At 40.3% G+C, this 144,179-nt stretch overlaps 1 long non-coding RNA gene across 2 annotated transcripts; it reads right to left on the reverse strand.

The window, feature by feature from the left end:
• Positions 1–37,948: 37,948 nt before the first annotated feature.
• LOC110744183 lies at positions 37,949–99,115 on the reverse strand. 2 transcript variants are annotated; one of them, XR_002524483.2, is made up of 5 exons: positions 98,775–99,115; positions 91,051–91,189; positions 66,587–66,753; positions 62,796–62,871; positions 37,949–41,789 (listed from the first exon to the last, which is right to left on the reverse strand). It is a non-coding gene; the product is annotated as an uncharacterized LOC110744183 (long non-coding RNA). The 2 variants fall into 2 exon arrangements; XR_002524484.2 differs by lacking the exon at positions 66,587–66,753 and adding an exon at positions 80,295–80,426.
• Positions 99,116–144,179: the final 45,064 nt, after the last annotated feature.

The raw sequence follows: 144,179 nt of genomic DNA on the forward strand, positions 1-144,179 counted from the left end.
AAGCAATTGTGAATGGGAGTTCATTCATGATTTTGCTCTCTGTTTGTCTGTTATTGGTGTATAAGAATGCTTGTGAATTTTGCACATTGATTTTGTATCCTGAGACTTTGCTGAAGTTGCTTATCAGCTTGAGGAGAGTTTGGGCTGGAGGTTGCACATTTTGAAAAGAAGAGGATCAAAGAATATGAGGACATATTTGAAAACCAACATAGGGTCTCACCCCTTCACTACCTATGAAGACACTACACACACACATATACAAATATGCAAGAAGAAGAAATGTACGTATATACTTTAGAGTGAGAGGTAAACATCTGCAGGAACCCTTAAATATCTTACTCTCATACCTGTTATTATTTGAGTCAATAGATCCCTTTTATTGTTAAAGACATTTTGAATTAAGTTTCTGTCCCCACAGAAAAATTTTTAACTGCTACACAGGGCAATGTGTTAGGGCTATCGTGCAAGGAGGCAAGTAGAATGGAGCATAGAGAGACAAGAGCCTTGTGCCCAGAGAAAGGGATCCCATCCCAACCCAATGGAAAAAAAACGTGATTAGTCTAAAGCCAGCTGTGGCAATTCCATTACCCTTGTCACGTAGTTGGCTTAGGTCAGTGGTTCTCAAACTTGAGTATCAGAATCAGCCCCATTTTCTGACTCAGTGGGTCCAGGGTGGGCCAAGAATTGGCATTTCTTTTTTTTGTTTGTTTTTTCTTTTTGAGATGGAGTCTCACCGTGTCCCCCAGGCTGGAGTGCAGTGGTGCAATCTCGGTTCGCTACAACCTCCGCCTCCCGGGTTCAAGCGATTCTCCTGCCTCAACCTCCTGAGTAGTTGGGATTACAGGCGTCCGCCACCACGCCTGGCTAATTTTAATATTTTTAGTAGAGATGGGGTTTCACCATTTTGGCCAGGCTGGAAGAATTTGCATTTCTGACAAGTTTCCAGGTGATGTTGCTGCTGCTGGTCCAAGCATCATAAACTGGGTTCAGGCCAATGAAATGGTAGAGGGAGCAGATTTCAAGGAGGCTCCTGGAGAAGATTTGCTAGGTCTTAAAGAGATCCAAGGAAGAGGCAGGGTTGTGTTTGCTTGTTTTCTGCTTTCTGATGTTCGTGTGTGAAAATGTGCTTCCAGGAGCAGTGGTCTTGTGACCAAGGGGAGTGAGCCAACAAGCTAAGGCTGGCAGAGCAGACAGAAGCCTTTGATAATGCTGAGTTTTCGAACTGATGAGTCCTGAAGCTTTTTACAGCCACGCTTATATTGTCAGATGATAAATTTGCCTATTGACCAAGTCATTAGGAATCAGGTTTTCTGTTTTCTCAGCTGGAAAACAAATGCCAAGCTCATTCATATACAAAATGTTAAGGTTTATAATGCATGCTGTGTTCCAGAAAGCAGCACCAATTTACACCTCCTCCAGCAAAACATCTGAGCATTTTCTCCACACTGTTGTCAACACTGGGTAATGGCATTTAAAAAAATCTCTGCTAGTGGGTGAAAAATGACATCTCTGGGTGTTCATTTGCATTTCCATGATTACAAGTGAGCTCGAAGATTTTCTAATACACATTCTTCTTGAGGCAGATGCAGTGTAGACACAGAGGCCGCGCTATAAACATGTCTCCATGATAATCACCATTCATTGCTTTTGCTCACTCAGGTGGGACTGAAAATACATGGCTTAGGCTGTAAGCTTGGGTACACTGTTGCACTTGGCAGAAGCTGTTTTTGGGCGGAGGCTTCAAATCTACCCTGATAAGTGGCAAGGAGAAGAACCTTATCCCCAAGATTTGTCTTATGCCTTTGGATCTCTTTTGCTTGAGAAATGTCCTTGTGTGGTTGTCATTTCTCTCTTTACCAAAGTGGTCAGAAGTGTAAACTGTGCTGACACAGGCTTCCTTTCTGAAGATGTATTAACAATGCATTCTAAATGCAAGGGAAAATCCTCAGGCATTTCACTGCTTCGTAAAGCAACATGCAGCAGATGACTGAGGGCTGGGTGCTTGTCTGTTCGAAGATAATTACAGCAGGCTATTTGTATCTGCCTTTACCTCTGGCATCACGTATTAGAGTGCTCAAGCATTAGAAGTAATATTCTGACCAGGATGGGTGGGGTCAGTTGGATGAGTTTCTACTAGTTCCTTAAAGCTAAGAATTGCCAGGATTCTTGCTCAAAGTCTGCTCATGTGGTATTGTTTCCCCATTTATATTTGCAATTGGAAGCATCTTGGAGAATAAAAAATTGTCTAAGAAATGTGGTTCTCCATTGGAGAGGCCAAAAGTTCAGGTTGAATAAGCCACAGTGCAGGCATAAACTGTGTTTTCTTTATTAATCTGCCACACACACACACACATACAGCCTAGCACTCACTCATACACTCTGTGCTCAAAACTGTATGTTCAGAAACGGAAGTACACAGACTTGTATTTGGACATTCTCTTATTGATCTGTGGTTTGATGACATCTTTATTAGCACACTGGAGTGATGCTCCCTGGCTACTCAAATAATTAAGTTATAGAGATTTTCAATGACAGTGGAAAACTCAGATATGTAGCCTGGCTAAAAAATGATGGCAGTTTATTGCCTGAGGATGAAAGCTAACTACTTGGCTGTTTCAAGAAGGCTTACAGAAAGGCATTCCTTGCTTTCATCACAATTGAGAACCCAAATGTCTGCTGTGTGAACCAAAAATCCCAAATATGTTGAGACTTCTTCAGTGGCACTGTCTGGCAAGGGTGACTCACATTGCCCAAGCACCCACAGGCTGGTTTATTAAAGCAGCAGCCTTTATTAATTTAGATTAAAGAGTATTCATGTGAAGAGGAGTCAAGCAATTGAATCCTATGGCCAGAAGGTTCTCTGCAGGTGATGGTTCAATGAGAAGCCAAGTAATCATTAGAAACATTGCATGTCAAGTAAGAAGCTAAGGGACTGGTCACGCAAGAAGAAAAGTGGTAAACACAGAGGTGAGAAAGCATCTCTTACTCAACAAGCTGCAGGTATTGCAGTATTCTTGGGGGCTAAAGGCCCAAGTTGGGTGTAGCAGGAAATGAAGCTGAGGAAAGGTAGGCAGTGGGTAGCGCATTCATGATGTGTATCGTGTGCGAAAAGATCGCCTTTCTTTCTGGCTCCACCTCCCTCTCCACAGAAAGAAATCTCATTATTTATTTCTATTATAAAAGCAATATGTGTTTATTACCGAACATGTCAACAAGCAAAAAGAACCAAAATATTAACAATCATCCCTCCTACCCAAAGATGATCAACCTCATGCCTTGTTGAGCACCCGATGCTGTCGCTGTTCAGGACGCCACTGTGTAATCTGCACGGACCTAGGGGGACTGAACAAAGGGGGCGAATGTGGGAATAAGAGACAAGAGACAAAAGAGTATATTTGGAAGAAGGGGTCAGGGGGCACCTTGCCTCTAGTGGACAAGGGCCCTGAGCTTTACACAGCCCTCTGTATTTATTAGGCAAAAGAGATAGTGAGAAGTGGGGTGGAAGAAGGGTTCAGCTGCTCCGTGGAGAGCAGGCTTGCCAGACTGCATTCTCTAGATGTCACAGTGGATCATCTCAAGGAGCTTGGTGCCAGGAAGCGATCGCCCTCAGCGAACCTTCTGGGGCAGGCACAGTCGTGAGTTTGCCCACGTTCTGTATTCATGATAAACAGTTTGCTGTTTGATCGTACAGCCTCATGGGAATGCTGAGTTGGTCACATCCCACGGGCCTTCGGCTCCCTGCAATGCCTCAATCCTTATTCTTCTGTGTGTGAGCAATAAAATACTGTTTTCTAAATTACCTTTTCACTTAACAAGATATCCCAAACATATTTTTATGTCAATAATATATTAATATTTCTGCCGCTTCTTATAAAATGATACAAAGTAATCTGCTATATTTATGAACCAAAATGAACAGTGGTCATTCAAGTACCACTTTTTCCTTTCACAAATAATGCTATGGTGAACCGCTTTTTGCATATATCTTTGGCATATAACTGTTCTTTCCATAGGACAAATTTTCATAAATGAGTATGTCAAAGGGCATAAAGTGAATCTTTTGTCATATCCACACCTTCTTCAGTGTTTTGTCTGAAATACCTTTACAACACAGAATGATAAATACATTCTGAGAGTTGAGTCCAAAGTGGCCATTCAGACATGACAATATTTTAAAGTCTTGGGTTTCAACTTTAAGTTTTATATGACGTTTGTGAATGACTCCATGGTATGCAGACATTGATAAAAATGTTTTTCCACTCAAATCTTGAGTAAAACCTGCTGTTTATTCTACAGCTTCCTGTAGCTCTTGGCATAACTCTTAGTACCTATTGGAGAGGTGTATCTCCAAGCTGGAAGATGAATAAGGATGCTGAAGAGCCCCTGCAGGATTTCTGTTGGGGAATAATGTGTTCAGATGATCAGATAGGCTAGCATGAGAGAGAAATTGGAAGGTGCTGAGACAGGAAGCAGGAGGCCTGGTTAGTGGGTTGCCAAAAGTGAAAGTGGGCTGTGCTTACACCAAGCTGGAAGCGTGGGGTTGGGGCTGGAAAAGAGGGATGGAAAGCAGAATGTGAAGTTGTCAGACTGCTTCATTGATTTGTTATGAAGAATCAGGAAGAGTGAGGAATCTGGGATGATAAGTGTGTTTCCTTTTTTAATCTAACAAATAATCAAAAGAGAATTATGTTCCCATCATGTTTCCAGTTTTGCTTTGACCAACAGAAAGCTCACAGCTCAGTTAGTGATCAATGACTGTGCAGTCATGAGCCACAACAACAACGTTTTATTCAACAATGAACCACATATTCTACGGTGGTTCCATAAGATTATAATTCTGTATTTTTACTGTACCTTTTCTATGTTTAGATACATAAATGCTTAACATTGTGTTACAATTGTCTACAGTATTCAGTATAGTCACATGCCATCCAGGCTTGTAACCTAGGAGCAATAGCCCTGCCATATAGCCTAGTTGTAGGAGGCTATGCCATCTAGGTTTGTGTAAATTCGCTCTATGATGTTTGTAAGCCAATGAAATCACCTAATGATGAATTTCTGCAATTGTGTCCTATGGGGTAAGTAGGTAAGTGATGCATGACTTGTATTACTTGTGATGGTGGTTGACTTGCCTGATTCTAATTTTCCGATTCTGGAAGAGGTCTCTGATATGTAATTGTAACTAGGCAGTGCATAGTATGTGGGTCAATAATAAATACAAACTGGCTCTTAAGGCAAGTCCTTTCCACTAGTGACATAAATTCAGGAATCCAAGGACAGAGGAACAATAAAGGATATGGATTAAAGCTAAGCATGGCAAGGTGGGCATGATTCAGATTGTGAAGAGAGTGGATGAACCCACACTAATCTAGGTAAACTGCGTTGATTATTTATAGAATTTAAATTTTTAAAATTTAATTCAACCAAGCAACTCTCTCCTCTTCTTTCCCTGTTTGCCATTACCAAATAGCCACTTTTACTACTTTTTGACACTCCTTTAAAATATATCAGATAAGTGTATTAGAAATCAGCGTTTAGTCCCAATATTAGCTTATTTTAAATAGAAACTTTGAATTTGTATCCTGAAAACTTCAGATTTCCTTTTGTTTGATCTAATTCTTGTGGATCAGCTTTCTTAGTTACTTGTATCTTTTAATCTTCATCTTTTTATTTGTGCTTCTCTCTTCTTAGCTAATGGAGACAGAAATCAAGGCTTGACGCTGGGGTGCTTGAAATTCGAGACTTGGAGAAGCTGCTGTTTGTCCTGAGGCAGGCGTGGGCTCTTTGCTGTTTATTTCTTTTTATTAAAAAAATATTTTCCCCTTTCTTAACATTTTTCTTGATTTTATTTTCAAAAGTGCAGAAAGCAAGTTGGATTTTTTCCAGTGAGCATGCAAAAGATGATTCTGCACCTTTTTCTTCTCTGCTTCCTCCCTTTCTTCCTCCCTTTCTTAGGACACTTGCTATACTTTTCCTTTAATTTTTTTCATTCTTTCAAGGAGGAGATGGACTGACTTTAAAGAACCCTATACATACCCTCGGAGGAAGGCCAGTCCCAGTAGCTCAACATTATATGAGCTCCTCATCCCTCATCCCTCATCCTAGCCCCCCGCTTTTTTTTTTCTGGGCTCCATTAGGGAAAATCGTTGGGAACCCTGATATTTGCATTGAGCTATACCTATTAATTTAACAGTTGAGAATCAGCAGTTTACTATTGGAAATAGTGCTTAACAACAGAATCTGTGCTTTGTCTCTATGTATTAAAGAGGAGATTATTCTAGAAAATGTGGGTCATTTGCACAGGGGATCTATATTCTGAAGAACTTTTATGCCTTTGGAAGGTTTCCAGGAGGGTGGGCAGCTCATCAACTACTAAAGTGAAATAAAAGGCAGATTTTAAAGGTAACCTCTGACCAACCTAGAAAATGTCAACAGTTTGTAAATATATATATACACACACACACATATACACATATATGTACATATATATACATATGTGTATATACACACACATATATACATATATACACATATGTGTATATACACACACATATATACATATATACACACATATATATACACATATATACACACACACATATATATATATATAAAATTTGGAAGCTATGTTATCTTTTGAGTGTCTGATAAAACTTTAGTTATCTGAGAAGGAGGGGCAGAGTAAGGTGGCTGTATAGAAGGTTCCACCGATTGTCTTCTTGCAAAGACATCAATTTAACAACTATCTGTGCAAAAAACAAACAAACAAACAACCAAAAACACCTTCACAAGAGCCAAACATCAGATGGGCATTCACAGTACCTGGTTTTCACTTTGTGTCACTTAAAGAGGCACTGAAGAGTGGGAACCACAGTTGTGAATCACTGATGCCACCCCGCCTCCATCCCCTGGCAATGGCTGCAAGATGCAGAGAGAGAATGTGCCTGCTTGGGAAAGGGAGACTGCAGCAACTGTGAAACATTACATTCAACTCGGTGCTGCCCTGATACAGCAGCAAGCAAAACTGGGCTGAACTTAGCTGACACGCACCCCTGGAGGGAGTATTTAAACCAGCCCTAACCACAAGAGATTAGACATCCTAGGAGTCAAAGCTTGAGTTCCGGCAAGCTCACCACTATGGGTTAAAGTTCTTTGGTGTCCTAAATAAACCTGAAAAGCAGCCTAGGCCACAAGGACTGCAATTCCTAGGTAAGTCCTAGTGCTGAACTGGGCTCAGAGCCGGTGGACTTGGGGAGCAAAAGATCTACTGAAAGGCCAGCTGGGGCGGCTAAGAGAGTGCTTGGGCCATTCCTCCCCCAACCCTCTGCTGCACAGCTTCCCCACACCCCAAGAAAAGACTCTTTCCTTCTGCTTGAGGAGACAGGAAGAGTAAAGGGGACTTTTGTCCTGCATCTTGAATACTAGCTCAGCCACCGTAGGGTAGGGCACTGGTCAGAGTCGCGAGGCCCCCATTCCAGGCCCTAGCTCCTGGATGACATTTATAGACGCACCCTGAGCCAGAAGGGAACTGCTTCCATGAAGAGAAGGACCCAGTCCTGGCAGGACCCATCACCTGCTGACTAAAGAGCCCTTGGGAGCCCTCCCACTGCTCTGAGGGCTGAGTCCCAGGCCGGGCAGCATTCACTTCAGGCTGACTGAAAAGCCCATGGGCCTGTGGTGCTGGTGGCCATGAGGCAAAGCTCCTCTGCCTGTGGAAGAGGGAGAGAAGAGTGGGAAGGACAACACTTCATGTGTGAGCGCCAACTCAGATGCAGTAGAGCAGAACACCAGGTAGACTTCTACGGTTTTTGACTCCAGTCCCAGCTCCCAGCTGACATCTCTAGATCTGTCTGCGGCCTGGGAGAACTTGCCATTCTGAAGGGAAGGACATAAACCTGGCTGCCGTTACCACCTGCTGACTGTAGAGCCCCAGGACCTTGAGCAAAACTCAGTAGTAGCCAGGGAGCGGTTGCAGCAGGCCTTGGGTGAGACTCGGTGCTGTGCTGACCTCAGGTCTGGCCAAGTGCAGTCTCAGGGTGGTGGCCACAGGGGTGCTTGTGTCACCCCACCCTTAACTCCAGGCAGCTGAGAACAGAGAGAGAGAGAGAGAGAGAGAGAGAGCGACTCCATTTATTTGGGAGAAAGTAAGGGAAGAGAATAAGAACCTCTGCCTGCTAGATCTTATCTAAGACCATCAAGGTGGTACCTCTACGAGTCTGCAAAACCCACAGCATTACTAGGCTTAGGGTGCCCTCGAATGCAGATATGGCTTGGATCACAATAGCTAAGTCCTTTTGAATACCTAGAAATGGGTACAAACAACCCCAGATTAAAAAGACTATAATAAATACCCAACTCTTCAATGCCCACACACAGACGAACATCCACAAGCATTAAGACCATCCAAGAAAACATGACTTCACCAAACAAACTAAATAAGGCACCAGGGACCAACCCTGGAGAAACCGAGATATGTGACCTTTCAGACAGATAATTCAAAATAGCTGTTTTGAGGAAATGCAAAGAAATTTAAGCTAGACCCAGAGAAGGAATTCAGTATTCTATCAGATAAATTTGACAAAGAGATTGAAATAATTTAAAAGAAATTTTGGGGTTGAAAAATGCAATTGACATACTGAAGAATGAATCAGTCTTTCAATAGCAGAATTGATCAAGCAGAAGAAAGAATTAGTGAGCTTGAAGACAGGGTATTTGAAAATACAAGGAGGACGGCCGGGCGCGGTGGCTCAAGCCTGTAATCCCAGCACTTTGGGAGGCCGAGACGGGCGGATCACGAGGTCAGGAGATCGAGACCATCCTGGCTAGCACGGTGAAACCCCGTCTCTACTAAAAAATACAAAAAACTAGCCGGGCGTGGTGGCGGCGCCTGTAGTCCCAGCTACTCGGGAGGCTGAGGCAGGAGAATGGCGGGAACCCGGGAGGCGGAGCTTGCAGTGAGCTGAGATCCGGCCACTGCACTCCAGCCTGGGCGACAGAGCGAGACTCCGTCTCAAAAAAAAAAAAAAAAAAAAAGAAAATACAAGGAGGAGACAGAAGAAAAAAGAATAAAAAAATGAAGCATGCCTGCAGGATTGAAAAATAGCCTGAAAAGGGGTAATCTAAGAGTTATTGGCCTTAAAAAGGAGGTAGAGAAAGAGATGGGGTAGAAAGTTTATTCAAAGAGATAATAAGAGAGAAAGTCTCAAACCTAGAGAAAAATGCCAATATTGAAGTACAAGAAGGTTATAGAAGACCGAGCAGATTTAACCCAAAGAAGACTACATCAAGGCATTTAAGAATTAAACTCCCAAAGGTCAAGGATAAAAAATGATTCTAAAAGCAACAAGAGAAACAAATAACATATAATGACACTCCAATATGTCTGGCAGCAGACTTTTCAATGGAAACCTTACAGGCCAGGAGAGAGTGGCATGACATATTTAAAATGCTGAAGGAAAAAGCTTTTGCCCTAGAATTGTATATCAGGTAAAATTATCCTTCAAACACAAAGAAATAAAGATTTTCCCAGACAAACAAAATTTGAGGGATTTCATGAACACCAGACCTGTCCTAAAATAAATGCCAAAGGGAGTACTTCAGTCAGAAAGGAAGAGGATGTTAATGAGCAGTAAGAAGTCAACTGAAGGTATAAAACTCACTGGTAGTAGTAATTGCACACAGAAAAACACAGAGTAAGTAACAATGTACCTGTGATGTGTAAAACTACTCCTGTTGTAAGTAGAAAGACTAAATGTTGAACCAATAAAAAATAATAACTACAAATTTGTAGGACATAGACAATACAATTAAGATATAAATAGAAACAACAAAAAGTTGAAAAGTAGGGGGATGAAGTGAAGGTGTAGAGTTTTTATTAGTTTTTGTTTTGCTTGTTTGTTTATGTAAACAGTGTTAAGTTGTCATCAGCTTAAAATAATGGGTTATAAGATAGTATTTGCAAGTCTCATGGTAACCTCAAATCTAGAAACATACAATGGATGCACAGACGAAAAGAAAGAAATTAAATAATACCACCAGAGAAAATTATATTCACTAAAAGGAAGACAGGAAAGAAGGAAAAAAGAAAGACAAAACCACAAAGCAGCCAGAAAACAAACAACAATGGCAGGAGTAAGTCCTTATTTACCAATATTAATATTGAATGTAAATGGACTAAACTCTCTAATCAAAAGACATAGAGTGGCTGAATGGATTTGGAAAAAAAAAAAAAGACCCAATAATCTGTTGCCAGCAAGAAACACATTTCTTCTATCAAGACACACATAGACTGAAAAATAGGGATGGAAAAAGATACTCCATGCCAATGGAAACCAAAAAAGAGGAGAGGGAGCTAGCTATACCTGTATCAGAAAAAATAAATTTAAAGACAAAAACTACAAGAAGAGATAAAGAAGGTCACCATATGATGATGATGGGACCAATTCAGCAAGAGGAAATAACAATTTTACATGTATATGCATCCAACACTGGAGCACTCATATATACAAAGGAAATATTAGAGCTAAAGAGAGAGATAGGCCCTAATACAATAATAGCTGGAGTCTTCAACATTCCACTTTTAGCATTGGACAGATCTTCCATATAGAAATCAACAAAGAAACATCAGACTTAATCTGCGCTATAGACCAAATGGACCTAATAGATATTTACAGAACATACATCCAATGGCTGAAGAATACACATTCTTTTCCTCTGCACATGGGTCATTCTCAAGGATAAACCATATGTTGGGTCAAAAAGCAAGTCTTAAAACATTAAAAATGTTGAGGTAATATCATGTATCTTCTCTGACCACAGTAGAATAAAACTAGAAATCAATAGCAAGAGGAATTTTGGAAACTATACAAATACGTGGAAATTAAACAATATGCACCTGAATGACCAGTGGGTCAATGAAGAAATTAAGATGGAAATGAAAAAGTTTCTTGAAACAAGTGATAATGGAAACAAAACATGCCAAAACCTATGGGATACAGCAAAGGGAGTACTTACTAAAGGGGAAGTTTGCAACTGTAAGTGCCTACATCAAAAAAGAAGAAAAGGTTCAACTAAACAACCTAAGGATGCATCTTAAACAACTAGAAAAGCAAAAGCAAACCAAATCCAAAATTAGTGGAAGAAAATAAATAATGGAACAGAACAGAGTCCTCAGAAATAATACCACACATCTACAGCCATCTGATCTTTGACAAACCTCAGAAAAACAAGAAATGGGGAAAGGATTCCCTATTTAATAAATGGTGCTGGGAAAATTGGCTAGCCGTAAGTAGAAAGCTGAAACTGGATCCTTTCCTTACTCCTTATACGAAAATTAATTCAAGATGGATTAGAGACTTAAATGTTAGACCTAAAACCATAAAAACCCTAGAAGAAAACCTAGGTAATGCCATTCAGGACATAGGCATGGGCAAAGACTTCATGTCTAAAACACCAAAAGCAACGGCAACGAAAGCCAAAATTGACAAATGGGATCTAATTAAACTAAAGAGCTTCTGCACAGCAAAAGAAACTACCATCAGAGTGAACAGGCAACCTACAGAATGGGAGAAAATTTTTGCAATCTACTCATCTGACAAAGGGCTAATATCCAGAACCTACAAAGAACTAAACCAAATTTACAAGAAAAAAACAAACAACCCTATCAAAAAGTGGGTGAAGGATATGAACAGACACTTCTCAAAAGAAGACATTTATGCAGCCAACAGACACATGAAAAAATGCTCATCATCACTCGCCATCAGAGAAATGCAAATCAAAACCACAATGAGATACCATCTCACACCAGTTAGAATGGCAATCATTAAAAAGTCAGGAAACAACAGGTGCTGGAGAGGATGTGGAGAAATAGGAACACTTTGACACTGTTGGTGGGACTGTAAACTAGTTCAACCATTGTGGAAGACAGTGTGGCGATTCCTCAAGGATCTAGAACTAGAAATACCATTTGACCCAGCCATCCCATTACTGGGTATATACCCAAAGGATTATAAATCATGCTGTTATAAAGACACATGCACACATATGTTTACTGTGGCACTATTCACAATAACAAAGACTTGGAACCAACCCAAATGTCCATCAATGACAGACTGGATTAAGAAAATTGGCACATATACACCATGGAATACTATGCAGCCATAAAAAGGATGAGTTCGTGTCCTTTGTAGGGACATGGATGCAGCTGAAAACCATCATTCTCAGCAAACTATCGCAAGGACAGAAAACCAAACACTGCATGTTCTCACTCATAGGTGGGAATTGAACAATGAGAACACTTGGACACAGGAAGGGGAACATCACACACCAGGGCCTGTTGTGGGGAGGGGGTAGGGGGGAGGGATAGCATTAGGAGATATATCTAATGTAAATGACAAGTTAATGGGTGCAGCACACCAACATGGCACATGTATATGTATATATGTAACAAACCTGCACGTTGTGCACATGTACCCTAGAACATAAAGTATATTTAAAAAAAAAAAAGAGTTCGGGAGAGTTAAAATTTAAAAAATAATAAAAATTAATTAATTAATTAAATAAACAAAATGTGCAGCCTCATTCTCCTCTCCTTTCATGTGAGCTGTACCTGAGGGCTCACTTCTAACAAATAGAAGGAGGAAGAAATAATGGGGTATGGCTTTTGAGACTCCATCATAAAAGACATAGTGACTTCCTCCTTGCTTCTCTCTCTAGGATCACTTGTTCTGGAGGAAGCCCCCTGCCATGTTGTGATTACTCAAGCAACCCTCAGGCGAGGTCTGTTTGCTGAGGAACTGAAGCCTCCTGCCCACAGCCATGTGAGTGCACCACCTTGGAAGCGGACTGTCCGGCCCCAGTCACACCTTCAGCTGGCTACAGCCTAGGACTCGTAAGAGACCCTGAGCGAGAACCACCCACCTAAGCTGCTCAAGAACTCCTGACCTACAGAAACTGGGAACTAATGTTCGATTTTTTAAGGCAACAAGTTTTGGGGTGGTTTGCTATGCTGCAATAGATATCTAATGGACATCCCTAGTAGAATTGTCTGCTTGGGGATATACAGATTTCAGTTTTACTTTACAACCTTCTCTTCTTCCCAAAACAGAAATGATTCCTCAATAGGGGTATTTTCAGGACAACTTAATCCACACTTGTTTTTTACTCTTGGCCCTGTTACTGGTCCATTGGGTAGCAAACCACTTCCTTTCTTACCTGATTATTTTTCTTTTTTTGTTGTTTGTTTGTTTTTGAGACAGAGTCTCACTCTGTTGCCCAGGCTGGAGTGCAGGGTCACCATCTCGGCTCCCTGCAAACTCCGCCTTCCAGATTCAAGCGATCCTCATGCCTTAGCCTCCCGTGAAGCTGGGACTGCAGGTGTTTGCCACCACACTCAGCTAATTTTTATATTTTTAGTAGAGACGAGGTCTCAATATGTTGCCCAGGCTGATAATTCTTCTTTTAGTCATCCTGGCATTTGTTCCTGTATCTAATTTCTGAAGCTCTTTGCTACTTTGTTATTCTGCATTCTAACAGGGATTTACGGGAAGAAACTCCACCTCATCCTACAGCAGTGACTCCAGTAGTAGAAATTTCTGCCATGAATCAAGGGTGAGGTAAAAGTTAGGAAGACTTGTGATCATACTGCGAGATTGTTAGTAAATTTCAAATTCCATCTCAGAAGAAAGGTGGGGATATCTGTGGAGACATCAGTATTTTCTGGAAATTTAAAGCAAATACATCATCTTTCCTGCAGGCAACTCCATTTCTCTGATTTAGCTGTGCTTCTGTGTTCTGCCTGGAGTAGAGGTGGCCAAAGACTCTGGGCCTATGTCACTAGAAAGTGCCTCTAGAAACTTCCAGATGGACATGTGCTCAGCAAGGTCAGGGATACAATGGGGAGAGGAAGCCAGCCCATCTGATGTTTACACACTGCACAGGAGCCTGTAAACTTCGAGAACCATGTCTGGAGTGCCCAGGCTGAAACTCGGAACCCAAGTCAGTGTCTCCCATAGGATAATGAGAGAACCACCTGGAGATGCTTGATAAAAACACAGCTTCCTCCACCCATCAATGCTCTATCGACAATCTTCAAGGTTAAACCTCTGCATAGCTATGAAGACTCTGGGCAGTTCTGATGTATCCTAACTTTTGAGAATTACAGCTACTTTTTAATTGAAGTATGATTTACATTCAATAAAGTGTACAGGTCATTAGTATTCTATTCAATAATTTTTGATGATATAATCACCAAAAACGATTTTGATGATAAATCAAAAACTGACCTGTGGAACCACCACCCAAGACAAGATATAGAACATTTCCATCACCCCAGAAAATTCTCTCTTGCCTTTTTCACCTCCCAGCCCCAGAAGCCATGACTTCAGAGTTTTTACCATTATAGAGAAGTTTGCTCAGAACTGTTGCTTTTTGAAACATCAAAGTTAACAATGTAAAAAGAAGTCAGTTATTTGAGAACTCTAAGTAAGCCATTTCAGTTTGACAGGAGGAAACGATTTCAATAGTCCATTTGAGGAGACTGTTCCATTTTTCTGGGAAAACCAGCCAAATGGACTCTTCAGCGATATAAACACAGAGCCTTCTGAATTGGTGATGTGATTGGAGATGATTCCGAGGAGCTGGCACTGCCTTGAGTGGGAGAATGTTAGAGCTGTCTGTGTCACAGGCAGGGCTACAAATCTTAAGTGTTGTAAAAAGAAACGTGTCAAGGGCAGTAGAGGAGGTGCCATGGGATTTGTCCCCACAGAGCCTTTTGGACAGGGTGCAGCCCAGGGTGATGGGGCAAGGGCCAAAAGTAAATGGGATTGTTTCCATGAGAAACCTTGAACCCAGCACCCCAGAAAGGGTGACTTTTATGAATGGTGCTTTTCCCCCTTCATGCTTTCTAACAAAGGTATGCACATACACATAGGGAAGTCTTTGATATGTCTCTTTTCATTTTCTACCTGGCCACCTCATTGAATGAATTCTTATTAGTTCCATTCCAATTAATTCACCAGGATTTTCTAGATACATATCTTCTGAAAATAAGGACACTTTTTTTTCTTTTCAATTATTATAGGATTTTGTTTTGTTTTCAGTTTTCTGCCTTATCACTTTTGCCATTATGTAGTTACTTTAAAGTCCTTTAGAATGAAGATATTGGTGTTGAATTTTTGACCAGCCTTAAAAGGATAGAGTTGGGTCTAGAACAGCTATAAGTCGGTGTAAACAGCAAAGAGGCCATGTCAGTAGCTTAGTTGTGCTGTAATAATGGCTGATGGTCATTTTAAATTAACCCAAAGATCCTTTATAACTTATTTATTTTAAAAGAGGAGAAAAGAAGGAAATTTAGAATGTATGTCTCAGTTCATGCCAGATTTTTGACTAAAGATTCACGACACATTAGCAAATAGCTTTATTTTCTACTGTATATCCAGTGTGATCCTTAATCTACCAGCAAGCAAAACATGTTTAATGGCTCATACTTGATTTTGATTATTCTAATTTGCAAAGCAGCCTTTCTTTCCCTTTGAGATATCAGATGCATGGAAAGAGAGTGAGCTGATGAATTTAACCAACTCAAGTCAGTTCATGGCACACGAGCATCAAGAGTTCACAAACAGCTCCATTTTCATCTTTAATATTTTAAATGTTATATACTGCTCTCCCCTTCGCCCAATCCCTAATTCCATTCTCATTCCACTGTATGTGCACACGCCAATGAATTTAACATGTAGTTGCCCTGTACGGCTTTATTTACATAGAGAGGTATCCTTAACAATACTTTATCCACGTGGGTTATTTTTTTCTCCACAGATAGGACTGTGCTTGGTGTCTCATTTGACTTTTGACTTTTTTCATTCAATATTACATGCTTAAGATGCATCATTGTTAGGATATATAAAGACTATTGAAGTTAATAAGAACACCTACCACCTGCTGTTAGACTGCCAGTATCAGGTAATCTCCAAAGTGTCCCACCTGACCCCAACACCCTTCCCCCACAATAGGGACCCCGTATCCCAAACTCTTGATTATTGTCTTACCTTTCCTTAATTTATTCTTTGCCTTTATCATACATGTCATATACTCACAAATAACATATCATTTAGTTGTGCATGCTTTTAAACTTTACATAAATGGAATTATACATATTCTTCTACAATATAATGCATGTGTGATTCGTTCCAGTAGATGCTTGTAGCTGTTGTGTATTCATTTTCATAACTATGCACCATTATTTATCCATTCCCCATCCTCAGACATTTGGGTTGTTTCCAGGTTTTTGTTATTCTAAACAAAGCTGACATGAATGTTCTTAAGCATATGTGCAGGAGCATCTTGATGTCACAAAGGGGAATTGCTGGGTTTCAAACACACACATCTTCAACTTCACTAGATGATGCCGACTTATTGTCCAAAGGGCTTGCAGCAATTTGCGCTCCCACCAGCAGAGGGCAGGTTTTCCAGTAGCTTTAACCTTCTCCAAGACCTGGTATTATCAGACTTAAACTTGCTCCAGTGTTGTACCTGCAAAATGTGGCTTTAATTTGAACTTCCTTGACAACCAATGAACTTGCCCATGTTTTTGTATGTGTATTGAATACTTGGCAAAGTGACTATTCACGTCTTTTGTCTTTTTTTTCTGTTGAGGCTTTTTGTCCTTTGCTTAATTAGTGAATAAATGATTTTTTAACTGCTGTGTGACATTCTTTTAGGCATTTACCACATTTATCAATTCTTATCATTGGCCATTTGGTTTATTTCCAGCCCTTTGTTATTACAACAATGATGTGATAAATATCCTTATACAAGTCTCTGTGCATATAAGAAATTTCCTTTGTAGTGAAACTACTGGGTCTTAGGGGATGCGCATGTTCAGTTTCCCCTGAAAGCTGACAAATTGCTCTCTAAAATAGCAGCACCAATTTACTATCCTAGAAATTGATGAAGCTTTCCATTCATTCTCCCACCCATTTGCCAGCACTTGATAGCATCCACAAAGCAATGTTAGATATACACTGTCTCATTTAGTCTGTAAATAACCCTGGAAGGTAGAAAATTAAAAAGAATCAACATTTTTTCTAGCACTCTACAATTTGCAAAGCACTTTCATTTACATGTTCTACTTCATTTTGTGCTCAAATCCTGCCACACATTCTCTTTCAAGTTACATTCAATCAAAACCCAATGCTCATTACCCTTGATCATTATCCATTGTGTATATTAAAACATCACTATGTACCTCATAAATATGCACACTTGTGTGTCAATTTAAAACGTTAACAAAAAATGAAACAAAATAGCCAGGGGTGGTAGTATGCACTTGTAGTGCCAGCTACTGCAGAGGCTGAGGCAGGAGGATTGCTTGAGCTAAGGAGTTCGAGTCCTACCTGGACAACAAAGGAACTGGATGAGGCCAGAGACTATTCTCTGCTGTTAGGGTCCTCAAGAGGGAAGACCTGGCTCTGTCATCCCCTCCCAGGAGATTCTACCTCCTCCCAAACCCCAGAAAGTAGGGAATTCCTCAAACATAGAAAAGAGTTTAGCCAAAGATGACGACAAGTTGTCTAGCACACAGGTTATAAATAACAGGTCAGTTAAGGTAAAGTGCTTCTGTCTTTTCCCTTAGATACAACTTTCTCCCTGCTTATTTCCTTCAGCCAATGTCTGGTGCAGCATTTGGGATAAAGGTTGAGCCACAACATTGTAATCACTCAACCATTCCTATCAGTGGGGGCTCCCTCCTAAACTGCTTATTTTTCCAGAGCTTTGTGACTGTGTTCCTTATGTTGGCAATATGTCATCTTAATGATCTCGTTCTAATAGTAATGAGTTATGACTCGATTCCCCAGCAAGGCAGATGGCATCCCTTTTCAATCCCAAGTGAATCAGTGGTGTTGTAATAAATACCAACTTCATCAATAACATTAGGAAATATAAAATGGTATTCTCTAGTCACTGTCATCTCTTCCTGCAATCTTTACATTTCCATCATTTGGACTCACATTTTCTAGATTTAACTTCCTTTTTACTTATACAATGTTCATGCATGTCTGCTGGAATTATACCTTCCAGATTCCTACATTACTAACAGGCCCGTTGAGGCCTGTGTTGGGCCTTATTCACATAACAAACCTATCATTTGTGACTGAGGCAATCTGGGCTCAGAAACGTAAAGCAATTTGGTCAGGGTCACAGGGGTGGAGCCAGTATTTTAACCCTGGGCTTCAAACGTAAAATTTAGTGCTTTTTCTTTTCTTTTTTTTTTTCCTTCCGAGACCGAGGCTTGCTGTGTCACCAGGCTTGAGTGCAGTGGTGCGATCTCTGCTCACTGCAACCTCCGCCTCATGGGTTCAAGCAATTCTTCTGCCTCAGCCTCCCCTGAGTAGCTGGGATTACAGGCACACACCACTGCATCCAGCTATTTCTTGTATTTTTAGTACAGACAGGGTCTCACTGTGTTGGCCAGGCTGGTCTCGAACTCCTGACCTCGTGATTCGCCTGCCTTGGCCTCCGAAGTGCTGGGACTACAGGCATGAGCCACGATGCCCAGCCATCTAGTGCTTTTTGTGCTATGCTACACCATGTCTTTGCTGTGGCATTTTGCTATTGTTGTTTTTTAAATTTCAGATACAGAATTTTTTATTCTTTATTCAACCTTCTTTGTAAGCTTATTGAAATGAGGAGAGTATTACTTCAAATATTTTAATTCCCATGGAGTGAAAGATCAACCCAGCATTTCATGGGTCATCATATTACAGTTTTCTGAGATGTAGAATGGAAGTTGTCAAACTCAGCCAGCTTTCATTCTCTGAAAGACATCATGGTTAAGGGTGGAGAGATCTCCACCAACCAGCTACCTCCAATGACATTTTCATTACCTTTCCCTGTAAGATAGAATCAATATCAATAAATCTGAGTCTGAATTTCTAGCTACACAGCTTTATATATTTACACTTTTGAACATCTTAGGAATCTATTAGGAATGGGTGAGAATACCCCCCAGTTTCAAATTTCACATTTCAATCTTCTGATAGGAATTTGGTTTACAGAGCACTATTGCAAACCAAAATAATTGTGACTCAGATTTTGCCATGCCTACATAACTTCAGACTATTTTATAAGAATATGATATATTATTTTTACAATAATAAACAGTCTGGGAACAGGCATAGCTCGATGGCATAACATTGTTGTTATAATATGTGTGTTCTCTTAAATTCACTCTTACAGGCCCCTGTGACTTTATAATTGCCATTCCCTCTACCTGAAAAGCAGCCCAGTTCTTCTCTTTCCTCATCCTCCATCTGGAAAACTCCCAGCCCAGAAGTAGCCTCCTCATGGTTGAAACCTTTCAGACTTTTATACTACCCCCTTAGGATAGTCACTTTCTGCTTTCTGCTCTGTGCACTGATACATTCATTCATTCAGGCATTCATTCATGCAGGCATTCATTCACCAAGCAAATATTCACTGAGGGCCTTCCATGTGCCAGGCAACACTCTAGGTCCTAAATATATTAATAAACTGACAGATAAAAATCCCTGCCACGTGGAGGTCACATTTCAACTGGAGACAACAGCCAACAAACAACACATAAGTGAAATATACTACAGGTGTATCTCAGAGATATTTTGGGTTCAGTTCAGACTACCGCAATAAAGCAAATGTTGCAATAAAGCAAATTTTTCAATAAAGTAAGTCATAATGTTTTTGGTTTCCCAGTGCACATAGAAATTATGTTTATACCATACTGTAGTCTATTTAAAGTATGCAATAGAATTATGTCTTAAAAAATGCACACACCTTAATTAAAATACTTTATTACTAAAAGGAGTTAACAATTATCTGATCCTTCAGCAAGTTATAATCTGTTTGCTGATGGGGGGTCTTGCCTAAATGCTGATGGCTGCTGACTGATCGGGATAGTGGTTGCTTAAGTTTGGGGTGGCTGTGGCAATTTCTTAAAATAAGACAACAATGAAGTTTGCCACATTGGTTGACTCTTCCTTTTATGAAAGATATTTCTGTGACATGTGAAACCGTTTGATCACATTTGACCCACAGTATAACTTTTTACAAAATTAGAAGTTAATCCTTTCAAAACCTGCTGCTCTAGCAACTCAGTTGGTGGAATATTCTAAATCCTTTGTTGTAATTTCAAAAATGTTCACAGTATCTTCACCAGGAGTAGATTCCAACTCAAGAAACTACTTTTCCTTGCTCAACCATAAGAAGCAACTCCTCATTCATTCAATGCAATCTCATTTTATTATGAGATTGCAGCAATTCAGTCACATATTTAGGCTTCACATCTAATTCTAGTTCTCTTGCTATTTCCACTACATCTACAATGACTTCCTCCACTGAAGCCTTGAACCCCTTCAAGTCATCCGTGAGGGTGGGAATCAACTTCTTCCAAACTCTTGGTAATGTTGATATTTTGACCTCCTCCCATGAATCACAAATGTTGTTCATGGCATCTAGAATAGCGATCCCTTCCAAAAGGTTTTCAACTGACCTTCCAGATCCATCAGGGGAATCACTATCTATGGCATCTATAGCCTTAAAATAATTTGCAAATAATAAGACTTGAAAGTCAAAATGAATCTTTGATCCACGGGCTGCATAATGGATGCTGTAATCGCAGGCATGAAAACAACATTTTTCTCCTTGTCTGTGTCCATCAGAGCTCTTGCATGACTGGGTACATTGTCAATGAGCAGTAATATTTTTGAAGGAATCTTTTTTCTGAACAAAAGGTCTCAATAGTAGGCTTAAGGTTTTCAGTAAATCCTGCCGTAAACAGGTATGCTGTCATCCAGGCTTTGTTTTTCCATTTATAGAACGCGGACAGAGTAGATTTAGCATCATTCATAAGGGCTCTAGGATTTTCAAAATGGAAAATGAGCATTAGCTTCAACTGAAAGTCACCAGATGTATTAGCCTCTAATAAGAGAGCTAGCCTGTCCTTTGTAGCTTTGAAGCCAGGCATTGACTTCTGCTCTCTAGCTATGACAGCTCTAGATGGCATCTTCTTTCAACAGAAGGATATTTTGTCTACCTCAAAAATCTGTTGAATGTAGCTACCTCCATCAGTAATCTTAGCTAAATCTCCCAGATAACTTGCTGCAGCTTCTACATCAGCACTTGCTGCTCCACCTTGCACTATTATGTTATAGAGAAAGCTTCTCTCCTAAAGCTTCGTGAACAAGCCTCTGCTAGCTTCCAAGTTTTCTTCTGCAGCTTCTTTACCTCTCTCAGCTTTCGTAGAATTAAAGAGAGTTAGGGCCTTGCTCTAGATTAGACTTTGGCTTCAAAGAATGTTGTGGCTGGTTTGATCTTCTCTCCAAACCACTCAAACTTTCTCCATATCAGCAATAAGGCTGTTTTGCTTTCTCATCATTTATGTGTTCGCTGGAGGAGCACTTTTTAAATTTCCTTCAAGAATTTTTCCTTTGCATTTACAACTTGGCTAAGTGGTACAACAGGCCTAGTTTTTGACCTATATCAGCTTTCAACACACCTTCCTCACTAAGCTGAATCATTTCTAGCTTTTGATTTAAAGTGAGAGAGGTGGGACCCTTTCTTTCACTTGAACACTCAGAGGACATTGTAGGGTTATTAACTGGCCTCATTTCAATACTGTTATGTTTCAGGGAATAGGGAGAAGAAGAGACGTGGAGGAACAGCTGGTCTATGAAACAGTTAGAACTCACACAACATGTATCAATTAAGTTTGCCATCTATGAACACGGTTTGTTTTCAACTGCAATAGTAACAAACATCACCAATGGCAGATCACTGTAACAAATATAATAATTGAAAGAAATAATAATAACGAATTTTGAAATATGGTGAGAATTACCAAAATGTGACACAGAGACAAAGCAAACACATTACTGGAAAAATGGCACCAACAGACTTGTTCAAGGCAGGGTTGCCACAAACATTCTATTTGTCAAAATTCCAATATCTGTGAAGCTCAAAAAGCAAAGTCCAATAAAATAATGTATGTCAGTTTACTGGACAACAAGAAACTCCAAGGGAAAAAAATAAAGCAGAAAAAAAGATGTACACCGAGTACAAGGGTGAAAAGGCAGCTTCCCATTTAAAATAGGGGGTCAGTTACCAAAGGCTGGGAAGGAAGGAGGAAAGGGAGAATGAGGGGGGGGAAGGAGAATTTAAATGTATTTACTGCCACTGAGCTGTACACTTAAATGGTAAAGGTGGTGAATTACATATATATATGTCCTACTCCAATAAAAAATAAATTTAAAAAGTAAAATAGGGGGTCAGGTAGACCTCACAGAGTAGGTGACACCTGTACCCAAAGTTGAAAGAGGGAGTTACCCATCTGTAGAGGACAAATATTCCTGGCTGAGGAACAGACACAGGTTGAGCCTCCCACATCTGAAAACCCTAACTCTGAGGTCCTCCCAACTCCAAAGCTTTTTGAGTAATAACATGATGCTTAAAGGAAATTCTCATTAGACTATTTTGGATTTTGGGTTTGGGATGCTCAACTGTATAATATAAATATTCCCCCCAAAAAAATCCCAAGTCCCAAACACCTCTGGTCCCAGGCATTTCCGACAGGCTTAAGACAGGAGATAGGTTTGGCTGGCGCAGAGTGCGTGAGCAGGACATGGCATTTGGAAGAGACTTCAGGGAGCAGGCATGTGGAGCCCGGCTGGACATTCTAAAGTGAATTGAGAGACAACAGTGGATTCTGAGCACAGGTGGTCAGATTCACCACCTTGGTTAGAAGCCAACAGGACAGATTATGAAATATGAGAGAAAGAGAGGAGTAAAGGGTGACTCCACTAAGATAGTCCTTATGGCACTGGGTCATAAATATCTGTGTGTCTTTCTCCCTTATTGGACTGAGTCCCAGTGAAAGCAGACACTGTGTTAAAATGTTTAATATCAAGACCAGGGCAGAACACACAGACGAGAATCATGTTGGGTCTGATGGTCCAAATGAGCATCTCTGCCATAAGACTAACCAATAAAAAGCAAAGCTGAGACATGCCTTTAGACACTGCTTGGGAAAGCAAGTCAGAGGAAACTTTATAATATCTGGAAACTCTATAGTGTCTCCAAAGAAATCTCCATCCAGCCCTGCTAGCCTCTCCTCACCCAGATGGGTGTTCACTCGACATGGAAAACACTGTGTTCCTTCATGCAATGGATGTCAGAAGTACTGGCTACTAATAACCTCTTTATTGAAGGATGTGGGGGCAGATGGGGCTCCTTAGATTTGCTGATATATAGGGGGACAGATTTGTCCTTTTCAGAGTGTTATAACCAGGATTCTTTAGAGCCAAGGGATTTCCTAATACCTAGTTTCAATCTAGCAGGCTGGCTGCTTAGGGCCTTATGAGAACTCGAGATGGCTTTAATCCTGGGTGGGGGCAGCACCAAGAAGCCCACTGAACTGTCAGGAGATGCCCCTCTCTAGCAGGCTCCATGCTTCTGAAAGCATATGTGTCAGAAGAATTATAGCTCCTTCCAGATACTGAGCATTTCCTCTGATCCTGCCTGCTCTATCGGTTCTGCTAATGATCTCTTTACTGCCTATGAGGGCAGAGCAAATAAGCCACTGGGAATGGCATCAGTACGAATTTCTTTAAAGCCTATTTTTCAGAGACCAGACCTAGAGCCAGTAAAGTGTGGAGTGAATATGGGCACAGGCTCTAGATGACCACAAAGCACAGAACTGGGTTAACCAATAGCAAAGTAAATACATACCCAGGGCACCAACAAGGAAGGGAGAGAGAGAAGAAACTCAAAAACCCAGCAAGAGGCCACTTAATTTCAGCATGTATGTAAGTTTTGTGTCATCGCGAAAATAAATCGCTGTTAAGTCTAAGTCAGTCTCAAGCTGAATTCCACGTGCTGGGTGGCGTGGTAAGATTGTCGCTGTGAGAGGTCTCTCACCCAGCCCCATCCACAAACCTGGAGGCTTCTTAAAGCTGCATTATGGGCATAAGAAACAAAACTCCTTCACCTAATTACAAGCTCTTCTACGTAATAAACTCTATAATGTTTTCAAAGACCAGGGAGTGTTTGGGGTTTATCAACCCCAAACTAGATTTGTGGTGAGTTACAAAAGCAGTTTTGCCAGACTCTCAGCAGCATCTCTATAGACCAGCTGCCATCACAGGTGCCAAGCTGCGTGTGACGCAAGCCTCCTCCCTGACAAGGCACCCACGGGGTCTGTCCACAGTGGACAGAACCACCACTGGCCCTGGAGGGGAAGGTATTTTCACCCTCACGTGAACAACCACCAAGTATTATTTCTATCTTTCCTGTGCTCCTTGGCACTTGTGATATAATGTTTATTTGTGCTCTTTGAAAAGGGATGGAAAATATGTAGCATTGCGCCCTTTTCCTACCCAACTCACCCATGATAGATGTTTTCTTTGATCACAGTGGTTTTTTTCCACTAACCTAGATAAAGTCTCAGCATTTTCTCCATACAGCACTCCAGGCAGCCAAGACCAACCAGCCAACCAAACACCAGTGGCGTATGACAAGAAGCCTGCCTTTCATCCTGATATATGCTGGATTGTCAGCTGTTTGAAGGGCAGGAAACACATCTTCTGCATCTTTGTATCAAAGGTAGTACTGGCTCCCATCTTGGACACAAACAGCAATCTAGGCTCATTTTCTATTCCAGAAATTTAACACAGAACCAAGTCAATGTGGTCTACTACCGCCAGAAGCTTAGATTCACTCAACAAACACTTATAAAGCCATCTTTGATGAAACAATGGTGTGATTATAGCATTGATCACAAAGAAATTATGTGTGGGCCACTCCAAAAGGCCAAAAAGATGGCTCCAGAAATTAGATTAAATGCAAGGTGCTATTTTAAACAAATAGCAATTAATGTCACCAATTAATAGCAATTAATGTCATCAGATCCTTGAAGAATGGCCTCCCAGAAGCACTACTGTCATCTTCTCGAACATCCTGGCATTCTGTGATAAAATGGCTTTGAGATGGCATATATCATTACTAAGACATTCTTTTCACATTTATTTTCCTCATTACCATTGTTAAGAAACTGAATGGAGAGGGCTTCTAGGACTGAGATAATGACCTCTGAGTCCTTTATACCAGCTGTTAAAAGCTACCCAAACTGACAATCCAATTTGTTTTCATTTCTTCTTTAACCAACCCAAAGAAGAGTTAGGTTGGAGTTTTTGAAAGTGCCTTAAAACTTTCGTAAGACTCATTAATAACAGGACTGAGCGGCATGTCCAGGTTGGCGTCTGTTACTCCCATCAGGGCAAGAGCTGTAGCTCTCCTGAACCCAATTACCCTGTCTAATGAGGCTCATTAATCAGTCCTTGTAGCTTTGGAGAATCCCAGGGGAGGATCTGTTGACTTTGGAGCAGACAGCACAGTCGTAGTCATATTTTATGTGTCAAACCTCTAACAAAGTTAAGCGCAGTTAGTTAAGTGCAGTCATGGTTACTAACAGTATGCTAATGGTTTTATTGCCCTCCCCATTTTTTAAGTCAGGCAACAACTACTTGGGACAAATAGCCTGAACTTGTGCTTTGGATCCTTCTAGATAAGCTCAGTTGTTTATACTTCCTTAGCATGGATGTGAAGATCAAGTGAGTTAACATATATAAGAATGCTCTGCATGGCAAGTGGTGCACAGTAAATTGTGATCAAACAGTGACCAAACAGTGGTCCCTTCACCCAGCAGGTCCTGTGATGTTCTAGCCACCACCTGGGCTGACTCTAGCTCACACTGGCTGCTCAGAGATACTCAGGCTCCCAGTCTCTTCTTCTCGGAATGAGACCTTCTGGGATTTCCATCAGCTAATCTCTGGCAAATCTGTGGCTTGGTCAGATTGAGGGAATAAGTTTAAGGATTAAATAAATATCCATACATCTGTGACCTTGGGCATATTATTTCACCTCTCCAAGTGTTGGTGTCCTCATCTATAAGTGAATATAACTAAATACTGGCAGACTCACAACATGCTGGTGGGATGCATGTAGTGACTTCATCAAGGTATCTTGAATGAAATAAGATCTCAATAAATAGTGCCCCTTACTATGTTGGATATTGTTTCTAATCAAATTGGACATACTTAAAAGACAAATGAAATTTGGCCCATTAACAAACAAATTATTTTTGTCCCCTTGAGATAAGGTAAGTTCTTTGCTTGAGTGGATGGAACTGAGTAGATGGGGACAAAACGACTCATCCCTTCTTCAGGCAGGGAGAGGATTAGCTGAGACACAGAGAGGAGCAACTCCTCCTAGTATGTTTTTGGGGGATTTTGAGGGTTTTATTTTTTCTTTTTGCAGAAGAGAATCGCTCTGGAACTTAAGAAACAGACAAACAAAAAACAAACAAACAAACAAAAAGTCAGTTTGTCCCTGCACAAGAAACAGAAGAGAATTTCTTTCTTTTCAAAAGCAAAAAAAGGAGGAGATAAGTATTTTGATCAATATTACCCAGGCAATAAATGACCATGCCAGATTGTCTGACATTCTCGTTCAGAATGTTCACTCCTCTACACCAGGTGCTTCTCACTGTGAGGCTTTGAAGTAGTTCAGAGAAATCTCAAAAGAGGACAGTTTCAGGAAGTGCCAACAACTGCAAACTTAAGGGCTCTTCAAAACAGGTGTCAAAGTTAGTAACAACGGCCAACCTTACTGAGCACTCACTGTGTGCCAAGTCCTTCACCATGGCTCATCTCACGAAATTTCAACAATTCACAAAGTTGATGGCAGCAATATCCTCACTTGACCTGTGATGAAACTGAGCCCAAGGAAGGTAAAGCATATTTAGACAGGTAAGTTTTTTTTTTTAATCTTCTACAAACTATTTCAGAGAGTAGAAAAGAGGAAAGGCCTCATTTTATGAGACTTTTGAATCAAAACCAGGCAAGAAAATAAACCATAATTTAACCTCATTTATGAACACAGATGTAAAAATGTTAAATATTAATATAAAGAAATTGAATTTGGCTCATGCCTGTAATCTCAGCACTTTGGAAGGCCAAGGAGAGCAGATCACTTGAGGTCAGGAGTTCAACACCAGCCTGGCCAACATGGTAAAACCCCATCTCTACTAAAAATACAAAAAAAAAAAAAAATTAGCTGGGCACAATAGTGTGCACCTGTAATCCTAGCTACTTGGGAGGCTGAGGCAGGAGAATCACTTGAACCCAGGAGGCAGAGGCTGCAGTGAGCAGAGATCACACCACTGCACTCTAGCCTGGGCAACAAAGCTAGGCTCTGTCCAAAAAAAAAAAGAAACATACAAACAAACAAACAGAATTTGCCTCTATTGCATACACACACACACACACACACACACACTTAAAATATTAGTGCCTTCAGGTTGCACTGAGTTGGGTTAAAAAAAACATTCAGGCCAACTAGAATTTATCCTAGGAGTGTAAAGATGGGTCAACATTAGAATATCTTTAATATAATCTACTGCAATAACAGATTAAAGGAGCAAATGACAGTATTATCTCAGTTATACTGGGCTACATGTTGACCCCCAAAAAAAGATATGTCCTCATCTTAATCCCTGAAACTGTGAATGTTATCGTATTTGGAGAAAGTATCTTTGTGCATACAATTAAGGATCTTGAGATGAGGAAATCATCCTGGATTATCTAGATAGGCCTTAATTTCAGTGACAAATGTCCTTATAAGAGGCACACATGGAAGACAGAGGAGAAGGTGTTGTGTTCAGTGACTGGAGGGACGCAGCTACAGGCCAGGGAGCAGCAAGCATCGTCTGCAGCCGCCAGAACCTAGGAGAGCAGCATGGAATGGATTCTCGCTCAGAACCTCCACAAGGAACCAGTCCTGCTGACACCTGAATTTTAGACCTTGGCCTCCAGGAATGTGACAGAATAAATTCCTTTTATTTTAAGTTATCCACTTTGTGGCAATTTGTTCCAGCGGCCAAAAGAGACTAATCCACCAATGAATAAAGAAAAACCATTCAAAAAAATTCAACCTTCATTCATAGAAAATAACTCAGTAAGCCAGGAATGGCAAAGAAATGCAATTTAGAGATGAGAAGATGTCTGCAACACACACATCCAACAAGGGATTTAATATTTAAAATGTGGAAAGAATTGCAAATCACGAAAAAAAAAAGTGGGAAAAACGTTCATGGAAAAATGGGCATTATAGATGAGCAGGCAAGTCAGAGAAGAGGAAACCCACTTGATCACACTTGTAATCAAGGAAATGCAAATTAAAATACAAAAGAGGTTCTATTTCACACTCATCAAGTTGACTAAAAGTTTATGATGAAAATACCAAGTTGGCAAATGTGCAGAGAAATGAACTCAGCAGGCCTGATTGTTCAAATCTTGTGCATCCTCAGTGGGGCCTGCTGTGTGACAGCCCTTGGCTGGCTCCTGGTAACTGAGCTATTCCCTGTGCTACTAACAGACAGGGCATTTTAAACACTTGGAGGCTTTAACCATGCAGTACCAGCTTGTCTAGACAATTTGTGCAAGTTCTGTGGTTTATGGCAGACATATGCTTTTCTTCTGCAGGTCTGGAGTTTCATTAACTATAGCTAGTCACAAAGGCAATATGTAACTGTATGACCAGACTCCATTTAAAACTCTAGACCTTTAGGCTCAAACAAGCTTCTCTGGGTAGAAAACTCACAGCACGGCGGGGCGCGGTGGCTCATGCCTGTAATCCCAGCACTTTGGGAGGCCAAGGCAGGCGAATCACAAGATCAAGAGATAGAGACCATCCTGGCTAACATGGTGAAACCTCGTCTCTACTACAAATACAAAAATTAGCCAGGCGTGGTGGCGGGTGCCTATAATCACTGTTACTCCGGAGGCTAAGGCAGGAGAATCGCTTGAACCTGGGAGGCGGAGGTTGCGGTGAGCCAAGATCACGCCATTGCACTCCAAGTTTGCTCTTGAGTGACAAGAGCAAAACTCTGTCTCAAAAAAAAAAAAAATAGAAAAGAAAAGAAAACCCACAGCACTTGTTGCAGTGAGTTGCTGGAGGAATAAGCATGATCTGTACCACTCCATTGTGAAGGGATTCAGGAAGCTGGTCTCCCAAGTCTTGGCCCGTAACGCCTTTTTCCTTTATCAATTTTGCTTTGTATCCTTTTGTTGGAATAAATCCTGGCTGTGGGTAATAACTCTTACAAAGTCTTGTGAGTCCTTCTAGGAAATTACTGAACTGAGGAGTAATCTTGGGGACCACCAAAACAGTGAGAATGTAGAGAAACAAGACCGTCACACACAGTTGGTATGCCAATCATTTTGGAGGGCAATGTGACAAGATTCAGGGAAGTTTAAGATGCACATGCGCTAAATCCCAACACTTCCTTTTCTACTTTTCTAATCTAAAAAAACTCTCCCTCAAGCCTATGCACAAAAATGTTTGCGACATCATTGTTTCTCACTGAGTGTAACTTAAAAATCTATGGATAGAATTATGGAAAAATAAGCTGTTGCATATTTGTCTAACAGAAAATGGCAAAGCATTTCAAATGACTAAGAGCAACACTGACATGGTTAATGTTATGTAAAAGAAGGAAGTTGCAAAATATGCACAGTAGGATACCATTTATGCAAAGTTTAAAAACATGTAGAACTCATTCTTTAAGACATAGGAGTACAACACACCAACTTTATGACAGAAGCTACCCCACAGAGAGAAGCAGAGGAATAGGCTGGGGAATGGGGAGGCATGCAAGATGGGGGTTTACACAGATCTGCAATGTTTTCCTTCTTATCTCCCAAAAAAGAGTCATAGCAAATATGAAAAAATGTTAACATTTATTAAAGCTAGAAGGTAAGTTTGTTATGTTATTTTGCATATTTGAAGCATTCCACAGTTTTTTAAAAAAACATAAAAATGAAGAGTCAAGTGACTGACTTAAGGCCACAAGTAACATCAAACTGAGATTTGAGCTCCGGCTCCCAAGCCTGGCTACAACCTGCACCAAGTGTCCCCTCATTTCTGCAGTCTGTTCATTAAAACCCAGGCAAATTACCCTAATCGCATTTATACTATGCTCATGCAGGCTTCTGAATTACATTTCAGCAAAATGCTGATTTCACTTTAAAACTTTGGTTGCTATTCACAACAATTACATTCTGAGTTCTCACAAGCTCTTCATATGACAGGTCCCACATTAATGACAAAGGTCTTATAGATAGACTTCAGGAGGCAATTAAAAACTCCAGAGAAGGCAAAGCTACTAAATCTCAAGTTATGGGACATCTTGTTCGTTCAAAATATTGAATAAAATAAAATTGAAATCAATAGGAAGGTCTGAAGACACACAACTTGGTCAGCTGAACATAAATTACAAGTTCTTAATTGAACAATGTATATGTGCTGATGGGCTCATGTCATCTTTTGAGAAACATAAATGGCTTTCAGTTTGTCATCATATGACTGAAACCAATACCTTTGGTATTAAAAGATGAAAAGCCTGAGAATAAGGATAAAAATCAAACACTGAAGTTCTCTAAAAGAAGTAAGCAGGAGATGTGAGTCATGTGCTGTGCTGTCTTATAATTTTAACTAAAATCGGTGGGAGCTAGCTAGTTTTAATTAATATTTTAGAGTTTTCCTTAATTAAAACTTGCCAGAAAGTACAAGGACTTGTTTTTACGTTCTTGTTAACATACTTGCTATTCAATTTCACAAATGTTTCATCAGGAACTACTTCTAAGTGAAGCATTGTTCTAGGATCTGTAGAAGTAAGAAATCCCTTCAGTATGATAACAATAACCAAAACCACTGCTACTATCACTACTCTATTGGATGCCTTTCATGTGCCAGCAACTCTGCTAGAAGATTTGCATCATTAGGAGGAGAATGAAATACGTGTGTGTGGAAGCAGAGACCGAAGAACATAGGGAATGAAGAATCTTGCTAAGACCAAAGAGCAGAAATGGAAAAATGTGTTCATAGAAGGGAATAGCAAAGTTTGAGATATTGAAAGCAGAGATGGTCTTAACAGTTGTAAGGTTGCTAAAGTATATGAATTGTCTTTTGCTGCTGTAACAAATGTAGTGGCCTAAGCAACACAAATTTATCATCTTACAGGTCTGCAGATCAGAAGCCCAACACTGGTCCTACAGGGCTAAAATCAAGGAATGCAAGGCTGTGTTCCTTCTGGAGCCTCTTGGGGAGAATCTGTTTCTTTGCCTTTTCCAGCTCCTAGAGCACCCCCTGCCTTCTTCATGGCCCCTTCTTCCATCCTCACCGTCAGCAACAGTGGGTTAAATCCTCCTCACATCACATCACTCCAACCTTCTTTGCTCTCCCTTTGCCACTTTTAAAGACGCTTGTGATCGTATTGGGTATGCCCAGATAATCCAGGATGATCTCCCTGTTTTAAAATCAGCTAATTAGCAACCTTGATTCCATCTGCTCCTTTAACTTCCATCTGCTATGTAATGTGTCACGTTTATAGGTTTCAGGGATTAGGACTTGGATGTCTTGGGTGGAGGCATTATTTTTTATATTTTACAGAAGTTACTAAAAAATCCCAATCCAAACTAGCTTAAGCAAACAAGGCTTTTTATTGGAAAGATGTCATAATAACACAACACCTTAAGGGCAACCCAGTCTTAGGAGCAGAGTCAATCCAGAAATCCCTCTTTCCCATAATATGACTGAAACCAATACCTTTGGTATTAAAAGATGAAAAGCCCAAGAAGAAGAATAAAAATCAAACGCTCAAGTTCTCAAAAAGAAGTGAACAGAAGATGTGAATCATACATGCTGTGCTGTCTTATAATTTTAACTAAAATCAGTGGGAGGTGGCTAGTTTTAATTAATATTTTAGAGTTTTCCTTAATTAAAACTTGCCAGAAAATACAAGAAATTGTTTCTACATTGTTGTTAATATACTCGCTATTCAGTTTCACAAATGAAACAGTTTCACAGTTTCTCATCTCTACTTGGCTACAAGTAGATGTGTTATATTGAAGACCGGCTTCTTTTACTCTCAGTCCACGTATCAGAAGAATATGGCTACCAGCAATTCTTTGAATTTTACACCTTACATTCCAGGCACCAAGAAAAGAAGCTTGCTTTCCCTCCACTCTCTTCCAGTTCCAATATACCAAAGAAGACATTACTTGGCCCATCTTGAGCCAAGGTCTTACATCATCTTGGATGGAGGTTCAAAAGGCTGCCACCTGGAACCATGGAAACAGGGTAGGGGTGAGATAAACAGTTTCCCAAAGAAAAAGATGAAGGAGTAGTAATGAGTAAACAAACCAGCAGAGATCTACAATAGTGACTACATGGAGTCAGACATGGTGATTGAGGACCACACATCAGAGGAAGATAGGGGAATACGTGGATTTCAATATAATGGGATGTGTGTGATCAGCACGGCTTGCACAAAATGCTGTGGGGACTCAGGGTTTCCTTCCAGCAGCAGAGCTCAGTGAGGCTAAAATGCAAGGTGAGGCAAAGAAAGGAGCCTGAGATAAAGCAGAACAGAAAGAGTGGGAAATAGATTGTGGTCAAGTCTTCAACAACAAGCTAAGGTGTTTCTTTTAAAACAGGTACCTGGCACCTGTAGTCCCAGCTACTCAGGAGGCTGAGGCAGGAGAATGCCATGAACCCAGGTGGCGGAGCTTGCAGTGAGCCGAGATTGTGCCACTGCACTCCAACCTAGGCGACAAAGCAAGACTCTGTCTTAAAAAACAAACAAACAAACAAACAAACAAACAGGTGCCTGGCAATAGATCCACCTTGTGTTTTAGAAAGATCATCCCAGGGGTTAAAGGGGAGGTTGACAGCTGCTAAACAGGGCAAGACTCTGTCCGATGACACAAGTTAGGAAGCTGCTACCACAGTCGGGAGAGGAGCCCAGAATTAGGCCAAACCATCTGAAAGGATTGAGGCACGTTCAGAATGGAATTTCAGAAGACAGAGGAGGGCAGAGTTGGTTAAGGAGAAGGGGAAAATAAGCCTAAGTGGTACCAGGTGGTGACTTCAGCAGGATTTGGAAGCCTGGCTTGAGAGCAGGGACATCCTGCTAATTGGGAAGGAATTAAATCTAAACTGATTTTTTGTGACTTTCACTCCTTTCCATGAGTGTGTTAGTAAATGTTTAACTACTGGCTAGGGGGAGGGACCAGGGTTGGAGGAACCTTCATCTGTAGAATTTACCACTTTCTGTGGTATGAATACTCCTACTGTGGCCAATTTCAAACTACTAATGCAAAGTCACAAAATCCAGACTTGGGAAGCCAGCCAGCAGAAGCCAGCTCCAGCACAGCCCTGCTTTTCATTCTTCATGATGATGATCCTTTACAACTGTCGTGTCCCAGTCCGTGGAGGACCAGGTCTCTAGAGCCAGGCTTCTCTGGTGGACTTTACGGGGCCCGTTATTCACAGACCTCTCCTGTCCAATCCTCTCCTGTCCTCCTCAGCACCTGAGCATCTGACCACCACACAAAAGTGACAAGAGGACGCAGTAGGATTTGCAAATGCTTAGCTGAATATTGACAAGAGCAGCTAGTCAATGGGTGGATAGTGACTACAGCAGACACCATGGGAGGCGGTGCAGCACAGTGGATAGTAACAGTGGACTCAGAGGCCAGACCACCTGGTTTCAATTCAGTTACTCCACTTACTGGCTCTGTGACTTTTGGCCCAGTTATTTAACTACCCTGTGCCTCTGATCATAATCTGCAACGGGAATTTCCCAAGATGTTAAGGCATTTGTGTCTGCCACAAGATAGAAGCTTCCTAAAACCGACCAGCGAGGCAGTCAGTAACAAGGACTGCCCAAACATGTCCGAAAAACAAAAGCAAACACCTCTCCAAACACCTAAATGGCAGCTGAAGTGGTTTCTCCACTTTCATAAAAAATAATCAAATGTCAGCCTTGTAAATATTTATGATTCCAAGCAGACAGTTCATATTTGAGCATCAATTGTTTAAAGATGATTTGAGTGGTTTCTGACAGAAATCTTATATCCTACACATGCCCTGTACACAATACTTAGAAAACATGCCTTTATAATGTTTTCCAAGATAAGGTCAGAAAGGCAACTAAATGTGATTACGTGAACCCATCCAGAGCGTCATTTATTCTGGTCGTTGCATTTGTAAAGGTTAAAAGCAAAGGAGTTTTATTGGCAGGAGGCCACTCTGACTCTTCTCATTTATAATTAAATATTATTTGAGTCATAGTGTTTCTGCTTCTTAGATGAATTTCCTCATAGACCACAACAAGAAAATGAGAAAAAGAGCAAAGTCATCACAACGATGTTTGTTCCAATTGTTTCAGTAGGGCACGGGAGTGTGCCGCAGTTAAGTTTAGAGGCTTCTGCTAGTAACTGTGACTTTAAACAAATCATGTGATTCTCAGTTTCCCCCATACTAAGAAAAATAAGTTAAATCTTCTATCAATAATAAGCATTATTAATGTACCATTAATCACTCATTTAAAAATGAAAACAGTTCTGAAATTCTAATGTGACTTTTGGTTCCAAAACACAGTGGTTCTGTGAATTTGATAGCAAGGATCTAAGAATCACAGGAAAAACAGGGATATTTTACTCAAGTACTCAAGAATAAGCCCCCAAATCTCTCTGAAATCATGAGTTTCAAGTGTTTCAACCCACCAATACTCTGCCCAGAGTATAAATGTCTGGATATTAATTAAATCTCGGGTTTTGTCCATTTTTTTCTACTCTGCTAGAAAAAGCAAGAGAAAAGGAAGACATAGGGAAAGAGCCAAAAACAATTCAGTAAGCCTGTTTGAGAATCGGCCTGACTGTAAATTGGTCGGAGCTCAAATAATCATTTACCAAGATTTCTTTGGTATGATTGGCCAATTAGAAGAGCAAGTAATTCACTTACAATCATGCTTAATCGATATGGAATTATCAGAGGATGAAGAGTTTTATGAAAGTGAATTTTCTAGAAAATTGATGCACAAAAGCTTTTGTTTTTAAACACAGAGGATAGAAAACATTCTAAAATATAGTACCTGCTTCCCTGGATGTTTATACTGATAATAATGAGCTCAATTAACCTTTTTTTTGGATATTCAGGTTTGGCATCATTGAACATCTCTGATTGCACAAAATGCGCCAGTTTATAGCAGGACTCACAGGCACTGTTGTAACCCTTCCCACCAACTCCCCCACTCCTTTGTTGGTGAAGCCCATCTGCCATGGTCCAGACTGGTATGGCCAGGCACCAGCTTCCCCAGCCTGCCTTGCAGCTAGAGCCTGAATGCATGACTCAAACTTGACCAATGGAACATTCTAAGGAACTTGTGGAAAAGTTGAGGGTGAAGGGAGTTTGCTTTGTTTTGAGTCTAAGTAAAAAGAGATGAGAAAGAGATAACCTCTTCTATTGTTTTAAGCCACCCAGTTTGTGGTAATTTGTTCCAGCAGCCCTGGGAAAGCATCCAAGGCTGTAAGAGAGGACAGCATGTAAAAAGAACGGCAGGGAGCGCCGGGCGCGGTGGCTCACGCCTGTAATCCCAGCACTCTGGGAGGCCGAGACGGGCAGATCACAAGGTCAGGAGATCGAGACCATCCTGGCTAACACGGTGAAACCCCGTCTCTACTAAAAATACAAAAAAAAATTAGCCGGGCGAGGTGGCGGGCACCTGTAGTCCCAGTTACTCAGGAGGCTGAGGCAGGAGAATGGCGTGAACCCGGGAGGCGGAGTTTGTAGTGAGCTGAGATCCGGCCACTGCATTCCAGCCTGGGCCACAGAGCAAGACTCCATCTCAAAAAAAAAGAAAAAAAAGAAAAAAGGAAAAAAGAATGGCAGGGAGCTGTGTAGACCTAGAGTGAAAGGGACACATATTTTGTTGATGGAATGAGTTTTCTATGGAGGAGGCTATAAATCACAGGCTCATCTGTGTATATCCATCAAATTCTTTGGAGTGCTGATGATGCAAATGGAAATTATTGACTTTGGGGGCACTGACTGTGTAGCCAAGTTCATTGCACATGGCGGAAAAAGTCTCAAATGACACACCCACCCCCTTTCCCCCTTCATCACCAGTCTGCTCACTGCCATCCTAATAAATTTACGCCACTGGGAATAGTGCTAGTAAATCCATCCTGGACAAACCTGCAAAGCCTTATTTGAACTTTGAAAAAATTTCCTTCTTTTGCATCAAGAGATCCATAGACACAGTTAATGAGCAAACTACAAATCTGAGCTTTGGGGACCATTGAAGTGAGCTCTTCAAAGAATTGTGAGACAAATTCCATCTGTTAGAATTTTTGGAGAGCCACCCAAAGTGCACCCTACTCATTAGTACCTGCTTTCTACGTGTCTTTCTGCTCAGCCGATGTAAACTCCTTGAGAACAGGGATCCTGTTTGTTTTAAATTTGTTTTCTTTAAGTCCAGTACATTCATTTAGTCAGTAAGTACTTATAGAGAAGACTCTGCTAAACCCTGTTACCAATAGAAATTTGGCATATTTCTACCAAAAAATCATGTATTCAACAAATATTTATTAAAGATAAATTTATCTGTAATATTTAATATTCATTGTATTAATATTAAATAAATATTAATTTTATTTAATATATAATAATAGGCTGCAATGGACACCAGGAGAGGTCACATTAAGGACTTGGTGTTACTCTGAGATCACCCAGAAGCCACTGGAAGGTGATTCGTGGTGGTTGTCCTGGTTTGGTTTTTGGTTTATTTATTTAATAATAAATAATATTTAAATAAATATTAAATTTATTCTATATTTAATAAATTGATTAAAGATAAATATTTGTTGAATACATTATATTTTTGGTAGAAATAAAGTAATACAAACAGATGATGGCATGAAAGGAGGGAAGAAAGGAGGGAGGGAAGGAGGGAAGAATACAGGAGGGAAGGGACTTGCCCATATGTTAAAAAAAAAAAATGGAGAAAGAAAAAAATAGTAGAAAAGGCTTCTGGGAAAGACTGTAGGGTCTGCATACCCAAAGAAGACCAAGATAAAAGCAGACAATTGAGAAATTCACCTGGCAAGATATATTGGACAGGCCCAGGGATCTCAAAGTCCCATCCATCCAGCTCCAGGCTGTGCTGTACCATAGAGGAAGGACAGAAAGGTCAATTAAGAACATAGTCCTCAGAGACAGACTTGAGTTTAGACAAACTTGGGGCCAGATAGCCATGTATTAATTGTAGCCTCTTACTGTTCTTCACAGCACCCTGTCCTTTTCCTCCTGCACACTTATCCCACTTTGGAATCGTGTGTTTTTATTGTTGTTTGGGTATTATCTGTCTACATTACTGGGGTACAGACTCCATACTTCATGGCTATGTGCTCACGGTGGTAGACCCAGCACTATACTAGGAACATGCAGACAGCCAATATATATTTGTGGAATACATAAATTATTGTAAATTATGTAATCTCCTTAAGCCTGAATTTCCTCATTAGTAAAATAGTCATTATAATTGTATTTACTTCCCAGGGCTGACATGAGGATCAAGTGAGATAAAGTATTTCAAATGCTTTACTCATCAGAGATGTTCAGTAGATGATGGTTGCCAGGTTATAACTAATATCATTATCACTGACATTACTATGGGCATTGTATTACTCTGTTCTCATGCTGCTAATAAAAACATACCTGAGACTAGGTAATTTATAAAGGAAAGAGGTTTAGTCGACTCATGGTTCCACTTGGCTGGGGAGGCCTCAAAATCATGGTGGAAGGCAGAGGAGGAGCTAAGTCACATCTTGCATGGCAGCAGGCAAGGGAGAGTGTGTGCAGCAGAACTCCCCTTTATAAAACCATCAGATCTCATGAGACTTATTCACTGTTATGAGAATGGCATGGGAAAGACCTGCCCTCATGATTCAACTGCCTCCCACCAGGTCCCTCCCATGACATGTGGGAATTATGGGAGCTATAATTTGAGATTTGGATGAGGACACAGCCAAACCATATCAGTCATAAGAGCTAATATTTTACTTCAAGTGTTAAGGTTACTTGTTTTTCTTTAAAGAGCACAATTTAAAAGGTAAACCACTACATGGACATTTGGAAAATTGGTTAATAAGATGTGAGGCCCATCAAATTAAAATGAAGGCATAGAGATGAAAATTGGATAAGGGGGACTCCCCTTCAGGGGAAAAAAGGGAATGGGGGTGCTAACCAGGTGCCAGAAGGAAGAGGTGACCAATATAACATCTTCCCTTGGCCACTCCACTTTCTTTGGCAGCATCTCCGAAGGGGCAATGTAAAACAGCAGTGGCTATACTTTGTCATGGAAACCAAGTTAGCCTCTTCCTGCCGGCCTCAAATAGGGCTTGTTCCTTTATCCTGGAATGAACTTAAAAATATCAAAATCCTTTTCTGAATCGTGCAGTTTGCTGCCTATAGTTTGTATTTCCATTATTTGTCAAGCACGTATTTTCCTTTTAGTTTTTGTCAGATTTTAACTTAGAACTGCTCAACAGTTCCAGCAATGTTTAATAGAAGAAATTGTTTAGTCCACAGTTTACAATGTCATAATAAGCTACACCCAGATCCAGGTCATAATTCACACTCCACAGTAGCGTATTTATTTCTTGTCAAACTATTTGAACTGCAGCACAGACTGAAAACATTTGATATAGCAAATCACTTGGGTGGACCCTAGTTTGTTAATATTCTTTGAAACAAGTCCATGACCAGATTCCACTATGAGATTGAGATGTTGCGTATCTAAATGATTTCCTCATTGTAAACTCTTCCACCACTTGTCTTTTGACTCCAGAGCCATCTGAGGCATCACTCTGTGACCCATTGAGGTAAAATTTGTTCTTGTCTTACCTCTTTAGTCCAGGGATCAACAAAGTTTCTGAAAAGGGTCGGATAGTAAGTATGTTAAGCTTGTGAGCCATACGGTCCTTGTGACAACTACTCAACTTTCCTATTGTCATGTAAAAGTAGCCATAGACAATATGTAAATCAATGGGCATGGCTGTCTTCCAATGGAACTTTATTGACAAAACAGACAATTAAAACAGGATTTAGACTGAGGACCATAGTTTGCCAACCCCTGCTTTAGTCGCATCTTGTCCCAGATTTAGAGAGCCAGAAAACCAATGGACTCTTTTGTCCCAAGAACTAAAAGGAAACCCATTCTAAATGTAAAGAAGACAACTAGCTCATTTGCCACCAAATAAAGTACAAGTATCCAAAATATCATCCCACAACTTAGAGTTTTTACTGTTTTGTTGTTTTAATCAATCCTTCTGAATACGAATTCCATGGAAGCACAAAATAGACAGCGGAACCTCTTTTTCAAATGCCTCTCTTACACATAACTCTAACTGATAAAGCCAAGATAAGAGAGGAAAGGATTCTCCAGATAGTCTAGATCTTTGCTGGTTTAGAAAAATTCTTGAGTATTTGGGGATGCCCTGTGGCACCCCTGCAGAGCCCAGAGGTCTCACAGGTCTAGTTTAAGAAGTACTGGTAAAAGGTTCAGAGGAGGAGGCTTGGAGTTGTGAGTCCTGAACACTAGACGAGGCTGTGTTCAGCTTCTTTGGAAACCGCAAATATGAGAGGAGATAAGAGGCCGAGCCCCAGAGAGACATGGAAGGTAATTTGGCCCTGACATGCCAGTTCCGAGTTTGAGTTCCTATAGATACCCACCTAGCCTTCTGTGGCCTGTGTCCAGTTTTCTTCCAATAAATTTTATTTTGTGTTTTGCTTAAGTTAGTTTGGCTGTGTTTCTGTTCTTTATGACCAAACAATCAGTAAACAAAGTAGCAGCCTAATTGGATTTAAGGACATTTCAATCTTGTTTCACTTATGATGAAAGAGACATCAAATGGGCCAAATGAGTTTTGGGATGCAATTTTATCTTCAATGCTTAAATTAACAAGATATTTTTAGTATTTCATAAGACAAAGTTTCAACATATGGACAGAAAGGATTTTAGCTCTTACACATTTTCCTGTAGCTATTTACAGCTTAAATTTCACCTCTGGAATAAAGGTGAATCAGAATATTCAGTGCAGAGTTAAGCTAGTAATTCAAAATCAGGGGAGTTGTGATTCGTGAAATAAGATTAAAATAATTAATACTACAAGCAAGTAAATAAAGATTAAAGGTGTAGAGATAAGTGAGTCTGACTATCTAAAAAGGGTAAACAACTGAATAATGAGGTTTCAGGGATGGCAATGAGGTACATTAGACAGGAATAGGGCAGTAAGGCACAGAAAAATGCCCCAAACACACCTAATTCCATTAAAAGGTAGAATTATCTTTCTCTAAGGATTTGCAGAAGTATCTTCAAAATTGACTATGGGGTTTCTGAGGTTGGCTCAGATAAGCAGATATAAGATGTGTTCTAGGTCACTTGTTCTCAGTTGCTGACAAGTGCTAATGTTAGAGCTGACCTTCTGGGACTTGGGTCTCCCTTAAAGCCTATGCTGGCACCTGACACAGCCCTGCTTCCAACATGTGGCACACACACGGGAACACAGCCTTGTGCACCCAGGATGGTGGTACCAAACCTAAGTAGAGGAGCCCTGTTATACAGAAGTCACCACTAGTGCCTATGTGTAGCCGTTCAGAGAGAGGAGGACTAGATAACTCCCCTGCTTGACTTCAAGAGCAAAAGACAGTGGAGCATGAGGCAGTGGAAATGAAACTGATTGGGACTCAGGGGTCTGAGATCTGGATTTCGCTCTGCTAGTTATTACCTACATGGCCTGGTAGATCATTTTGACTTTCAATTTCCTCACCAAGGGCATAGGACTAGACCAGCAGTCGGAAAACTGGTTCCCAAGGGCTAAACCCAGTTGCCACCTGTTTTTTGAATAATTACTGGAACACAGCCACATCCACTTATTTATTTATTGTGTATAGCTGCTTTTACACTACAACACAAAGTTGAATAGTTGCAATAGTCAGTATGGCCTGAAAGCCCTAAAGTAATTACCATCTGGCTGCTTCCACAAAACACTGGCTAAGCTCCATATTAAATGCTTTCTATGACATCTTCTAAGTTCTCTGATTCATCCCCATCCTGCTATGCACTGAGAAAATGACTCCAGTGTGTGCATAAGTATGTGTGTGCACACATATGAGAGCAGAATCCACCTTTCTCATCCATAATAACTCTTTGTAGGCAATGGACTTGGGTCGTATCCTCAGACACTTCACAGGAATGCTTAATCAACCAAGAAAAGGGAGATTCCTGGGGAACAGAGCAAAGTTCCTAGTCTCTGATGGGCATGGGGAGAGAATGAATCCATGTCTTTCCTCCGATAACACACAGTCTTTCCAGTGATCTCTAACAGGTTCGCTTTTACTGAAGTATCAAAAACTTTGGCCCATTGTCACCACATCCCTACACAAACTCAAAACTGACACCAAACTGTAAACAATCTCACTCATTGCTCTGCTGTGTAACAGATTTGGCCAATCTTGCATTTATAGGGTGATTTCAACTCCAGCCACTGAGAAATTGGAGATTTATATTTTCTTCCCAGCTAACACAATTTATAAAGAACAGTCTACCACAGGAAGGGTAGCCATTTCTCATTCAACTTTGCCAATTGCTTAAGAAGGTTGCTTCTTATCAGAACTATCCATGTATATAGGATGTTAGGGGATACTTTCTGCAGGAAAACCCAAATCCTGAGGAAGAAAGAAACAGCAGCAGGTCCCCCCTGCAACTTGCCTTTCTGGTGGTCATGAAATTCTGAGTTGATGGTCTCTGCCAGCTGGCACTTTTCTGATACAGGTCATTTGTTATTTTGACAGGAGGCCTGGAAAGGAATTGAATGATAGCTAAGATCCGTGTGATAGAAAGCATACTCATATCAAACATAAGTGACTGCAATTATGAAGCTGTTGGAAAATTTCATCAATCTCTAAAATCTTCCATCTGTCATGAAATAGGCCTCATTTGGGTATTTAACAAAATTACAAAGACAGGCTCTGATTCTGCTGCCCACATTTCCCTTGTGGCATTCTCCTTCCCCTCAACTCTGTGTAGCCAGCAACTTAACTTAGTTACCATTAGTGCAAAGTGGAACTCTCTGTCCAATGTCCATACATCCATCCCAGGGAAAAGCCCAATGGTCCTATTTGGACCCTGTGCCCATCCTCCACCTCTCATTCTTTGCATGAGGAAAGCAATTCCTCATTGCCAGCCTGGGTCACATACCCTTCCCTCTGGCAGGGGTGGGGATAAGGGATTCTGACTCACCCTAACAGGGCTATAAGGGATGGGACAGGGTCCCCAAAAAACAAGAAAGACCTTTCAAACAGACAGAGCTGTAACTATCATGAGCTGTCACGCCAGCCTTCAAACATGTGCTTCCAAAAGCATCAACAGAGATGGGAAGAGGAGTTAATTTTCCAATATAGAAAATGGGGAAGCCAATTTGCCATACTAGCCTCAAAAGATACCACATAGGTGGTAAGAGTTTCATCTCACTGTTTTACCCAGGTTCTCTATTCTTCCTCCTTTTCCCCGCCATGTTGATCACCCACCTCTCCATAACAAAATCAGTTATCCAGTAGCTGTATTGTACTCAAGTGCTTGAGAAATAACAGGTCATTTTTCCTGAATTTAAGCATTTAGAAAGGTCACTTTTTGTTGTTGATCAAATTCACTTTGGAAAGGGTTTGCATGTAAATAGGTTTATATTTCCCTTGAGATCTCCTTATGGGATTATCAGGAAGAATCTTGGGAGATGGCCTGCCAGTCATTCTGAAGCCTAAAGGAATTCAAGGTGCAGGCATAATTTTGGCCCCAGCCTCCCACCCTGAGAGGAAGCCAGCATACAGCCATAGGTGCTAACTCCCACCATTCCCATTGTCATTTCTCATCACAGAAAGAGCATTTTTAAAATTAGAACTGCTCTCCTAGAGCTTGGAGGTTTCTAATAGCCTTTCTCTGACACAAACTTGTTAACATTCTCTGATCTTTGTTCCTTGAACAAGCATTCCCATACCAGGTTTAAAGAGATTCCATTTAAGCTCAACACCTTCAAAGTGGTAATGGTATATTTTCTCAAGACTGATTTTATTTGACTATGCCTTGTGCTTTTTTATTCTCTATTTTACTTTATTATCCTAAATATGTTATTTTAGCATTAGGCATACCAGTAACTTGGGGGAAATATAATGTTCAAATGTAAAGATCCCAGTTGCATTTAGATTTTGTGGTTTAGAAGAAAAAATTTCTCATCCCAAAGTGACTTGAAAACTCAAAGGCTCTGTGATAAACACATGTGGAGATTTGCTTTCTAGAATTCTAAAATATTCTCCGCTATTCACAAAGTTTCCAAGTGCACATGAATAAAACATCGTGATTTCACATGGGAACTAAGCTCAAAAGTTGTCCAAACAAGAATAGCCATTTGGAAGTCCTTGAGGTTATCTAAGTCCACAGATTTCAAGCCTCAGACTCTGCAGGACCTTTCAGGGTGCCTCTGATGAGTCCCACACTCCCCAGTTCTCAGGGTGTTTGGCACCTAGTGTTTGGAAGGCATTATGAGAAACAACCATCTTTGCCTTAACCCAGCCTTCAATTTGTATTGGCAGGGACACACAAAATGCTACAGATTTATAACATATTATAGTCATCCTTTGGTATTCATGGGGATTGGTTCCAGCACACCCCCCACCGGCCCCCAACACAAATAACAAAGTCCTCAGATGCTCAGGTCCCTTATATAAAAAATGGTGTAATATTTGCATATAATGTACACACATCCTTCTGTATACTTTAAATCATCTCTGGGTTACTTATGATACCGAATACATTCTAAATGCTATGTATATAATTGTTATATTTTATTGTTTAGGGAATAATGACAAGAAAAAGTCTATATATGTTCAGTGTCGATGCAAGCATCTTTTTTTGTCTTCATATTCTCAATCTGTGGTTGATTAAATCCATGGATTCAAAACCCATGGATATTGGAAGGCCAATGGCACTTTACATCATGCTTCTATTGCACAGACTTGGACCTTTGCATTTTATTTCAGGACACTTTCTATACCCAGATTTTAGAGTTTCTCAAATTCATGCCTTCTCCAGGTCTTCATTGTCTCATGTTATGGCTTTGCATGAGCCTCCCTCTCTCCAATCTCTTTTCTCCTCCACTGAACACTACTAGAGTTGCCTTCTGGACAGCGAGAACTGATCATCATTCCCCTGGTTTAATGTTTCTTCATTGCCTAAACAATGAGATTTAAACTTTGCAGTCTGAAACTTAAACTTCTGGTCAATATGGAATAAGAGTGTTTATCCTCCCACCTAAGTCAACCAAATGTGAATATAATGTAGGAAATAATGGTTTTCAAAGCACAGGTAATAAAGAACAGTGATCTCTCAGAGACAAGAAACAAACAGGACGAGTCCTGCAATTGGTCCAGTTTACTGCCTTACGTGAGTTTCCAGGCTACAATACCAGTTGGAGATACTAGACAGAGCCTGGCAGACTCCCTGAATTTAAGAGACAGAGCTGGGAGTCCAGAGAACCCAAAGCAGCCAGAGTTCACTGGAAAGAGTACTGAGAGGAAAGAGCTCCACAGAGAGAGAACTCTAGAGATTTTCAGAGTGGTCCCTTCATATATGTAGCTGAATACTGGTCAGCAAACGTGTTTGCAGAAACTTCCTGAGGCTTGGGGAAGTACCACCTGAGAAGATTAGAGGTAACAGTGAGTAGTGTTTATATAGAACTGAGGATATATCTGTCCCTCGCAGTCAGACCGTAAAACCCCAAGAATCATGGAACACTGGTAAAGCACCCAAAAAGACTTACTAAGGTAGTACGAAATAATTAGCCCTAGACTGAGCATGGTTCTGCTCTCACCTAAAAATATTTCAAGAGTTAAGGCCCAAAAGAATCAAACTGTTTCCAAGTTACATAACTCTGTCACAGTACAAAGCTCAATAAAATTTGTAGAAGCCAGGCATGGTGGCATGTGCCTATAATCTCAGGGACTTGGGAGGCTGAGGTGGGAAGATTGCTTGAGCCCATAAGTTTGAGGCCAGCCTGGGCAACATAGCAAGACTCCATCTCTAAAAAAAAATCACATTGTCAGAGATTTAAAAGTTTATGAAAGGGATGAATAGCATATTAGGTTTAACAAAAAATATTAATGAACTCAAAAATATCACAGTAGAAAACATCCAACATGAAACACAAAGAGAATAGAATCTTGAAAATTAACAAAGCATCAGTGAACCGTGGGAAGAGTTCAGATGGCCTAACAAATGTGTAAGTGGAGATCACAAAAGAGAGGAGAGAGAAGGGGAAACATAAGTATATGAAGAAGTAATGGCCAATGTTTTTCAAATTTGTTGGAAACTATAACCCACAGGTCCAAGAATCTAAACAAATTTCAAGCACAAAGAAAATGAAGAAAACTACGCCAATGTATATCATAATCTAATTGCTCAAAACCAGTGAGAAAGATAAAATTTTAAAAGCAGCCACAGGAAAAAAAAGGTACTTTAAATATAGAGGATCAAAACTAAAAATTACAGATTTCTTGTTAAAAAAAAAAAATTTACCCAAATAGACAGTAGAGGAACATCTTTAAGGTATTTAAAAAAAAAAAAAAAAAAAGTCAACTGGCAAAAAAAAAAATCTTTCAAAAGCAAAGGTGAAATACTTTTTAAAGACATACAAAAGTAGAAAAAATAATCATAATCAGCAAAGCCACACTACAAGAAATGTTATAGGAAGTCCTTCAGGAAGAAAGAAAATTATACCAGTTGGAAATATAAATCTATACAAAAGGATGAAGAGCACCAAAAATGGTAATATCCTGGGCATAGAGAGATTTTTTCTTATTGTTTAAATTTCTTAAAAGATTATTGATGGTTAAAACAAAAATAATAATGTGCCATGGGGTTTATAACATATATAAAACTAAAATACATGACAGTAACATAAAGATTAGAAAAGGAGAAGTGGAAATGAACTACTGTCAAGCTTTTACACTATATGTAAAGTGACATAATATCACTTGAATATAAATTATGATAAGTTAAAATGTATACCATAAACCTTAAAGCAAACACCAAGAAAACTAAATAAAGAATTACAGATCATAAGAGAAAATAAAATAGTAAAAGGCATTCAATTAATCAAAAAGAAGGCAAGAAAGAAGAATAAAAGGAACAGTGAAGAGTTGGAGCAAATAGAAAAAGGACCGCAAAATGACAAATTTAAATGCAATCATATGAATAATCACATTAAATGTAAATAACCTAAATGCTCAAATCAAAAGGTACAGGTTATTACACTGGACTTTTAAAAAGTAAGACCCAACTATATGCTGTGTATAAGAAACATGCTTTAAATATTCAGATACTAAAAGGTTAAAAGTAAAAGGATGGAAAAAGATATACCTGGCTGACACTAGACAAAAGCTGGAGTGGCATTACTACTAAGTAACAGGTAGAACAAAAACAAAAAATAGATATTAAAGCAAAAAAATATTACCAGAGATAAAGAAAGTCATTTTGTAATGATAAAGGTATCAATTCAACAAGAAGATATAACAACCTTAAATATGTATGCCCTAATAACAGAGATCCAAAATACAGGAAACAAAAACCAATAGAACTGCAAGGTGAAATGACACATGTTCACAACTATAGTCAGAGATTTTAATACACCCCGTTCAACAATACATTAAACAAGTAGACAGAAAATCAATAAGGGTATAGAAGATCTGAACAACATTATCAGCCAACTTATCCTTATTGACATTTATAGAACACTCAACCCAACAATGACAGAATACACATTCTTCTCAAATACACACAGAGCATTTTCTAATATCCTCAGTCACAAAACAAGTCTCAGTAAATTTAAAGGGATTCAAGTCATTAAAAGCCTATCTCTAACCGGACTTGAATGAAATTAGTTATCAAAAACAGAATGATATCTGGGAAATTCCCAATATTTGCCAACTCTGTAGCCTGGCTTTTGACCTCTTCACAATACAGCCTCCACTTTTGTTTATAACACGGCCTCCAATTGCTATAATAATACTGCAAATTTTCATGGTACTTACCATGTGCTAAATTTAGTGTTCATCATGACCTTTTAAAGTAGATAATCTGATCTTACTTCTATTTTAAAGGTAAAGAAACGGAGCCACAGAACACTAAAGGAATTTGCCTGACGTCACAAAGCTAGGGTGTGCCAGGGCTGAGATTTTCTCTGAGGTAGTCTGGGTGCACAGTCTATGTTCTTAGGTAAAACCCTCCTGCCTCTCAATCCCATGTCTGACCACCATCCATTTCAAAGACAATGTCGTCTCCCTTTAAATGTTTGCTCAGACTGCTTCCTCTTTAAATTGTGGATGTCCTGCCTTCTCCTGGTGGTCTCCTGGGCTCTTGTTGACTTCTCCATTGGAGCATCTCTCAATGCTCAGCTCAAAAGGCACCTTAATTTCATTCAACAAGAGTTATCTGCTCCCCATAGGATGAGACAAGTCCTCTTCTGAACTCCTGAAACACTGTAATAATGGCTAACAGTTTTTGGCATTTTCTATGATAAAATAAGAGAGTTAGATCCACAATAGAAACAGAGTTCATCAGAAGAGAACTATGGGACGGGCAGGCTATGGCTTCTCTGAGACAACAATTAAAATAGGGAGAATTAAAAACCATCACTCCTTTCTTAATCCTCTTTCCCACCAGGTGAAGCTATTCCCCTAGTCTAACTAGACACTGCCTCAGAAGTAGGTTCACTTCCCGTCTTGCTCTTTCTAGTGTTTGGCTGCTCAACCCAGGTTGGGATGGCCTTGTTCCTGGATTCCCTCTTGTCTACCAGGATACTTGATGCTGTACTCACTCTGACCCCTCCTACCCCCTCTTGTGTGGCTCTTACCATGTCAAAGTGATTGCTGTGGATCTTATGTCAAAGTGACCTTTTCAAAATTGAAAATCTCATCACATCACTTCCTGCTTAATACCCTCTAATAGGAGGGTATTAAAGGCTTGGCCTACAGGGCTCTGCATGGCCTGACCCTGCCAGCCTCTGGGCTCCATCTCATAGCACATTCACCAGCCCTCTGAAACCCAGAAACACAGCCTCTTTCTCCACCCTGACGTCCAAATCCCTTCTCCTAGTGGCTTCCTACTCTTCCTGTGAATTTCAGTTCAATCCTGTCTTCCTTAAGGAAATCATCCTTGACCTCCTCAATGAGTCAATTCCCCTATTATAATTTCCAACAGCATTAGGTGTGTATCTTTTCACAACCCTTGTTGCAATGACAGTATTGCATTCACTGTGTGGTTTTTTGGCATTGATCTGTCCCACTAAACTATAAAGTCCTCAGGGCAGATATCTTATTTTTGCTTCCCAGCACCTAGCTCTCAGTTGGCCCTCCATAGGCATTCATTCAATGATTAACTGAATGAGCCCAGTCAGCCAGGTGTAAAATGAATGATATAAACTACAAAATAACACTATTAGCTCTCTCATCTTTACCTAGACACATTTCTCTCTCTCTCTCAACAAGCTTCCTGCCTGGGTCTGAGGAGTTGAAGGCTTGAGGGTGTATCTTCCAGTCCTGGTTCTCAGAGAGGCCCAGACCCTAATGCATTTAGAACACAATTTCTTTTAACATTTGTTCTTTGCCTCCACATTAAATTAATCAAAAACCCACAGTGTGATGTTTGCCACTGCTCCTTCAATGCACTTTCACTGTGATGTTCTGTCTTTACAGCTAAGTGGATTTACAAAGCACATCCTCCCCAGAGCTCAAGATTTATGTACATGAAATTGCACTGATGGAATTACTGATGAGTGACAGAGCACAATTGAATCAAAGTGGTCATTCCAAATGAATGTAAATACATTTAGGATTTGGGAAAAGCTGATGCTAGCTTGATTTATCCCTCTCTTACCTTGAAGACAATGACGGAAATTTTGATTTATTTAATTATATCATTGTCAAGAAATAATAGAACTCACTGTAAGTCTTGAGTTAAATAGATTTCAGGTAAACAATCTCTGCCCTGCATTGACCCGAAAATCAGACTCTGCAGAGGCTATGACCTTCCAATCCCACAACCTGATCCATGAATTCAGGTTCTTGTGAATTCATCTAGTTCCAATAGCTTTCAGGATTTGGAGTTGGGTTTAAATTAGCTTCCTTCTGTTGGCACTTTTTTTTCCTTTTTAAAAAAGGAAAAAGGACTGGATTATGTATTTCTTAAGAATCTCTTATTTTGCTATAACAACATTTATATATTGTACTCCATAGGAGAGAAGGAGGCAGAATATGGTGAAATAGTGATTTTCTAAACAGAAGAGGCAACAGAATTGCTTTGCATGCCCTGACCTCCCTACAACCTAGTCCTCTGGTCTGATGTTGGGGTCCTGAGAAGGGAAAGGACAGATACAAGTTTATCATGCCCTTTACTACTTCCAGAGGTATCTCAAAGAGCAAAAGTCCCATAAAACTCCATCCAAAACCATCAGCTCCTGGCTAACCAGTTACTGGAATGAGAGTTCTCACATGTCGCAGAAGCCTGCCTTCTCATTGCATGGCAGCAGCCTTGTATATCACTAGTCCCCGAGTCAAACTCATTTGACATCTCAAGCATCCTTTTTTATATTTATGGCTTTTACATTCAACTCATTTGATTCTCAAAATACAGTGAATAAAGTAGGGTAGATATTATGATCCCCACCTTAAAGTTATGGGAACTAAGGCCCCGTGATAGACATCTGGTCTTTCTGCTTGCCCAGCCTCCCTTCCCCTCTCCTAATTCTGATGTCTCCTTTTCCCTTAGGAAAGTTCTCCTCCCACATCCATTTGATTTTAATAAGGCTGTTAATCATAAGACTCAGCCGCTGCTGCTGCTGCCTCCTGTACTGTCACCCCTGCCACCACCACCTCCCTAAGCTAAAAGAGAGGATTGTGACTAAGAAAAACCAATCAGACTCTTGTCTCCCAGAAATTTGAACCAAGCAGAGAATGCTGAGGCAGAAAACAGTTGGAACCAAGAAACAGCCCACAGTATCTACTGCTGAGAGCTCTGGAGTAGCCTGCCTGGTTGCTCAAATCCCCCATTTTTCTATAATATTCCTACTCTCCTAAAAAATAATTTTCTTGCTTTAGTTAATCCATTAGTTTCTGTTGCTTGTGTAAACCAAAAGTATCTGAGATAGGTTTTAATCCATTTTGAAGTTTATTATGCCAAAGTTATGGACCATGACCTATGACACAGCCTCAGGATATCCTGAGAATATGTGCCCAAGGTGGTTGGCATACAGCTTGGTTTTATAGGTTTTAGGGAGACCTAAGACATCAGTCTATACATGTGAGGCATACATTGGTTTGGCCTGGCAAGGCCAGACAACTCGAAGCAGGGGGCCTACAGGTCATAGGTAGATTCAAAGATTTTCTGATTGGCAATTGGCTGAAAAAGTTATTATCTAAATACTTGGAATTAATAGCAAGTGGTGTCTGGGTTAAGCTAAGGGGTTATGAAACCAAGGTTCTTATTACATAGATGAAGTCTCCTAGGTGGCCACACCAAGAAGCAGTAGATGACAAATGTCTCCTATTCAGACCCTTAAAAGGTGCTAGATTCTCAGCCAAACTCTTCAGGATCAGAAAAAGACCTGGAAAGGGCATAAGATTCTCTACAGAAAGAGAATTTCCCCTACAAGAGACAGCTTTGCAGGGCCATTTCAAAATATATCAAATGAATATATTTTGGGGTAAAATACTTTGGTTTCTTCCAGGGCCCTGCTATCTTTGGCCAGAACTCCAAGGGGAAGGTATAATGAGGCATATCTGACCCCCTCCCATCCCTGTCATGGTTTGAACTAGTTTTTCAGGTTTAGTTGGATCCCCTTGACTGAGAAGAGGGTCCATCCAGTCAGTTGGGGGGCTTAGAATTTTGGTTTTTGGTTTACACATGTAACCAAAGAACCCAGCAATAGGCTTGTGATTTGCCCAAGCTCTTAATTTTACATCCAGGTCTCTTGACTGAATCTAGTGTTCTCTGTGCTATGCCCATGGAGTAGGATATAATGTTACTGGTGAAGGGTGTCCAGGTTCTTGGCATCTTGAACAAAGAATTGGACAAAATGCACAAACAAAGCAAGGGAAGAGTGAAGCTACAAAAGTAGAGATTTACTGAAAATGAAGTGTACTCCACAGGGTGGGAGTGGGCCCAAGCATGGAGGTTCAAGAGCTCTATTACAGAATTTTCTGGGGTTCAAATACCCTCTAGAGGTTTCCATTGGTTACGTGGTATATGCCTTACCCACAAAATTATTTACTTGGTGTACGCCCTATGTAAATGGAGAGGATATTTCCTGTCATAGATGAAGTGGTTCCATTTGATTTAGTTCCAGGGAGTCAGCATGAATCGGCCTTATGTTCCCTGCCTCCAGACGCTATTCTCCTGCCTCAGTAATATTAATATCTTACCCAACATAGTGAAGGAGATAGTAGAAATAATACAATAAATACAAAACTCATTCATTATCCAGAGCAGTGATTCTTAATTAGGGGCAACTTTTCCTTGAGAAACATGTGCCAATGTCTGGAAACATTTTTGGTTATGACAACTGGCTGGGGAGGAGGTACATTATTGGCATCTAGTGGTTAGAAGCCAGAGATGTTGCTACATCCTACAATGCACAGGACAGATATCTCCCCTCAACAAAGAATTATTTGTCCCAAAATATTAATAATACCAAGGTTTTGACACCTAGAAAATGGGATTGTCTACCATTATTATTCAGGATAAGAGGCAGTGGTCCAAATAATAAAAATTTTTCAGTGTGCCCCAAATTCTTAATGGCTTGACACCTAAAGATTTGCCATTTGCTTCTGCAAAGTCTTTCATGGACTGCTGATTCTTATTTCTGTAGTGGCTCAGCAATCCAGACTGTTCTATCACATGACATGGCCATCTCAGCACATGGCTTCCAGGTGGCTAAGGCAGGGTATAGGAGAGATGGAGGACTGCCTACCAGCTTTTAAGTGCTCCAGCCCTGAAGAAACACCTATCACTTCCACTTATGACCTAACTGCCAAGAGGCTGGGAAGCATGTGATGGGGTAAGGACAATGCAATGGATGTTGAAGAATAAATGATTCTGACACACCATTCATATAATCCAGCACTGCTAGATTTTATTAAGGTACAGAAATCTACCGGCACAATGCATTACTAAGCTACACATTTAATTATCTGCATATATTATATGTAATGCATTACTAAGTTATCTCCTGGAACCCCAGGTTTTATTTTTAACCTCAAAGCATTATTTTGCCATAGCAGCTCCTACTGAAGCCAATAAATCTTATTTCTAAGTAAGTGTCATTAAGGCCTGCTTTGCTTTGTGGTGGTTGGACTGTGATCTGTGATGGTTAGGCCATAGCCAGGCTAAATTCTGTTGACTCAAAGAGAATTCCTTCTAAGAAGGACAGAGTCACATAAATGAAATTATGTCCACTGCTTGCAACCAAAGTACAGATGCAGAACATTTGTAAGTGAGGCCAACATATTTTCATTACAAATAATTAGTTGGACTCCATTTGTACAGAGATGTTGTATTTCAGTTAAGAGTCTTTAAATATTCATGAGGTAGAGTTTCTCAATCATTTTGGGCAGTGTTTTTTAACCATGGTGCAGAGCCATTCCGGCTGCCTTTTCCAAACATAAAACATCCCTTCAAATTTCTAATTCAACAGAGGTATACTTATCAAGCTTATTGTGGTTGCAAATAAAGGATCTGATTCTGGCTAACTTGAGAAGCAAAAGGGGGAAAGTTTCTAGAAGGACACTAGGGAGCTTACAGATGCCAAAATGGGACTGAGCAGCCAGGGCTTGGGAAGGACAAAACCTGAGGCAATTCCAGGAAAGGCAGCAGCCACGGTTCAGGAACCTTCTACTAAGTTCTCTCTGAGAGCTTCGGGGTAACTCAGCTTCATTACCCTCATCTATTTGTGAATCTCCATGTAATTTCGCACTTCCCAGGAGTTGCAGGATTGGCCAGGCTGAGAAGGGTATCTCTGCCCTCCATCAATCAGCTATGGGAGTGTGTCCTTCCTTAAGCTGTATATTACTGGGAAAGTTACTTGACCTCTTTATGCCTCTGTTTAATTACCTGTGAAAGGGAGATGATCATAGTACCTGCCCCCAGAGGAACTGCTGTGACTGAGTCTTGAAGTTCCAGTTGGTGTCTAGTACTGTTTGGACCTAGAACATGTGTAATTTGGAAACTCCCTCCAGGCACTTCTAATGGGTAAATATTCTGAGCACTTACAATGGGCTAAGTGCTACATAAAGCCTTTTACCTGCTGATATAGCTTGGATGTGTGTCCCTGCCCAAATTTCATATTGAAATGTAATTCCCAGTGTTGGAGGTGGGGCCTGTTGGGAGGTGATTGGACCATGGGGACGGAGTTCTCATGAATGATCTAGCACCTTCCCCTTTGGTACTGTCCTCACAATAGTGAGTTGTCAAGAGATCTGGTCATTTAAAAGTGTGTAGTACCTTCCCCCTCACTCTCTCTTGCTTCTGCTTTTGTTATGAGACATGCCTGCTCTCGCTTCACCTTTCCCGTGATTGTAAGTTTCCTGAGGCCTCCCGGAAGCTGAGCAGATGCTGCTATGCGTCCTGTACAACCTGCAGAACTGTGAGTCAATTAAATATCTTTTCTTTACAAATTACCCAGTCTTAGGTATTTCTTTATAGCAATGCAGTAATGGACTAATACACCTGCATTATCTAATTCAATCCTCAAAAGAGATGTACAGGTAGGTACCAACAATGCCTGATACCTTGCCTGTACTCTATGACAGGTGCTCCATAAATCTCAAATGAATTGATGAATGGACTAATGAATAAATAAATGATGATGCCACTGCCAACCACTTCAGCCAAGAATGCAGGTGGTGACGTGCAGAGATGGTGGCTCCCCACCCCTTACACCCATGCTCTATTGGAGACCCCGGACCCTGCCCAGTGCCTGCTGCTCAGTGGAATGGAGCTTGCTCCTCTCATGAGGCCACCATTCAAGTTGGTGCTTCTTGCAGGGACCAATAGGCCTTCTCTTTCTAACATTGGTCTCAGATATCTATGAAAGTTTAGGACTGCACTTTTTCTACAGTTTCATGCAGAGTTTATGTGTATGGCACGGGCTACAACCATGACCCTTCATATTTCCTGGGAAATCTGTGTAATTTTTGGCAAATTATTATCTTTCTCTGAGGCTTAGTTTTACAATCTGTGAAAGAAGGATAAAGATGATAAGCAACTCAGCTGTTATAGTGTGGTCACGTGAGCAAGTGCATGGAAAAACAGCCTAATTCTTGAAACACAGTAGAGGTTAAATCAATACTGGCTAAAGTAATAATAGTAATTAATAATAAATACTATAGATGATGATACTATAGCTGGTAAAGGAAATGGATGGAAGCGAACTCCTCCAAAAGCAGTAGCTTATTTTTGAAGTATTTTTCTGTTTTGATTTGTTCTTTTGTTAAGATTTTCCTCATCCATAAAACATGAATTCTGGAGTCAGACAGGCTAGGTTTAAATCCAGATTTACCACTTACTAGCTGTATGATTGTGGGCAAATTTATTAACCTCTCTGGATTTCAGTTTTCTCATCTGTAAATGCAATCATGTTCCTATTTAATGCATAGAGCTGTTGTGAGGATTAAAGGGAAGAGTATTTGTTAAACCGAATGGTAGCTATACAGGAGAAGTACTATTTAAGTTTGTTAAATGAATGAAACAGAAGGCAGTGGGGGAGTTTCTGGTCAGTTTGTATATTCAGTTCGTTGGTTTTCAGACATTACTTGTTGGTAAGAATGTCAGACTAAGCTTACCCCATTGTATTTCTGGGCTCACCATTTGATCATTTTTCAAATTTAGATTATAGAAAACAATTACACCTGTGCTATGTTCATCATCTGGGTCTATTCAGCTTGATGAAAAGTAACATCATGAGATCTTGTATGAATCAAAATATATTGAAATGCTTTGATCATTGGGAACTACTGGGGTCCAGCTGTCCTCTGGCCTCAGTACAAAGAAGTGACACCTACTTCTGGTTGGCTTTGAGATTGTGAAAGTCTTAGGGCACAGATGACAAAAAGGCATTGGGAGCCAGCAGATGGTACCTGCTAAACAGGCCCTTCAAGATGAGCAACAGCTGGAGAAGGCAGGCGAAATGCCCCAGAGCAAGTTGTTTTGCATATGAATTGTTGCATTTATGATCAAGTTTCCCTGAGGCTTCCCAGAAGGAAGACTTCATAAAGCTGTCTCTATAGAAGATTCTGTAGAGAGGAAAAATGTCTAGTGAATACTTTCACCTTCTTTTGACTTTCTATCCTCAAGGAGAAGGACCAGGAGGGCTCCTAGAACCCCATCCCTAGAGGACCTAGGAAAGCCCAACCAGCCAAGTAGGAGAGGAGCTTCTTTTGCACCTTTTCCATTCTGTGCCATGGTCATTGCTAGACTTGAGTTTCAGCCACAGCCCTGATTTTGCTTCCAACAGCTGGATATTAAACTGTTTTTAGTTCAGCCTTCTAACCAGAAGGAATCAGGTTGGCTTCATTGGTTTTCCAAGATTTCTGAAACAGTTCTCCAATCAATCCACAACCTACTGAAACCAATTTCCTTTGCCAAAACTTAACTGAAAACTTAACTGGTTTCATTTCATCTTCTGGGTACCTATTAATTAGAATTAAGAGTTTTCCTTTTCCTAATAGATGGTAGACTCAGCAAAATACTAGTGATGTTCTTTTCAAAGTTTCATTTTATTTGTTTCTTTAAATTGCAAAGTCACCTGCAGCAGCTTAATGCTGAATAATTTTATCTCTTTCTTGAAAGGTGATAAATAGGTTTAGTTTAGAAAAACTGACAGATAATAAAGTTACCACAGTCCACCCCTTGTCAACTTGGCATCCAAACACACCTCTGTTAGTGGTACTTAACTTCCAAATAAAAAAGACAGCAAAAAAGACAGCAATAGCTGGGCGAGGTGGCGGGCGCCTGTAATCCCAGCTACTCGGAGGCTGAGGCAGGAGAATGGCGTAAACCCGGGAGGCGGAGCTTGCAGTGAGCTGAGATCCGGCCACAGCACTCCAGCCTGGGCGATAGAGCGAGACTCCGTCTCAAAAAAAAAAAAAGACAGCAAAATCATTCTTCCACCTCACATGTATACCTGAAAACACACTTTCCAAAAGATACAGAGACCCTTTATCCATCTTTGGGTCACATTCATTCCTCATCCAGCTGAGTCAAACTCCCCTTGTGAGTATATAAAACTTAAATACTGAGATATAAGGTTAGCTACTATTAGCCCAGATGCAGTAGTTCATGTCTGCAATCCCAGCACTTTGGGGGGCTGAGGTGGGTGGATCGCTTGAGCCCAGGAGTTCAAGACCAGCCTGGGCAATATAGCAAAACCCCATCTCTAAAAACACACACACACACAAATTAACTGGTCTTGGTGGCACATATCTGTAGCCCCAGCCACCCAGGAGGCAGAAGTAGGAGGATCACCTGAGCTTGGAGATCAAGGCTACAGTGAGTCATGATTGTGCCACTGAACTCCAGCCTGCCAGCCTGGCTGACAGAGTGAAAGCCTGTCTCAAAAAAAAAAAAAAAAAGTTAATCACTATTAATACATCTCAGGTAAGATGGTAAGGGAATGAGGAAGGAGGGAGGAAAACAGTTAATACATGCACAAATATAGGCCTATCGAAATAAGAAAGAAACACTCATAACTACTATAGTTTCTGCAGCTGACCACATAGTCAAGCTGGTACAACTATCTTCCCTCACCACTTATGCCATCTGCCTTTTGCCTTCAGTGAGCACATCATGATTTCTTGTCTGGGGAGGTGACCTAAACCTTCAATTCTGAAGGATCTGGGCCACTGGAAGTCCTGGCTGAATTGTATCATTGAGGTTTTCCAATGACTTTTATCACAGGATGTAGAAATACTAAAAGATACTAAGAGGTACTCCTCCTCATCCATACTGTATAGAAGCAAACATTGATGAAGTCCATCAGTTCCCCCAGCAGAAAATCTCTCTTCTTTTTCTGCTGATTCGCTGGCATGGGGAGCTGAAAGTGGCTGGCTGACATCCTCAACTTTCAATTTAACTAAACAATTGTTGTGTCTTCTGGTGGAAGCATTTGTCTCCTGGAAACTAAAACCTCTATATCAGCAGACCCAATGTCTGAGACGGGAAGAAAAATTCCACTATTGGGTCACCAGACTTAATAGTGAGAAGAGCCACTCTCATATTCACTCTTTAATTCCCAGACCAATAAATCTTATGGGGAAAAATAGTGCCAAATATTGGTAGCTGATTTAAAGCATATGAACCTAGCCCTGCAAAGTGTTTTCACCCAACCTTCACTACAACTGGATCTTCAAAAAGGCAATTCATCATCTATCAAGTTAGCTGCTTCCAGGTGATAGGGGTATAGTCAAACCAATGAATTCCATGAGTGTGAATTTTTCTGAAGCCTAACCTTATATAAACTACTTACATATCCCACCAAATGATAATGGAACTCTGCTATATACACTCAAACTTATGGCTTAGTGGGTCAGATAATATCCAATTTGTAATAGGTTGCTCAGGTCACTTGGTCCTTTTGTGGCCTGTCATTAAGCATTTTATGTTTTCCAGAAGAACTTGCAGACACTTCCACCCCAATGCACTTACAACTAACCAACCAAACCATTATATTCCTTATTTTCACTAAACAATTATATGGCAGAAACTACTTGGTCACCTACAAAACTAGGAGCAGGTGAAAAAGTCCACAAAGGCTATTGACTTTGCATCTGGTGATAAGTTCAACATCACCATGGGGTGGCAAGAATGAAGTGAGGAAGAAAAGCTGGACATGAAGAGCGGAAGAGATCAAGGACAAGATATAAACTGCAGAAACTCTCTAGATAACACAGGGACCAACTGGAACCCACAACACAAACTGCAATGTGTGTCTGTCATTCACCACAGTAACCTGATGATACAGTCACTAGCAGAAGGAGATGGCATCCCTTGCCGTGGAATTGCACATGTACCTGCCCCAGGACCTGGAGAAGTGGGTGGAGGAAGTCTGGTGGGAACTACAGGAGGTGTGGGCTCATCTGCTGCCCTGTGCCAATAAAGTGAGCCAGTAACAAGGTGAGAGGCCACTGGATGCCCTCTATACTGACCTGAAGTGCACAATGGCCACAACTTTATCTCTGCTTCTAAATCATACGCAAATTCCTCTCATGGCCCACTCTAACCCAGAACCAGACATGGCAAGGAATTCTAAGAAACAGTTCCACCTCAGGCGATGGGATATAAACCCAACATGAGGATGGAAATCATTTCTAAGATTGCTGGAAATCTCTGGGAACAACTTTTCAGGAATAAGCTTCTTACTCGATGGCACTTTTTCCTACACACATATTAATATGTTTTATCATTATGATCATCATCAAAGCTAATATTTATTGCATATTTACTATGTGACAGACATTAGCCAGCTACTTTGCATCCATAATTCGATCATCACAATCACCCTATGAAATACCTCCTATCATTTCATTTTACAGATGCAGATATTAAAGTTTGAGAAGGGTTTAAATAGCTTCCCAAGATTGCACAGACAGTAAAAGGCTGCATAGGCATCTAAACAGAGTAAGTCTAATTTCAGAGTCCTTTCTCTTAACCGCTAAGCTGTAATATTCCTAACTTCAAACAAGATCCAAATGTTGATAAAGGTCTTAATCATTCAAAAATAAGAAGCATAGAATCTCTTTATAAATTTGGTTTCAAAGAAAAAGGGACATATAAAGAATTATTTGTAACCATAAAAAATCTAAATTTACATATCACTTATACTTAATTTAGGGCCACCATTACTTGTTTCAAATTCCCAGAAAAGTACGAGATTTTAATACTAGTTTTAAAAAGATATCAGGCATAAAATAATTTATATTCAGGTCATATCGGATATGAGAGCAATACTAACGTAAATCAGATGGGCTGTTTTCAAAACAAGGTCAGAGCAATGTTCGTTCACACATTTTTTTACTTGCTCCTTGAGCTAACATTTAGGAGCATTGATGGTAAGTGTCTGTAGGGCATAAAAGAGACTGAAGCTCTACCAAGGACATTGAGGCTTTTAGGGGAGACAAAGGATCTTGAAAGGAATCATGGCATTTCCCCTAACTAGAAACCAGAGCACAAGCAGACCAAGTGTCTAACAGAAAGGAAGATCAAGTAGTGAAGTGGAGTTCAGAGAAGGAAGAGAAATGTCTAAGTTTGATTTCCCTTCACTTTTGATGTTCATAGATATCCAGGTCTATAGGTGATATGGTTTTGATCTGTGTCCCCACCAAATCTCATGTTTAATTGTAATTCCCAGTGTTGGAGGTGGGGCCTGGTGGGAGGTGATTGGATCATGGGGGCAGAGTTCTCATGAATGGTTTAGCACCATCCTCTCAGTGCTATTCTCATGATAGTGAGTGTGTTATTGTGAGATTTGGTTGTTCAAAAGCATGTAGCATTTCCCCCACTTCCTCCTGCTCCAGCCATGTGAGGTGTTCATGCTCCCTTTGCTTTCTACCATGACTGTAAGTTTCCTGAGGCCTCCCCAGAAGTTTAGCAGATAGCAGAATCATGCTTCCTGTACAGCCTACAAAACCGTGAGCAAACCTCTTTTCTTTATATAAATTGCCCAGTCTCAAGTATTTCTTTATAGCAGTAAAAGAAAAGATTAATACAATAGGGGATCTCAAAATAATTTTGATTTAGGCCAAAGAGCCATAAATTCTGGGGAAAAACAATGACCGGGGGAGTCATGAGCTCTAGATTCCATTTTCCTGTTTCTCCCACTAATTCACTGGATGGTCTTAGGAAAGTTACTTCCACTCCCCTCTAGTTCTCCATTTTATTATCTGCAATGTTGGGGGAAGGACTCCTGAGGTCAACAGATTTCTTTTCTGGTTCCAACAATCTGGTATTTTGTGACTCTAGACTTTTTCCTATAAAGAGAAACCATCCTAATCCCTCACTCAGGAAGACACACTCTTGATGCTGAAGATGCTGCCACTGCTGTGTTCTGGCTTTTATTCTGTGGTGTTTTTGTTCAGTGTCAGTGATGGGTTCACCTAGACCCATCGTTACTCTGTCATTTTTCTTTAAGGTCACCAGATGGCTCAAATCACAACAGACCAAGAGAAGATGGATCACACTTAGAGTAAGCCCCGACCCTGGCCCTGGGAAAAGAGCATTATATTCAACGGAAGCCAGTAGCCCCCAAGCAACGAATGATAGGACACTTCATACATTAGGGAGACAGTTTCATTGTGCAGAGAGAGGCATTGCTGGTCAAGTGTTCTTAAGACTAGTGCAAACTTCATGAACTGAATAAAAATGAGAGGAAACGTGATATTTGACAACCATTTTTAGGACTGAGCCAAAAGCAGATCAGTTGAAGATAATCTGGGTAGAAGAGCAAATAGCTTGAAATACACATTACAAAGATAGTCATTTGTGTGTGTTCTGGAGGCACATTTTAAGATGGGAAAGCATTCAGGTCCGGGGCCCACGACTCCCATGTTAAGATCAAAGCTATAAAATCCTGGTCATTAGATCATGCATATTACATGCATTATTTCATCAAGCTCATGACAGGTGCTAATCCTCACATCAAGCTCATGACAGGTGCTGTTTCTGTCCCAGAAGAGGAAACAGCCTTAGATAGGAGAGTGCTTGTCCAAGGTTAAATGGAAAAAGGAGGAGTGAGACTTGAATCCAGGTCTAACTCCAGACCATTCTGTCCTTGTATAAGTGATTTGGGCTCTGTCTATAGAGCACCAATGCATCTGGATGAAAAGTTGAAACTTGCGTGCTTATGCCATGTACACACTGACCTAGGTCGGGTCAAAGGGCATGTGGAGATCTCTGTTGTATATGTGAAATATGGATGAAGAGGCACACTCAACATTTCATTGAATAGACACCACCTGACAGGCACTGTGCTAGGAATTGGAAATACAGAAATGCAAACAACAAAAAACAATGAGGTCACTGCTACCACACACCATAAAGATGTGTGAAAATTGTAAGACAACCCAGGGGACAATGTAATTATGCTTGGGAGGATTGCTGACATCTCAGAGAAAGCACTCTTTGAAATGAACCTCAAAGCACAGTAGGCGCTCCCTAGTGGAGGGAGAAGTAAGGCGAGAGGGGAAATGTATTTAAGAAAAAAACCTCAGGACATAAAGGTAGATATGAGAGCATAAAGGTAGATATGAGAGCATCAGAGCCGACTTTCCCTGTGTCCTGAGATTCTCTAAAGCTGCTCCCCTCGGCTTGCATTAGGAATGCTGTGGCTCTCTTAATAAGCAAGACTGACACCCAGTCCGCGGCTTTACAGCATGATTGGAATTAGCAATACTAAGGTGAGGCACATGTGGCCTTGTTGGGCTGTGAAATAAATCAAACATGGATAACAGCTTCTCTATCATCCTGCTGCGAGTCAAAAAAAACACTTGGTCCCAGAACATGCGGGCGGTCATAATTTACTCTGAAAGCTGAGAAGAAAGGGGTCAGTGAGCATTTAACATTCTAATAGGAATTATATCACAGCCACTAAATATTTGGGGCCTAGAAAAAGCTTTCTGTTCCAGATATGGCTACTCCAAAAAAATAAAATAAAATAAAATGGAATAAAGAAAGCTCTTAAGTGAATCAGTGGGGAATTGAGGAAGTCATTACTAGAACTAAAGAATCCTGCTTGATTCTTCTTCCTGGCCTGGCTCTCATGGAATTTAAAGCCTTATAGAGATAGTTTTAAAAATCTGGAATTATGCTCAAAGGTAACAAACTACAATTTTTAAAAGAAGCTATGGAAAGAAGATTGAAATTGTCTTCAAATGCATCATTTATAGCGTAGACCATTATCTTTTTGTGGTAGTTTATCAAGTCGTAGTCTTCTACATAATTCTCCACCCTCTTCTCCTTTCTCCTTGTTTTCTATACTCATTCCTAACCACATCCCCAAATCATCTGCAAATTTTCCAAGCACCTTCCTAGTCTATCCATTGAATCACCTTTGGCACTATTTTCGGGTTTTACCTCTTGCTTCAAACTCTTGTGCAAGAAAGAATAGTGTTTAGTCATGGCCAACACAACTAAAAAGCTTGAAAACCTGACATTCAGCAAACTCACAATTATGATTTTCTGTTTACTTCACCTCTCAGATCATCATTGTGCCCACTCTTCATTTTTCATAATCATTTCTTCCCAAAAATAGTGTCCAATTTTTGAAAACTAAATCAGATCTTAAGTCATAGGAGGAGATTTTTCTACTTAGGGAAAACCTTTAGTGAACTACCTTACGAAGCAAATAAAAGGTTCTATAAATATTTGCATCCTCACAAATCCACTTATAAATCATACTTTAAGTGTATTAAAAAAATCAGAATACCACCCCCTCTAAATGCTTAAAGCATTTGACATTTTACATGGACATATCATACGTATTTGTCAAAGATTATCATCAATATTAAGCCTTAGAAAGAGTTTCATTGCATCGAAGTCATTGTTCCTTCAGAGACATGGCAAAACGACGTCAGTTTTCAAAATGTCATAAGAAATGGAAAGTGCAGGCAGGAGATCACGAACTTGGAGGGGTTTCCTTGCTCACTGACATCAATTTATAACAGAATAATTTTAAGGCACTTCTGAAAATTAAGCCAATTAAAATTTTACCTACCTTGGAGATGATTTTTTGAGGGTAGTTTCAGTGTCAAGTGAAGTTCAGTTTTCTAAAGTATGCTCGCTAAAAAAGTCTAGAGAAAAAAGGAACACACACACGAACTTAAATGAGTTGGATTAATGGGAAAGCTGTGGCTGTGGTGGAAAAAGAAATAGTCTATGTGGTCATTATTATTCAAATAAGCAGCTTTTTTATTTTATTTATTTATTTTATTTTTGAGACAGAGTCTTGCTCTGTTGCCCAGGCTGGAGTGCAGTGGCATGATCTTGGATCACTGCAACCCCTGCCTCCCGGGTTCAAGCAATTCTCCTGCCTCAGCCTCCTGAGTAGCTAGGACTACAAGCACCCACCACCACGCTTGGCTAACTTTTGTATTTTTAGTAGAGATGGGGTTTCACCATGTTGGCCCAGCTGCTCTTGAACTCCTGACCTCAGATGATCCACCCACCTCAGTCTCCCAAAATGCTGGGATTACAGGCATGAGCCACCACGCCCAGCCTCAAATAAGAAACTTTAAGAAGTACCTAGATATATTGCCCAGAAATTCTTTCTGCATATCATAGAGAAACCTGGACTAGCACAGTTAAGAATCACATGCAGCTTATCTATTTCTTTTGTTGTTGTTGGTTTTTAGTTTGCCTCACGTTTCTCCTTTCCCACCCTCTTGGGAAAGCCTTTTGTCTCTACCTAGAATAGATAAGCCTTTTGTCTCTACCTAGAATCTCCCATAAGTAGTCATCTTGGCAAAACATTTGTGGTACCAAAATGCCTGGTGAGACTACCTCACCTGGCCCTCCTTCCCAATAGCCTACTGAAGCTTCTCCTTGCACAGCTGCCCCCAAAAATTCTGCCTAGAGCAGTATCACCTGACATGGGCTCCCTGGACCAGCAGCAGCAACGTCAGCTGGGAGCTTGTGGGAAATGCAAATTCTCAAGCCCTGCCTTGATCCACTGAGTCAGAACCAGGGGCCCAGTACACTGTTTAGACAAGCTTTCCACGTGGTTCTTACGCACATTGAAGTTTGAGGACCGCTGACTTAGAAAAAACATCAGAAAGGGAATTCCAGCAATGGTGGAGACAAGAAGTGCCAGGTGATCTCCAGGACCCCTTTCAACAGAGAGATTCTAGTCCAAAGCACTTTGCCCACTAACTGTAAGTATTGAAGTACGTGATGCAAAAAGAAACAACTAGAAAATGATCTAAAGTCTTATTGAATAAGTTCCCTGAACTTTGGACATGAGGATTCAAAATTAATGACTCAAAGTTTTTGGAAATGAACGGTACATCTCAATTCTCTGGGTCTCTGGAGAGAGGCTAATTGGGGCCCATAAATTGGAAGAAATTACTTAGCGAGTTGATTAATCTTCTGAGAATGGGATGGGGGGCCAAAATGATGCATTCTGCTGATTTCTAGAAAGAGGATTTAGTTAAAATCAATGACTTCACCCCTCTGTAAACAAGCTGGATCAATCCAGCCTGCGGGCAGTCACGTCAATGTACAAGAAGAAGAAAATCAGGCTGCAGGCAGCAGGATTTCAGAGAAATTTTGTATTTGTCAGAAAACAATTTGTCACCTTCAGGAATATAAGAGTATGGAAGGAAAAATCAAACAGCAATTTCGGCCAAGAACAGATTTTCCTGTATGTGGGAAAGGGGACGCCCAGGCCCTGGTCATGCAGAATTAAGTCAATTATTCTCTTGGGCTAAATTGCTGTTAGCCTCCACTTCATAAACTGAATATTTGCTGTGCCTTTTCCACAGTCTGTATAAACGATGGTGTGGATCTCTGGGAATAGACAGCTAGGCTGCACTGCTGACTCGGGGCCAGCACAGGGAAGTCCTCACTGTTCAGCAGTGAGCTCTTGGCATTGCAGACTACCCAAGTGGTTTGCACAGGCCCAGGTCTGCATCCCACACTGCCACACCCTATTACCACCACCTGGAGCTACCTCCTAGACAAGAGAGGCTCACACCTTCAGCAGGTACCCAGTGAGAGAGGGCCACACCTGTAGCAGGTACGCAGTGAGAGAAGGTCACACCTGCAGCAGGTATCTAGCGAGAAAAGGTCACACCTGCAGCAGGTCCTGCTCTCCGTACTATCTTTCCCATAAAGGCCCAGAACTCCCATTCCCAGTTTCTCTGCAGTCCCACCTCACCCCTCCAACCTCAGGGCCCTCTTCAGGTTAACCATGCTTCCCCAGGCTTCAGCCACTCCTGCTACAACTCCGAGATAACTCTGCCAGGTAAAGAAGCTGACATACACTCGAAAAGTGAAAAATGTGGGCACCCAGCACAGTTAGACTGAGCAGAGAGGACACAGGACACAGAGCCAAAAGAGAGACCTAGGTCGCTGTGGTAGGCAAATAACAACCTCCCCGCCAAAAAAAAAAAAAAAAAAAAAGTTCACATCCTAATCTCAGAACCTGCAATATGTCATTTTATGTGGCAAAAGGGAATGAAGGTTGCAGGTGCAACTAAGGTTGTGGATCAGCTGACCTTGAAAGGCATGAGTATGCGGAATTACCCAGGTGGACTCAATCTAATTACAAGTCCTTAAAAATGGAAGAAGAGGCAGAAGACAGATCAATGTGAAAGGCACCCTACCCACCCTTGCTGGCTTGAAAGAGAGGGAGGGAGGGACAGGGAGAGAGGGAAGAGAGAGCTTCCAGAAGCTGGAAAAAGCAAGCAAATGGGTTCTCCCCTAGAGCTTCCGGAAAGAAACCAGCCTTGCTAACAAATTATTTTAGCCTAGCACAACCTGTATGGGACCTCTGATCTAAAGGGCCATAAGATACTAAATATGTTTTGTTTTTAGCCACTCTGTGTGTTGCCACTTGTTACAGCAGTGACAGGAAACTCATGCAGTCAGAGGAGCCTTTGGTGGGATTGGCAAGACCTGCTCTGGCCGGTGTTCCAGCATGGGACAGGTACGGCCACCGCCTCGCTGAATGGGAAAAGTGGAAAGAAAGAAACAAAGATGCTTCATTTCGAACCATTAATTCATCCCTGAAATTTCATAAACACTTAACTGACGGAAACTTAAAAAAAAAAAAAAAGGTCTTCACTTGGATTTTAAAACCAATTTGAGTTGAAGCTTTTAGAAAATGAAGCTGTTTACCTTTGAAAGCAATCTTGACAAAACAACCTCAAATAATGTCACAAAAACACACTACAGAGCTAGTGAGATTGTTTTTAGCACATCCATAAAGGAAAAATAGAACTTAGCATCTAGTATTCTATAAACTCTGCTGGCATATTAGAAACATCTTGACTTCAATAATTATATGCCATAACAACCTCTAAAACATACAGTATCCAAATTTTGCGTGGTCTTGGGGGTTTTTTGTTTATTTTGATTTTTAGAATTGTATGAATTCACACTTGGGTACCTTCCTGCGTGGTGGAAGTAAGAGACACTCAAAAAAGAGCAGATGTTGTACTAGAAGACATAACATACAAGGATGATTTTTAGTGGCCTCTGCTGGAAGAATCTCAAGGCTTCTCCATCCCCCGCCACGCTGCCTGCCCGGTGGAGAGGACCCCTTGTTAGGTGGAGTATTTGGCCTCCAGGGAAGGGCCAGTGCCAAGCTCACTGGCGAGAGCTGTGTCTTTGGTTTACTCTGTCCACACAGCAACCAGGCCATGTCAGCCCTGGGTGTGGGGACCAAACAGGGCTTTCTCTTGTTATTTCGTGCTCTCTGGTGACAAGTCCCTGTGGGCTGCTGGGACTGTTGAGCCACTTAGATTTAGGAAACAAAGGTCCTCTATGTTGTCAAACCCATTTTACCAGGGAGGCCTGCCCCAGGTCTCAGATCCAAAGGCTCAGTAGCAGGAAGAGCTCAGCGACTGTGCTCCAGCACCCTCTGAAGAGCAAGTGAAGAGGGTCTTCGGGGGCTATGGCTGCACTCCACTGGGTCCTGAGGCCACAGTCAACTCACTCCTCAAATGTAGTATCTAAAGAAGTGGGAAAGAGGTGGGGAGAAAAGAGAAGAAAAGGAGGAGAAGCAATTATTTCTGACTAGTGGTCTGTTGCCGGCCAGCCAAGGGGACTCTTGAGCAGTGTCCAAACCACCTGCAGAACTGTTCAAAGGAGGCCCTGCCAAGATGTGCACATGTAGAGAGGCATGCGTGGGTACTGTTTGCTAGCACCTTCTCCTTTAGAACCATTTCTGTGGAGTTTTTGAAACATATTAATGATCCCGATTGCACTGACTCTTGCAGACACAAAGTTCAGCCCAGCAGGATGGGCAACGCATAGAACCCATGCATTTTCTTTAAACAAAATGTGTTCTTCTGAGTGCTGAGAAACAAGCAGCTTTTCTTTTTCCTTTTTTGTACATACAACTAGATATTTTGTCCGGGGTGAGGTAAGAGCTTGTCAGCCCAGCCTGTGATTTTGAATATTAATCTGTTGGAAAAACTACAGCTTTCAAAATGGAAACCTGAATTTAAACAGATAATAGTATAACTAACATACTTTGCAGTTGTACAATATAACTTAGACATGTGTCACATCTATCAGATGATGCACGTTTAAGTGCAAGTTTAATTCTTTGAAGCTTCTAGAAGGGAAATGGTGTGGAAGTGAGGAGGGGATGGTAGGGACATTTTATAATTTATCAGACTAAGCACAACAGCTCAGGTATGTGTGTTTAAACACTGCTCCTTCCTATGCCTAAAATTCTTATCTCAGGCTAGAGAATTCACCTTAAGGTTTAACCACAATTCTTCCAAATGTGGAGGCTTTTGCCCCCAGAGAAGATATAACCAAGGTAATTTAATCAGAACAGAAATAATCCATGTCTCACCAAGCCCATGGCAGGCTTCTGCCGCATGTTAACAGATGCAGGCATTTATTATCATTGATGACTTGTCTTTTAATTTGACGTTTAATATAGCTCCTTGTCTCTGAGGCCTTTGAGATGTACATACATTTTTGTTTCGCTCTAAGTTAACATTCTGCCTTTCTTCAGAGATCATCATTCTTAATCTCCTTTAAACACTTCCTCAAAAAGAACAGCTGTCTTTAGCCTGTCTGCCTAAAGTCTATTCTTGATAACGATCACAGGTTTCAGTGAGTTTGAAGTTCAGTACTCAATGATTTCCATCTTACACTTGCAATCCTTGGGGCCAAGAACCTCATCTTTTTATACATTCTGCAAAGCGTCTTGTGAACTTATAGCCCTCAATAAATCACATACCGCAGCAGGGGCGATCACCTACCATTTCCACTCTGGGGACTGAGGTCATCTATATTTTATGGAGATCTCTGTTAACCAGGTCCATTAATTTTGCAGGAAGCATCCTAAGTGCAGATCTGCTCCTGTATCACATGAGTTGCCAACTGGCCTTTTCCACAGAGGCACCACAGGGACCCAATTTATAACAACATCCGTAAGCAAGGACTGTGATTTGTTGTTGTTTTCATGCAGGAGCTGGAAGGTGCTTTTTGGATCACTCTCTATGCAGGAGCAACATTGACCTGGGCTATGCTGAGCATGGGGCCTCTACAGCTGGGGAGTCTGGGAGACAGAACGCACCCAGATGAGCTTCATTTTGTGGGTACCTTGGGCTGAGTCCACCCAAGTGAACACCCTCACTTCACCCAGGAGCTCACCTGGGCAGACACCATGACAGCTGGTTGGTAGTGGGGACAGGAGGAGGGGAATGGTGTGGGTCCCAGCAGGGGGTCCTGAACCTAGCGTTCAGTCCCTCAGGTATGGCTGAATTGGCCCCAGGTGTGGGCCCTCCCACTCGTGGTTCACTTTTCCAGATCCTGAGCATCTAGGTAAACTCACCTGAAACCGATCTCAGCCTCCAAGTGAGACAACCACTGCTCAGGAGCCAGGCAGCCTGCAGCGTCTCCCTGAGCACCCATCTTCCATCTGTCGTATGAAGATACCAATGCCCCCGCCATGGGACAGTCGTGAAGATTTAATGATAACACACGTACAGTGCACAGCACATGAAGCACTCAATACATATAAGGTCCTGATATTTATCATTTTTATTGCTGCTGAGCCAGATCTACCTCCTGCTCCGCAAGTCTTCAAAGGTCCACTTAAATTGACCTGGTCAGTTCTGAGCATTCGTATTCCTCTGAAGGACAAATGGCTGGGCCCAGCCAAAAAACCTCTCTAATTCTGGGAGCTGATATGTCAGCTGTTCCACAATGCCTCCTTCAGACTGTGATATGGACTAAATGTTTGTGTGCCCCCCAGCTTAGATGTTAAAACCCTAACCCCTGATGGGATGGCATTTGGAGGTGGGCCTTTAGGAGGTAGTAGGCTCAGAGGAGGTCATGAGGGTACAACCTTCATAGTGGGATTAGTGCCCTTATAAGTAGAGACACCAGAGCTTGTGAGCCCACCTTTCATGCAGGGGCACCAAACAAAGGCCACATGAGGACACAGGGGGATGACATAAAAGCCAGGAAGAAGGCCCACACCAGAATGCGGCCATGCTGGCACTTTCATCTTGCACTTCCACTCTCCAGAATGGTGAGAAAACAAATTTCTGTGTTTTTTTGTAGCTGAATACTTTTTAAGTTTTATGTTCAGGGGTATATATGCAGGTTTGTTATATACGTAAATTGTGTTTCACGGGTTTGGTTTACAGATTGTCTTGTCACCCAGGTAATAAGCATAGTACCCAACAGGCCGTTTTTCAATTCTCTCCCTCCCTACATCCCCCATTCTCAAGTAGGCCCTGTCATCTGTTGTTTTCTTTGTGTTCATGTGTTCTCCATGTGTTCTCCACTTATAAATGAGAATATGCAATATTTGGTTTTCTGTTCCTGCATTAGTTCACTTAGAATAACGGCCTCCAATTCTATCCATGTTGCTGCAAAGGATGTGATATCATTCTTTTTTATGGCTGCATAGTATTCCATGGGGTATGTGTGCATTTCCTTTATCCAGTCTACCACTGATGCACATTTAGCTTGATTCCTTATCTTTGTTTTTGTGAATAGTGCTGTGATGAACACAGTCATGCATGTGACTTTATGATAGGATGATTTCTATTCCTTTGGGTATATACCCAGTAATGGGATTGCTGGGTTGAATGGTAATTCTGTTAAGTTCTTTGAAAAAATCACCACACTGCTTTCCACAATGGTTGAACTAATTTACACTCCCATCAACAGTATATAAGTGTTCCTTTTCTCCACAATCTTGTCAGCATCTTTTTTTTTTTTTTTTTTTTTCTGAGACAGAGTCTTGCTCTGTCACCCAGGCTGGAGTGCAGTGGCATGATCATGGCTCACTGCAACTTTCACCTCCTGGGTTCAAGCAATTCTCCTGCCTCAGCCTCCCTAGTAGCTTGGATTACAGGTGCCCGCCACCATGCCTGGATAATTTTGTATTTTTAGTAGACACAGGGTTGTGCCATGTTGGCCAGGCGGTCTCAAACTCCTGACCTCAAGTGATCTACCTACCTTGACCTCTCAAAGTGCTTGCGATTACAGGCGTGAGCAAACACACCTGGCCAGACTTTATAATAATAGCCATTTTGATTGTTGTGAGATGGTATCTTATTGTGGTTTTGATTTCGCTTCCTCTAAAGATTAGTGATGTCGAGCATATTTTCATAGGCTTATTGACCATATGTATGTCTTCTTTTGAAAAGTGTTTATGTCCTTTGCCAACTTTTTAACGAGGTTGTTTTTTGCATGTAATTTAAGTTCCGTATAGATTCTGGATATTAGTCCTTCATTGGTTGCATAGTTTGCAAATATTTTCTCCCATTCTGTAGGTAAGGTTGCCTATTTACTCTGTTGATAGTTTCTTTTGCTGTGCAGAAGCTCCTTAGTTTAATTAAACCCCATTTGCCAATCTTCGGTTTAGCTGCAATTCCCCTTGACATTTTCGTCGTGAAATTTTTGCCAAGACCTATGTCCAGAATGGTATTTCCTAGATTATCTTCCAGGGTGTTTATAGTTTAGGTTTTACATGTAAGTCTTTAATCCATCTTGAGTTGATTTTTGCAGATGATGTAAGGAAGGGGTCCAGTTTTAATCTTCTGCATTTTAATCTTCTGCTGGGATAGCCCGTTATCCCAGCACCATAAATAAATGTGTTGGAGTCTTTTCCTCATTGCTTGTATTTTGTCAACTGTGTTGAAGATCAGATGGTTGTAGATGTGTGGCATTATTTTCTGGACTCTGTTCTGTTCCATTGGTCTGTGTGTCTGTTTTTGTACTAATACCATGTTATTTTGTTTACTGTGGCCTTGAAGTATAGTCTGAAGTCAGGTAATGTGATACCTCCAGATTTGGTTCTTTTTGCTTAGGATGGCTTTGGCTATTCTGGCTCTTCTTTGGTTTCATATAAATTTTAGAATTAGCTTTTTCTAATTCTATGAAGAATATCATTGGTAGTTTGATAAGACTAGCATTGAATCTGTATATTGCTTTGGGCAATATGGCCATTTTAATAACATTGATTCTTCCTATCCATGAATGTGGAATGTCTTTCCATTTGTTTGTGATGACTCTAAACTCTTTCAGCAGTGTTTTGTAGCTCTCCTTGTGGAGATCTTTCACCTCCCTAGTTAACTGTATTCCTGGGCATTCTATTTTTTTGTGGCTATTATGAATGGGAGTGTGTTCTTGACTTAGCTCTCAGCTTGGACATTGGTGGTGTATAGAAATACTACCGATTTTCATATCCTGAAACTTTGAAGTTGTCTATCAGATCTAGGACTTTTGGGCAGAGATTACGGGGTTTTCTGGTATGGAATCATATCATCTGCAAACAGAGATAGTTTGACTTCCTCTCTTCCAATTTAAATGCCTTTTATTTCTTTCTCTTGCCTGAAATTCCTGTTTAGCTGCCCAGCCTATGGTATTTTGTTGTGGCAGTCTGAGGAGACTAATATGGTGCCAGTACTTCTTCCTCTCGGCACCTTGCAGCCCTGTGACGACAGCTGCAAACTAAGTTTTACAGTCCTCTAGCGACCAATGTTTCCTCTTTTTTTTGGTATCTAACTTAATTTTTTAACTGACATAATGGCATATCTATGAGGTACATAGTGATGTTTTGATACATATACTAATCTGATCACCAATCAGTATCAATAAAACATATCCATCATCTCTTTCTTTGTTTTGCAAATATTCGATATTCTTGTTCTAGCTATTTGAAACTACATAATATGTTACCTACATATATTCATCCTACAGAGGTATAGAACACTAAAACTTATCCCTTTTATCTAGCTGTAATTTTGTATCCTTAACAAATCTCTCCCTATCCCTCTCTTCCTTTTTACCATTCGATTTTCTATAATAACAAAATAATCGTGACCTGAGCCCCCTCCCACAAACCTACAAGTGTTCCCAAAGATACTTGGGAAATGCATCCATATCCCATGGCTCCACCTGGCCCTGCTCCCCCAGCTTCCCACCTGTCACACCTGGTCGCCTCTTACCTGCTCTGCCACTTTACTCCAACTCTCTACAATCTACCCAGACTCCAGTTGCAAAAACTTTACTCAAACTGCAAATGCAGACCTGTTACCAAAGTTTAAGGACACATAATAGAAGTCAATGCACAAGTTGGAAAAAAAATCAGGTATCCCAACCCTGTGGACCAAATAATTTCACTGGGGATCCTCACTGACCCTCTTTCCCTTATCCCCAATGCAGCAGTCAGGTCTCTGGAGTCAATTCATAGTCTCCATAAAAAAAAAAAAAAAAAAAAAACCTCCATGATCATTTCCTTACTCCCTGAGGCCAAATCTGTTTGAGATAAAATCTCTGCAGAGTCACTGTACTCTCAATGGAGTCACCATCCTTAGGCAGGGGATGCCTCATTACCCATTCCAGACTCAGACTGTAGTTTTATCTCTTGCACAGCCAAATGCATCAAATAATAATTACCCCCAAGGTGAGGAGCTTTGAGCCCTAAAGACAACTCAAGCTTCCATCTCTGGCAACACAAGGAATGTGAAAGCCTTGACTCTCTTTTCTTTAAAGGTTACAAAAATACCAAGTTCATATATATAAGAATGGTGCTCCCAATAGCAAGAGGCAGGTCCTTAACTTCCATCTGCATGACCAAAGGGACTCACTAAAGGGACCCCCAAAACAAGAGGAACAACTCTGCCAAAGATTGCTTTGTTTTTGTCATAAACTGCTAAGGTTTTCAAAACAGCATTTTCCCCTTGCCCCAACTGCAAATGGATCCCATCGTCTAATCAGTTATCATGTTCTGTTTCCCTTCCATGCCAGGATAGACACATTTTTTTTTTCTTTTTTTTTTTTTTAAGACAAAGTCTTATTTGTTGCCCAGGCTAGAGTACAGTGGCGCGATCTCGGTTCACTACAACCTCCACCTCCCAGGTTCAAGTGATTCTTGTGCCTCAGCCTCCCAAGCAGCTGGGATTACAGGCACTTGCCACCACGCCAGGCTAATTTTTGTATTTTTAGTAGAGACAGGGTTTCACCATGTTGGCCAGGCTGGTCTCAAACTCCTGACCTCAGGTGATCCACCCACCTCGGCCTCCCAAAGTGCTGGGATTACAGGCATGAGCCACCACGCCCCGCCGACACATCTTATAACCCATTGTTCCTTCATGTTTTCCTTTGAATACCACTAACCAAGACTTTGCAAACTTCACCTTCTGCAGATTGTGTTAAAAATTGGCATTTTTAAAAACATGTTTTTAACCACGTACCTCTGCCCCAGAGATTCATATTGGCTGTCTTGGCATCTGTTTCTTATTCTATCCCAGAAACTAAGAATCACTTATATTAGACGATGAGCTCCTTGGAGGTAGGGGCTTTTCCCACTCTGCCCTGCTCCTTGGAACTGGGTCTGGGTGAGATGCTGGATGGTACTTAAAAGCTTTACTCACATATGTGGGCCACCCATATAATTATTCTCTAAAAGCAGTGGGCTCCTCTTCTAAATATTCTTTATTTTATTTTATTTTACTTTAAGTTCTGGGGTATGTGTTCAGGGTGTGCAGGTTTGTTACATAGGTAAATGTGTGCCATGGTGGTTTGCTACACCTATAAATCCATTACCTAGGTATTAAGCCTTGCATGCATTAGCTATTTATCCTGAGGCTCTTCCTCTTCCCACCTGCCTGACGGGCCCCAATGTGTGTTGTTCCCCTCCCTGTGTCCATGTGTTCTCATTGTTCAACTCCCACTTATAAGTGAAAACATGTGGTGTTTGGTTTTCTGTTCCTATGTTAATTTGCTGAGGATAATGGCTTCCAGCTCCATCCATGTCCTTCAAAGGACATGATCTCATTTCTTTTTATGGCTGCATGGTGTATATATACCACATTTTCCTTATCTAGTCTGTCATTAGTGGGCATTTGGGTTGATTCCATATCTTTGCTACTGTGAATAGTGCTGCAGTGAACATATGTGTGCATGTATCTTTATAACAGAATGATTTATATTCCTTTGGGTATATACCCAGTAATGGGATTGTTGGGTCAAATGGTATTTCTGGTTCTAGGTCTTTGGGGACTCGCCACACTATCTTCCTCTAAATATTCTTAATTGTTACATTTCCTCCCTTTGGGCTCAGCTGCCAACTGCCACAGCCACTTCAATGATCCCTGCCTCTACTCTTGCCACTCTCTAATCCATGGTCCATGCTCTAGGCTGAGCAAGCTTTATAAAATGCAAATCTGACTGTGTCACTCCTCAGCTTAAATGCTGCAATGGTTTTCCTGGCTCTTAAACCAAAGTGCAAAATGTCTCACAGGACTGTTAATGGTCTGGCTGCAGCCCATACCTCCTGCATCATTTCTTGCCACTGCTCTCTTCCTACTCTGTGCTTAGCCAGGCTGGACCCCTTTCAGGCCCTCGAATTTGCTGTTCTCTCCTATCTCACGTCCTCTGGATGTGTTCGTCCTATGGTAAATAGATGTTAGTCCTCAATGCCTGTATAGTAAATAGATGACGCAATCCATGATGGCCTTCTCGTAGCCTGAGCAGCTTCCCAGTAAATATCTGAAGGGACAGGAAGGAAAGTAAGATGAGGATGGAGGGGGCAGAGGGAAGAGAATAGAGTAGAGTAGAGTAGCATGTTGGCTGATGAGACCACAGAGCTCAAGAACCAAATCAGTTGATATGGGAAGGATGAAGCATGTAAGATGAGAAAGGGGTAAAGCCAGAGCTATCACAGTCAAAAGGAGGGTCTTGAGACCTTGGCCAGTCCTCTTGGGTTGGGCTCTGATGACAGTGCTCAGCCTTCCTAAGTCCCAAATGGTGCAGGCTGGTCAGGAGGGCTCCTACGCCCTTTGCACCATCCATCCAGCAGAGCACTAGCTCTCTTTTGACTTGAGACACCCTGGTATGGCCAACTGAATTTCTCATTCTTCCCAAAAACAACCCCCATTCCCTGTCCTCATCCACCAGAGGTCAGAGCTGGATCTGAGTCTGGGTGAGATCCCTGACTGTATTTGAAAGCTTGACTTTCACCCAGAGCCGCATCAAGGTCTCATCAGCTGGCCCTTTGACCAGGGACTCGATGGCTATTCTGACCTCGAAGTGATATGAAAACATCTAGGCAGAGAAACCAAAATTCAGATGGACGTCTCAAGCCTAATACTTTATACCAACCACAGAGCAATTAGATAGTCACGTTGTTGTAGAGCAGATCAGCACGCCACCTTCATGAGCAGCTATAAATATTTTCTTCTGCTAGAAAATGTTTTCTCCTGCTGAGTAGTCAACTCGTATCTATGCATCAGCATAGCTGTAAGAGATTCAGTCTGTGTGCCAGGCATGGTGGCTCATGCCTGTAATCCCAGCACTTTGGGAGGACAAGGAGGGCAGATCACCTGAGGTCAGGAGTTCAAGACCAGGCTGGCCAACATGATGAAACCCCATCTCTACTAAAATACAAAAATTAGCCGGGTGTGGTGGTGCGCACCTGTAATCCCAGCTATTCAGGAGGCTGAGGCGCCAGAATCACTTGAACCCAGGAGGTGGAGGTTGCAGTGAGCCAAGGTCGCACCACTGCACTCCAGCCTGGGCAGCAAGTGCGAAACTCCATCTCAAAAAAAAGAAAAAAGAGAGAGAGAGAGAGAGATCCAATCTGTGGTAAACAGAACCAATAGGATATACATCAATACAGAGGAGGACATTTATTAATTATGGGAATTGGCTCTCATGGTTATAAATGCTGAGAGGTCCTACAACCTATCATCTGTAAGCTGGAGAACTAAGAAAGCTGGTGGTATAATTCCATCTAAGCCCGAAGGCCTGAGAACCAAGGGATCTGATGGTATAACTCCCAGACTGAGAACAAAGGCCTGAAAAAACACACAGGGGTTGCGGAGGAATCTGGGGTAAAGTCTGAAGGCCGAGAACCAGGAATGCAAACATCTGAGGACAGAAGAAGAGAGATATTGCAGCTGAAGAAGAGAGAGTTCACCCTTTCTCTGCCTTTTTGTTCTATCTGGATCCCCAACCAACTGGATAATGCCCACCCCTGTTGATGAAGGCAGATCTCCTTCACTCAGTCTACTGATTCCAATGCTGATCTCTTCCAGAAATGCCCTCACAGACACACCCAGAAATAATGGTTTGCCAGCTATCTAGATGTGCTTAAACCAGTCAAGCTAACACAAAATTAACCATCGCAGTCTGCAAAAATGTATACTTCACATGGAACTCAAGGCCTACAAGGGGAGAAGCAGAAATGTAAACAATGTATGTCACGCAGTATTCTGGAACAGGACCCAGCTCACAGCAGGCACTCGGTAAACAATTGCTGCAAATGGAGGAATGGATGAATAAATGGGTGTTACAGTAGGTATGGAATACAAAATCCAGTTGGTCACCAACAAAGGGTATGTTTCATAGTTGAAAGGGAATTTGGGTTAAATCATAGAAGACAGGTCGGATGTACTTGGTGGTTAATATTTGGAGAATTTGGAGGAAGTTCTGATTATAAATGTCTTATTGGAAAACACTTTTACATTACACAAAGCATAAAGAAGAAAATTAAAGTCACCAACAATTTAGGTAGGTATATGAAATTAAGTATATGAGGAAGAAGTGGCTTAGCGGGGATAGAAATAAAGCCAATAAGGAAACTGGCCTGCTGGGCCAGACTAGTGGATGAAGAGATGGCATGGGGGTTGTTCTGGAAGGAACAGGAACTGCTTTCCACACCATGGTGCCTCAAGTCAAAGATATGTCATTGAGACTTGAAAAATACAGAAGACCTCACACTGCTTTGTCAGAAGGATGGAGCAATAGGGGTATTTCAGGATGACTGGTACTGCCCAACTCTAGCCCTGGAAGGCTGGAGAGTTTGTGATTGAGCTAGAATGTCCCCCACTATTACCCACAACATGGTCAAAATCCCCTGCCAAGTCATCAGGGACTTGCTAGCAAAGGTAGAGGCAGTGGGCATGTGGAAAGAAAGATGCTCGTTCATCTGATTCACTTCTACACATCCACCTGTGCATAGGTAGGTCCACTCCTATGTGTGTGTTCAACAAAGTGCAACACTCGAAAAGGGTGTTGCACCAACTGGGGTAGGGGGCAGTTAAATAGAAGCAGTGTTCTGTCTCCTAATTAATAGAGAGGATGGTTAGGCCTCTTGATTGATGACACGCAATCCCCCATCAGCTCTCCTCCAGCAAGCACCACTGCCTAACAGTTTCAGAATCCAGAAGGCAAAAGTATTTTCATCCTGGACATGGGGAAACTGGAAAACAGCAGAGCAAGCCAGAATTTTCACTTACATGGTCTGCTGGATGAAATGACACCTTATCAGTTTTCAGTTTTGTGTTCCTTCTAGATCCACACACCAGAGACTAGCATGCTTCAGGTGGATTGCTGATTTCCCCTGTAAAAGCCTGCCATTTGGATACCCCTTCTTTGATAATAGTCCAGATACCAGAGCAGTGAAGCGGAGAGGTTCAGGTGGCTAAGCTCTATTGCAGGCTTCCAAGAAAAGAGCTTCGCTGATCACACCATTATTTCCCATTAGCCTAAGAATGGTGCCTATTTTTCCCTTAGAGAGCTTTATATAGATAGGTGGCTGCTTCCAAAGGCCCATAAAATGAACAGGAATTCAAAGATACGTTTCCTGTCTTCAGCTAACACTCACTGCCTGCTTCTCTGAATTATTCATTATTGAAATTATGCCATCAGCAAGACCAAACCATCTTTGTTAAGGAAAATTTACCCACAGAAATTTTAGAAAGTAGAACATGGATGAGGGCCCCCGCTTCTGCTTTTCTCCTAATTATTTTTCCTTAAAATCCAAATATCACCATGATTAATGCTACAGAAAAGCAAAATCGGATTGAGTATGTATAGTCACTGATAGATACTTTAATGCTTAAGGGTCAAAATTTGTTATTAAATGTTAACTACTTTTTCTCAGCTTCAAGAGAATTTTCAGCTATGTTATATTTTTAATCTTCTTCAGGGGAATGCCATCACCTAAAATACATGAACAGAATTTTTTAAATGTCAGAAAGGTCTTATTCTTGTGTTTCCAGACAAAGTCATTACAAATTCTCACTGGGATTCTCAGGTTGCTCTTGCTGGTTCTCTCTGCCCTCTCTCCATTATGCCCAGGCAGGGCACACACACATGCCCTTATGCATACACACACAAGCACACATGCATATATACACACATGCATACACAAGCACACATGCATATATACACACACGTATGCACACACAAGCACACATGCATATATACACACATGCATACACACAAGCACACATGCATATATATTCACATGCATACACACAAGTGCACATGCATATATACACACATGCATACGCACACAAGTGCATATGCATATATATACACACTCATACACACATAGTTGAATTTCTTTGGGCCTTCACCTTTTCTGTCTTCAACTTGGATTAGAATCATGAGGTTAGGAAAAGTACAAAAGAGAAAATCTATCCTATTCCAATTTTTCCCACATTGCAAAGACCTGGACTTACAGAATAGGCTGTCCTTGTAAAAATCAATGAGGTTAAGGCATAGAAAATAAGGTTACACAAGCTCCATAACTCACCAGCTGCATGACCTCAGGCAATTGCTTAACCTCTGCGTCTCAGTTTCCTTGTCTGTAAAAAGTGGATAATAATAGTCTCCCTCATAGAGTTGTTAGAATTAAATGCATGAATACAAATAAAGTATTTTTAGCAGAGGAAGGAATAGAATAGATGGATGGATAGATAGATGATACAGAGATAAGTGTTTTTTCTAATAGTTGAGAGAGTAGCACTCTTCAGCAATCAATCAGCCATTGAATGGATATTGATTTAGTACTGAGAAAGAGGCAAGGTCTGGGCTTGTTGCTATGGATATGATCACAAACAGTCAAGCTTGGTTCTTATTCTCACAGGGCACTCAGCCTAGTCATCCCAGAGAGCACAAAGTCTCCTTATAACTGACACGGTCAAACCATTGCCATCTTGATGTGGACTAAGAAGTCTCTCGTATGTGCCACTGGCTCAATTATCTGTGAAAAATAACACGAGTGCCAATTGATGGGGGTATTACAAAATTCTGCTGACTGATCTTAAAAACACTCTAATTGAAGGCATTATATTATAGAATAATTTGTAAGCAACAATGCAAAGACAGCCCCGTCAGTCATAAAAACAATAAAGGTTTACCCCCTCCTCTATAGCAGTTTGGTATTAGGATCGAAATCTGATTACAACATACCCAAGATAAATATTATTCAATGATATATTAGCATCATTCCTACAAATCCAGCACAATTCAAAGCACCATCCCGAGCACTGCAATTTCTAAAACCTAAAAGTACAAGAAGACTTCACGAGGACTCAGTAAGTCAGGCTTAAACTAATAGGCTTAAACTCTTTGTATTAAATGCTGCTTTCACAAATCCACAAACCCATTCTCACAGGATGTTGCTTTTGAAACAAGGCAGGATTAGTGCAATGGGGGAATTGTGGTCCCCAGCCTAGTCTCTAGAAGCTGGCCTCATTTTCAGCTGACTGGAATTAGCCACAGAGAGATGCTTGTTTATAACTTATGTTCCTGAAATCTTAGAGACAGAGGCAGCAATGCAGAGATTTCAAAGGGAATGAATGGTTCCTGCCTGGTGTAAGAATAATGTCATATTTTCTGCAAACAAGGCTTCCGGGCACATTTGTATTCTTGTTGCTGAGCAGAAGTGAGGAGGCTCAATTTCAGAATGTGGCAAGATCACTTAAAGTGAGAAACCAACCTCAGGGGTCTTTTCATTTGCGTCTGACACACTCAAATAGTCTCCCATTGAGCCAAAAGCACATTTCACAAGAACTATCCCTTCGTTTTCCAAACATGTGCTAATAATAATAAAAAGGACTGATGATTGAGTAGTTACTATAATGCACACAACTTATACATGATAGTGCATCTGATCCTCACCACAACCCTGTTGGAGAGGCATTATTATCCCCGTTTTGTATGCAGAATACAATATTAATTCATCAGTCTGAGCCTCTATAATGAATAGACTTACAGAAAAAAGTAGTGTCCAAGATGCAGGATTAGGTTTGAACCCAGGCCTGTCCACCTCCAATGCCCATGTTCTAGAGCACTGCACCAGTGGTGAATGGTGGTTTCTTTGGTGTCATTTCTTTGAACCTTTTAACTGAGGTATAAGACATACAATAAACCACACGTACTTAAAAAGTTCATTTTCATAAGATTTGTATACCCCATGAAACCAACAATGCAATCGAGATAATTTATCCCACATGGCAAAAGTTTCCTTGTACCCCTTTATAATCCCTCCCACTATTCTGCCCTATCTGCCATCCCCTTCTCACCCACACTCCCTCAAACCATTGATCTGCTTTCTGTTACTATAGATTAGTGTTCATTTTCTAGAAATTTATATGAAGAGAATTATACTGCTATAGATTGAATGTTTGTGTGCCCCCACTCCCAAATTCATATGTTGAAATCCTAACCTCTAAATTGATGGTATTAGGAGGTAGAGCCTTTGAGAGCTGACAAGGTCATGAAGGCAGAGACCTAATTAATAGGATTAGCACCCATTATACAAGGGACCCCAGAGAGCTAACTCATCCCTTCCATTCTGTGAGGTTACAGTGAGAAGCCAGAGCCTGTAACCTGGAATGGGACCCTCACAAGAACCCTATGACACTGGCACCCTGATCTGGGACTTCAGCCTTCAGGACTGTAAGAAATTTCTGCTATTTATAAAGTACCCAGTTTATGGCATTTTGTTAAGGCAGCAGAAACAAAGACACAGTATCATGCTAATTTTTTTGTCTAGCTTCTATCACTCAGCCTGATTATTTTGAGATCCATTCATGTTGTTACATATATCAATAGTTCATTACTTGTGTTGGTGACTCTTATTCCATTATATGAATATATCACAATTATCCACTTATCTGTTGATTGTCATTGATTGTTTCTGGCTTTTGGCTGTTACAAATAAAGTTGCTATAAATATCTGTGTACAAGCCTTTGTATGAACAGATGTTTTCATTTCCCTTGGGTAAATTCCTGGATCACAAGTATATGATTAACTTTAAAGGAATTGCTAAACTATTTTCCAAAGTAGTTGTACCATTTCACATTCTTGACAACAGTGTATCAGAGTTCCAGTTGCTCTACATCCTTGACAACATTTGATAAGGTCAGTTTAAAAAAAACAACTTTGGATATTAAGCATCTCATTGTAGTTTTAATTTGCATTTAACTGAGTGATAATAATGTTAAGAGTCTATTCATAATGCTTATTTGCCATTCATATATTTTCTTCAGTGAAATATCTATTCAAATATTTTGCCCATTTTTTATCATATATTTTTGTTGTTATTGAGTTTTATTAGTTTTAATAACATATCCTGGACATAAATCTTTTATAAGATGTATTTATTTGCAAATATTTTCTCAGTCGTAGCCTGTATTTTCACTCTCTTGAGTATTTACCAAAGAGCAGATGGTCTTAATTTTGACAAAGTCTAATTTGTCTTTTTTAATGAATTGTGATTTTGGTATCATTTCTAAGAAATTCTTGCCCTATCCAAGATCGCAAATATTTTCTCCTATATAGTCTTCTAGAGGTTTTATAATTTAAACTTTTATATTTAGATCTGTGATACATTTTGAGTTAATTTTGTACAGATATAAGATAGGAATCAAAATTAATTTTTAAAATAGGAGTATACAATTATTTCAATAGCATTTGCTGAAAAAGAACGTTTTTCCTACATTTAATTGACTTTATACCTTTGTCAAAAATAAATTAACTACATGTACCTGGGTCATTACTGGACTCTGTTCCATTGACTACTTGTCCATTTTGATGCCAGTATCATACTGTCTTAATTACTATAGCTTTAATGTAAGTCTTGAACTCAGGTAGTATAAGTCCTCCAACTATTTTCTTTAATATAATAAAGCTGTTTTAATTATACTAGATCTCTTGCATCTCTGAATGAATTTGAGGCCCACACATTAGTTCTAGGAAAAAAAAAAAGCCTACTGACATTTTAACTGGGATTGTGTTGAATCAAGTTATCAAGGTATACCGGAAAAAAAAAATGCCTAATGGAGTTTTAATTGATGTTGCATTAACTCTAGGTCACTTGGGAAATAACTGACATCTGAATAATATTGGGTCTTCTCAATATTATTATGTGAACACAGTATAACTTTCCATTTATTTATGTCTTTTATAATTTCTCTCAGCACAGTTTTTATTGTACAGATCTTATACATTGTGTCAGATTTATCCCAAAGTGTTTCATATTTGTGTACTATTGAAAATGGCATTATTTTATTTCCCTTAAATTTGTTTGTTGCTAGTTTATAGTACTACAATTTCTTTCTGTATGTTGATCTTGTATCCTGCAACCTTGCCAGCCTCACTTATTGGTTCTAAAAATATTTTTGCAGATTCTGTCAATTTTTCTACATAAATATGTCATCAGAAAATAAAGATAATTTTACCTCTTTCATTCCAGTCTGGATGCTGTTTTCTTGGCAGGGGTAAGAGAGAGAAAGTGTGCCTTATCAACTGGCCAGTAGAATAGAAGTGGTAAAAAACAGGCATTCTTCTTTTGTTTCTTATCTGAGGAATACTGTATTTGATATTTCATGATTAAGTATGATGTTGGCTATGGGTTTCTGGTAAATGACTTTCATCAACTTGAAGAAGGTCTCTTCTGTTTCTAATTTGCTGAAAGTTTCTAACTAATGAATGTTGAATGTTTTTCAAATGCTTTTTCTGCATCTATTGAGCTCTTAAGGCTTTTTCTTTTTTAGTCTATTAATATGGTAAATTACATCAATTTGTTCCCAAATGTAAAATCAACCTTCCCTCTCCAAACCAAACATTACTTGGTCATGCTGTACTATCATAATTATATATTGTTGGATTCAAATTGCTAACATTTTGTTAAGAATTTTTGCATCTATTTTCATAAGACACATTAGTCTGTAAGTATTTTGGAAATTACAGAGTTGGAAAGTATTTTGTCCTGTTTAATTTTCTGGAAGTGTTTGCATAGCCGTGACATTATTTCTTCCTTAAATGTTTAGGATAATTCACCAGTGAAGCCACCTATGCCTGAGTTTTCTTTGTGGGAAGGCTGTTAACTATAAATTCAAATCATTCAATAGATATAGAGCTATTCAAATTCAGTTTCTTTCTGAGTGAGATTTGAGAGTTTTGGTCATTCAAGAAATTTTCCCATTTCACTTAAATCATCAAATTTATTGGCTTAAAGTCGTTCAAGTATTTCCATGTTATCCTTTTAGTATCTGTAGAATTTGAAGTAATGTCACCTCTCTAATTTTCTGAATATTGATCATTTTTACCTTCTATGTTTTATTCCTGACCACTCTGACCAGAGGTATATCAATTTTACGAATCTTCTTAAAGAATGAAATTTTTGTTATATTGTTTTTCTTAATTTTTCCTATTTAACTGAGTCCTGTTCTGATCCTTATTAGTTCATGTCATAAACTTACTCTGGGTTTAATTTGCTACCCTTTTTCTAGTTTCTTAAGTTGGAAATTTGTAGCATTTAGTTGAAATCTTTCTTCTTTTTACTATAGGCTATTTAGTGTTATAGATGTTCCTCCAAATACTGTTTTAGCTGCATCCCATTGATACTGATATGTTGCATTTATATTTTTATTCAATTTAAAGTATAAATTTCTTTTTTGACACATGAGTTTTTTAGATGGGGTTTATTTAGTTTCCAGATACTTGTGGACTTTTCTGATATCTTTCTATTATTGTTTCTAACATAATCCCATTACAATCAGAAAACATATTTTATGAGTCCTTTAAAATTTATTCAGACTTATGTTATGGCCTAGAATTTAGTCTATTTTAGTAAATGTTCTGCATACCCTTGACAAGAACGTGTATTCTACTTTTGTCCAATGAAGTGTTCTATAGATGTCAATTAAGTCAAGTTGGCTGATAGTGTTGTTCAAGTAATTCATATTCCAGTTGATTTTCTACTTATTCTACTGGTTATTAATAGAATGGTGTTTAAATCTGTGATTGCAATTGTGTAAATGTCTGATTCTCCTTGTAATTATTTCAGTTTTTGCTTCAGATATTTTGAAACTCTGTTATTAATTGCATAATTATTTAGGATTTTTATGTTCTCTCAATTTTATCATTATGAAATGGTCCTTTTTATCCCTGGTAATATTCTTTGCTATAAAATCTAATTTATGTGATATAATATTACCACTTTAACTTTCTTTTGATTAATATTAACATTATATATCTTCTCATTCTTTTACTAATATATATTTGTATTTAAAGTGAGTTTCTATATATCTTGATCTTCCATTTTTATCCAATATGACATTCTCTGTCTTTTAATTAATGTTTAGACTAATAACATGTAATGTGACTATTGATATCGCTTAGTTTAAATCTATTATCTTGCCATTTGTTTTCTGTCACATCTGTTCTATTCTTTTTTCCTGCTTTCTTTTGGACTAATGGAGTATTTTTATGGTTCCAATTTTCCTGCTTTGTCTGCTTTTTAGCTCTAATCCTTTTGACATCATTTTAGAGATTGCTCCAGGGCATATGGTATGCATGCTTTACTTATCACAGTCTGTGTTCAAATGATATTATACTGCTTTATATATAGCATAAGAATCTTATAATAGTATATTTCTATTTCTTTTTTATGACATTTGTACTATTATCATATTTATGACATTTGTATGATTATTGTCATATACTTTAATTCTACATGTTAGAATCCCACAATATAATTGTTATTTTTTGCTTTAAACAATTTATTGTTTAGAAACAATAATAGATATCAGGAAAATCCACAAGTATCTTCTAAAGAGATTTGTATACTTATTTTTTAAAAGTATTTTATACCTATCTATGCGGTTACTTTTTTGGTGCTCTTCTTTCCTTTGTGTAGATCCAGATTTCCGTCTACTGTCATTTTCCATCTTCCCATAGGACTTTCTGCAGCATGTCTGATAGCAGAGCTCTGAGGATGATGAATTCTTTCAACTTTCTTATATCAACAAAAGCCTTTATTTCACCTCCATTTTTGAAGAGTGGTTTCAGTAGCTGTAGAATTCTCAGTTGATAGTTTTTCTTTTAGCATTTTTCACAAAGTGTTCCACTCTCATCTGATTTGTATTATTTCCAACAAGAACTTCACTGTAATCCTCATCTTTGTCCTACTCTATGTAATAAGTGTATTAAAGGTGCTCCTGCACAGGAATAATTTTAAAATGCAAGTTAAAACTAGAAATTATTGTTCTCCTATTGCATTTGCAAAGATTTAAACTATAGGCAACATCTAGCTGTAAGGATATCCATACTATCTGCCACTATCTTGGGGAGTATTGGTACAATTTGGGAGATGGTAGTTGGATATAATCTACTCAAATTTAAAACATCTAAGCCTTTTCTGTTTTTCTACTATGATTTTTCCCTAGAGATACTCAACAACCGTGCAAGTATAAAAGAATGCTCACTGCCGCATTGTCTAAATCAAAGCTTCAAAATAATGCAAATGATTATAAATAGAAGAGTTTTTAAAATACGAGTTCATATATTACTAAACTATAACCCACCCCATGAAAATGGACAATATTGATATATTAGCATAGCAAGATGTATTAATAAAGACACTTTTGAATATAAGCAGCAAGAAATATAATTCAAACTAGGTTAGGAGGAAAAAAAGAAAAGCTACTGGCTCCTCCAAATCAAGGAGGTAGAATGTAACAGATCAACCAGACTGTGAGAAAAGAACAGCTCAATCCAGGGGCTAAGACACTGCCAGAACTCTCCTTTCCAGCACCCGCTTTGTGTTTCTGCCATTGGCTTTATGTTGGCTTCCTCCCTGTTGAGAGTACCTAAGCCAAATATCCTCATATCATTTTCAAAGGGAAACGTATTCCTTATTTCAGTTTCTAATATGCCAGGGAAAGACATTCACTCACACAGCTTGAACCAGTCAACTCTTTCTGCGGGGAAGGTTATATAAAAACATAAGGAGTCGCCTAGCACCAATGTAAGTTAGGACAGGGAGCATGCAAGGGAGCTTTGGGGAGAAGGGAGGTGGTCTAGGCTCACAGACTGTGTATATCTGCTACAAAAGTATCCAGGACATGATCATTGAAAAAAATATGAGTTGCAAAACAATATAATTGAATTTTCCCTGCACAAAGTGTAATACATGCTATCACAGAGATAGAAAGGGGAAAATGGTGGAAGGCTCTATACCAAACTAGATAAGATTATCTGAGGTCTAAGACTGTGAAGAGTTCACACCTTCTCTATTAAACATTTATCTAGGGTTTCAACTTTCACAATGTAAGTAGAAAAAAAAATTATATATTTCAAAATAAATGAAACTTCACAGAAATCCAAAATCTTCCCATCACGTTCCGAGTATAAATTTTTTATGCTTGCAATGAAATGTGATTGAACATGTTTAATTTTTAATATTCTAAGAGAAACATAGAAATATTTTCTTTTTTTTTTTTGGAGTCTGATGTTCTTAAATTTACCAGATTGACAACTCAACACACTGTTCTCCTTTTACACAAAATATTTAAAAGCATAGATATTGGCCAAACAGCCTCTGGAAAATTTAAATAAAAAATGCACCCCTCCTAATCCGAATGCCTCCACAAGAGTTTATAGATGAGAAGAATGATATGCGCCTCCCCGCCTCTTATGGTCACCTCACCTATAGTGGGGTGACTATAATAAAAATTAAAATAGGACATTTTCAGTAGAACCAAATGTGTAACACAGTGATCCTCCCTGACGTCCCGCTAACCACATGGTGTGAGAGCAGCGAACACAACCTCCAGCACAGCCGTGTCCACATGGTGCACTCCATCCCTTCCCTACACGTTCTATCATGGCAGAGAGGTCCCAGAATTTTTAATTTACATTTTAAATTAATTTTTAAGCTTAATTTTAATTTTAAATTATACCAAGCGGAGGGAAGCTGGTACAGTTTTTTAGGCCATTGAACTGAATATGTGATTCACAGTCTCCAAGGTTTCTAGGTTTTATTTGGTTTTACTTTCATTTTTATTCGTTCTTCAGATGTTCCTAGCCCTCACTCACCCCACCAGAGTCCACTAAAGAGCCTGATGCTAGTGGCTACAGGGCATTGAGGAAAAGGGGAACATTTTCCTTCATCTTCATGTTTCCACATAGAGGGATGTAAATTAGAGTAACACTCCTGGCCTCTCTCCACCCCTTACTTTTTTCTCCCCATGGGAGGAGGAGAGATTTCCCTGACTGGTGGAGTTGGGATACTTGAACCTCATGGCTCCATCTCTTTGCTATCCCTTGGTATCTGCCTTCCTGCAGAGTGGACGCGCTTTGGTGTCCCATGGGCAAGGCCATAAGCTTAGCAGTAAGGGCTCTGCCCATTGAGAGTCTGCCCACAGTTTTCTAGAATGGCCTGCACTGGGTGGTTAAGACTGCTCCAAGGATTTAGGATAGGAAGCATCTGAGCCACCTTTTGCAAATGATCTAAGAGTAAGAAAGCCGACATTTTCCTCTCCATCTGCCTCACTTCTCTGTTTCAAACTGACTCAGAATGCAAGTGGGTAATTTATTACCCAGAAATCCCACTTCTAGAATTTACCTTGAGAAACCACCTCTACAAATAAGAAACAGCACATTTGGAAGTTATTCGTTGCTGTGTTGTTTGGTGGAAACAGCCCAAATGGCCATCTGTAGATGAGTCGTGTACTTGTGGTACATCCACACACCAGAGTAATGTGTAGCCATTTACAGAAAGAATGAGAATGCTTTCTATACAGTGATATGGAATAATTTCCAGGATGTATTGTTAATTTTAAAAATCAAAGTTCCAAAGAATTATTTAGCATGCTACTTCTTGCATGAGAAAAAGAGGAAGAATAGACCCATATTACTTCATTTATCATAAAGATGACCTAAAATCTCATAAAAAGTTATCTATGGGAAGGGTAGAAATGGAGGTAGAAAGAAAAAAGATGGTAGAGAGACTTCTCTGAATACATCTTTTGTGTAGTTTTGACTTGAAACGTGCAGCTGTTTTTCGTTTTCAAAATTAATATGAAACGAGATGAAAAATCCTAAAGTGTAATGTAAAAAGAAACAAATTAATATAATTGTATATCAACTTGATATCAATGCCACACAGAGAACAAAAAATAATTCAGGTAACATTTTAGCACAACCATCTGATTACATACACTTCATGGGGTATATTTTAAGAGCCAAAACAACTGCCAAAAAATCTTGAACTTTATTCAGTATGTTTGTTATTGGTAGTGGCATTAGTGTTCTCATCCTGAAACCACTTGCATGTATTTAAAGATAGAAAAAATTCATAAATGTATTGATTTAAAGAGTTATCAAAGAGGAGAAGGGAGATGTAAATATAGAACACGAGGGAGTGAGGAAGAACTGGATGAGATTCTCTTTTAATTAGAGGGAAATACACCTTTTTTTTCCCAGCTCTGTCTACTGAAAGAACCTAGAATCCATTTTAAATTCCTTGAGTTCAATAATTGTGTCATGGCCATATAGGAAATTGTTCTCAGGAGACACATATTAAAAATATTTTTCAAACTGGGAACAGGGGAAAAGGGATACTAGTTATTGTCTCCCTAAAACTCCAACAGAAGAGGTTTTTCCTCACCAGATAGCACCAATTTATTTTAAATTAGCCAAAACTACTGTCAACTCCTAGCCCATTTAAATGTTTTTATCAACATTCCTAATTAGCACCCCATCTCATTACTCTCATTATTTGAGTTCTCTCTTATTTCCCCTGCTCCTGTGGGGCAGGGAATATATCTTCTCTCTTGGACTCTGCATGACTTCTAACATCTTGCCTTCCTGGCTCAAGAACACTCAAATTCTTACTGCATGAAAAAGTGATTAAGGAAATGTGTATATTTTCCTAAGTAATTTGCCAGCACTAACTATGCCACCTAACCATGGAACCCTACAATTCAGGCATCATAACCACCTCTCTTTCATGAGGACCTGAGATCAAGATTTAATTCATCCATTCAAAAATATTCACAAAACACAAATGATGTACCACATACTATGCTGGGATCCTGAGGAAGGAAGGGCAAATATATAATCTTCATACCCACGGGGCTCTATATAGTGGGAGAGACAAACAGTCATTACAACACAAAATAATATATGCCACAATATAAATAAGTACAGGTGCTAAGAGCCACATAACTCATAGCTGAAAGAGGCTGGTTCAGTTGCTGAAGGAATTATAGTTACAGGACCATCATCTGCCAAGTGCTATAAGGACCACAGGACAGATCCTGTCTAACGAAAGCTGTCCTGAAATATCTAAGACTATATGATTATATGCTTCCTGTGGCTAGACCATATCTGGCTAGAACTAAGACATTAAAAACAAGGTGACATGAAGCTTTACTTGTTACCCAAAACATTCCATTCCTTCTCACTCCTGATTTGCAAGGGAGTTTCAGTCAAAGGTTTTCAATGCAGATGTGGGAATCAGCGAGTTTCCCCAATGATGCCGCATAGAAGGGCTGTGGTGAAACGGTCCTTGTAGCACAGAACAGGCTCCGTTTATCATCTTCTCTCTACTATCAAAATAATTGCACTGTGCACAGGCATGTTATTAACAACTGGGCACCACCACCGAAAACATGTTAGAAAACACCTGCATTGGCAAAGCAAAGATGACCCGGTTATTTCTTCCGTCTCTAATTCTGGATAGGATATTAAGAGTAATTGAAAAGAACACATTGGCAAGAAATGGGTGATGGTTCTGCTGGGGTTGCGGGGGGAGCTACCCACAGAGCTCGACTGGGCAAAACTCTGAAGAATCATCTAATTATACTTTTACACACCCCTTCCCTCTCCCATGAAAAACGCCAGGGGTGAAAACATGTCATCTAGAGCCTTTCTCCCATCAACAATTTTCCCCACGTGTCAATGTGAAATTTTTAAAATTCCAGTCTAGAGCTGTTGAGGGATAATGATGGGAATGAGACCCTGCCAGGCATACAGGATGGGATGTGGTGCACTATGACTAGAACAGATGTCTCGAACAGAAGCCACTTACTCAATGTGACAGCCCAAGATTAAACTGCTCCCTTTAAGTCTTCAGCAGTTTTGTGGCCCAATTCTTATTAACTTCTCCAGAAACACAAAGAGGGTCTACATAAGCTTCATTAAGGCACTTTTCAAGTAATGTGTCGACTCGGCCAAAAGTCGAAATGGAAGGTGACAGAGAGTCATCTATTCTGTCCATTCCTAAACCTAATAGCACAAAAGAATAACTCTAGAGCTTTGAAATATCACCATAAAATATTTCAAATGCACAGAAATGTGATACATTAAAACAGCCAAGTGCCCAGCACAGATCATTTATGAATTTTGTCATTTTTCTGTGTTTTCTCTGGATTTTTCCACATATAAACCTATTACAGATATGTTTGGTATCTCTCTTCTGTCTCATTCCTTATTTTTCTGCAAGGACAACTATTATCTTAAAGATATGTTCCATTTTTATATTTTTATATTTTTTAGTATATAGATGCAAGATTGTGTATTGTTTTGTATACTTCAAAATACAAACATACCTCATCTTATTGATCTTCACTTTATTATGCTTTGCAGGCATTATATTTTTAATAAATTGAAGGCTTGTGGCAATCCTTCATTAAGGAAATCTATTCACGTCATTTTTCCAACAGCATGTACTCACTGTGTGTCTCTGTGTCACATTTTGATCATTCTTGCACTATCTCAAACTTTTTCATTACTTTTATATCTGTGATGATGATCTGTAATCAGTGACCTCTGATGTTATTATTGTAAATGTTTTGAGGCACCACGAACCACACCTATAAAGGAGAACAAACATAATCAACAAATGTCTGTGTTCTTACTGCTCCACTGACCAGCCGTTCCCCTGTCTCTCTCCTCCTTGAGCCTCCCTATTCCCTGAGACACAAGAATATTGAAATGAGGCTAATTAATAACCCTACGATGGCCTTTTAAGTGTTCAAGTGAAAAGAATAGTCACAACTCTCTCACTTTAAATCAAAGACTAGAAATGATTAAGTTTAGTGAGGAAGACATACTGAACGCTAAGACAGGCCAAAAACTAGGCCTCTTGCACCAAACAGCCAAGTTGTAGAGGAGAAGAAAAAGTCCTTGAGGAAATTAAAAGTGCTGCTCCAGTAAACACATGAACGATAAGAAAGCAAAACAACCTTATTGCTTATGTGAAGAAAGTTTTAGTGATTTGTTTGGATAGAAAATCAAACCAGCCACAACATTCTCTTAAGCCAAAACCTAACCCAGTGGAAGGTCCTAATTCTTGTTAACTTCTATGAAGACTGAGAGAGGTGAAAAAAAATATCTGCAGAAAAAAAGTTAGATGCTAGCAGAGGTTGATTTAAGAGCTTTAAGGAAAGAAGTTGTCTCCACAATATAAAAGTGTAAAGTAAACCAGCAAGTGCTGGTGTCAAAGCAGCAAAAATTATCCAGAAGATCTAGCTAAGAAACTTAATGAAAGTGGCTATACCAAACAACAGGTTTTCAATGGAGTAATAGCCTTCTATTGGAAGAAGCTGCCACCTAGGACTTTCATAGGTACAGAGAAGATGTTAGTGTCTGAATTCAAAGCTTTGAATCATAGGCTGACTCTCGTGGTAAGGGATAATGCAGCTAGTAACATTAATTTGAGGCCAGTGTTCATTTGCCATTTGAAAAATTCTAGGGTTCCTAATGATGCTAAATCTATCCTGCCTGTGCTCTATAAACAGGATAGTAAAGCCTAGGTGATAGCACATCTGGTTACAACAAGGTTAACTGAAGATGTTAAACCCACTGTTGAGGCCTACCGGTCAGAAAACAAGATTCCTTTCAAAATATCACTGATCATTGACAATGTACCTGGTGACCCAAGAACTCTGATGGATGTGGACAAGGAGATGAATGTTGTTTTGATGCCTGCTAACATAATATCTATCCTGCATCCCATGGATCAAGGAGAAATTTCAATTTTCAAGTCTTATTATTTAAAAAATACATTTCATAAGCCTATAACTGACATAAATAATGATTCCTCTTATTGTTCTGAGCAAAATACATTCATAACTTTCCGGAAAAGATTCACCATTCTAGATGTCATTAAGAACATTCATGATTGATGAGAGGAAGCCAAAATATCAACATTAACATGAATGTGGGAGAAGTTGATTTCAACCCTCTTGGATAATTTGGAGGAGTTCAAGACTTTAATGAAGTAACTGCAAATGTGGTAAAAATAGCTCATGGGTTAGAAGTATCAATATTGTTAAAATGGCCACACTGTCTAAAGCAATCTGCAGATTCAACACTATGCCTGTCAAGCTCTGAATATCATTTTTCACAGAACTAGAAAACACTATTCTAAAATTCATATGGGCTCACAAAAGAGCCCAAATAACCTAGGTAATTCCAAGCAAAAACAACAAAGCCAGCGGCATCATATTATCTGACTTCAAACTGTACTATAAGGTGACAGTAACCTAAAGAGTATGGTACTGGCACAAAAACAGAACATAGATCAATGAAACAGAATGAAAAGCCCAGAAATAAAGCTGCACATCTATAGCCACATGATCTTTGACAAAGTTGACAAAAATAAGCAATGGGGAAAGAACTCCCTATTCAATAAATGGTGCTGTGATAAATAGCTAGCCATAAGCAGAAGATTGAAACTGGAACCCTATCTTTCACTATATATAAAAATCAACCCAAGATGGGTTAGAGATTTAAATATAAGACCTCAAACCATAAGAATCCTAGAAGAAAACCTAGGAAACACCATTCTGGACACTGGCTTTAGAAAAGAATTTATGAATAAGTCTTCAAAAGCAATTGAATAAAAAAGTGACAAGTGGGACCTAATTAAACTAAGGAGCTTCTGCACAGCGAAATAAACTATCAACAGAATAAATAGGCAACCAACAGATTGGGAGAAAATATTTACAAACTATATATCCAGTAAAGGTCTAATATCCAGAATCTATTAGGAACTTAATTCAACAAGCAAAAAACAAATAACCCATTAAAAATTGGCAAAAGACATGAACAGACACTTCTCAAAAGAAGACATACAAGCAGCCAACAAACATATGAATAAATGCTCCGCATCTCTAATGATCAGAGAAATGTAAATCAAAACCACAATGAGATACCATCTCCCACCAATCAGAATGGCTACTATTAAAAAGAAAAAAAAAAAAAAAAACAGATGCTGGCAAGCCTCCAGACTGTTGATAGGAAAGTAAATTACATTGTTGATGGGAGTATAAATTAGATCAACCATTGTGGAAGACAGTGTGGCAATTCCTCAAGGATCTAGAACCAGAAATACCATTTGACCCAGCAATCCCATTACTGGGTATATACCCAAAGGATTAAAAATCATTCTACTATAAAGTTGCATTCACATGTATGTTTATTGCAGCACTATTTACAATAGCAAAGACTTGGAATCAATACAAATGCCCATCAATGATAGACTGGATAAAGAAAATGTGGCACATATACACCATGGAATACTATGCAGCCATAAAAAATTTTTTTTTTTTTTTAATGGAACAATGAGAACACATGGACACAGGGAAGGGAACATCACAGGCCAGGGCCTGTCGGGGGTGGGGCGAAAGGGGAGGGAGAGCATTAGAACAAATACCTAATGCATGCAGGGCTTAAAACCTAGATGATGGGTGGACAGGTGCAGCAAACCACCATGACACATGTATACCTATGTGACAAACCTGCACATTTAGCACGTGTATCCCAGAACTTAAAGTAAAATAAAATGTTTTTTAAAATCTCCTCTCATATACAGAGCCAACAGGTTTCTCTACAGAAACCTATTACACAAATATCAATTTTCCCCACCAAGTATGCTTCTTGTATACTACTCTTTCCTTCTATATTGTGCTTTACCATGAGGTAATTTTTTTTTTTTTTTTAGACAGAATCTCTTTCTGTAACCCAGGCTGGAGTGCCGTGGTATGATCTCGGCTCACTGCAACCTCCACCTTCTGGGTTCAAGCAATTCTCTGCCTCAGCCTCCCGAGTAGCTGGGATACAGGCACCCACCACCATGCCTGGATAATTGTTGTATGTTTAGTAGAGAAGGGGTTTCACCATCTTGACCAGGCTGGTCTCTGAACTCCTGACCTCATGATCCACCCGCCTTGGCCTCTGAAAGTGCTGGGATTACAGGCATGAGCCACTCGCCCAGCCTCCATGAGGTAAATATCTTTCAGACATTCCTTTTAGCAGGGTCTGTGAGTAGCAAACCCTCCCAGTCTTTATATACTGTTCGATGTCTTTATGTCATCATCCTCTCTCCTGATTGGTAATTTGGGTGTAAAATTCTAGGTGAACTCTTCTTTTCCCTCAGTGTTATACATTAATCATTCCATTATCTTCTGGCATTTATTATTTCTGATAAGAGCCTTTTTATTATTGAGTTGTTGTCATTCCCCATACATAATCAATATTTTATCCTTGGCAGCTTTTTTGATTTCTGCTTTGACATTCATGTGCTGCCATCTACTATGTTGCTATCTGGGTATACACATTTTTCATTTTTTCTACTGAAGCCTCAGTATGCCTTTCAATCTCTGCTTCACGTCTCTTGGCTTTCTTTTTGTTTTTCATATTTTCTTTCTCCTTATCTCTCTATGCTACATCCTGAGTAATTTCCTGAGCTCTTTTCCCTACTTAAATAATTCTCTTTTCAGCTGTGTCTAATCTACACTTAGACTCATTATTTGAGGGATATTCTCTCATAATGGCCATATTTTATTTTCTATCATTTCTGTGTAGTTTCTTTTCGAATCTTCCTATTTATGTATCATATTATCCTGTTTGTGTCTTGTGGTTTCTAGCCCAACTTTTCTCTTTTTGGAAATTTTATTGCTATTATTTCTAATTTTTTTTTTTTTTTAACAGAATCTTGCTCAGTCACCCAGGCTGGAGTGCAGTAGCACAGTCTTGGCTCACTGGAACCTCTGACTCCCAGGTTCAAAGGATTCTCCTCTCTTAGCCTCCCGAGTAGCTGAGATTACAGGCACGCACCAGCATGCTCAGCTAATTTTTGTATTTTTAGTAGAGATGGGGTTTCACCATGTTGGCCAGGCTGATCTCGAACTCCTGACCTCAGGTAATCTGCCCACCTCAACCTCCCAAAGTACTGAGATTACAGGCATGAGCCACCACGCCTGGCCTATTTTCTGTAATTCTTGTGATGTAAATCCACCAGTGTGATAATGCTCCTCGTGGTGTTTTTCTATTCTCATGTGAGCTTTTTATTTTTTAAATGGATAGTTTAGTGATTCTGTTTTTCATGGGAGTACTAATTAATGTCTGGGCAGTGTCAAATTTCTCAGACTCTTCTTTTTTCCCATCTACCATCCTGAATAGAGGCCCAGCTTTCTTACTGCTCCCTAGACAGGTGAATAGAATTTCTCATATCCTTTTCATGGCTCCCTGCATTATGAAGACTGCTATTTTTCACGGACCAAAGACTTTGCCTCCTGTCCTTCAGTATGCATTAGAATCTGGTCAGGAACTTTTTAAAAATTGGTTCCTGGGTCCCACTCTAGAGCTTCTGAAGCAGAAATCTGAGCATGGGGCCCAGGAATGCACATTTACCAAGCTCTCCGGGTCCAGCCACCCTAGTATTGGCAGAGCCAGGATGAGAATCCATATTTCCTGAGAGAATGTTAGTGGTAGACGATACTGGGAAGCAACTTAGCACAGTCATGAAACGTATTCTCTCACTCAACAGAAGAAGAGCAAAATATGGTTCAATGTCCTCCCGTCAGAAGTAATAAACAAGCACAGACTGCATGCTGTTCCTTTCCTAAATAATGTTCTTTCATACAAAGGCATTTCCACTTAACTTACAAATCTGTAATTTAACTGACCCATTTTGCCCATTTTTCACAGAATAATTCTAGAATCCTCAAAATTATCACCAAAAAAGGCCATGTGACATAAAAAAAGGGTTTTTTAAATCCTTCATGGCAAATGAAATAGCTTTAGCCTCTACTTTTGTTTAGATATTAAGACTTTAGCCACAGCTTTAATTAATGTTTTATTTTATACATTAAGTTTTACCTGTGTGAATTCATGTAAATATCAGAATAAAACTTGAGACTAAAGAAAAACTAGATTTATTTGATGTGTAGTAAGACAAACCAAGCAACCTTTTCTAACTAGTAAATACATTTTCTCATGCTATGAGCACTTCTAACCTAATGGCTCAATTTCATTTTGAAAGAAAAGTGTTATTACATTATGCAACATAATGTTTTGAGCAGCATTTAAAGCCAATCATATTCTGCACATAATCTTCCTCAACTTTCTCCCTTTCCACTACCCGACTTTGGCCTCAGCTGTATCAAAATAACCTATATTTCCCTGAACATGTCTCTCTATTTAAGGCTTTTGCGCCTTTCTACTCAGTGACTCCAGTTAGAGTGCTTTCCTTCCCACACTGTCTCATCCCATCCCTATCACCACGACTACCTCCACATACATATGGACACGTCATAATCCAGCAACTCCCTACCCATCCTTCAAAACTCCCTACAAAAATCTACAAATATACATTTCTCATAGCAATGTTCATACTCTACTACAATAATTGATTCACTTACAGTACAGCATAAACTCCTTGAGGATAAGGACCATGTTTTATTCAACTTCCATGTGTTATATGAAAAGTTAAATGTTGTCTGAGACAACATGGCCAAACGTGCTGGACCCTGAGGGTATGATGGTGAGGACCCAGGCATCTTGCCCAATGGCACTCAGAGTCTAGTGGCAGAAAAAGACAAGTGAATGACCAAATAAGTAAATACATAAATATATACTGTGAAAACCCTACAAACAAACAGAGCAGGATGTACAACAAAGGGATCTGGTTTATTCTGGAAAGTTCTAGAGGGCTTCCTTCCCTCAGGAAGAAATATATGAGCTGAAGGAAGAGTTGAGAGAAATTAGGCAAAAGGATAAACAAGAGCATTCAATGGAAGGAGTAACCAACCCAAAGTTCTCAAGATAGAAAGGAGCATTTAAGGGAAAGAACAGGGGCTGGTGTTACTGGAGTCCCAGGGAAAGGAGCAGAGTGACCACAGATGAGGCTAAAGAACAGCAAAGGTAGGTCTAGCGGGAGATTTTAGGCAAAGATTGGTCTAGGAGGACATTTTAACACATTCCCCCTGTGGCATGCTAACATGTATCCAGCCCTTAACATGGTGCCTAGGAAATAGGTCTCAATAAATATTTGTAAAAGAATTTATAACCCATGAACAAACACAAAATCAACCTTAAGTTCAAGGCCACACAAGACTGAATTATAATCTTAAGAAAAATCAACTCTTAAAAACAAACACTGAAACACATTCATATACTCATTCAACAAATATTTGTCAGTTCTCTGCTTTAGACAAGGTATTGCAGGGCATTAGAGTTTTCAGAGATCAGTCAACAGCATAGAAACATTTTCTGAAATCCAACAATTCTTTTCATTTCATTTCACTTTTTTTCAGTTAAATTCAAGAAAAATGAAAACAAGAAACAAAAAAGATAACTTTTACATGCAAAAGATAACTTACATACAGTTCATGGTTTTGCTAATAAAAATATACTGCAATCCCATTTTTTCCAAACTATTTTTTTCTATTATTCTTTCTGTACCTAAGGAAAGAACTTGAATAATGTTCATCAATTATTAATAAAAGTTGTTTATTTCTGGGTGGTAAGATCTTTTAGTTATTTCTTACCTCTCATCTTTGTGTTTTTCTGTCTTGTCTGATTTTCAAAATACAATGAGTTCATATAAATTTTACAAAATAAATGTTTAAACTACTAAAGTAAAAGGGATTCAATTTTATCATATCTAATGTAGCCATAAAAATTTATGTCCCTCCCAGGAAGGATGTGGAGGAAATGAAGAAAGGTAGGCTAATGGGCACAACCATTCAGTTGGATAGAAGGAATAAATTCTAATGTTTGACAGCAAAGTAGCATGACTACAGTTAACAACAATGTATTATATATTTCAAAACAGTTAAAAGAGAGGACTTGAAATGTACCCAATCCTTAGAAATGATAAACCTTCAGGTAATGGATACCCTAAATACACTGACTTGTTCATTACACCTTCTATACATATAACAAAATTTCACATGCACTCCATAAATATGTGTGAATATCATGTATAAAAGATAAATGTTTAAATTTATGTCTCTCATAGAAATTAAAAGAAATTTCAGTTCAGACAGGTTAAATACAGAGTCCCAGAGTTAGACAAAACAGCTAAGATAGTCTTGATAAGAAATTTTTCCCATTCCTTAAAAAAAGAGAGAAAAATCTAAAAATCTGCTATTGGAAGGCTAAACCTACCTCCTCCCTGTCGTTCCCACAATTCCCAATTACCATGGCAAGTAGCTGGCACAAACACTCAACAGCCTTGTGGCAGTTGCCACATTCGTAGGCTCTTTCTGCGTAGGGAATGTGATGTGACAGATACTGAATCGGAACCAGCGACAGTTAGTTATATCCTTGCGTGACTCCAGAATGCTACTATCCAAGTGTGGGGATGAACAGTCAACCTCTGACTAATGTCCTAGTACCGCTCTCTTCTTTACCAAAGAATTAAGGGATGTGGGCCGGGCGCGGTGGCTTAAGCCTGTAATCCCAGCACTTTGGGAGGCCAAGACGGGCAGATCACGAGGTCAGGAGATGGAGACCATCCTGGCTAACACGGTGAAACCCCGTCTCTACTAAAAAAAATACAAAAAACTAGCTGGGCGAGGTGGTGGGCGCCTATAGTCCCAGCTACTCGGAAGGCTGAGGCAGGAGAATGGCGTAAACCCGGGAGGCGGAGCTTGCAGTGAGCTGAGATCCGGCCACTGCCCTCCAGCCTGGGCGACAGAGCAAGACTCCGTCTCAAAAAAAAAAAAAGAATTAAGGGATGTGTCTTTGAAGAAGGGTTAGAAAAAAGAGACCAGGAGCCTCGCACCATGTGCCTCTCACATTTTCTTTCACAGATTCTATTGTGCTGCAGATAAAATAAAATCCCTATGTTCATAATATTTCCATTCTATTTCTACTGTAATCTTTCAGAAACAGTTACTTTTTTCCTGTGACATCAGCAACGTGCTATAATAAAATTATTGTTATTTATTCAACAAATACATGTTGTGTGCCAGAACCATTTCAGAAAGTGTAAAGAAAAAGAGGGCATTATATCTTCTCTCAAAAAGCTACAGTCGGGAATCAGAATTTTTACTATTAAAAAGTCATTAAATATTATGTATTACTACAATATTAATTACATATTAGAAAATTCTAGAAGGAAATTTTAGATGCTATTCCAGCTATCATCTTAAAGTTAACTTGGCCAGGTGCGGTGGCTCATGCCTATGATCCCAGCACTTCGGGAGGCCAAAGCAGGTGAATCACTTAAGGTCAGGAGTTCAAGACCAGCCTGGCCAACATGGTGAAGCCCCATTTCTAACAAAAACACAAAAAGACTAGCCGGGCATGGTGGCGTGCACCTGTAGTCCCAGCTACTCAGGAGGCTGAGGCAGGAGAATCACTTGAACTGGGGAGGCAGAGGCTGCAGTGAGCCAAGATCACGTCACTGCAACTCCAGCCTGGGTGACAGAGCCAGACTCCGTCTCAAACAAACAAACAAACACAAAAGATAACTTACATGCAAATCAGGGCCTAAATAAGGGCCTAGACTAGGAGTTTGGCCTAAAAGAAAAAAAGAGGAAAAAAAAAGATCAGGGTGAGAAAGCTTACCAAAAGAACTGTAAAAATGTGTGATTGATACAAATCTCAGATATTCAATCTGAGACTATATTCCTGGCAAGCACATTTATCTCTGGACAAATGGGAAAGTTGTTCTGGGTTGAAATATACTTTTGGGGTCACTATTTATGGTGTGTGGAGAGCACATTTTCCAGCAGAAATTGTTCTTCCTTGAGTTTCTTACGTCTTTCAGGAATTTAAGAAACCATTCTGCTTAGCCATAAGTGAAATCAAATTACCTCAGGCTGCATGTGGTAAGACACTAACTCACTGGAGCTCAAGAGGTATAATGTTTGGTAGCTATTGCTACCCACCTAGAGATAATTGTCAACTCTCCCAAAAGAGATAAAAGGAAAATCAATACAAAATGGGTCATGGAGAATCTTTTAGACCAAATGTGTCCACCTAGGCCTAAATCACATGACTGGAAATGGGTCCATGAAAAGTTTGGGGATGGCCAGGCACCCAAAATTTAGCCTTTTCTACATCTAGTAGAGATTTTTGATGACTTTACCTGTAGAGACCTATTGATACAAGTTGTGTGTCTCCCTGCTTTACGAATATCTCCAATATGTCTTATGAAATCCACCAAAGTGACTTTGTGCAGAAAAATAAATCAATGCCCAGAGTAGAACTGGAGAGCCATAACAGATTTTTAACATTTGAATGCCACAAAATTATTCTTTGAAACCTTCACAAAAAAAGAATTCACTCATGTAAAACTTGTTTCAAGTCACTCTTTCTCAACACCCTTATTTTATTAGAAGAGTTAGAATTTACTGAGACAGGAAAATCAGCTTTCCACAAACATACCCTGAGGATTTGAGAGGATAACCATTCTAAAGTCCCTATTCATGTTTATTCATATTTTATGGTAATTTCTTAAAGTGAATATTCAATACAATAAGAAAATATTCTTTACCATGTCAAAACTATAATCCCCAGTGGTGTCACAGACAGTCAACTTCTTCTGATGAAAATTTAAACACAATATAGTTTCTCTTTCAGATACAGTAAATAACAGTTATTATTCCATGTCACTGTTTAACTTCTCCCCCTTTAAAAAAACCAAAATAATAATAATAAATCTTTCAGTTAAAAAATATTTGGCTAGGCATGGTGGCTCACATCTATAATATCCTACCACTTTGGGCAGCTGAGGTGGGAGGATTGCTTGCACTCAGGAGTTCAAGACCAGCCTGAACAACAGAGCAAAACCCTGTCTCTACCAAAAAAAAAAAAAAAAGAAAGAAAGAAAGAAATGTAATTAGCCAGACATGGTGGTACGCTCCTATAGTCTCAGCAGCTCTGGAGGCTGAGGTGGGAGGCTCTGGGAGACTCGCTTAAGTCCATCAGGTCGAGGCTGCAGCGAGCCGTGATTATACCACTATACCCCAGCCTAGGTGACAGAATGAGACCCTGTCTCAATAAATAAATATTTCACTGATTTGGGGGATTTGATTTTGGATATATGAAGTATTCTAGCTAGGTACTCCAACCAGAGGGGGCATCTTCCCTTTGCAAGGACCTCTCTAATCAAAGGCCCTGAGGTCAGCAACTCTTCAGAGCTGGAACGCCACAGGGTACTGCTGGCTCCCCTACAGACAGATGTCAGGAACCTAAGTAACTCCAGAAAGCACATGCTACAGGGCCAACAGTCTTCAGTCTCATGCTTGGAAATCCAGTCTTCCCTCCTCCAAATCCCTGCTCTTCTCTGTAGGTTCAATTATCCTTCTCTCTTGGGTTCTGGAATTCGCAGGAAAATAGGACATTTAAACTTTTTCTTGAATGACATTATAAAGAAGCTGCATTTCTATTACCTACCCTCTCTCCAAAGACTCAAAGGAAAAATGGAGCTTTAGACTCATTTCCTAAAAGCACATTTAAGGATTTGATCTTGGAGACACTCAAGTGGAAGGAAATCCATCTGATGTTATCCAAATCAGGTATTTAGAACATCTCTTCCCAATAGTCCAATGGTGGGGGTGAGGGAGGCAGGAGGAAACTGGATCAGTTACTTACAGCGAAAGGGAAGGTTTACGTAGGGGAGAAATTTAATCGCTGGAGGAAAAAATTAGGGACTCTGAACAAGTATACTCTTCCCCCCGGGAAGAAACCTGATTTAAAACCATGCATGCAGTCATTCATCCATTCATTCACTAAACGTTTCTTGACATCTTCACTAGGGGTATCAACATACTGGACCCCAAAGGCATGAGACAGATGTTTCTTTAAAGAACCATTGTCTGGGAGGGGTAGCCAGACTAGTAAACAGATTACAATATAATGTCATATGTGCCCAAGAGCTGACAGCAGCAGCTCAGAATTAGGAATGACTATTGCCACCTGAGAAGGTGATTTATGAACTGGAATTTAGAAAAGGAAAAAAGTTCATTAGGTGAAGAAGTAAAAGAATGGAGTGTCCATGGGGTAAAAGGAGCAGTGCCTGCAAGGACACCAGGGCCTGAAATAGGTAGTGCCTGGACAGGATGACCAGTAGCCCTGCAGGAAGAGGAATGTGGGCTCTGAAGTCCATCCTACCACTAATTCTGTCTTATGACCTGGGAGGACATTGGGCAAATCACCAGACTCAGTGGTCCACAACTCTACCTGCATGTTAGCCTCAGTGCAGGAAATTAAGAAATAAAAGTCAATTTTTGAGTCCCACTCCAATTATTTCAGAATCTCTAGGTGTGGGGTCCAGGCATCAGTATTTTCAAAAGCATCCCAAGTGATTCCAGTGTCACATAATCCCAAGGAATTATTGTAAAGGGGGTTAATTAAAGAACCCAGCTCCATGGGTTGTCATAAGGATTACATGAAATAATAAATACAGAGTTCCTAGGGAGTATTAATAAAGATGATGATGGATTCTGTGGGAGGGATCAGGATGGAAATGAAACAAAGATAGCCCAGAGCCTGTCATCACAGCTGAATTTTATTGTTCCTTCCCTGCATGCCAGGCACTGTTCTAAGCTCTTCCCTTGTGTGAACTCAGGCAGTCTGGCTCCATTGACCAGGCTCTTTAGCTACATCTCTATACTGTGAGAGGATCACAGTCCTTGACTCAGATATTAAAGCTATATGGCTTACTTTGTGGGAGTCAGTGACTCACATTATCAGGGAGTGATGTGATCAGAATTGTGTTATATAAAGTCATCTTGACTTGAGCGTTGACAATGGGTTTGACAGGGAAGACATGGAGGTAGAGAAATTATTCTACTCCACAGATAGAAGCCAGAAACTGAATTGGTCTATAGAAGGAGAAAATCAGATCTTGAAAATCCAGAGCCTGAAAAGAAAAAACAAAACTTGGCTGACAGATTTTCTCATCCTATCTGCAAGATTTACCAAAGTCTTAATAAACACACAAATGTATTCTGACATACAAACATGTTCTGTTTCTACACCAACCACTTCTTGTGCAACCTCAAGCCTCAACATGAATACCATTTGAAACATTTTTAATCATGTCTCAAGAAAAGTCTATGAATAATATGCTCAGCATGCTTCCACCATCTTTCAAAAATCTCTTCTATTCAAAGGGTTTTTTGAATGCTCTTGTATTACCATCATCTGTTGAGGGGTTTGATTTAAATTAGTTCCTCTACAGCAGAGTTTCATTAATTGGCAATTCACAGTTAAACTGTATTTTTCCATTAGTAATATATTAATAATGTGCTGGAATGGAGAATATGTTAAGCCTCAGAGCCAGGGGAAAATGATTAAACTTCTACTTGGTTTCTGGAGGTGGGAAAACAAGGCTAGCAGAGGCTGAGAAGCTACTCTGTCCCAATCACTTTGCCTCTGCTGCTTTCATTTACTTTAATGCTGACAATGACCCTCTGAGATGAGAACAAGTCTATTTTCTGTCCAAGAGCCCCCAGCTGGAAAACCCTGACAGCCCAGAGGCTGTGTTCTTCACCATCTCATGGTGTCTCCATTCTGTTCCATGACACCTTTTGGAAGCACAAGGTCTTTTTCACAAAGTTGCTTGCTTAGTCAGTCAAGTTTATTTTTCAAAAAACCCATCATCAAATATTTTAGTATTATTGGGAGCCTCAAGTATTCTATCTGGGTATTTATCACTAGTTTTAATTTTCTTAAAACAGAAATAACTATTCAGCATTCACTCGTGTGTTAGTCTGTTTTTGCATTGTTATAAAGGAATACCTGAGGCTGAGTAATTTCTTTTAAACAAAAAAAGAGGTGGGGAATCTGTGAGGGGGTTCCTCTTGACATTGCCCTCATAGAGTTCCTCTGTGAGAGCCTCGCTCCTGCAGCAAAGGTTCTTTCTGGGTACCCAGGCTCCCAGATTTCTTCTATCCTTTGAAATCTAGGTAGAAGCTGCCAAATCTCCTTCACTTTTGCGCTCTGTGCACTTGCAGGCTTAACACCACATGGAAGCCACCAAGGTTTATGGCTTGCACCATCCAGAGCAGTCCAAGCTGTATCTGGATCCCTTTGACCTGAGGCTGGAGCCAGAGCTGCTGGAATGTGGGAAGCAGTGTCCCAAAGATGCACAGGTCAGTGGAGCCCTGGGCCTGGCCCCCAAAACCATTCTTTCTGCCAAGACCTTGGCCTGTGATGGGAGGGGCTGCCTCAAAGACTTCAGAAACAACTTCAAGGACTTTCTTTGCATGTCATGTATGTTAGCACTTAGCTCCCTTTTAGTCATGCAAATCTCTCTAGCAAATAGAACACAGCCCACTTGTGTTCCTCAGCTGAAAATGCTCTTTCCTTTACCACATGGCCAGGCTGCAAATTCTCCAAACTTTTACTCTATGGTTCCCTTTTAAATATAAGTTCCAACTTTAAGTCATTCCTTTGCTCCCATATCTGATCATAGGTTGTTAGAAGCAGCCATGCCACATCTTGACTGCTTTGCTGCTTAGAAATGTCTTCCACCAGATGCCCTAGGTCATCACTCCCAAGTTCAGCCTTCTACAGAGTCCTAGGACATGGGACACATTGAAGCTCTTCGCTAGGGCATAATAAGGGTGACCCTTACTCTACTTCCCAAAAAATTGCTCATTTCCATACAAACCCTCCTCAGCCTACCCTTCATTGTCCATATTTCTATCAGTATTAAATGGTCACAACCATTTAACCAGTCTCTAAGAAGTTCCAAACTTTCCCTTCCCATCTTCTTCTGAGCACTCCAAACTCTTCCAACCTCTGCTCATTATCCAGTTCCAAAGCCATTTCCATATCCTCAGGTATCTTTGTAGCAATGTCCCACTGCTTGGTACCAATTCTCTGTGTTATTCTGTTTTTGTTTGTTTGTTTTGTTTTGTTTTGCATTACTATAGAAGAATATCTGAGGCTGGGTAATTTATAAAGAAAAGAGATTTAATTGGCTCATGGTTCTGCAGGCCACACCAAAAGCATGGCACAGGCATCTGCTCAGCTTCTGGTGAGGACTCAGGAAGCTCCCAAACATGGTGGAAGATGAAGGGGAGCCAGCATGTCACATGGAAAGAGCAAGCAAGAGAGAGGAGGGAGGTATCAGGCTCTTTTAAACAACCAGATCTTGTGTGAACTCAGGTAAGAACTCACTCATTACCATGAGGAGGGCACCAAGCTAATTCATGAGGGATCCACCCCTATGACCCAAACACCTCCCAGGAGGCCCCACCTTCAATATAAGGAATTAATTACATTTCAACATGAGATTTGGAGGGGGGGACAAACATTCAAACCATATCAACTCCCCTCTGTTGTCAGAATCCAAATATATATTCTATATTGTAAAGTAGGTGCCATCTTTCTCATTTTATAGATGATGACTGAGCTGATTCCCCTCTAGAGAGGTTATCATTACAGAAAGAATAAACTACTCAAATACCAATTATTTGTATGCATTGCTAGTACTTCAAAATTATTGTTTAACTCCAGAAAATAAATGTGGCAACTTCAGTACTTTCTAGTTGTTAAATTTAGTCTCCTATGTACTAGATGTAATATTGTGATTTGTAGTAAGAAATATATTTTTTCTTTATCCGCAGTTCCTGGCACAGAGATCTTTAAAACTCTTGTAATTTCCTGAGCAAGAAGGTGCTAGGAGAATCTTTTGTTCTAATATTTGGTGTTTGATACTTCTCCCTGACACATCCTTTGGAATTCCCTGAGTAACAGGAACATCTTTTGTTCTAATGAGGTGACTCTGGATAGGAGCTGATCCCCAGAAAAATCAGGCCATGATTAGAAGCTTAGAACTTTCATCCCCATTCCCCATCTCCAGGAAGGGGATAGGGCTGGAGACTGAGTTAATAATCGATCATGCCTACATAACAAAGCCTCCATAAAAACCCTGAACTGAAGGGTTCAGAGAGTTTCTGGGTAGCTGAACACATGGAGGTGCTTGGAGGCTGGCAGCCCCAGAGAGGGCACGGAAGCTCTACAGCCCCACCGTACCTCGCCTTGTGCATCTCTTCCATATGGCTGTTCTGAATTACATCTTTTTGTAATAAGTGAATAACTAATAAATGTAAATAAAGGATCTCCCTGAATTCCATTCTAACAAATAATCAAACCCAGTGAGGAGATCGTGAGGAGGCAGGTCTGATTCCCTCTGTCAGTCAGAAGCACAGGTGACAACCTGGAACCTGGTACTTGCAACTGGCATCAGAAGTAGGGGGCAGCCTTTTGGGATTGAGCCCTTAAGGGGTTATCTGATGCTATATGTAGGTAGATAGTGGTAGAATGCAATTAAATTATAGAAAAGTTAGCTGGTGTTGAATAAATTGTCAGTCTAAGGACACTCCCACACATTTTGGTAGCCAGAGTATTAAGTGCTGAGTGTAAATACAGAGGAGAAAGTAGTTTTTTTTTTTCCCATTACACTAGGTAAAATGCTAATCTGTTCCTAGGAAGAAAAATGACTATCCTAGGGCAAGTATCTTGTACTTACAAATACTATTGTTTCTAGGTATGAATGTTCTTAGAAATGTACTAAATATTAAATGTGGCATTTTTGTAGGTCAAAAATAACAAATATTGGCAATTTCATATTATTTTATCTAACACATTATTATATTAGTATGGCACCATTCAGAATGTTCAGTAATCCAGACTGACTTCTCTTTCACTCTTCCAGGGATCCAGGTGGAACAAGCTGGAGCCCGGCAACAGCATTTGAGACCCTGAGCAAAGGGGTCGGGAGTGCCATTCTAGAGTAAGATATAAGAGAGGCAGAGTCAGCCTCAGTTACCCAGTTTTGGCCTCTGGGCTGATTAGACCTCATGTGTCTTTGTACTCCCAAGGGTAAATGCCTCTTCCCTTGGCTCGTGGCAAACAGGTCCAGTCTTTGCCTCCTTGATATTGACCCACACCTCTCACGCCTGATCCATGGCCTCCCAAGCCCTTGGGTGGCTGTACATCTTTCTCACAGGAGGTTCCCATCAATGTTGGTAACATTGCCACTACAAGTTGGGTGGCTAAATGTTTAAAAATAGATAGGAATAATAATAATTCTGAAACAGAATTTTTATCCCTATACCAAGCCTCCTTGCCAACCAGCAAGAGAAATATTTTTAACTCCTAAGCCACAATGTTCTACACAATGATTAAGTAAGAAAAGAGGCATGAAAATGTTTTGTAAAGAATAAAGCACTCTACAAGTCCTAGTGGATATTTCTATTGTGTGCATGACAACAAAACAGAAAGATTTTGAGCCTTGATTTCTAAACTGTGTTTCATAGTCAGAGTCGGGAGAAAAAATAGAATCTAGATTTATGCCAGTGGGATACACTGGGGTACAGGAATACCTCTCATGGAATTACCATATAGCCACTAGAAGGATTAGGTGGATCAACCAGCATATAGCAATCGCCAAGGCATGCATACATACATATGCACATGTAAAATGTATCACATATATACACATAAATAGATGTGTTTTATATGTGTGCATACGTCTCTGAGATATAAGAAGGTCTCAGAGCCTAAATAGTAAACACTTGAAAATGGTTCCCTATGGGGAGAGAAAGAGGAGTGAGATGTGGAAGAAGAAATTTTAATGTATTTCTTCAACAAATAATTTGCAAAAAGGAGAAATTAGGGATCAAAATTGATAAGCAAAATATCAACTTACTGCAACATGTGGGCCTTATTAGACCCTGATTTAAGCGAAGTATTTTAAAAAGTATGAGATAATGGGGAATCCTCACACTGGATATTTGCTGATAAGGAATTACTGTTAATTTGGGGAGATATGATATTGGCATTGGGTTTTGCTCTTTAAAGTCCTTATCTTTTAGAGGTGGCACTGAAATAGTTACAGATAAAATGGTATTTGCTTACAAGCTATTCCAGTGGCAGGTATAGATAAAACAAGATAACCCAATAATTATTGAAGCCACCTATTGGGTTCATCACATTATTTTCTCTACTTTTGTGTATGTTTGAACTTTTCTATAAAAAGTGTTATAGAAAGCTTTTTTCCTGAGTTTGCCATATCCCTAGTTGTATGATTTAGGGTAAGCTATTTAACCTCTATAAGGCTCAGTCTCCTCTTCTGAGAAATAGTGATAGTACGGCCTGGCCCAGAGTAAACTCTCAAGAAGCTCTGACCTCCACTGCTCCATTGGGCATGCCCCCATCAAACGGTAGTAGCTTTTTATAGCTACTGGTCATCTTTCTTTGGAAATGTAGAAGGAACCTCAAAGCCAGTGTATCTGAAATTGAATCCATCAAGTTGGTTGAATGAATTAATGAGTGAATGAAAATGATCCACATCATCGTTCTGGTCTATCCTCCAATGTTCCCTTTTTCGTAGCTGGTTTTCCATGACAGCTGTCTGGAATACTCTAACTCCCTGACTTCAGTTGCTCATGGTGTAGATTTTATATAAAGTCATTGTGAACTGAATTTTCTCCAGTTTTGCATCCTTATTTCAATTAGCAACCACAAGGATCTCTACAACCACAAGGATCTCTACAGCTACTGATACTGATCTCAACTACTGTAGAGATCAGTAGAGATACTGATCTCTACAACTACTGATACAACTACTGATACTGGGAGCTTTGCAAAATGCATGCTTCTCACCATAATTGGCTTTTGTCTAACTGAGAAGAGTTCTACTTTCTAGACCCTTGGTCTTTGGCAAGAAATGAACTTCCAAATTATACATTTCCCAGCAAGACAAAATTCATAGACTTAACGATGCCTTTAGTGTTATTCGATCAATCATACCCATGACCTATGCTTTTACCCTTAACTATTTCATGCCACCTTCATAAGATCCAAATAAGTGTGATGATCATATCTTAGACTTTCCTCGGGAATGTTAACATTCAGAGACCATATTATGACCAAAAAAATGGGGATGAGACAACATCCCAACAGGCTGTTTTCTATGCAGCATCTGAAATCTGAGCGATGTAATGAGAGCCTTGTAAGCATATTGTCTGAGAATGTGGTCTCCTGGTGAATTTCATAATAGTAATAATTCCTCTATCACTGTTCAGTAATGAGCACCTTTCCTTGTCTTCAGGAATAAATAATGTGCTTCTCATGTGTACAATTTTGAAAATTTGCTTCAGATCCATTATCTCTTTGGCCAGTAAATATATTTATTTCCAGATAGATAGACATAAACATTGTAATTTTGCTACACCATTAACTCACCAAGGAGCATATGGGATATGTATTTCCATACTGACCTTTTGTTCTCTTTCTATGGTATGTATATAAAACAGCCCATATCTTGCATTTACTCAGCACTCAGCTTCTCCTGGTGAGGTTTTCATGGCTAAGTAAAGCATAAGAATTACCAGATCATCATACCTGAGAGCTAGAAAGCACACTGGAAATGTAATTCACTTCTGTTTGCATGTGAAAAAATGGGGCACAGAGAGCTTGAGTGCCTTGCCCAAATCAGTAAAGCTGGTCAGTGGTAAAGACCAGGGCAAAAATGTCAAACCTGAGGATTCCTAGTTCAGGGCTCTTTGTCCCAAACGATGCAAGTCTGATGCACTTGGACTTCAATCTATTGAAAACAAATATTTCCTGGTAATCAGACAGCAGCGACTTTCTTTTTTTGAGATGGAGTCTTGCTCTGTCACCAGGCTGGAGTGCAGTGGTGCGATCTCGGCTCACTGCAACCTCCACCTCCCGGGTTCAAGTGATTCGAGCAGAGACTCTTTTTTCCCCAGACTATTCAGGTGTCAGATAATTATTTACAAGACTGCACTAAGAACACAGTTTTCAAAAGTCTATCCCAAAGTTCCATTTACACCTAGGGAACACCTCACTGTGGAGATAGACATACCCTTCCCATCCTCACCCCAGTCCCGCCCCACCACCAGAGGCTCTATCTTACCCCTACTGATCTCTTTCAAAAATCTTGTATGAAATCCTGAAGATAGCAAGCAAGAAAGGCCCCAAGAGAGATCAAAACCAGAAGGTTGTGCTAATGTGCCAATGAACGTTTATTCTAAAATTGCAAATATAAGAAAGATTTGAACACCTGATTTATTCACATGTTTATGATTTCTACTTCAAGGTGGATACAAGATGCTTCTTCGTTGGTTCCTTTGCCTATTTCCTTGATTAAAATCAACCTCTCTGATATTATCTGCAACCAGTAAAAGTGATCAGTTGATGATGAGAAATCAATACATTTAAAAGTAAACAGAGTAGTTTCCTCTCCACCTGCTCTCTGCAAAACGTATCCTCAGTTCTACTGTCAATGGCACATCCATCCACCAGATGCCTGTACTTGAAACTTCAATTTTGCCTTCTCCCTCACCTCCTTCTCATCCAATCTGTCCCCACACCACACTGATGCTTCCTAAGAAATGTCCTTTTATTCCTGTAGTAGAGATGTGTTGGTTCCGACCTCACCCTCCCCACCCCTTGATGCATTGAGACCCAGGTCAAACTTCACTTTGAGTTCACTTCTTGTGTCATGACTCTTGGTACATTGGTTCTATTTAGGGACTAACTGATTGTAAGGAACAAAAACTCTCAAGGGAGCATGGATAAAGGGGACATGCATGGAGGTGACATTAGGCAGACTCACCAGCATCCAAGGATGGAAAATAAAGGACAGCTGAGCCTTTACACAGGGACTCAGACCAGCAGTAGAGACACAAGGCTTCTGGCTCCCACACGGTTACCGGAATTCTCATCTCTCTGTCTCTCCCTTTCCCTTTTGCCCCTTCTCTTCCATTCATCTGCTTCTCCGCACAGATTGTCTTGCCAGTAAGGTTCTTCCTGTCTGCCACATTCCACCCACCCACAGGCTTTACTTTTCCTGCAGTACCCATTCTAGCTCCCACTTTAGCAGGCCGATGTCCAGGACCACCCCCACTATGACTCCAGTTACTCATTCACATTTCCAGAGAATCTCATTTTCTCAAGCCACCCATATTGCTTCTTCCTTGGTCAGGTGCACCTTTGGTCCAAGCAACAGTCACTGAGTAGTGTCCTAAGACAAGCCCAGCTGCCTATGTCTAGCTTTCAATAGGGGCTGTGGGTGTCCTGTCCATATGTCCTCCCAATTATGCTTCCTGTGTGCACAAACGCAATGGTGTCCTTCTGCACAGCTCAGGAGTGCTGAAACTCTCTCCTGAGGCTGTCTCTGGCTGCTTCACAGAGCATGTCAGATGTGCTAGGGAATTAAACATTTTCCCAACCAATGACTGATGGCAGTTGATATATAACCCTGTTTAGATCTCTGTTGAGATAGCAACGTAGAGTGTTCTTCACTCTGCCCCAGAATTGCCCAGCAAAATTAAGTCTCAGCTGCCCAGAACAGTAACCTGTTTGATCCCTGTCTTAGTCCTTTTGTGCTGCTGTAACTGAACATGTGACGCTGGGTAATTTATAAGGAACAGAAATCTATTTTTCACAGTTCTAAAGACTGGGAAGTCCAAATCAAAGCACCAAAGTCCAAGGTCAAATCACCGGTATCTGGTGAGGGCCTTCTAGCTGCATCCTCACATAGTAGAAGGCAGAAGGGCAAGAAAGAAAACCTACTCTCTCAGCCAAGCCTCTTTATAAGGGCACCTAACCCTCATGGCACCTCCTAAAGGTTCTATGTCTTAATACCTCCACATTGACAACACCCGAATTCTGGAGAGGACATTCAAACCACAACAATAACACACACTCTATTGATTGCTTTTTGTGCTCTCTCTCCTTATAGGGTTCCCAGGATCATGTTACAAAATACGCTACCTGCACTCCCATCCTTGTCTCAAGATAAGCTTCTGGGGAAACCCTAAGTGAGGCAGTGAGGCATATTCCCTCAGAAAAGAGTGCTTGCAAATTTGGTAGGCCAAGCCAGGCAAATCATTTGAGGCCAGGAGTTCGAGACAAACCTGGCCAACATGGCAAAATCCTGTCTCTACTAAAAATACAAAAATTACCCAGGTGTAGTGGAATGCACCTGTAATCCTAACTACTCGGGAGGCTGAGGTGGGAGAATTGCTTGAACCCAGGAGGCAGAGGTTGCAGTGAGCCGAGATCACACCACTGCACTCCAGCCTGGGCAAGAGAACAAGAGTCTGTCTCAGAAAAAGAAAAGAAAAGGGAAAGGGAAAGGAAGAAAGAAGGAAGGAAGGAAGGAAAGAAAGGAGAGAGAGAAGAGAAGAGAAGGGGAGTGGAGGGGAGGGGAGGGGCGAGGAGAGGGAGGGGAGAGGAGAGGAGAGGAGAGGAGAGGAGAGGAGAAAAGAAAGGAGTGCTGGAGTGCTTGCAGGGCAGAATGACATCTCGGGGACTCCACTATGACAGCACTCTATTTTACCTCACATTCCCTTTAGTTGTTACACAACTGTCTCCCCAGATAGAATGTAAGCTTTTGAAGGGAAGTTGTTGTCTCTTCTTCATCTTCTAAACAGGGTTCCCAGGACAGAGTCTTGCATACAGCAGGCCCTCAACTATTTGTAGACCAGGAAATTGGATTGAATCTGCCAAGCAAGGCTTTCCCCAGGAGACATTTCCATAGTGAACTATACTATATACCTAGACAATCCCTGAACTAGGTTACGCTATCACAAGATTCTCCTATGAATCAGCTACCTTTTAAAAACACCAATTACATGCTTCATTTGCAAGTCACATCTAGGCATGATTGTGCAGTATGAGATATTGCAGAATACCACAATCTGTTAAATCTTGTAAACTTTTAATAGAAAACAAGCCTAAAAGCATAATTCCACTGTAATTGCATCAAGAAAAGTATGACTTTTGCATGACTCCTGAAATTTCCTCAATGGTCTGATTATGAAACAGGCACCATTGCAATATTTGCACTTATTCTCATAAACTCGATTAGATTGATAATTATCTTTTCATTTCCCAGTTCAAAATACCCTAATGCAAATTTTCCCAAAGGTTCAGAGATCAGGTGAAGGCCTCCTGTCATCCATGTGCTATCAAGCAATGAAATTGGCATGATAATTAAATGCCCAGTATTCTAAAGTACGTGTGCAAAAAACTGGATGCTGGTTGTAAATAAAAATAGGCCAATGGCTGGAAAGAAAAGTCCAGATGGGCTCACATCAGTTTTAGTTATTTTAATTCATTGGTATATGTTTAATAAATCACTAAATTAAAATAAACCTACCCTGAGTAGGTTTAACTAATCTCCACATGGACACATATAAGACTATTGGAATGGCAATATGAAAAGGGAAACCTACTGGCACATATATCCTGGACTCTTTGGAGGAATTGGACTCATGGGATTTTTTAAGTATATAAAAGGAATGAGAGGCAATATCTCATACATAAGACTTAAGAGCCAAGTTTCAATCCAGCTCCGCCTTTAGCAACCTCAGCTTCTCATCTGCAAAATGAAGATTTTTAAATAGTACTCAAGTCATAGCATTATTGTGAGGACCAGGAACAAGTTATTGTGAAGACTGGGAACACAGAGTTATTGTGAAGACTAGGAACAAGATAATGTCATGTCAAGCCTCTGGTACATGGTAATGCGCAGATATTAACAGAAGGAATGGAAAGTTCTGTTCAATAAGAGAGGAGGAGGAAAGGATTCAGTTAGCTCTTCTGGTTTATTTTTTAAACTTTACTGCCTCTATATTTAGTGTTTCTGAGGATCTCATTAATGCCTCCCAGGAACTTTAGGCCCAAGCATCTACTAAAGTTGACCATAGTCATACAGTATGGCAGAAAATTTATTCCTACGTATTTACCCACCAGCAATGTGTACAGATGTTCACCAAAAGACAACCGCAAGAATGTTCACAGTAGCACTTTTTGTAATATCCCCAAACTGGAAGCTACCTAAAGACTAGAATGGATAGTACCTAGCCATCAACAATAGAATAAAGAAAAGGACTGCTATGGGCACTCCATCAATAGTAGAATGCATACATTGTGGTATGCTCACCAGTGATTACTATCCGGCTATGAAAATGAGCAAACCACATGACAATACAAATGAATCTCACAAACATAACAGTGACAAGAGAAGCCGGACAACAAAGAGGGCATAGTGCATGGTTCTATTTACATAATATACCAAGATGGGTGAAACTGTTCTAAGCCACACTGTTAAGTCAGGAGACAGGTTACAATGGGAAACTAGTGACTAGAGGGAATCAGGGTCTCTGGGATAAGGATAATGTTCTCTTATTTGAGCTGGCTGCTCAAGAAAGGGTGAGTCTCTTCTAGAAAACCCAAGTAGTACATTTAGAATTTGTGCACTTACCCATAGGTACAGGACTCTTCACTAAAAAATTCCCCCAGTGAATGAGTTAGGCCCTGAGACTCAAGAATTATACCTTCTCAAAACTAGGCTGACTCTTGTACAGCTCTAGTAATGCTGGTGGATGGCATGATGCTAGAGACCTGGGTGAACCCAGTAGACTCTACCCACTGCTGGTCTTCGTTATTCACCTCTCCACAGCTGAAATCCATGCAATGGCACAAATACGCAGCCAGCTGTGGCTAAGACATTGGCCTCTCAGCCAAGACTAGGGCACTTAGAAACTCTCTCTTAGCCAAGCTCTACAGCCTCTCATTTCTCCATTGTCCCCCAGATGTGTGGACTGAAATATAACACAGAGGTTGTTTCAAATCATTGTATCAGGGGACACAGTGACCTATCAAGCACTAGGCATATGGAGAATGTATCATTCTATTCAGAAAAAAAAAAAAGATAGATGAATGGAAACAAACAGCAATGTGGCTTTCAGTACAGAAACCCTAAATTCAGCATCTTCTGGAGCAACAGCGGAGCTGGCCCCTGAATCGCATGGGTCCACTTATACATGGATTTTCTTCCACCTCTGCCCCTTTGAGACAGGAAGACCAATCCCTCCTGTTCTTCCTCCTCAGCCTACTGACATGAAGACAGTGAGGATGAAGACCTTTATGATGATCCACTTCCACTTAATTAATAGCAAGTACATTTTCTCTTCCCATTGATTTTCTTAAAAGTATTTTCTTTTCTCCAGATTATTTTAGGAGTGCAGTATATAATACATATAACATACTAAATACATGTTATTCAACTGTTTGTGTTATCAGTAAGGTTTCCAGGCAGCAGTCAACAGTAGGCTATTGGGGGTCAAAAGTTGTATGTAGATTTTCTACTGCAAGAGGAATCAATGTCCCAACCCCTGTGTTGTTCAAGAGTCAGCCGTGTATATACACACATAGACATATAGTTATAATTTTTATATATGTGCTTACATGTAGTTGTATATTTTCATATATGATTATATATAGTTTTAAATAAATGTTGATTTTCTATATATGCCCTTGATATGAAATTGTTTCTGGCCTTAGGAAAACAGTCTTTTAAAAGTCCTCCAATGAGTTAGAAAAGTCATTTTTGGCCACAGGCAATTTTAAGTATAGAATTTAAGTAAAGATTTTAAATACAGCTTCCTAATACACTTAATACTTTCGTACAGCAGTCATTTTTTCAGTGATTACATTTATTTAAAGGGTCACACAGGCTTTTGTGAAAAATATGTTGAATCCTGTCATTTTTCTCCTCCAGACACTGTGATGGCTCCATAATTCTCCTAGGAGTGGATGCAAATCCTTTGCGATCCCCAAGTTGCCCGTGTTCAGTCTCCATTAACTGAGTTTAACGTGAGGGGCCAAGCTCCCTGATGGGTGAAAATCTCTTCAAATCTCAGGCACAGGGGCCTGGGAGGAACCTTAGAGCCATCTCCTTCAATCTCCCCTCCTTTAGCATCTACCTCATGAGGTCATTTTGTCGATGACAGGACAGCCATGGAGTCAAGCCCTGACCACCTTCTGGTCCCATTTGCTGGTGTCACCCATTAGCCTTCAGGACTTCCAAACACAGACCCTGCTGCCTTCAGGCCTCTCTTCTCCACTCCAGCATCCCACATGTCCATTGTCCTTTCCTAAAACAGCCCTTCACCATCCTGTTTATGCCCCTCTGCGTGAGCTCCAAATTCTCTCTATCCCTCTCAGGATGTGGGTCCCCAAAAGAACAAGTAATTCAAGTTGAAGTGTCAGCCAGAGGAGAATAGAGTAGAACCATCACCTCCACTGCAGTACTACCCTCTATTTATGCAAACTGCAGTGGCCCGATAATGGTTCCCAAAGGTGTGTCCATGTCCTGATCCCCAGAACCTGTGTTAACTTATTTGGAAAAAATCTTTGCAGGTATGATTAAGTTAAGGAACTGATTATTTGGGGGTGGAGCGATGATGCTGGATTATCTGAGTGGGCCCTAAATGCCATCACAAGTATCCTAATAAGGGAGAGGCAGAGAAGGTTAGATACAAAGAAGAGGGGAAATGATATGAAGACAGAGGCAGAGATTGCTGTGATGCGGCCATAAGCCAAGGAACACCCAGAGCCACTAGAAGCTGGAAGGATTCTCCCCTAGAGCCTTAGTAGGTAACCAATACCTTGACTTAAGCCCAGTGACACTGATTTTAGACTTCTGGCCTCCTAAACCATGAGAGAATGGTTTTGTTGTTTTAAACCCCATTTGTGATACTTTTTCTTTTACAGCAGCAATAAGGAAATTAATATTTAACCCAAGACTTCATTTGTTTTCTTATTTTTTTCTCTCCATGATGCTGACTTACTAAATCTAATCAATTCTTTCCTTCTACAAAAAAGCCAATAATGAAGTGGCACAGCTGAGAGGAAAATGTACTTTTTTTTTTTTATTCCTGTGCACAGACTCTGAAAAGAAGGGCTTAGTAGAAGTTTGAAACTGATTGGCTGTGTGACCTTGGATAAGTCAGCCTATCTTTGAGTCACTTGGCCCATTTGTAAATGAAGAAATAACCTCTATAGTCTTCCCAGATCATTCTATAAGTCTGCATAGCTTTTTACTAACTTATCAATTAATTTCATAGAGTCTCCAGCTGAGCACCAACTTCACGTCACCTCCTTAAGGATCACTTCTCCTGGGAAGTCTTCTGATTCACCTCCATTCTCTATGCTCCAATAGATCTTGTACGCATCTATGTTGCAACATGTATTGCACTGTGCTCTAATGATTTGTCTCCAAGACCATCTTCCTCACTAGCCAAGAGTTTCCTGAGGGCAGGAGCCTCATATTATTCATCTCCCTCCAGTGTTTAGCTCATCAATAAACGGACAAATGAAGAAATTAATGAGTTGCTATGAAGTAATGACTTTCTCACTGTACACCATTGACTGATGGAAATGTCTGAAAACCAGAGTCATGGAAGCCCAAACCTCTGTTGCAGGGGAGCCATTGATCAAATAGTCCTGGCATCCATACTGCATTTTATGAGTGACTTATGTGTTTTCATCAATGTGATCTGATTTGTTTTATCTATTTCATAAGGTTAAGTCATAATTCAAAAGCCAACTTGACTACTTGTATGCTTGAATTGTATGACTAATATAGCCATACTTGAAAAATCAAATATCTGCTGGAGATGTCCTGTCCTTGGTCATCGAAGTTTTAGAAAGACTTTCCTCTTTGTTTTTGAGATGCAGTCTTGCTCTGTCACCCAGACTAGAGTGCAGTGGCGCAATCTCAGCTCACTACAACCTCCGCCTCCCGGGTTCAAGTGATTCTCCTGCCTCAGCCTCCTGAGTAGCTGGGACTACAGGCACCCACCACAACTGGCTAATTTTTGTGTTTTTTGTAGAGATGGGGTTTCACCATATTGGCCAGGCTGGTCTCAAACTCCTGACCTTGTGATCTGCCCACCTCAGCCTCCCCAAGTGCTGGGATTACAGGCGTGAGCCACAGGGCCTGTCCTAGAAAGACTTTCCTAAACATCTTTCATTTATGTTCATAATTCCAAACTACAGATATAAAATCCAATGGCAATAGATGAAAAGCTGCACGTGCAGGAATCTGAACTGGAGCCTGGCATTTTTCTATTCCCGCTGCTGGTTTTGGTTTCTTCCTCTGGAGACACTGAAGGGCTCACCACTGAGGCAGATGCTCCAGCTGCCACAGAGAGCCAAGGGGACTTGACTCGGTCCAGTAAACAAATGCAACCTGCCAAGATTTTAACTGGAGCCCCCTGGTTCTGACTGAATTTCAATATAATCTATGAACCTTTCTAAAGTCAGCTGTCAGCATCATAGTTGGGACTGAACATACAAGCCATTTATAATAGAAATTAGGGAACCTGATTTGGATTTACAAAATAAACACCCAAATCTAGACTTCTCTATGAAACTCTACATGCATCTAATACAATTTAATCTAGAATCTGTTTGGTGCTATTTTATTACTCAAAATTACTGATATGGGAGGGGGCAGGGAAGTGCTGGGTAGAGAAGAGCAGGGTCCCTGATGAGGGCTCCACCCTTGGGCCTGTGCCCACGGACCTAAGTGAAACAGGGACTCCTGTTTTCACACCCAAATGTTGCATTTTCCAAGACCACTCTGGCCCGCCATGCACTCCCCATCCTGTGCCCATATAAACCCAAGACCTTAGCGGGCACAGACACAAGCAGCTGAACATCGAGAGGAGCAGAGGAACAGACCAGCAGACTGACAGACTAGTAACGGTGGAACGATGTGTCAGAGAAAGAAGAAGAGGGACGTCTGGACACCATGGGGAGTTTGGCTGGCAGTAGTCAGAGAAGAGTCTAGTCACTGGGTAGCCTGACTCCAAGGGAAGACCACCTTCCCACTCTATTCCCAGCTTCCAGCTCCCCATCCATCTCGCTGAGAGCCACCTCCACCACTCAGTAAAATCTTGCATTCATCCTTCAAGCCCAGTTTGATCTGATTTTTCCAGTACAGTGGGCAAGAGCTCAGGATACAGGAAGCTGTTACGCTGGCCCTCTGCCCTTGCAATAAGGCAGAGGGTCCATTGAGCTGATTAACACAAGCTGTCTGCAGATGGCAAAGCTGGAAGGGCACACTGTAACACACGCCCACTTGGGCTTCAGGAGTCACAGACACCCACCCCTAGACATCGCTGTGGGGCTGGAGTCCCAAAGCGCTCCCCACGGCCTCTGCTCTTGCCCATGTGCACGCTCCCCCTAGGAGTTTGAGCAGCAGGGAGAGGTGACCAAAGGGAATAAGGGAACACAGGTGCCTGTCTGTCCCCTTAAGAAGGTGAAGATCAACATGGTTAGTCAGACAAACAGTAGATTCAAGAACCTGATAGAGATGGGATTTACCCCAGGACTTCTCTCTTCTGAAAAAATGACCAAGCGGGTTTTTAATTGGGATGCATTCACAGGCAGTGGGCACCCAGGTGCCTCTCCTCCTGTCTGCAGTAATACTGCTGGAGACGTTAGGCCTTGGAATTTGCTTCTCATATTTATTTATAAATTAGGATTTTCATATTTACAAATGGAAACCTTCTAGACATAAAATTTCCTTAAGTAAATGAGTTATTAAATACAAATATAAAGCCCTCTAGATGCAATTTTTCTAACGTCGTTTTAGGAATCTAAGGTCCCTGCTGCCATAAACCAAAATTCCCATTCTGTTTCACCTCATAGCTTTAAATGTTTTCCAGAATTATCAACCCCTCATTTAAAAAAAAAAAACAAAAATCTGATTCTATACCAGTGACTCTCACATTTTGCTTTTTAGAGCCCAGGTATTCTGTGACTCAGACTAAAATGTTTCCAATGTTGGCTAACTTTTCTTAAGTCACATAAGGGAAAATAGAAACAGAGGCAATTTTCCCAATTACACATTTTCTTCTAAAAATTTCAGCAAGTGCTACTGCTTGAAGGATAGCAGATAAAATTATTGAATTACTAATAAGCAACTACCGGGGAATATAGACTTTATTTCAATCAAATGGTTAATTCAATATGGTATAAAGAAAGTTCTAATTCAATCTAATTTGTATGGCACAACTAAAATGAGTGAGGCCTATAGAAGACTTTTTTTTAAGTTTAAAAAATGTTTCTGCAAACCATTGCTGAATCCTTGGTGAAACTTGTTGGGAAAATAGGACAGCTATGGGAAAATGGATCGGTGGAATGCAGCATATTGGATGAACAATCTTTCTCCTCTGGGAGAGAGTGGTAGACTGCATTTGAATATAGCAGTGTGGACAGAACCAAGAAAAGATGGGAGCTGGGAAGAAGAGGTGAGGAGAGGACTTTCCGGCCAGGTTGGAGAGAAAGGATAAATCGCGTAAGGAAAAGGGAACACAATGCCTGTGTGGGAAAATGGAAAGCAGAACTTTTAACTGGAGTAGAGGACTTAGAGAACTAGAGATTGGAACCGGAAAATGAAGGACCTTGCACGCCAAGCTAAAGTGTCTGAATGGTTTCCTTTAGGCAATTGGAAGACAGTGGAACTTGCTGAGAAGGGGAATGACATGACTTAGAAAGATTAATGTTCCTGCATTGTGCAAAGTGCAGGTAGGTGAATTACAAAATGGACAACCAGTGTAAGTCTACTGAAATAGATCAGGCACAAGCCAGGTTGGCAATGGAGGGAATAAAGGAGTTATATGTAAGAGATGCTGAAAACAAAGAATGTCCTGGCTTAGAGGCTAACTGGATGGGGGGACAGAGAGAGAAAGCAGACACTATATTTTCAGGCCCATATGACTAGGGTCATTAATCAAAATAATACAAATTCAAGTGGAGGAAGTATGATGATTGCAGATTTTAGATGTGTTCAATGGAAGGTAAAATATCCAAGAAAAATGTTCATCAGTTAAATAGTCACATTTATTCAAAACTCGCCACTGAGACAACAACATTCTAAGTCGTGTATATATGCATATTAACTCATGAAATTGCCATGGAAGCTCCAGGAGACAGATATATTATTGTCCTTTTACTGAGGCCTGCATCACATAGGGAGTGAGTGGCAGAATCAAGACATGAACCCAGGCCATGGTTCTGCATTCCACTTTCAAGTTTCTAAGAGAAGGCTGGTGACGTGGGGCTGAGGCCTAAGAAAATCATCAGAGTTTGAGACAGAAATTTTGGAGTAATAATGGCAGCCTGAGAGGGGATAAACTGAGAGCTAAGGGCAGAATTCAGGAATGCATCTTTGGGTTTCAGTTGCAGATTTCAATTTAATAAAAGTGACTATCGGTATTCTGTGATAAATGACCTGAAAGCAGAAATAGGACTTCCTTGAGAAATAAAGACGCTGATTAGGTTTTCCTCCCATTCCACGCTCTTGTCATTTTTCTCTTTCCTTTCCAAATTCCCAGGGATCCATATTGCAATGATCAGAGATGAATTGTCTAACTGGGAGAATTTCCAAATCAATCTGAGCATAACCAGGAGAGAGAAACCATACAGAAATTTGAACAGTAAAAGGCTAATATAAAGAGTATTAACTATAAAAGGGGATTCAATTTGCAAGGAACTAGCTAGTATCCTTAGAAAACCCAAGAAGCCACTTGAAAAACTATGGTAATAATATTAGAATTTTTTAAATGACTGGACACAAATTATACAAAATTTATAGCTCTCCTATACAATATATTAAATATATATTGCATAAACTCCCCTTTCTCTATAGCAAGAAAAACTGAAAGACCACACAAAAATCTGTAAAGTGACTGATTAGGTAGAATCGAGCTGGCAGAAGTAAAATATTTAAAAGTTTACTTCCAAAATTGCTAAAAATTTTAGAAATCATATTGGTAAAAGAATATGTCTATAAAAGCATACAGGGGGGAAAAGCATAGGAAGGGATTCATCAGAAAACCCAAAGGTATGAAGAATTATTAGAAGATAGAAAGCAAATGAAACAAAACTGACCAAGAAACATTGAGTAGAGAAAGGAAAACCTTCCCAGAGAGACCCGAGGTGTGCTGGCTTCTGGGGTGGGAGCAGATACAGGGCATGGCCAGCCTCATAGGCACAGGCCAAAGGGGCCAGAGATGCCCATGAGCCCCTGACAGGGAACCGAAGAAATAAATTTAGATCACCTTTAAGAGACTCACCTATAATAGCAGTAATGTGAGGCCTCAGGGTGGAAACTGAAAACAGCCCTGAAGAAACGGAATGATTTGCCTTCAGAGGGCTTCTAGGTATAGTAGCTGAAGCCTCAGAGCCAACTTGGAGGTAACTCAGGACCCACACGGAAGACACTGATGGGGCAAGGAGAGGCAGCTCTGTCCAATGGAGGAATGCACCAAAACCCCGTCCCCCACCCCCAGAAAATAACCCCCACCTCCAGCACAAAACCACCACCCCTAGCACAAATACCTTCTTACTTTGGTCATCATGAGTCTTTGGACTGCCCGTCTACTTCACAGCCAGGCATCCCAAAATGCAGCACTCCAGATAATAATTAGTGAACCCCATCAAGTTACACAGAACCTGCAATCAGCCCCCAACATACAAGGAGAGGCCTGTTGGGAAAACAGAAAGAAACTTATAAATACAACATCAGCCCTGCCCAGAGCTCCACCCGCCACCTCCAGACATTCAAGGCAAACCACCAGGCTGAAGAGAAGGAACCAAGATAAACGGGAACAGCAAAGATCAGCCACGGACAGAAGAGCACCTGAAAAGAAATTCGAATTCACATCCTCAGAGAGATTTGAGCGCCGACTGCATTCATAAAATAAGACAAGGATACTATGAGAAAAAAGCCAGCAGAGAACGAGAAGCCCAAATATATCAGAAGTCACAATATCAGTGGGTTAAAGTCCCATATAAAAAGACAGGCACTCCAGCTACGACACCACAAAATCTAACTTTCTACTGTTTATAAGACAGTACACAAGTGTTTAAATGACAGAGAGATTGAAACACAGTAATTATAAACACACTCATCTGGAAAACTAACAAAAAATAGGAATGGCAATATTAATATCATGCAAAATATAATTCAGAGCAAAAGCATTAAATCAATGCATGATATGTTATATGGCTAAAGGTATAACCCACCTACAAATGTAATTATTAAGAATCTTTATGCCGCTGGGGAAAACATCGCCAGCTTCCTACTCCATATCTATTCCTCTTATCTACCTTAGAAATCAAACCCTAATCGCTTCTCGGCCTTTTGGCTAAGATCAAATGTAGAAATCAAACCCCAATTTTATTCAGGGTAGTCTTATGCCCAGCTATTAAAATCCATTTCCTGAGCTCCATGTGGCTGAAGCGGGTCATGTTTGGGGCAGTGACATTTAAATGGAAGTTACTAGGTGAGGTTAGCATGTGTGATTTTATCCCTCACCCTTTCCCTTCTTCCTGTAGGATGATGTCATACAGTGGGTGGAGCTCTGATAACCATCTCATGTTCATGAGGATGAGAGTCACATCCTAAGGCTGGTGGGGTAGAAAGCTAGAAGGAACCTAGGTCTCTGGTGGCTTCACGGAGCTACCATACCAGGCCTAGCAGCTGGCGTTAGACTTCTTTTATGTAAAGAAAAAATAAACCCTTACCCTACTTAAGTGTCTGCATTTTAGGTCTCTATAACCTGAAGCCAAATGCTGTTTTTAACTCATAAAGCACATAACTACTTAGCTTTGAAACATGTAAAGCAAAATCCGTTAGAGGGAAAAAATAAAAATAAAGTAAAATTGACACATCAACAATCAGTTTGGGAGATTTTAGTACAGCTGTCTCTAAAATCAACTGATATTAAACATTACAATTAAGAGGCAGAGATTGGCTGGGCATGGTGGCTCACGCCTGTAATCCCAGCACTTTCGGAAGCCGAGGTGGGCAGATGATGAGGTCAGGAGATCGAGACCATCCTGGTCAACATAGTGAAACCCCATCTCTACTAAAAATACAAAAATTAGCTGGGTGTGGTGGCACATGCCTATAATCCCAGCCATTCAGGAGGCTAAGGCAGGAGAATCGCTTGAACCAGGGAGTCAGAGGTTGCAGTGAGCCGAGACTGCGCCCCCTGTGCCACTGCACTCCAGCCTGGTGACAGAGGGAGACTCTGTCACAAAAAAAAAAAAAAAAAAAAAAAAAACAGATTATCAGACTGGATTTAAAAGAGCAAAGCCCAATTTTATGCTGTTAAACATGGAATTTAAATTTTTAAAATGCAGACAGGTAGAAAATAAGATGGAAAAAGATAGGCCATGCAAACACTAAGCATAAGAATCAACCAAAGTCAGCAAGGAATATTACAGAGAAAATGAGAATCATTCCATAACGATAAGGTGGTCAGCTCATCAACACACAATCCTAAATGTGACACACCTAATAGAGCTTCAGAATGCACGCAGCAAAAATTGACAGAGCTAAAGGGAGAAATAGGCAAACCCACGACCATGGAGATGTTACCATTCCTTTCTCAGAAACTAATAGAAAAAGTAGACGGAAAATCAGTAAGGATATAGAAGACTTGAATAACACTGGCTAGCAATACTACCTCACTGACATTTATAGACCATCCACCCAACAGCTGCTGAATGCACACTCATTTCAAGTGGACATGGAACAATCATCAAGATAAACTTCATCCTAGGCCAAAATCAATTGACAAAGCAAGCAAAAATGAGAGATGAATTCTGAGGACTTAACATAATTACAAAGTTAGAGCAAACAGATCTCTGTGGAACATATCCCAACAACAAGCTCAAAACATTCTTCTTAAACCAGAAAAACCAATACCAAAAACCAACCATGTACCTGGCTGTGGTAGGCAGCCTCCAAGATGACCTCTAGTGATCCCTGCCTCCTGGGAATCACACCCTGTGTAGTCCCCTCCCACTGAGTATGGGCTGGACCTAAGGATTCCCTTCTAATGATCTGATGGTGTGAGACTCAAAAGACTCACAAAAGGATGTGTGGTGTCACTCTCACTGATGGCTCCTTCTAGGAGAATTCAGCTTCCATATGGTGCAGGCCATGTGGTGAGGAACTGAGGCCCCTACTAACAGCCATGTGAGTGAATGATCGTGAATCTTCCCATGCTGCAGTCCTGCTGACAGCTTGCTATCAGCAGGAATGTTGAACCAGAACCACCCAACTAAACTGTTCCTAGATTCCTCACCCTCAGAAACTGTGTGAGATACTAAATGTTTGTTGTCTTAAACTAGTAAGTTTTGGGGTAATATTTTATAATAATGGATAACTAAGTTGTTTTTTAAAACTCAATACATTTCCCCAAATGAAATTTAAACAATATACTTTGCCTGACCACAAAGCAATACAATTAGATACGAATGACCAAAAAATAACAGAAAGAAAATATTTCTTAGTACTTTTAAACCCTTTTAAAGAGGCAATCAAAACCGAAATTACAAACTACTGTATTTATAAATGAATAAAAATGAAACATTCCATATGAAAACCTAAGGGATGCAGCCAAATACATTAAGGAAAGTTTTTAGCTTAAAAGTCTTGCCTTTATTAGAAATAAAGAAAGATTGAATGTAAATGAACTAAGCACCTAAGACGCTAGATAAAAAGAACCACAAAATAAACTTCAATAAAAGTAAAAAGAAGTTGGCAATAAAGATTAAAATACTAATTACAGCTGGGCACGGTGGCTCACACCTGTGATCCCAGCACTTTGGGAGGCCGAGGCAGGTGGATCATCTAAGGTCAGGAGTCCGAGACCAACCTGTGCAACATAGCAAAACCTCATCTCTACTAAAAATACAAAAATTGCTGGGCATGGTGGCACACGCCTGTAGTCCCAGCTACTTAGGAGGCTGAGGCAGGAGAATCGCTTGAACCCAGGAGGCAGAGGTTGCAGTGAGCTGAGATAGCACCACTGCACTCCAGCCTGGGTGACAGAGCGAGACTCTGTCTCAATAAATAAATAAATAAAATATAATGTAATATTAATTACATGTTTTAAATAATAGACCTAATACCAAAACATGTTCTTTGAGAAGTCCAATGAAAGAACTTTTGGGGCCGGGCACGGTGGCTCACGCCTGTAATCCCAGCACTTTGGGAGGCCGAGGAGGGCAGATCACCTGAGGTTGGGAGTTCAAGACCAGCCTGACCAACATGGAGAAACCCCGTCTCTACTAAAATTACAAAATTAGCTGGGCATGGTGGCACATGCACATGCTAATTACAAATTAGCCCGTAATCCCAGCTACTCAGGAAGGCTGAGGCAGGAGAATCGCTTGAACCTGGGAGGTGAAGGTTGCGATGAGCTGAGATCGCACCATTATACCCCAGCCTGGGCAACAAGAGCAAAACTCCATTTCCAAAAAAAAAAAAAAAAAAAATTCTGAGATTTCTAACTTCTAACTGGTAAGAAGAGAGAGAAAGAGAAGGTGTACATAAACATTAGCAATGCAAAAAAGATTATAACTCTAGATAAAGAAATACAAGTTCTTAATTTTATTTTATAATTATTTTCCGCAATTATACAGTATTTTAAAAACTCAAATTTAAAAATGGAAAATCTAATTGAAATGATACTTTTCCAATGCTGCCTAGTAGAACTTTCAGTAAGAACGGAAATATTCTGTGTCTGCATTGTTCAGTATGTTAGGCATTAGCCACCTACAACCACTGAGCCATTGACATACAACTAATAATACTGAGGAACCGAATTTTTAATTTTATTTGATTTTAACTAAATTTCAGTAACCACATATTGCTGATGAAAACTGTAATAGACTAGACAGTACTCAAGAAATAATACAAACATTGGGTTAAGAAAAGGTAGAAAATGTACTCCAAAACCTTTGTAAGAATTTGAAAGAGCAAAAATATACTCTATTATATGTGTGTGTGTGTGAATATATATATATAGCCTTAGATGTTTTTATCAGTTCTACTGAATCTTCATAAAAAATATGTATATAATAAATTCTCAAAGTACAGGAAAATGTCAAAACTTCCCATTTATTTCTTCAAAGCTAGCTCTGATACCAAGTTCCAACAAAAAAGTGCACGCACACACACACACAGATATGCTGCAGTAACACACAATTCCAACATCTCAGTGACCAGGAGTCAGCAAACCTGTTTGGCCTATGTACCAAATTGGGCCTTTTACCTTCTTTTGTAAGGCCTACAAGCTAAAAATAGTTTTTAGCTTTTTTAACAGTTGGAAATTAGCTTTTGCTCCAGACGTGATAATGTTTCTTAATGAATTCAACCTGAAATTACAAAGCAAAACAACAATTACAGGTGAAACATATACAAAAACTAATTCATTTCTTATCGCACCCCTATGAAGCTGTACCTATTTGGAAACTAAAGCACAGAGAGATAAAGTAACATGCCTAAAGTAACACAGAAAATTTTGGAGAGGGCCAGGACTGGAACCCAAAGAGTGTACACTCCTAAATACTATGATCTGGGTTATGCCACATAATAATTTAAAAATCAGCCTCCCTAGACAATAAAAATGTGAACAAAGAGCTGTGGATGCACATAGGAGTGGGGCCCTAAGGGGATGAGAAAATCTTCTTAGAGGAAAAGATGCACTGTCTTGAAAGATGAGGAATACATTTTGTATCACTACTTGGCAGATACTACATAGACATCTCCCTTCTAGACTACGTGCTTCTAGGAGAGGGACACTGTCTAATTTATCCACCTTCCAAGCAATGAATGTGCTCAACTGAAAGCACATGCTGGCCAGGTACAATGGCTCATGCCTGTAATCCCAGCACTTTGGGAGGCTGAGGTGGGAGGATCACTTGAGGCCAGGAGTTCAAGGCCAGCTTGGGCAACATAGTGAGACCCCCTTTTTACAAAAAATTTAAAAATTAGCCAGGCATGGTAGTACATATCTGTACTTTTAGCTACTCAGGAGGCTGAAGGTACAGTGAGCCATTATTGCGCCACTGCACTCCAGCCTGGGTGACAAAGTGAGACCCTGTCTCAAAAAAAAATAAGAGCATATGCTAATAATTGCTATCAGCATTTGATAGTGCTTATCTGTGTCAAAAGACATTTTTTAAATTGAAATACATAAAATCTCATTACAAGCTACCATTAACAAATAAACACTACAATTGATTTGATCATAGGGAACACTAACTTTAAACTCCAGTTAAGTGAACTGTTGTTTTTGTAAAACAAAAACAAGATCTCAATAAATAATAAGAAATATTTAATAAAATGTTATTTGGCATATTCCCAATGAAACTTTTAACAAACATGGAATAAAAGGAAGGATTTTTCACTTTATAAAAATTATCTAAAAGAAACTAACATCATACGTAATGAAAAACATTAGAGAAGGTCTAACTAAATGAGAAATAAGGCAAAGATGCCCACTATGAGCCCTGTTATTCAAAATTGCACTGGAGATTTTTGCCAATGCAATAAGAATGGGAAAAGAAAAGAGGATATAAATATTGGGGAAAGAGAAACAAGATGCAATTTTGAAACAATATATTTATCAACTTAGAAAATCCAATGGAATCAACATTGGAACGAAAGGAGACTTCAGTAGGGTAGCCATATCCAAGAGGAACAAATTCACTACAAAATTAATTAGAACATGTCTTGGGGAAAGATTGCATTCACAGGAGCAACCCAAATTGTCAAATACCTAAGATTATATTTATCAAAAAATTCATAAAACAAATACGGAGAAAACTAGAAATTTTTTCTACAGGAGAGAATTAAAATGATCCCAAATAAAAAGCTGTGGCACTGTTAAGATTTAGTTCTTCACAAATTTACCTATAAAGTCAATGCAATTTCAATCCAAATCTCAAGAATTTCTTATTAATTCTGGCAAGCTAATGCTAAAACTCATGTGGAATATACCCACAAATTTCCAAGAAAATAGTTTTTAAAACAATGAAGGGCAATTAATGAATTAATGAGTTATCTTTGTAAGAAGAGGAAAAGAGACCAGAGCTAGCATGCTCAGCACACTCAGCCCCCTTGCCATATGATGCCCCACACCATCTCAGGAGTCCAAGAAGTCTCCACCAAAAAGAAGGCCCTCACCAGATAGCCCCCTTACCCTTGGACTTGCCAGCCTCCAGAACTGTAAGAAATAAATTCTTTTTCTTTTTAAATTACCCAGTTTCTGGTATTCTGTTATAAGCAAAGAAAACAGACTAATACAACATCTAAGAAAAAAATCCAGGTGGATTATTAAAACAGTAGAAGAAATTATAGACCAAAGCTTCTAAGGTCTTGACACAGTAAAGAAACACACAAAATCCAGAAAAGACAAGACTAACCAAGATGCATTTAAGACCTATAGATTTAAATCAACAGACCACATAGATTTAAAATATGATAACAAAAGATCCTATAAGCAACATTAAAATATTAGGAAATGAAAAATAACTGCAAATAATTAAAAGTTAAAACACGTGAACATAATATATAAAATTTATAATACATAAAGCATTCCTCTAAATCAAGAAAAACACAAACTATAGAAAAATAAGTAGAGACTATATAAAGAAAAATCACAGAGAAAGAAAGAAAAATATCAAATAAACTTTTAAAATAATGTCATACTTCAGTAGTAATAAAATAAATGCATATTAAAACTACAAGAGAACTATTTTTATCCCCCATATTGGTAACTTTTTGTCAACGATGGCATTAGCAAGAATAGTCAGATGGTCATACTCATACATTACATTTACAAGGACAAGTTGGCAAAAATATTGTATTCTTTCACCCAGTAATTTGACCTCTTAAAACTCCATCTTATTACCTTTTAAATCCCTAAAACGACTTATATTAAAGTAATTTTCATCAAAATACTACTTAGTAAAATAGTTAATACAAATAATAACAACAATCAAAAATTTTAAAACGTGAGGAAATTTTCATAACAAAATGAAAAAGCATGATATCAAATTGTATAATAGTCGCCACAGAAAGAGCACAGTAGTAGTAACTATTAACATTTATTGAATACTACTATGGGCCAAAAACTATTCTAAGCCCTTTCTGTGTATTAAGTTATTTAATTTACACAATCCCATTATGAAGATACTTCAGTGTCCATTTTAAAGATAAACTGATGCAATTAAGGGAGTGGATTTATCTAAGCTGGAGGGCAACGTTCACGTATATGAAGTAACTAGGCAGTAGCTGCATTGTACCTGCAGAGATTCGATGAGCTCTGAGCTCATTCAGTGAAGGTTTTCAGGTGATGAGGCCTCTTGTCTGGTGACCCGGGGAGCTACAGGTAGAAATTCCATCCCTCACCCTGGGCTGCTGGGTGAAAGGAGAGTGAGAGACACCAAAGCCATGTCCGGGCTGAAGATGCTTCACCCTCTGGAGTAGGCTGGCATAACCTACTATCTGAGTTCTCACCTCTAAAAAATAACACCAACCCTCCATGATTTCACAACCAGGCTGACCTGGTGAGGCAAAGCTGTAAAACAGCCCCTACCACTTCTGTGTCCCCCTCCCAGATTTCCCAACCAGAGTCTCAAGGACCCCCAACACTCAGTTTTGCTTTCACCTGCCCAAATCACTCAAGAAGGAAGCACGGGATTTCGAAACTATTATCACTCAATGAATTATCAGCAGAAGATTAAAAAAGAACGGCTCTGGAGCAGACAGTGCACAATGCAAGAAAATAATTCGCCAGGGGTAAGCTTTGAGGCATCGGTAGGGGAATATTTAAGGACTTGCTAGCCTCCACCCCCTTACGCCAACTCGGTAGATGCTGATACAGCTGATCCTGGTGGCAAACAGCTCAATTAGCAATCAGCTCTGTCTTTTCACCTCATGAAAAGGCAACCTGATTTCCCCGCAAATGTAATATATTGGATAATTAAAAACGCTCTGAAAGCCCCCGTGGAATAATTAAAGACTATGAGACTAGAAATTTGAAAATCTCGTGATAGATGGCAGCGAACAAGCCCTGTAAAACACAGCTGCAGGGAAGGCGTGGAAGTAATTAATGAAAACTTCAGACATTTTAAAACTTCCCAGCAACACAGGTCAAAAGCTAACACCATCTTTGGGCTTTTCTGTAAGGAGGCAATTTAAAGCTCATAACAGAGTTTCATTAAAACACCATGTGTTCTGTGGCTCCTACCAATTTATGACTTGGCAGTTGGACACTGTGACATCTGAGACACCCCAAACAGTGCAACTCAGGTACCAACCTGGGAGACAAACGGCCAAAGAATACTGAGCTTATTAACTACAGCTACAAAGCAGCTTTAATTTAGAAAGTAAAAATGGCACTTGATGTTAAAGCCCAAGATGCCCTAGTAGGAGAGCATTAATGAGGCTGCTGAAAAGATGAATTGAATGCTGATGGAGTGGAATTGCTGGTCCTGGTGCTGTGGGACTTTACACCCATGCTAGAGACAGGATCTCACGCTACTCATGGGAAGCAAGGATGGATCCCACCTTCTTTCTTACCTGGATGGAGACACTGGCTTAATACACAATTCCACTTTGGTGACCTTAACTTGCTGCATGGTGCACCCATGGTTTACCAGCTAGTGTTCCAAGAAATAAGGATGCAGAGATGAACAAAACAAAAATGCTCTCAACCTTTTTGGGGCTTTCCACTTACAGCAAATGTTTTCTGTAGAAGACCAGAGAATAAATAATTGAGGCTTTGCAAGCCATATGGTCATAACTACTCAACTCTGCTGTGGTAGCATGGAAGTACAATCAACAGTACATAAATGACTAGGCACGCCTATATTCTAATAAAACTTTGTTTACCAAAGCAGGTGGTGGTTGGATTTGACCCACAGACAGTAGTTTGCTAACCCCAAGTCTAGAAAGCCCCTAAACACATACATAGTTAATAACTACAATTACAAGAGCCTGCTCTGTGTCAAGTACTGTTCTAAATGCTTTATAGATATTTACTCACTTCATCCTCACTAAAACCCTCTGAGCTAGTAGTAGTACGCCCACTTTGCAGATGAAAAAACTAAGGCACAGGAAGGTTAACAACTTAGCCAAGGTCACACAAGCAGCAAAGAGGATGAACTAGATTTTGAACTCAGCAGCTCCAGAGTCTGCATATGTGAGTTGCACCAGCTGTCCCATGCTGTACTGCCTCTCAAAAAGTAGGTATGGCAAATTGTGGCTGATGCTAGGAAGAAAAAGAAGATGGCCTGAGAGAGAATAGCAGGTGGACCTACTTTAGATGGGCTAATCAGGGATGGCTGAGCTTGAGCAGGAGAATGAGCCATCAGGAAACTAGTTGTGGAAAGAGAATAACATTCCAGGCTGGATCCATTTTCTATTGCTGCGGTGCAAATTACCATAACCTTAGCAGCTCAAAACAACATCAATGTGTTATCTCGTAGCTCTACAGGTCAGACTCCAGGGAAGCTCTCTCGGTTTTTCTGTTCTAGGTCTTACAAGGCCAAAATCAAAGTGCCAACTTGCCAGCCTCTTATCTGAAGCCTCTGGGAAGAATCAGCTACCAAGCTTCTTCAGAATTGTGCCAGATGCGGTGGCTCAGGCCTGCAATCCCAGCATTTTGGGAGGCCAAAACACGCAGATTACATGAGTGCAGGAGTTCGAGACCAGCCTGGGCAACATGGCAAAACCCCATCTCTACAAAAAAGTATAAAAATTAGCTGGGTGTGGTGGCACACGCCTGTGGTACCAGCTACTCTGGAGGCTGAGGTGGGCAGATCGCCTGAGCCCAGGAGGTTGAGGCTGCAGGGAGCTGAGATTGCGCCTCTGCACTTCAGCCCAGATGGGAAGGGGAAGGGGAAGGGGAAGCGGAAGGGGTAGGGGAAGGAGAATGGGGGAAGGATTGCTTGTGGCTGCAGATCTGAGTCTGGTTTCCTCACTGTTTGTGAGGGACTCTCCACTCCCAAGGCGGCCTGTATCCCTCAACAGGTGTCTCCTGTATCTCGAACCAGCTATCGTGCCCAAGTCATTCTCATGCTCCTAATCTCATTGACTTCTTTCTACTGTGCCTCCAGCTGGAGAAACTTCTCTGCTATTAAGGGTTCATGTGACTAACTGGACCCATCTGGATAAGAGAGGCTTCTCTAGGTTAAAGTCTGTAGCATTAATGACATCTGCAAAGTCCCTTCTGCTATGCCACATTAGATGTCACAGGTTATGGGGATTAGGGCATGGACATTCCTGAGGACCCTGAGGAAACCACATGTGTGAAGGCCTTGGCATAGAATGGAAATAAGGCCAGTGTGGCTAGATGGGAGAGCAAGGAAAGAGCCAGGCAAGGCCAAGCTAGAGAGGTGGCAAGGGCCGGCTGCTCCAAGGAGGCCTTGCAGGCTGTGACACAAAGTGAGTTTTTGTTCTAAGTGCTATGGGAAGCTGTGAAAAGCTGGTACACAGGAGAAATATTATCTGATTCCCATTTTTTAATAATTAGCTGCTGAAGAGGTAATAGATGGGGCCTGGTGGGGGCCAATTAAGTGGGCCACTGCAGTGATCCAGATGCAAGGTGGTGGTGGCCTGAGATGATGGTAGCAGGGGAGCTGGAGGGAAGGAGGAGATTTGAAACACAGCTGTGGAGGAGACCTGTTTGCAGATGAGATGCAGGTGTGAAGAAAGGAAAGGTGTTAAGAGTAAGAAGGAAAGACTTTTGGGAGAGCAGATGTGGGGCTGAAGATTGAGAGTTCAGCCTTGGATATGCACTGCCAAGATGGCTGTTCAATATCCAGGCAGTGCTATAAACTAGGCAGTATCTGCTGTGGATTGGTTCCAGGACACGCCATGGACACCGAAATCCACAGATGCTCAAGTCCTTTACACCAAATGGCATAGTATTTACATATAAACTACATACATCCTCCCATATACTTCAAGTCATCTCTAGATTACTTATAATACCTAATACAATGTCAATGCTATGTAAATAGTTGTTGTACTGTATTGTTTAGGAAATAATGACAAGAAAAAGACTGTACATGTTCAGTACAGACATAAACATCCTTTTTTAAAAAAATATTTTTGATCCTTGGTTGGTTGCAGCCACTGATGCTGAACCTATGCCCATGGAGGGCCAATTGTATATTATTTGGGAGGCAAGTAGATGCCACAGGTTATGCTCATACCAAAAAAAATTTCAGCCAATTCTCATCACTGACTTCATTTATTTTCAGTCTCCAGAAGGATGCTATTGAGTGGCCAGCAAAGTGTTGCACACTCACACGACACGACTGCTCAGTTGATTGGATCTGCAGGTGCGCTCGTTAGGAGGCTGTGAGCCTGGAGGGAAGAGGGAGACACAGGAAGGGGCAGGGGCATTGTTGATGATGAAAGACAAGCCTAGGGCGGGTCCTGGGAGGTAGGGCCTGAGCAGGGAGGCATCTCAGGAGGACACTGTCAATTAGGGCCTGCATGAAAGATCTGAACCAAATCACCTTTGCTAAGCCCAAATCCCTGACTACAGAAACAAAGTCCTCAATTAAAGAGAAGCACAGAGATTTCTGTGAGGTGATTGTCAACCAACAGAGGGACAGAATACTGGCTTAGACAGAATCCATATCCACTGTCTGCCCAAAAGGTACATGGCCCAGGTTCCCTGCAGGATGCTTCGGGCCTGATCGAAGAAGTTAGCATGACTTGGCACAGGCCTCAGCATGCAGAAGTGTCCAGGTGGGCAGCAAAGCTTTCATTACAGTTCCTAAGAATTATTTGCTTTGGATCCTCTCCTCCACCTGAAGATTTCTATGTGCCATTTCTTGCAACAGTTTCCTTCCTTTTGGCCTGGTGCAAACTTAAGGACCAAAACTGCCTGGCTTTGTAGCTCAGCTGTATCTTTTACTAGGAAACCTCAGGCAAGTCAGATTTATCTGTTCCTCAGATGTCTCATCTATAAAACGGAGATGCTAACACTAGTACAGGCACGCCTCATTTTATTGGGCTTTACTTTATCGTACTTCACAGATGTTGCACTTTTTTATAAATTGGAGGTTTGTGGCCACCCTGTGCCAGGGAATTCTATCAGTGCCATTTTTTTTTCCACCAGCACGTGCTCACTTTATGTCACTGTGTCACATTTTGGGACTTCTCACAATATTTCAAACTTTTTATTATTAAGATATCTGCTAGTGTGATCAGTGATCTTTGATGTTACTATTGTAATTGTTTCGGAGTACCACACACCACAACCATAGCAAGATAGTACATAAAGGTCAACTCTGTGAGCTTTAATTCAAGAAGGAAAATGGGAATCCACCAGAACCGTGAAGGATCACCCCAAATCCCAGGGAGGCGAACTCATAAACAGCCCCTGTGATGGCATCCAGCTGATAAAAGTAAGTGAAGCCCCAGTACATGAGAGAAGTAAAGAGCCTTCCTCTGTGACTCACCTTTCCACGGGTATGCGAGCAACTGTGGCTGAGGGAGAGCTCTTTGTTTCTCGCAAGCCCTGGAGCTAAGTTGGAGAGAGGCTTGGAGATGCTGTGAAAGAAAGACACCAGGAAAAGCTGCAATCATTTTCCCAGACCTGGGACTGAGAGGAGGATACCCTTTTACATCCAGACACATACAAAGTCAACCATTCCTTGGTGACCCAGTAGTGTAGCCATGCAGACATTTTAGTCTAGGGCCAGGGATTGGAGTACTTGCTCTGCAGTGGGGTAGGGGCCTCTACAGCCAGAACTATAGAAAGCACCTCAGAAGTAGGTACCAGAATTGTGTTCTCCCCCATCACAGGCCTGGGGCAATTAGAGAACTACTACAGCTGCAGGTTTTCCTGGGTGACAAGACTTGCAGCCTTGGTGACCTAGAAACTATCTGCATGTGCCAGAGTGTCCCAGCCTGCTGCTCTCCTGAGACTGTGGTACAGTGGGACCCTTTCTGCTCCACCCCCTGGACCCCCAGCATAAATCCAGGTATTCAGAGCACCCGCTCACCAGGACTGGAATCCTGACATGCTCCACCCTTCGTGGACATAGATCATGGTGCAATGGGGCCCTCTCCGCTCCACACCCAGGCAGATCGCCAGAGGCATTCAGAGCACCTGTTCACCTGGAATAGCAGCCTGAGCTGCCCCACCCTCTCTGTGCAGAGATCCTGGTGCAGGGAGGCCTTCTCTGCTTCACATCTGGGAAGATCTCGGGGCATCTGGAGCACCCACTGTCCTGGATTAGGAGTTTAGGTCACCACACATTCCCATCCAGAGAACTTGGGGCCAAGGATGTTTGTTTCCTAGCTCCAGGCCTAGGCACACCTCTGGTCACTTGGTGGCCACCCAGCTGGATTTGCCTTCGGTGCTGGTGCTTGTGCCTGTCATTAGTAGACTTGTAAGCAGACCTGCTAAGTCCAGCTCCACCTATCTTGCACTCCCCTCCCCTAAACCTGGGGTTTAAGAAGGGAGCTCAGACCTCTTGTGTACTCCACACATCAAGCCATTACCTGACGCAACAGAGCTTTTCCCAATAAGCTCTCATCCACCACTGACGCCATCTGTGTACTCCTCTTGCAGGCCTACTAAGATTGAACCAGAAAGAAATGGAAAACCTGAATAGTCATAAAAATTCTCCCAACAAAGTAAAGTCCAGGAATAGATGACTTTACTGCCAAGTTCCACCAAACTTATAAAGAAGAACTAACATTAATTCTTCTCAATTTATTCCAGAAAATGGAAGAGTGGGGAATTATCTACTCATTCTATAAGCCCAACATTACCCTGATACCAAAACCAGACAAGGACAAAACAAAAAGAGAAAACTACAGGCCAATATCTCTGATGAACATAGATGCAAATATCCTCAACAAAATGCTAGCAAGCCAAATTCAGCAAGACTTTAAAAAGATAATACATCATGATCAAGTGAGATTTATTCCAGGCATGAAAGAATGGTTCAACATATGCAAATCAATAAACAGAATATATTACATCAGCAGAATGAATGACGAAAACCATGTGATCATCTCAATAGATGCACAAAAAGCATTTGATAAAATTCAGCATTCATTCATGGTGAAAACTTGCAACAAATTAGGAACAGAGGGAATATACCTCGACATAATAAAGGTAATACATGAAAAACCCACAGATGACATAATACAGAATGGGGAAAAGCTGAAAGCCTTTCTTCTGAGAATTAGAATAAGATAAGGATGCCCATTTTTACCACTCCTATTCAACATAGTACTGGACCTCCTAGCCAGAGTAATTAGGCAACAGAAAGAAAGAAATAGCAAACAAATTAGAAAAGAAGTCAAATTTTCCCTCTTTGCAGATGACATGATCTTATATTTTTAAAAAACCTGAAGATTCCATTAAAAAACAAAACAAACATATGAAAGTCAGTTGCATTTCTCTTTTTTTCTTTTTCTAATTTTTTTAAGAGGCCAGTCTGGCTATGCATAGGCTGGAGTGCAGTAGAAGCACTGATCTCGGCTCCGCCGAGCAAAGCGCGCCTCCCCAGTTCAAGCTATTCTCCGCCTCCCAGCCTCCGAGGTGGCTGGGACTGCAGAGCCCAGCCACCCGCCCGGCTAGTTTTTGTATTTTTAGTAGAGGCCAGGGGGTCACCATGTTAGCCAGGATGGTCTCGATCTCACCGGCCTCGTGATCCACCCGCCTGCGGCCTCCCCAAAGTGCTGGGATTACAGGCAGGCCGCAGCGCCCGGCCTTTTTTTGAGACAGAGTCTCACCCCTGTCTCAGGATTTAGGAGTACAGTAGCATGATCTTTCAGTTATGCAAACTCCCCTCTCAAGTTCAAACAGATTCCTCCTGCCTCAGCCCCCAAGTAGCTAGAGTTACAGGTGTACCACCACACCCAGCTAATATTTGTATTTTTAGTAGTGATGGGGTTTCACCATGTTGGCCAGGCTGCTCTCAAACTCCTGACCTAGTGATCCAGCCTCCCAAAGTGCTGGGATTACAGGCATGAGCCACCATGCCCGGCCAGTTGCATTTCTATATACAAACAATGAATTAACACAAGAACAGAAAATGAAACACCTTATGTTCTCACTCACAAGTGGGAGTTGAACAATGAGAATACATGGACACAGGGAGAGGAACATCGCACACTGGAGCCTGTTGGGGATAGGGGGCAGGGGGAGGGATAGCATTAGGAGAAATACCTAATGTAGATGATGGGTTGATGGGTGCAGCAAACCACCATGGCACATGTATACCTATGATACAAACCTGCACATTCTGCACATGTACCCCAGAACTTAAAGTACAAAAAATATATATAGAATACAAGCTTTTTAAAAAAAAAAAAAAAAGAAAGAAAAGAAAAGAAACAAACAAACAAAAGGCAATCCCATTTACAATAGCATAAAAACAAATAAAATACCTAGGACTAAATTTAACCAGGGAAGTGAAAGACCTCTACATGGAAAACTACAAAATACAGCCAACTGATTTTCAAGACAGATGCCAAGAACATACACTGAGGAAAGGACGCCGCCTTCAATGAGTGGTACCGGGAAAACTGGATATCCATATGAGGAGAATGAAACCAGACCTCTGTGTCTCATCATATGTAAAAATTAACCCAAAATGGATAAAAGACTTAAAACTAAAAACCTAAGCTATAAAGCTACTTGAAGAAAACATAAGGAAAACGCTGGTCTAGGCAAAGATTTTATGGCTGAGACTTCAAAAGCACAGGTAACAAAAACAACAATAGACAAATGGGACTACATTAAACTAAAATGCTTCTCCACAGCAAAGTAAACAATCAACAGAGTGAAGAGACAATCTGTTGAATGACAGAAAATATTTGCAAACTATTCATCCAACAACAGACCAATATTCAGAATATATTTTTAAAAACTCAAACAATTCTACAGTATAAAAACAACCCCATTTAAAAAGTGAGCAAAGGATCTGAATAGACATTTTATCAAAAAAGATACACAAACAGCCAACAAATATATGAAAAAATCACTAATCAGGGAAATGTAAACTAAAACCACAATAAAATATCATCTTACCCCAGTTGGAAATTGCTATTACCAAAAAAAAAAAACAAAAACAAAAAACAAACAACAACAACAAAAAAAACAGATGCTGATGAGGGTGCAGAAAAAAGGGAACTCTTATAAAACTGTTGGTGGAAATGTAAATTAGCACGTCCATTATTGAAAACAGTGTGGAGATTTATTAATAAAAAAAAAAAAAACTACAGCTAGAACTACCATATGATCCAACGATACCATGACTATTTATCCAAAGGAAAGGAAATCTGTATATCAAAGACTCCTACGTTTTTTGCAGCACTGTTCACAATAGCAAAGATATGGAATCAACCTAAGTGTCCATCAACAGATGAATGAATAAAGAGAATGTGGTATACATATGCAATGGAATACTATTTGGCTATTAAAGGAAATGAAATCCTGTCATTTACAAAAACATGATGAAACTGGAGGCCATTATGTTACGTGAAATAAGCCAGGGACAGAAAGACAAACACTGTGTGTTCTCATTCATATGTGGAAACTAAAAAAGTTGATCTCATGGAAGCAAAGAGTAGAATGATAGTTCCCAGAAGCTGGGAAGATTGTAGCGGTGGTTAAAGAGAGGTAGATTAATAGGTATAAACATTAAAACAAGAAATATAGAAGAAATAAGTCCTGATGTTTGATAGCACATTAGGGTGACTATAGTTAACAACAATGCGCTGTGTATTTCAAAACAGCTAGAAGAAAGTATTTGAAATGTTCCTAACACAAAGAAATGATAAATGCTTGAGGTGATGGATATCTTAAGTAAACTGACTTGATCATTACACATTCTGTGCATGTATCAGAATATCACACGTACCCCATAAATATGTACAAACATTATGTATCAAAAAAATAAATACAAAAGCTAGAGATAATTAAGTTTAGTGAGGAAAGCATGTCAAAAACCAGATAAGCCGATAGCTAGGCCTGGATTGCCCCCAAATAGCTAATCCAAGTTGTGAATCCAAATGAAAAGTTCTTGCAGGAAATGAAAAGTGCTACTCCAGTGAACTCATAAATGATAAGAAAGCAAAGCAGCCTTATTGTTGATGTGAAGAAAGGTTTAGTGGTCTGGATAGATCAAACCAGCCACAACATTCTCTTAAGCCAAAGCCTAATCTAGAGGAAGGCCCTGACTTTAATTCTATGAGGCTGAAAGAGGTAAGGAAACAGCAGAAGAAAATCTGGAAGCCAGCAGAGGTTGGTTCAAGAGCTTTAAGGAAAAAAAGCCCTCTTTGTAACATAAAAGTGCAAGCTGAAGCAGCAGGTGCTGATGCAGAAGCTTCAATAAGTTATTCAGAATATCATTAATAAAGGGAGTTACACTAAACAACAGATTTTAATCGTAGATGAAACAACCTTGGTATGGTCTCGCTATGTCCCCACCCAAATCTTATCTTTACCTGGTAGTTCTCATAATCCCCACATGTCACGGGAGAAACCCAATGGGAGATAATTGAATCATGGGGGCGGTTACCCCCATGATGTTCTCATGATAGTGAGTGAGTTCTCACATAATCTGATGGTTTTATAAGGAGCTTTTCCCCCTTTTGCTCAGCACTTCTCCTTGCTGCTGCCATGTGAAGAAGGATGTGTGTGCTTCCCCTTCTGCCATGATCGTAAGTTACCTGAGGCCTCCCCAGCCATACTGAACTGTGAGTCAATTAAACCTTTTTCCTTTATAAATTATCCAGTCTTGGGTATGCCTTTATTAGCAGCATGAGAATGAACTAATACAAACCTTCTGGTGGAAGGGATGCCAACTAGGACTTTCATAATTAGAGAGAAGTCAAAGCTTGTCTTCAAAGCTTCAAAGAACATGCTCATTCTCTTGTTGGGGGCTAATGCAGCTCATAACTTTAAGTTGAAGCCAATGTTCATTTGCCATTCTGAAAATCCTAGGGCTCTTAAGAATCATGCTAAATCTACTCTGCCTGTGCTCTATAAATGGAGTAACAAAGCCTAGATGACAGCATGTTTGCTGCAGCATGGTTTGCTGACGATGTGAAGCTCACTGCTAAGACCTACTGCTCAGGAAAAAAGATTTTCAAAATACAACCGCTCATTGACAGTGCACCTAGTCACCCAAGAGCTCTGATGGACATGTAGAAGGAGATGAACGTCATTGTCATGCCTCCTAACACAACATTGATTCTGCATCCCATGGATCAAGAAGAAATTTCAATTTTCAAATCTTATTATTTAAGAAATACATTTCATAAGGCTATAGATACCATAGACAGTTATTCCTCTGATGGTTCTGGGGAAAATACATTTAAAACCTTCTGGAAAGGATTCACCATTCTAGATGTCATTAAGAACATGCATGATTCATGGTAGGAGGTCAAAATACCAACATTAACAGGAGTTTGGAAGAAGTTGATTCCAACTTTCATGGATGACTTGGAGGGGCTGAAGACTTCACTGGGGGAAGTAATGCAGATGTGGTGGACTTAGCAAAGATAACTAGAATTAGAAGCGGAGCTTGAAGATGTGACTGAATTGCTGTAATTTCATAATAAAACTTTAACAGCTGAGCAGTTGCTTCTTATGGATGAGCAAGGAGAGTGGTTGTTTCAGATGCCTAGATGGCTCCTGATGCAGTTGCTGCGAATATTGTTGAAATGACAACAAAAAATTTAGAATTTTACATCAATTTAGTTGATAAAGCAGCAGCAGGATTTAAGAAAATTGGCTCCAATTTAAAAAAAAAAAAAAGTTATGCTGTGGGTAAAATGGCATCAAACAGCATTGTATGCTGTAGAGAAATTGTTCATGAAAGAAAGAGTCAATCAACATGGCAGACTTAATTGTTGTCTGATTTTAACAAAGTGCCTCAGCCACTCCAGCCTTCAGCAACCACCACCCTTATCAGTCATCAGCCATCAACATCAATGCAAGACACTCCACCAGCAAAAAGATTACTACTCACTGAAGGCTCAGGTGATTGTTAGCATTTTTAGCAGTTAAGTATTTTTAATAAACATATGTATATGTGTACATAATGCTATTATATGCTTAACAGACTATAGCATAATATAAACATAACTTTTGTTTGTTTGTTTGTTTGTTTGTTTTTGAGACGGAGTCTCGCTCTGTCACCCAGGCTGGAGTGTGGTGGCCGGATCTCTGCTCACTGCAAGCTCCGCCTCCCGGGTTTACGCCATTCTCCTGGCTCAGCCTCCCGAATAGCTGGGACTACAGGCGCTCGCCACCTCGCCCGGCTAGTTTTTTGTACTTTTTAGTAGAGACGGGGTTTCACCGTGTTAGCCAGGACGGTCTCGATCTCCTGACCTCGTGATCCGCCCGTCTCGGCCTCCCAAAGTGCTGGGATTACAGGCTTGAGCCACCGCGCCCGGCCTAAACATAACTTTTATATTCACTGAGAAACAAACAAAGGAAAAACATGCGTGACTTGCTTAGTTGCAATATCCACTTCACTGTGGTGGTCTGGAGCTGAACCTGAAATATCTCCACTTCCTGGATGGCAATGTGAGTTCTACAGACCTATTCCCCAGTGAAACAAGCATACATGGTAAAACTATTAGAAAAACAAACAACCATTTAAAGTCAGTTGCTGAAAACTGTCCTAAGGGCATATAGCAAATGAAGAAGCATTTATTCAAGGAAATCTACTAAAACTCAGTAAGAACTGCAAAAGTCTGTGACTTGAACCACAACCCACCCACTGTCTCCCATCCAGCTCTGCTCCCATCCCTCTCATCCACCCTGGGCAGCTGTGGCCAAGAACATGAGGTCCTTCTCCTCTCCGGCCCTAAACAAAGGGTGTAACTCACCAGGAGAAGTAGGCTGCCATCTCCAGTTGAAGAGGTTAAATTCCTGGTGAGTGCAGTCAAGAAATCAGAGGCTTCCTTCTTCCATCCAACCTCCATTCATAGCACAGAGCTCTACCCCCACGCTCATCAGGCCAAGAATACTGAGGCCTCAATTGCCCTTGCCCCGGCTCAGTCAGAAGGCAGAGGTTTCACACCAAGAGAGGAAACTGAGAAGACCAGAGACTAGTGCTTCACCCACTGCCTTGAGTGGTGGCTCAGGGATTTTTGCCCAGGGTGAGAAGCAGACCCCCAAAGGAAACTGACTTAATCTGAAACAGAGAGAAAGTTCAGGCCTAAGGGCACTATCAGAAACAATGGAGATTCTGGTGCCAAAAAAATAAGAGGAGGCTGGTAGCTCTTCTCAATTAATAGCAATCAACTAAACCATAGGCCAGCTAGTTCACCAGGGAGAACCAGGGAAAGAGACAGCTAAGAAGAGCCCTACTGGAGTCAGAAGAAACCTCAAACACTGACCTCAAAAACTACCTCTTGGATTAAACCACAGAGTAATCTATGCCCCAGGGCATTGTTGAAATAATATAGCAATCAGCTGGCAATTAGTGACGCCTAATAGCTAGATGTGATACCAAATGAGGCAAACAGTTTCTTTTTTTTTTTTTTTTTTTCTTTTTTTGGAGACAGAATCTCTCTCTGTCACCCAGGCTGGAGTGCAGTGGCACAATCTTGGCTCACAAGGCAGACAGTTTTACAGAGATCAGAGAAGGAGATAAAGAGAGCCCTGTAAAAACTAACTCATCTCAGGGCGGTTGTGGATGTGGCCTTTACTCTGGGCCTCAATCATTTTGGTTTTCCTCTGTGAATAAAGGAAGTCAATATTGAAAGTGAGTACTGCAGGGACTAAGGATAATTCTAAATTACCACATTTGCGGAATTATGCTCAAATTAGCTAACATTTGGCAAAGCACTTTACAAACTGTAAAGCATGCCGTGTATATTGAGTAGCATTATTACTTAAC

This window comes from Papio anubis, chromosome 11 (assembly GCF_008728515.1).
Source record: "Papio anubis isolate 15944 chromosome 11, Panubis1.0, whole genome shotgun sequence".
Lineage (NCBI taxonomy): Eukaryota > Metazoa > Chordata > Mammalia > Primates > Cercopithecidae > Papio > Papio anubis.